This window comes from Pelecanus crispus, chromosome 3, assembly GCF_030463565.1.
Source record: "Pelecanus crispus isolate bPelCri1 chromosome 3, bPelCri1.pri, whole genome shotgun sequence".
Taxonomy (NCBI): Eukaryota; Metazoa; Chordata; class Aves; order Pelecaniformes; family Pelecanidae; genus Pelecanus; species Pelecanus crispus.
The window spans coordinates 45341718-45463613 of record NC_134645.1 but is presented as its reverse complement, the minus strand read 5'-3'; the positions used below and the strand labels follow the sequence as shown (position 1 = coordinate 45463613).

The 121896-nt window shown below is 42.2% G+C and overlaps 2 protein-coding genes across 2 annotated transcripts; one reads left to right on the top strand and one right to left on the bottom strand.

Moving 5' to 3' along the window:
• The first annotated feature begins 1318 nt into the window (after window positions 1–1318).
• GLP1R (glucagon like peptide 1 receptor) lies at window positions 1319–88461 on the top strand. Its single transcript, XM_075707686.1, has 13 exons — window positions 1319–1519; window positions 32017–32113; window positions 33435–33545; window positions 56922–57031; window positions 59650–59756; window positions 62859–63012; window positions 64532–64691; window positions 73256–73316; window positions 77419–77488; window positions 78208–78296; window positions 82580–82718; window positions 83612–83653; window positions 88294–88461. Exons 1-13 carry the CDS (start codon window positions 1319–1321, stop codon window positions 88459–88461), a joined length of 1509 nt encoding a protein of 502 aa, XP_075563801.1.
• A 4620-nt stretch (window positions 88462–93081) lies between these two features.
• On the bottom strand, window positions 93082–93617 carry SAYSD1 (SAYSVFN motif domain containing 1). Its single transcript, XM_075708451.1, has 2 exons — window positions 93462–93617; window positions 93082–93381 (listed from the first exon to the last, which is right to left on the bottom strand). The coding sequence occupies exons 1-2, from the start codon at window positions 93615–93617 to the stop codon at window positions 93082–93084; spliced, it is 456 nt and encodes a 151-aa protein (XP_075564566.1).
• Window positions 93618–121896: the final 28279 nt, after the last annotated feature.

The window sequence follows — 121896 nt, the reverse complement described above, 5'->3', positions numbered from 1 at the left end:
CTTTAAAAATCACAGAGTCTCCTCATTGTTCCAGGTGACATTGCTGTGGCTGGACATGCTTTTTCAATTAGATCTTTATTCTTCATTCCTTCTCACTGTTCCCTAAGTCTTCAGCAATGTCTGTAGCAGACATACTTATTCTACAGGAACAGAGTATTTATTTTACTGGGATGGTAAAAAAAATTAATCTCAATTAGCAACAGAGAAAACATCACCTGAGGCAGACATTACAGGTTTCAACTAACTTGGCATGTTTGGGGATCATCTCTTTTAACAACCCCAAATGTATGTTCTTTCTCTCCTCTTTGGAAGTAATTTTTTTTCCCTTCAACTTTTGTTTTCTCTCACTTTAGAAAAGTTGAAGGAAATATCTTTTCGGCCTTCAGGCAACCACAGCACCATGGCAAATTCTTTCTGCCTGGAGCTAGCTTTTGAGATGTAACTGCTGTCCCGGCAATTCACATGTTGAGGAATTTCATGATCTCACAGCATCGATGCTCTGACCAGTTATGTTCCCAAAGCATCAGCCTGATGCTGTGTTGTATTTGAAATTAATATACACCATTAATATTTAAGCTATTAACTTCTTTATATTCCAGTAGCATCTAACAGACCAATGTGAAATCTTTTCCCCAGCTCCCTGTTCAATTTTGAGCTTTCCTTCTAAATCTGTTCGGTTCTGTATGCTTTCTTCTTCCAGACGCTGGTGTATAAGCTCACTGAATAGATGCGATTTATTGAAGGTTTAGTTTTGCTAGTCTGTGCAAAGTGAACACGTAAGGACGATAATACGAATCTGTGTTACCAAATAATATGCAAAACAAACTCAGAGCACCCTTTTGCCAGGCAAGTAAGTTTTCTAAATCCTCCGAATTTACACATCATACTACTGCTAGGACTGACCTGCGTGCCCCGACTTTAACTCAGAAACCGAGCTCTCATCAGACGTGCAGCTCTGCGAATTCCTGTTAGAAATGGGTAATTGCATTTACTGTTCGTAAAAACTAATCAAACCTGGACGTCACGAGCAGCACGAAGGCCACCAAGCTGCCCAAGCCAGGACAGAGTCAGATGAAAACAAAAGAAGTTGCGGCGAGCAGCCTGCGCGACCCCGCAGCCGGAGCCCCAGCCCCGCCGGGCCGGGCCGGGCCGCACCTGGGCTGGCCCCGTCCCCGCCTCCGCCGCCGCTACAAAAGCGGCCGCCGGAGCCCCCGCGGCGCCCGCCGCCGCGCCGCCGTCCCCCGCCGCGGAGCCTCCGCGGGGAGCCGGAGCCTCGCCGGGCCCCCCCCCCCCGCGCATGGGGGGGCCGCCCCCGGCCATGCCCTTCGCCCCGGGGCCGCTGCTCGGCTTCGCTCTCCTGCTGCTGGCGGCCGCGGGAAGGTCGCTCCCCGTCCGGCGGGTGAGTGCCGCGGCGCTGCCGCCGCCGCCCGGCCCCGGCCCCTGCCCGGCGGGTTCCGCCGGGCAGGGGCCGGGGCCGGGCGGCGGCGGCTCCCGGTGCCCGGGTGCGCCTCGGGGACGAGTTAGAAGTTGAAGCCGTTACTTTTTGGGTGCCCGCGGGGGAGCGGGCCGGGCGGCGGCGCGGTAGAAGCGGAGGGGGAGCGGACGGGAAACCCCCGCCCGGGGGTGGAGCGGGGGGCGAAGGGCAGGCGCTGGCTCCCCGGCCCGCCGGGAGGTTGCCCCGGGGCTTCGCGGGAGGCGGCTGCTCGGCGGGGGCCGGGCTGGGGAGATGATGAGGTGTCGTTCGTTGCGAAGAGCAACGAGAGGCGAGGGGGAAGAGGGAAGGGGTGATGGCAAGGAAGGCTGACTGCGGCTTGGCGATGGGGAGAGGCAAGAGGGACGGGTGGGGGCGACCGGAGGGGCTGCGGCTGTAGCCAGAGCCAGGGCAGACTCGAAGCTGACGTTGTGGGGCTGCAGAGGTGCAGGAGGGGCTGGTCAAGCTGATGATGGACCAAGTTCACTGCCTGCGCGGCTTCTTGTCAGTTGCTAAAAGTTTTTGAGGTTACTGATGTATACAGAACAGCACTAGGACGATCTCTTTAGTTCCCGGCTTCTGGGGGTAGGTTTTTTTTTTTTTGGTGGTTTTGTTTTTCCTTGTTACGGACATCAGCCCCTTAAAGGAGCAACAGGCACAAGTTGCATCAGGGAAAATTCCAGTCGGGAAAATCTCTTCATTGCGAAGATGATCAAATACTGAAATGGGGGCCCAGAGAGACTGGGGAGCCTCCATCTGTGGAAGTGTTTGTTATTTGACAGGATAACGCACTGAGCGGCTTGAGCTCATACCCCTGAGCAAACTGGTGACGGGGCTGCCAGAGGCAGGGAAAGAGAGTGAACTACCATGCCTAGCAAAGGGATCTTCTTTAGCTGGACACAGAACTGGGAGGAGGTGAGAAGAAAGAGGCTTCTCTGGTCTCAATGCTGTGATCGCTCCTTGCCTTCGGTCTTGCAATAAAACAAGTACTTTTACAGCCTCTTCTGACACTAGAGGGTCTTATCTGACAACTTGTCTAGAGCAGTGGCTGTGCTTGTAGTATGCTGAGAAAATGTACAAAATGCTCTGCTCAATCCTAAGTATACAAAAGCGCGGGACTTCTGCTGTCAGGAGTCTTTTCTCAGGTTTAGTTCAGAATAGCGTTAAAGGTAATATTTAAAGTCAACTGAAAATAGCACTGCTTAGGCAGTAGTGGACAGTAAAATCTAGGTGGTAACAATCAGCTGCAAGGTCTTCTGGTTTAAATGGGCAAGACAGGTGTGAGAGGAAGGTAGAATGACTTGATAGGGAGTTGGGGGAGGAAGTATTTTATTGGTGCTGTGGCTACTGTTTTACTTTGCCCTTACCCCTCTCTCCTCCTAAGCCCTCAAACAAGTAAGAAAAGGGAGAGGGAGAAGAGAAAGCTGAAAATGTACATAGAAGGAAGAAAAATTTAAGTCCAGAGTCTTTATTCGAGGTGGTGCTGCTTACTTGCCATCATCTTCAAGGCAGGGTGACTCGAAATTGCTTAGTAAGTGTCTAGATCTTCCTTACTGCATTGGGAGTAGTAAAATGACCAGGAGCTGGTAGTGCATGGCTGCATTGCAGAATCTTACTACTAATGACAGGCCTGTGTCCTTTCCCTGCTTGGCCTTGAGCAGCAATGTCCTGCTGCTGACAGAGCTGACACACAGCTGGCTGCGGGTTGTCTCTTGGATTTGGATTTCAGATCCCAGTTTTCTATGTAGTGCTTATGCTCAAAGGTTTGATAAGATAATCTTGAAGAAACTAGTTTAAATGTTAGTGAAGAGCAGACAGGAGGTGTGCCACAGTTAATTGGAGGGTCTATTCTTCAAACTACCCCAGTGCTTTTGTTCCACAGGCTAAAATGTGAATAATACAGGCTCCTGGGTGGAAGTACAAACAGTTGAATTCAGTAGAAAGGTTACAGATCTTTTGCTCTTCTCCGCTCTTACTTCTGAAGTGCTCTTGCATGGGAATAGAAAAGTACATCAATATCAACATTAATTGGAATGTATGGGTATTTAGGTATGTGTATGTTATTGGCACTCTTGATTACTATTGTGTTATTCAGGCTTATTTAGATACAGTTACTGGTCTGTTCTCCAAACCAACAGTCAGCGTGACTTCCTAGGTTTCAGGCGTTAGGGGTGCGTATAGTTACTGCTACTTGCTCAGCCTTCTGAAGCCTGCCATGGCTGCTTCTAGTTCTGCAGCACCTGTTTCTTTAACTGTGGGTATCTAGGATCAGGTATTTGTCCCCAGGAGTGCTAGCTTTGAATCCTGGTAAGCCATGAGGAACAGATGCAGTGTGAGGGGGTGGTTTCGAATGCCTCATTTGTCTGCTGTACTCTGCCCTTGACAGCACAGAGGGCCCTGTGTGTTTGAATGTCCCAGCACAGGCTTGCAGGACCATGCCTGTTTTGACTAATTGTCTTCTGTTGCGTGCCCTAATGCTCAGAGAACTGAACCTGTCCCGTAGATTGGTGTTCCTTAGAAGTCATTAGGGTAGGAAAATGGCTATAGGGCTTGGCTGAAAAACAAATAGAAAAGTGACCTGGAAGCTAGTGACTCCATGCAGAAGCAAGGGTGGGGGCTTGGTCTGCATCTTCACTAGTTGGGTCTTCACCTGGGCAAAACCCCCTCCATACTTAGGTTGGCTGGGAGTTCTGTGTTATTTGTGTTCTTTCTCCATGTTCTGCTCCCAAAAGCTCGCATGGAGCTGGTTTTCTTGTTGCCTGCACTCTGAAAACCAAAATGTGCTAGACGAGTCTCGCCAGCACGTACGGGCAGTGGTATAGAAAGTGATGGAGAAAAGGATGAAGAGACAAGGTCTGATACTGTGCCACCTTGCTGTAGTTATTATCGAAAGATACTTGGCTGGCTTCTAGGTAATGGGCTCCTTTCCCGGGAATATGGCCAGGTTCTTCAAAACTTAATGTTTGCAGGTCACTTAAATTCATGACTATATTAATATGGTGTAAAACTTTAAATTGCCTAATAGTACAATCTAAATTAATACAGATTAAATCAGCATGCCAAATGACTAACACATTTATGTATTCAGAAAAGAATGTGGTTTTTGTTGTTTGCTTTTTTTTAGAAAGAACTCTAATTTTCTAGAAATGCTATAAAGCTAGTGACAGTATGTGTGCTATAAAACCAGATGCCCTAATGCAGCAAATCTCATTATATGTGCTAAAAAGGAGATACTTAATTACTTGTTATAATATCCCAAACCTAAATGTATTGGGGGCGGGTGGGGGGGAACCCAAACATTTCAGGCTTAAGGAGCCTAGGATGTCAGCTCTCCAAGGGCCAGAGGAGAGGATTGTGTTTCACACAGCAGAACGACGACTTGGCCCTTCGCATTGTTTTAAAACTCTGATGTCTGGCCCAAGCAAGTTTAAATTAGTGAAACGGTTACCAAATCTTTCTACCTATCCCCATATTTTTAGTGCCATTACTGCCTTCTTCCCCCCTCCTCCCTCCCCCCCTGCCCCCAGCAGCAATCTGAAAGTATTTGAGGTAAAGTGTAGGCAGATACAGCTGGGCATGGAAGGGTCTGTTTCACAGCTGTATCAGTAGTGAAGTACGTGTAGCTCTCTTCTGTGAGAAGAAAAACCTCATATTCTCAAAGCGACAGAGGTGGAGCTTTGCATAACTGAAACTCCTGCCCTCCAAAAGTTGTGGCTCTGTAGCTGCAATAAAGTTCAGTGAAATTGGGCCTGATACACAAAGCATAAACAGTTGTCTGCTGGCTGTCAAAGAGATTTTTAAAGGTATTGTATCATACCCTGTTTCTGTTAGCCTGTTAAACTAAATTGAGCTTTAATTTGCTGCGTTGATTGATCGCCAGTTACTTGAGAGGACAAACCAGGAGGAGCTGTTATCTGAAATCGCAGGGCCTTCGCTAGTTTATAACTTGGAGCAGTCCTTTGGAAAACTGATTGTTTCCTTCCGCAATGCTGTAGTGAAATGAAAGCTATTATCTTTGCGTTCGGCTTCTTTCATTAAAAGCTTTTGTATTTCTTTTTCTGTGGTAAACCAGTGTATGTGCTGCCGCCAAGGCTGTCTGCTCAATTTTCCTTGGTGCAGTGCATCAGTTGTATTAGTTTGTGTCTTAACAAAAGTAAGTTTACACAATAACAGATATGTCTTTGCTATGGAAAAAAAGTTGTCTGCTCAGTGCCTTCTATTTAAGCCCTACAATGTTGTTTTCTTGGGAGGCTGAATTAAAACATCGTGCAGGAACTCCTTTAATTAAATCAAATCTTCCTAACCTAGCTACCCAAGAGAAGGCAGAGTTTAATACTTGCATCCAATGCCTTCCCATCAGAAGAGGGATAAGGGTGAACAGTATCTCAGGATCTCTAGCTTGCCAAATGGAAAGTAGCCCCTTCAAATGTCACAATTTTATACAAAATGAAGCAAATTTGAACTTACGACAGGTAAATATAGGTTTGCTGCTGGTGGCTGAATGCTGTTCTTTGATGCCTCTTTTTGTTCAGTATGGGAAACTGGTATTTATAAGTTGCAACCATGCTGGCCTATGATCTGCTGCATTCCAGTGCTCCTTTGGTGTGAATGTAGATGAGCTTATGAAATGCATGTCGATCTTCACAGGTAGGAGGAGAATCTCCAGGCAAAGTTGCAGCAGCATCTGTGGTATGTAAGTGTAAGCACGGAAGGGAAAGTAGATGCTGAAGGAAATTAGATGACTCTACTGCCATGAATGTGGACCCATGCAAAGGGAAATGCGGGACTTCAGTAAGCCTTACAGACAGTGTTCCTGGGATACAGTGCAGCAGATCTTTGTGGAGGAGAACATAAGTGGATTTCTACCAGTTATCTTCCCCTTAATCTTCATGGTCTTATCTTCTTAAAGAAATAAGCAACAATCCCTGCCCTCCAATGTATGGGAATGAATTATTACAGCTTGCAAAGTGCAGACGTGATGGCATAAGAATGTCTTTCCCAAATGCTTACATGAAAACCTTGTGAGCAATCCCCTGCCCCAGCTTCAAGTATGGCTTCTTAGTAGTCTCATAAATACTGCAACTATGTATAGAATAGACACAGGCTTAATTTAATTGAACGAACAATTTAAAAAATGGTAACTGGGTAGAGGAAATTATAGTTTACACATGTGGAAAAGAATAGTTCCTTCAGCTGGTCATTTTACTGACTATATCTTATTGCTGTTTCACTATAATTGATTGTTAATGGATTGCTGTCTTAGTGCAGTCTGGTATTGACTGCTGTTTTTCTTGCAATTGATTGCATTTCATTGTTAGTTCACCCTCTCGCCGCCTTTTTCCTAAATGGTTTTATGCTGGCTTTCCCAACTACCGTATTTTTCTGTCTTGTGCTCTTCTGTCCATTGAGCTCATTTGCATTCTGCTGTTCTGTTCTTGCCTTGTCTCACTTACGCACATGCCCTGCCACTCTCCCAGTGCCTTCTCTGCCTTCAGCACAGTTTTTGAAACTTATGTTCTTGTCTTGATGTGTAGTTTTAGCTGTTGTTTGCTCCTGCCCTTTTCCTTGCTCTGTTGCTACTCGTATGTGCTCTTTCTGCTGCACCTCGGGAGAAGTTCAGGAAAGTGAACCTGCTTTCTGATTGTGCCTTGGAAGTAGCTAAAAAGTCAAGATCTGTGTGGAAGAATGTTCTGCAAATGTTAGAGGATGAACTCCTTGAGCTCAGTTGAGAAGCTTGTGGCAATTTTGGTGTCCTGCTGCCTTCACTACCTCCCGTTTCCTTAAAGGACAAGTGAGCGTGAGTTAGCCTGCCATCTAAATTTTGTTATATTTGGGGCATATTTTCTGCTCACTCAGGTCTCTTACATTGTTCAGACTGATTTTTCCCATGCCCCCTCTGTAAAACTGCACTGCCTTCCCCCACCTCTTTTCCTGAAGCAGTTTCTTGCCAGTTTGTTAGGCTTAATGTCTTGAGGGCAAACAGGAGGGGTGTGTGTATGAGCATATCTGCTTGAGACAATCCCTGACATCTTGCGCTCTCTAAGACTTGCATTGCTGACTAGGACATTTTGGTAACCCCTCTGACATCTGCGGTTCTGGTGCTGCTCAGCACATCAGTCTGAAAACTGAGCCACACTGAAAGGCCTAGCATCAGGTAAACCAAAACACTTCTGTGACCAGCCTAAGGGAAAAGGTGGAGGGAAAACAGTGCTCTCCTATATATCCTTCTTTAAATGGGAAGAATGGTGGCCACCGAGACTTTTGCATTGAGTACATCTCTGGTGCTTGGCAGAAGCTTATGGAACAGTCCTCCTACACCAGAGCATATTTTTGTGGCAGCATGAGTAGTTTAGACTGTGACTTGCTCTTATGCGTGGACAAGCCAAACGCAGACAAGAAGCACAGCTACTGGAAGAGCTGCCTCCTGAAAGCTCTGGCTTTGTTCATAATGGGTGTTTCCCTGGTGCTTTGAAAGGTGGTCCAACTACTTGTGAGCATGTCTTACGAGTTGAAGCAAGTTGAGGAATGGCAGCTGATGCCGTAACCAAGCTTTACCATGCTGTGTACTGAGCTCTGATAATTAAGGGAGATGTACAAAACTCCTTCCAAAGGCGTGTATGGATTGCACCTCTTAAAATTAGACTTGGGATATTTCAGGATATGTAGCATCAATCTTCCTTTTCCTCTGAATGCTGCTAGTACAAACTTCTATATGTTTCTTTCCCATAGGAAACAACTGTCTTATTCTTCCACTTGCTAATTAATATTTCTACTCCCTTTCTGCTCTATAGATAGACTGCTCATGGCATTGACCAGCATCTCCTTGATGCTATATTCATCCTTAGGTATTGTTTCATTCTGAAAAATGTTTTTTTTGCTCAAAGCATGTTCCAGTTGTTTCATTGCAGCTCAACTTTTTGCAACTAAGTTTCAAAGAGTTTGGTTTTAATGTGACCAGATTATGAGTCAAATTTTGCATTTGCTCCTCTCTTTCATCAGTTCAGTCTTTCTCAGCATCTGAAAAAAGCCCTCATAAAAACTGCATGACAATGTAGGGTGTGACTGGGGGGATAAAGGAGGGATGGCAAGTAATGACTTCTCAACCGCAGCAAGTGTGACCCAGTCCTCCTAAGAATCTCTTAGAGCAAATAAATTGGAGGATTACCTTGTTACCTTGATGGATGTCAAGAGCTGCCCCCACCTTCAAAAAAACAAACCCCAAGCCCCAACCTAAAACAGAACTGAACTTCCATAGCATTGTAGAACACAGTTGGTTGGTTTTTTTTTTTTTTTTCTTCTTTGATGTTTGCTGTCACTGTATAGAGCATTAGGAGGATAGCAGGTGAGAGGGTATGGTATGTCCCTGCAATTGCAGAGCGCTCATCACCAAATCTTTTGTTTTTTCAAGATGACATAGTCAGCTTTTAATGGAGAGAAGAAAGGACAAAGTGTCTGCGCTCAGTTAGATGGGGAGACTCTGTTTTTAAGTTAGTTGTTAGATTTGAGGCCACATACGCACAAAGTGTACAAGAAAGTATTTGATGTGCGTGTCAGCAGGAGCCTTGGTGGATGGGCTAAAGATTGTATTCTATGCTGCAGTTCATCTCTAAAGCCCCATCTTTGTGGAGGGGTTGGAGGCATTAGACTAGCTTTCTTTTAGCTTTTGTCTTGCATCCTTCTGTGGTATTCATCTCTTTCTTAGCTTTTTGTTGAGTAGAAGATAAATCCTAGGCACAGCGTGCCATATGTGCTGTCAGCAACCCAGCAGATTTTTTTGCTCCCTCCTGTAAAGGAGACTAACTCAGAACTATTGCAGATAAAGTAATGGCAGAAGCCTTGTTCCCTTTGGAGGGTGTTTCTGGTCTAGTTTTCTGCTTCTGCAGGTGCCTGCTAGAAATTCTAAAGTATGGGGTTAATGTAACTGCTAAGCTGTGGTGTGAAAAAGTAATTTTTGCCTTTCAAATTGTCTGGTAGAGACTGACATGCCCGATATCTGTGGGCTTCTGTCATAAGACTGATTTCCTGACATGCACAGACTCCTGGCAATGCAGCAGCCTCTTCATAGATTTTTCTTCAAGATGGAAATTGATAACTTTGCTCCTCTGACGTGTCTAGGTGCTGTAGAGTTGCTGCAAGACATTTTGACATACAGAAAGGGTTGGGTGTACAGAAGCATTGACAAGCATCAGGTGTCTTACTTTATGCTGAATTGTAGGGGGGAAAACCAGGAAACCTTCAAAAGACTTGGTTTGTAAGTTACAGAATGCTCTATTCAAGTTACTACTTTGAAACAAATTAATTTACTCATCCTGATTTGATCTTTGTGTTGTTCAGACTCAGACTGAGCCCCTTGGGAGGTGGAATAGGGTGGCAGGGCAAGGTACCTGTCTGGTTTGGGACTTTTATGGCTGGCTTGACTCCTCTACAGACCGATCATTGTGCTGAGGAGTTATGTACACCAAAATCCAAATTCTGTGCCTTTCGGACAGGGTGAGAATCCAGGCATCAGTGCTTGAATTTTTCACTCTGTTTCAGTAGGTGAAATTGAGTAGGAATCGAGGTTTGAAGGGAATGCCAACACCTAGGAAGGTAACAGCCTGCATCATATGCCCTAATATCACTAGAGGTGCTACTGCTGTTGTGGAAAGAGCCAGACCCTGGGAAAAAACCCTACACTTCCACGTAAGTCACCTTTAAAAGTGTTGTGGATATTGCTACAGCTGTGCATGGGTTACAAATAAAAGATCCAGCCCTGTATCACTGAATCAATGGTATTCAGGTAGGTCAATCCCCATCTTCTTCCTTCAGTCCCATTCCTCCCAAATTATAATATTCTGCTGCACAAAGCTAGTTATACAGAAGGAATGAAGCTTTTTTTTATCCTTTGAGATGGGAAAATTAAAGGTATAGTATTTGACCTGAATTATTTGAAATAGCTATTCATCTTTGCTTTTGTCAGATGTTGTGGTGTCCTCTAATCTATTGCCCCTTTCATTACTGTTTCTTGGTAAAGAAATTCATCAAGTACCATTTGAAATGCATCATTCTAAGACTAACAAAAAGATGCCATACATTTTAAACTTGGTGACACTGCAAGCAGAGTACACTCTGGGGGGGGGAACAGAAAAAAAGACAGGAAGCTATTATATGTTGTTTACAGTGACACCGCATAGTTATAAGTTGCACATCAAATAAACTAAGCTGTATTTGTAGCGTACTTCTTTCAAAAAGCCCTACATCCTTAATATGTATGACTTCTCTAAATGAAATACGAAGTGTCACAGAGATGATATGGGAGACATTCAGCTATAAAGGCGGTCAGAAACATCCTGTTCAAACAGTATTTCAGAAAACTAAGTTCCAGCACATTTAGTATTGTGATAGGCTTAAAGCACATCTAGATCTCAGCACTCCTGTTATTAGCTGAATTCAACTAAAGTTGACAAAAGAAACTTTTCAAAAAACTGCATTCAGTTTCATTCAGCTTAGCTCCCTATGGATTTCCAGGGGGCAGCTATTGTTAGTTAAAGGATAAACTTGCATTAGAAGATATCTGTGGAATAATTCAGTATGCTCTGAATTTGTTCATTGCTCTTTGGGGATTAAGACAACTGGTGGTAATGAATGAGGCTATTAAAGCTTTCTAGAATAAAATCCGATCCTGCTACTAATGAGATGTAAGGATAAAAGAATGTTAGCTTTATAGTTTGAACTTTTAATGGCCTTGCAGTAGTAGAGATGGTTGTAAATTGCAGGAAACAAAGATAGTGTTTGAAACTGCATTTCTTGATCTCATACTTGTTTTGATGTCTTAAGCAACATTCGTGTCTTGGGGCTGGCATCACAGAATGGCTGAGGCTGGAAGGAAACTCTGGAGGTCATCTGGTCCAACCTCCCTTCTCAAGCAGGGCCACCTAGAGCTGGCCCTGTGAGGGGAAAAAATATTTATTTATTTACTTGTGTGGTAAGATAGCATCTGTGCTGATGGGTCATTGAGCAGCCAAAGAGCTCTGTATTTCCTACTCTGTATTCTTACTTCCTTGCTGCTTATGGTAAATGAGTGTTGGGACATCTCTAACAATTCAAGGAAGCTTTCATCTTGCTCCTCACTCCTACGTTCTTTTGCACTCTGCCACCCTTCATCCTTCTTAATTAACTAGGAATTGAGTTTATATGTGGCATTTCACCATTCAAAACTTTTTTCCAAGATGCAAAGGTCCAGTAAATAGTCATACAATAGACTTACAATCACTTGATTGGACTCAAATAGATCTTTGTGATTGCACCAGCAATGAAACATATGAGTAGGGAAATGGGCAAATGATTACATGGGTTAATCTCTTCCCCTCATTAATTCTAGAGGAAGCTTTACAGTTGTAGGCTGTTAGTTTTCTGTAAAAGAAGCCTTGAGTTAGTGCAGCTTTCACTACTTCTGCTTGGCTTTGGCAAAAGGGTGTCACAGGCTTTCCAAATCTGAACAGCAGTTTCTTGTTTGGACCTTTATGGTGATCTTCCAGGATGTTCTTTCTTTTCCCAGAAGGAAGATAATAGAGAGGTTTTTTGGGGGGGTTTGTTGTTGGTTTTTTTTTTGGGGGGGGGGGAGGGTGTATTGTGGGGAAACGCTTTCAAAATCTGTTTAGGATAAAATGTTTCTTGTTTTCAATAGAAAACTGAAATTTCTCTGTGGGGATAGATGGGAAGTATGTGCTTTCAGCTATAAAAAGTAGTTGGGGTCCTCTTGGGGCACAAGGCTCTGACTCCTGTACACGGGAAAGGAAAGAGAAGGTGCGTAACAGACTGTCCACGTTGTTGCTGTAGTAGTCATGGTTAGTCTGAGCAATCAAGGGAGATGTGCCATCCAAGACAGTGGTTGTTGGTGGCAAGGAGTCTGGCCAAACTAAAACTTTGTGGCCCATTCACAACCTGTTCTCTGTTAGAGTTTTCTTTTTATATTATACAGTGCCTGTGCTTGCAGATAAAGGCTTTCTTCTAGGAATAAGGAATGGGACATACAGGTGAGAAAAGGAACAGAGGTAGCTCAAAATTTATGTTGAATGTGTCTCTGTGGCCCCTATGCAAGGCTGGTGGAACATCTTGTGGCTCATAGATGACAAGAAATGTCCAGGTTTGGGCTTGGGGGTGTGTTTGCTTTTTTTCCTTGACTATCTTGCACAGAAAGATTTAAAGATACAAACTTCTAGTGTCTTACTCTCTTCATTTTGGGGAGGCCGAGTTAGGTGATTAACATTGCTGTGGGCATATGTTTTAATGATTGAACAGGGAAATAGGTTACAGTGTTGTCTTGCATTTTGCATAGAAAGTAGGAGCAGTTGTCACTCACTATTAATAACAAGGTAGGATGACCACACGTGCATGTTGCTACAGTCTGTGCAGTAAGATGACCCTTTCCAAATATCTGTTTTGGCGGAGGAGTGGTAGTGATGATCTTTCTTCTGTGGGAACTTCATATACTGAGTGTGTGTGCTTGGGTACTAGTATGATAGTATCACTTCGGGATATGGTTTAGTCTAGTCTGCCCTTGATTGGTTTAGGTGGGCTTGGTAGTGTAGGTTAATGGTTGGACTGGATGATCTTAAAGGTCTTTTCCAACCTAGACAATTCTATGATTCTATGGTAGGTGCCTTGGAAATACCTGCAATAGCTACAGAAAGCAGTAGAGTCCGAATCCCTTTTCATATTGAGTCAGGGTTGAAGGGCTATGTTTTTCTGAAAATGTTCTTAGTTCGTGTGTAATTGATTGTGGGGGGAGGAGGGGTTACAGCTGCATGGTAGACATCTTAATCAGTGAGACTATTTGTACTGTTAAACAGTATACTCTTTAGAGCCAGGCACTTAATAACAAACTAAGCTGTCGGTGCTACACATACTACTTAGGGAGCTTAAAGGCTGTAATACTGAGAGAACAAAGCTAATGTAAACATCCTTTACAGTTCATGAGGTTAACTTTCTAATTGCTCAGGCTTTCAATAATTAGTTTCTTTCATGTGTGTCCCTTGTATTGCCGGGTGCTTGTAGAGTTCTCTTCGGGTTCAGTGACTTGGTTTGAAGCGTGGCTTTCATCTTTCCTGTGTGCTGTCCCCTGTTGTCTTTCAAAAATACATTGTAGTTTTTCTTCAACGGGAAGACTTAACAGTCCTCTTTAATCTTGGCTTTGCCATTCTGTCAGAGCGGCTTGGCATAATGCTTAAATAAAGCTTTAAAGACAATTCATACATTCAAGTAATTCATGAATAAGCCTGTACTTCAGAGAAGGGGAGGGAAGAGAGCCTGCGTACTGCCTAATCAAGAGAAACTAAATTTCCCTTTATTGTGCTAGAAAGAACTTGCATAAAAATCCGGAATTCCAAATACCTTCTCTTGTCCCCAGATTACATCTGAGATGATGATCTTTATGTTGATGATACTTTATGGCCTCTGGAGTTCTTTTTGGTTTGTTTTTAATTTATAGCTGTCCTTATTCTTCCCTCTTTCCCTTATTTTTGTCATGCTGGAAATATTTGGAGCAAAATCAGGCTCTGGAAATAAACAGATTTATTACACTGTTCAGAGTGTCTGTATCCTGCTCAATGGACAGCTGGGATCAGCACAGAAGGAAAGTGTTTCTTGAAAGGCAGCATGGGCAGTAGACTATGTCACTGGGAAATGAAAAGATAATTTCATAGGAAATTTGTAGCAAGCCTGGAGCACTGTCAAGTGTGGGATGACAGGCAGCTGACATGGAAATGCTCAATTTCCAATACCATTGTGAGCTAACTGCTTTGTGCTTATTTTGCAATGCTTGTCTCTTATTTAGTTTTACGATCCAAACTGGAAAAGAAACTATTTGAATGGTTGGGAATGGAAAAGTGTCAGCCTACTTTGGTCTTGACTAAATCGCTTTCTCTTTAGCCTTCTTTTCCCTCTCATCTGTCTTTTCCTCCACCCTGGCGCCGCCTTAAGTTTTTGACCATTTCTGGTCCAAGTAATCTGACAAGAGAAATGTTCTGTGGGTTAGTGTCCTTTCCATTAAAAGATTTGGTAGAAACAAAGCAGACAAGCTGGCCAGTGTGCTGTGTGTCTGTCCAGTTGCCCAAGCTGCTCGTCTAAGGGGCTCCTCCAGGGAGCATGTCCCAGCTCTGGCCAGAGCTGTCATCCTGTCCTCCATATAGTGAGTTACTGTCTTTTTCAGTTGAGTTGTTTCTTTCCTTGAATTCCACAAAATGGTCACTTCTGAACAACTCCAGTTAAGACTGAGGTTTTTAGGATTTCCTTTTTTTTTTTTTTTTCCTTTGGACTGAAACACTTGTTTATGTAGTGATCAGCCTAGTGAGATCCTGTACTCAACTGGAGCCTTGCTAAGTTGTAGTGATGAGCACTGGTGTTTCTTTTGTTTTTGAAAAGCTAGTAAAAATTTCCTTTTTTCTCTCCCCACCCCCCCACCCCCCCCCCCTTTAAACACTCTATATAGTTTCATTATTCATTCAATATGTCTTCATTTTGGAGCTAGGAAGTGCAAAGGATGAAGCTTTAATGAATTTGTGACTCATTTTAATAACTGGAAACTACTGTGTAAAGGATGTTGAGAGGTTTGCATGCACAAAGACTTATTCACAATATCTGAATAAATCTTGGTTGCTATAAAGGAGGAGGATGCACCTTACAGTGACCTGAACAGAAGCTGTTCCTGCAGGTTGTTGGAGCACAAGGTTTTTCATGTACCTGCCATTTCTAGCCTGATTTTGGTTATGGGCTTTAAGAATATAATCAAAGCTGACCTTTCTTTCCTTTCCATTCCACTTAGTACTTTTAATTCTATGTGGGTAATAAGAATGTTTGTCTCACTAGATAAAATCTTAATTGCAGCATATTCTACGGTGTCTATGTACCACATGTCAATCTTAAAGATCTATCTGTTCTACTGACTAGTCCTTCATAGGGTTTAAAATTTGTGATTTTATTATTTAGTGATGAAGAATAACTTGGTTTATTTTGTGTGTTTTGCTTCGTTTTGGTTTTTTTTAAAGGAGTATTGGTGATTGCTTTCAGCCTGTTGAGAGCTAGGTGTGACAGAGTAGTGAGACATGGAGAGAGAAGCTGTGGTAGTGAGTTTCTTTTAAAAGGTGCTCTTCTAATAAAAGTGCAAGAGCATCTCAGACAGCTTTGGAGATATTAGTCTTAGGCTCAGTGTTGTTCCATTTCCATAACATATAAAGTAAAAATTACTTTAAATATTATATGTGGGTGTATGTGTAGGAAAGGAGGGTAAGACAGCTGAGAAATTTAGGCAGAATCCAGTAATTAAAGTTAGAAAGTGAATGGAGACTATTAATGCTTCCATACTGTGCATCCACTTAAGGCCCTGTGCTTTGAGTCACGTCTTCCTAGACTCCACGTACCCTCAGTAAGAGGGAGAGGAAGAAGACAGCAAGAAAGGAAAAAGGCAAGGGACATGTAATGCTGTATTCTCTGGGTACTTTGGAAGGGTGTAAGAGGGGTGTGTGTATGCACACAGGTGTGTGTGTGGCTGGTGTGATGTTTGAGCAGAACTTTCACATAGAGTGGCTAATTTGCCTAGTTTAAACTTGAACATTTTGGTGAACTTTCTGTCCTCAAAATCTGTGCTGCTATGCAAAAAGATAGCTGGGGTGGAAGAGGGACTGTCGACTGGGTGTATCACCTTTGCTAGCTGCGAGAAACAGACTTATTTTTTGGGCAAGGTAGTCAGGCATGAAAACTTTTACCAATCTCTAGAAGCAGATGTGATCTACAGCCCTGATACTGCAGCACCTTCCATCTACAGATTTTGACTTGTTTACCCAATCCATTCCTCCTTCTAATTGGAAAAGTAGAAAGAAATGTAAACTTGTAGCTGCAAAGCTGGAAGAGTAAAAATGATGTGAAAGGAAAAAAATATCATATAAAAGAACAAATAACTTTTAACTTTGAGGTGTTCAAGATGCTGAAGTGTCCCCAGTACTTTCAGCTGTGTAGTCATCTTCTGTAACAACTTAAACCATTCTTGTAAGAAATGGAAGTGGCGGCTAAAATGATTCCAGCAATGGTGTATAACAAAAAGGTAAGGAAGCTGATGGCAACAAGTACAAACTAACAGTTTAAAAAATGCTAATGAAGGTTAAAGTATCCAAAAAGTCTGTGGCAGCTGGGGCTAAAGGACAACTGGATCCTTTGTCAGAAACCAACTCAGTCTTAATAGCAGTGGGGTGGAGGAGACTGGCCTCTCCTCTGCAGGGCTCCAGAGCAGAGTGTTAGCACGGTACCGTATGGTAGCAATACTATGAAAAAAAATCAATCTGTGTTTGCTTTCATTAGTAATTATTAGCTGTTTAATCAGATACTCGTCCAGCAGTGTTGTGAAAAGGCTGAAAAATCATCTAACATCACAAATACTAACCAGCCTGTTATCTAGGGAAAATTGAATTGGGTGTATTTTAATTAAATCAGTCCCATCTTATTAATTAACATTATTGTGACATACTTGATGTTATGCAATGTAATTCCTTTTAAGGAAATTTATTTGCATGGTTAATTCAACTCAGACCAGACATAAGTGTGGAATTCAATACTGAGGGTAATCGACCACAGTAGCAGCTTGCTGAAGGGTGCCATGGATTCTCTGTCACTTGGAGTCTTCAAGTCAAGATTAGATGTGTGTTGGAGCGGTATTTTTCTGGTTAAGCTAGCATGTGTGAGATGGATGCAGAAGTTAGTGTGGGGCTCTAGAAGGTGCTATGCAGGAAATTAATGAGGTGATCATCATGGGTCCTTCTGGCCTCAAGGTCACCATGGTTGCCATGTACCATTCCTAGTGGCAAAAGGTGAAAAATCATGAGTTGTCTAGTAACGAGAGTAGATGAAGAGACCTTAAGGGCTATTTTTTCAATAGCCAAAGTCCGCAAGTCTTTGCTTCTTTGTCAGTAATAAACATTTGACTCCTAGCTTAACATTTTTATACAGGTAGTGGGCTTCATTTTAGGCTCCTCTTAGTTCTAAGATGGTGGATAATTAAGATTATGCCTCACTGTGAGCTGTGCCGCTTTTGTCTCTGCTTCACAGCAACTCTTATCCTCTTAAATGTTTTGCCCGTTTAATGTTACCTTGGAGAGTTCGCATGTCTGGCTCATGGTGTGATGGCAGGAGTGCTTATGGTGGCATAAGGAGAAGTGGGGAGCGAGGCATGGGGGAGGAAATCACAACCTTTCTCTGGGGACAGAGAAACCACTTCTTTCAACAGCAGTGCTGGTTTATGCTGTTTTAAATGCTGATAGTTATGCTGTAGATGACTGTGCTCCAGAACTATGTCTTAAGGATGAACTGAGATGTAAAACATAAAAATCCTTTGCAGAGCAAGTTAGTTCAGAGAGCAAACTTTTCTCAGAAAAGACATGTCAAATAAAGCCACTGCTAGTTAAGCTTCCAGTTTTTTTTCCTCTAGCCTCTTCTCTGTGAATCTGTTCTGTCCCTACAAGTACTGCTTGATTTAAGGTTAATGTCAGATGGGAAATATGCGGCTGTGAAACTACTAACATGGAGCTAATGGAATGATTTTGATTCCTTTAAGTGACCTATCCATTTTCGGCTTTACTGCGGCATGGTCACTGCTTCCCTCACTGCTTTGAAAATTGGAGCTGGGGGAGGGGAAGCTTTGTGCACAACTTAAAATATTCATTTTGATAAAGGTCAGAGACTTGACTGGAGTGGCAGCTCGCTCTTCTGTGTTTCCATTTGTCCAGGCTGGACAGCTTTCTTGAGAAGCTCTCTGCATGTTTTTCTTTGCTTGGCTTATGAAGTTGTTTTGCCCTACTCATGGGCTTTGTCCTAGCTCTTGCTTTCTGAAAACCAGTGTGCTTGCTGCCTGAACAGCAGGTCTTCCTCTGTTGCTCACCTTTTCCCTTTCTTTTGAAGGTCTCCCTGAAGAACGATGGGAAGAAATGTAAGTCCACTCAGCTTTAGCATCAGCAGAGTTGCAGTTCATTTCTGTAGCTTAAGCCACAAGCCTCTTTAGCCCCACATACCTCTGTGAGAGTATGGAAAGGAAAGAAGGGCTGAGGGGGGGAGGCAGGCTGATTTCTGTGGAGAGTTATGATGGTCTTTGAAACTGGCTGTTGCCACAGCAGACCGGCAGGGCTGAAGGCTGTGATACCTGCCAGAAGTAAAGTAGTAAGATCCAGCCCTGGGGCTGGTAAGGATTCTGGGTGAAGAAAATACACCAATTTCCCACATATTGGGAAGATGATCTTGTGAGACTTCAGCTGACAAAGATCAAAGCCTGCTAGAAGTGGCCTGAGGGCGAGGTAGGGATAAACTTCTGAAAAGCTAGAGGTAACATCTTGCATCTGAGTTCCTCTCTTGTGCTGCTGTTGGGAGGCAGAAGCATGGTAGCATGTGGGATTGCCTTGCAGAACTAGTGCATAGACCCTTTGCTACTGGTTCCACTTGTGCAGTCAGTGCCAGGATCTCTGGGCAGAAGAGGGACTGAGTATTTGTATCTGAATATTATGTATGCAAGGTTAATGCAACAGAGGTAAGAATGCAGAGCAACAGGGAGAACAGTGAGCTGATGTATGCATGATACTGAAATGGGTTGCAGACTGCTTACTCATTTCTTACCCAGTCAAAATACTTGGAGAGGGAATTGGGCAAATTGCTCTTCTGTTTGTTTGAGAGACTCATGGTGTAGAATGTCTGATAAGCTGGCCCAATATTGACTACTGAAAGAAATGTTTAAGGATTGTTCTTTATTAAACTACAAAATCCTCTGAGCTCAAGGAAAGGGTGTGCTGAAGCAAGGTTAAGCATACAGAAGGATTTTTAACTTTAACTTCTGTGTCATCTATACATGCAGCTGTCACGGTACTAACTTTAGAGAACCGGTATTATTGTCATCTCCTTGGGGAACCAGGAGAAGACAGAACTCCCAGAGTCCATTTGTGTCTTGGTCACCTGTTCACTTGCTGTAGCACTTAGCGCATCTCGTAATATTTTCATGCTGCTGTGCTTCCAAAATGAAGACACTATGGTCTTCTTTTTGAAAGCGGTATTGTGGTAGACTAATTCAGATTTGAGGCAAAGCCTGATCTGATTCCTATGGTAATAGTGTAGTTCGTAAGTTGCTTTGCAGTCCTAGAGTAAGGAAAGTCTGTGATTCAACTTGACTTGCCTGTATTTCTGTAGTCTTCTTCCCTGGCTGAGAAGGACTGTAGGAAAACTGGGAAGTAAACCTATTCTGGATAAATTGGACAGGTATTTTTACTTGTGTAAAGGGGGAGGAGGGGAGGGTGTTATTGATCCTGCCAAATCATTTGAGTCAATGGTGGTAACATAACATTACAATGAAATACTGAACAGCTAAGAATTGTTTGAAATTCCTTGATTTCAAAGTTTTCAGTCTGCTTAGTCTTATGGAAAGCTCTAAAAGCATCAGTCCTGTATTAAAGATACCAACAAAAAAAAAGAGAAAAAGCTACTGTCTAAGTATTAATGAAAGCTGCTGATTTTAATGGCTTTCATTCCTGCGTCCTGCACCTAGATGAATTCTGTCAGATTGTAATTTTAAATCTTGTAGAAGATGGTGATGACTGTCCTCAGAGAATGAAAAAGCAGAAAATTTAAGTTTCAGGTTGGAGCTGTTTTATTTTTGCCTTCAAGGAAGCTGAACTGGCCTCTGCAAATAAAAGCAAACATAAAACTGGGCAGAAGTGAAAGCAAACATTGTAGCACGCTCATATCTGCTGTTGACTCTTGTAACATCACTTCTGGAGAAAGATGACTGTACAGCCTTAGCTACCCAGACCTCACAAATATAGCAGGCTGTTGTCAAGTTAAGATGATGCTTTAAATTGCCTCTTTGCTTAGAGGCTTTCAGGAGCATAGCCAAAAAAAAAAAAAAAAAAAAAAAAGCAGCTCTGTGTAGGGAAGCCAAACTCTTCTAAGTTCTGTTTTAAAAGAAGGTGGAAGGAAAAGGACATAGGAGGTGGGATGAGGGCAGGAATAAAAAGTTGCATGGTTGGGTAGTCTCTGGAAGTGGTAATGTCATCTGGCTCCCTCTGCCTGGGAACACAGCTCTGAGGATGCTGCTGCAGTAGAGTGTGGTGCCAGATTTTTTTTTCTTCTAGCTTGTGCCCCCTATTGATTTTGATGTCCAGGGACTGCCAAATCTTCCCTTCAAGCTTTGGATAAAATAACATGATCATCCAATGTGAGCTTAACTTCAGGCATGTTGATTTGGTCCTTGTTTGTCAACCTGTGTTACTTCTGCGTTTCACATGATCAGCACCTCAATACACCTTTTTCATTTGTCTTATTACTCTTTTTTTGTTGTTGTTGTTCATTTTAATGCTTCTCCATATTGGGCTGAGTTAAGACTCTAGCCTTTATGCAACATTGCTCCTGTCTTGTTTTTGACAAATCAAGCCCTTGGAATATAACACTTGGCAGCTGTGTGGGTTGAATACTGAAAAGTATAATATTGTATGCAGGCTGTGAAACACCACACTGTATCGAACCAAATAAATGTGAACTCTACTGTAAATGCTGCAATACTGCAAATATACTGTCGTCAGGGTTCTGTCCTGTCTAGATGTGATAAACCCATGTCATTATGTTAGGCAAAGGTGTGCCTCTGCACTGTCTTTTATTTAATATTTGGAAGGAAAAGAGATGATGCCTGGAAAATGAGCTTCGCTGGCAGAGCTTCTCTCGTATGCTCTGTTCTCAAATGTGTCATAACTGTTGATGAAAACACTAGCAATTCGCCAAGGCGCTACATGTAACTGCCTTGGCAGGGGGATGGGTAGCTGAGAAAGAGCAATATGGCAGATAATGGGACAGTGGACCTCGAGCCACTGTGACAATGAGGGAGTTAATTTGCATTAGTTAAACCCAAAATACACTGCTGCTCTGGACTAGAACTGCAAAAGCCATACAGATTTGATTGCTTTCTTCTCTAGCAATCTCTATACGATGGTAGATGCAGAACCCATGAAATTATATACTGGAGTTTTTGGTTTTGTGTGTGGTGGTGTTATTTAAATAGCTCTGTGGTGATTCTTCTATGAAATCTTTTTTTTTTTTTTTAAATGGAGAACTAAGTTTGTTTTTTAAAAAAAAAGTGTAAATGTAAATGCCTTCAGTGAGAGAAAGGTCTGTGAAGGTTAATATGTCTGATTTGGGTGTGTGGTTTGTTTTTTTTTTTTTTTTCTTGAGCTTATTGGAGGGATTGCAGTGATGGGATGACAAACTGGGGACCAGGTTTACCTTGTTTGTGATCCTGGGGAAAAATGGCTAACTCTCTACACCTCATCTTCTGATCCAGCACCATGTCTCTTTAAGAAGAGTGACTGTTAAATAGTCATATGAAAATCTGAGGGGAGCTTAACTTCCTTGGGACACTTGGGTGTGAAAGGTGAAAAGATTTAGAGTTTTTCTTGCCTAATGAAAATACAGGTTATTGTCCTGGTTTCGGCTGGGATAGAGTTAGTTTTCTTCCTAGTAGCAGGCATAGTGCTGTGGTTTGGATTTAGGATGAGAAGAATGTTGATAACACACTGATGTTTTAGTTGTTGCTGAGTACTGCTTATGCTAGTCAAGGACTTTTCAGCTTCCCATGCTCTGCCAGGTGCACAAGAAACTGGGAGGGGGCACAGCCAGGACAGTTGATCCAAACTGACCAAAGGGCTATTCCATACCATGTGATGTCATGCTCAGTATATAAACTGGGGGGGGTTGGCCGGGGAGCAGCGATCGCTGCTCGGGAACTGTCTGGGTATCTGTCGGCGGGTGGTGAGCAATTGCATTGTGCATCACTTGCTTTGTATATTGTTATTATCATTACTATTTTACTTTATTTCAACTATTAAACTGTTCTTATCTCAACCCAGGAGTGTTTCTCACTCCTCCGATTCTCTCCCCATCCCATCGGGGTAGGGGGAGTGAGCGAGCGGCTGCGTGGTGCTGAGTTGCTGGCTGGGGCTAAACCACGACAGTTATTTACAATGAAGTGATGTTCTCTCAGTCCCTGGGGTTGTGATGAAGATTATTTTGGGTATGGGGTTTTTTTGTGAAACTTTTTTTTTTCCTTGGAAGCTCAAATGTTGCAATTCCCTGGCTCTCTGTTGGACTGCGGGCTCTCTCTGTCTCTTTGTTCAGCCAGCTCTGGGACTGGACCATTGCTGGCTGTTACAGAGAAACCAGTCATTTATAAGCTTAAGAAACAGCTCCTTTTAAATGCACGTGGTTTGGTATGTCATAAAGAACCAACTTAACTAATTGCATTTAAAACCACAGCAAGAAGAGCCAGCAGTCCAGCTCTGACAGATGTCCTTTGTTTTGTTTCAGCAGCTCAGAGACCTTCAGGGTGAGTCAGTTGCCCAAATGTAGCATCTAGTGCTGCTACAGTATTCCAGACCCTGTACGGGGCTAACAGATATGATGTAAAGTGCAGGGGAAACCTGCACCTCTCTGCAGCTGTGACAGGAGACAAAGCAAGGCACTTGCCCATGTTGAGGGGAACGGTAGGTGCCTGTGATCAGGCGTCTGAATTCCTAAATCTCTACTTTTTCAGCGCTATATATTCCTCACTGTTGCTGTACTCCATTATGACAGCGACGTCCCTCAAGGGTCTGTATTGGGACTGGTATTGCTAAATATCTTAATGACATAGTGGGACTGAGTGCACCCTTGGCAAGTTTGCAGGTGACACCAAGCCAAGTGGTGCAGTTGATTCTCTTGAGGGAAGGGATGCCATCCAGAGGGACCTTGACAGGCTTGAGAAGTGGGCCCATGTGAACCTCATGAAGTTCAACAAGGCCAAGTGCAAGGTCCCACACCTGGATCGGGGCAGTCATCAGTATCAGTACAGACTGGGTGATGACTGGATTGAGAGCAGCCCTGCAGAGAAGGACTTGAGGATACTGGTGGATGAAAAATTGGATGTGAGCTGGCAATGTGCGCTCGCAGCCCAGAAAGCCAACCGTATCCTGGGCTGTATCAAAAGAAGCGCGGCCAGCAGGTCGAGGGAGGTGATTCTGCCCTTCTACTCTGCTCTCATGAGACTCCACCTGGAGCACTGTGCCCAGCTCTGGGGTCCCCAATACAAGAAAGATGTGGACCTGTTAGAGTGCGTCCAGGGGAGGGCCATGAAAATGGTCTGAGAGCTAGAACACCCCTCCTGTGAAGAAAGGCTGAGAGCACTTGGGTAGCTCAGCCTGGAGGAAAGAAGGCTTTGGGGAGACCTTGTTGTGGCATTGTAATACTTAAAGGGTGCTTATAAGAAAGGTGGAGAGAGACTTTTTACCAGGGCTTGTAGTGTGATAGGACAAGAGGTAATGGTTTTAAACGAAGAGGGCAGAATCATATTAGATATAAGGAAGACATTATTTTGTATGAGGGTGGTGAGCCACTGGAACAGGTTCCCTAGAGAAGTTGTGGGTGCTCCATCCCTTGAAGTGTTCAAGGTCAGGTTGGATGGGGCTTTGAGCAACCTGATCTAGTGGAACGTGTCCCTGCCCATGGTGGGGGGATTAGAACTAGATGATCTTTAAAGGTCCCTTCCAACCCCAACCATTCTATGATTCTGTGTTACCACAACATTTTTAATGAAGTGCTGAGTTCCTCTTCCAGTAGTGTAGGCTACGCTATGTTTCTAAATCTGTGAGGGTAGATCTGAAGCACTCTTTTCAGCTTTGTAGCTTGCCCTGCTTCCACAACACTGCTCATCTTTGCGTTTTGTTTCTTCCATAGTGTTTCTGGAGCTACACCTTTTGTATCCATCTAAAAATGCAATTTAAACTCTTTATTCTGCTGTCCTCTTCTAAAGAACACTTCACAAAGCATGTGTCTGGACTTGCAATGAAAAGTAAAATCTCTTTATACAGGAGTCCTGTGATCATTTAATTCTCATGAGTGCTGGAACACTGTCTCCTACTAAAATGGTGGGATTGCTTTCTGCTCTCCAAGAATTTGGGAGTTAGTCGCTTTTGAATTTTCCTTTGTTTTTTTTTTTTTCCTTCTGTCTGTCTGCATAGTTGCTCAGTAGTTTCTTGTCATGTTTATGACTGGCTCATGTAATACATCCTTGACAGCAACACTTACCAGAACAGATGACAGACATTACCAGAAAATGTTGTTTTCATTACAACAATGGCTGTCAATCTAAACATGCGTCTGCTTCAACTGTAAGCATATGGATTCACGGGTCCTACAGTGACCAAAGAGGAAACCTCTTTCCAGGCTGGGAAAGCTCTTCATGGGGCAGAAAAACTCTGCAGGTAACTGTTCTCATCCCAGGTCTGTCCATCACTGAAGTGAGAAACAATAGAATAACTCCTGGAGCACAGGTTTGTAACTCGTTTTCAGTCCTATCTGACCTACAGGACTTTGAGTTTGTTTATTTATGTCTCTAGAAGATGATGCTTAATTTTGTAGCATGCTGAAATATTAGGCTGTACTTTATTCCCTTGATTTTGAGACTGTATACTATGCAAGTTGATTTAGGTGTTAAAAAAGTTTGCTTTGACATCTGTGCCTCTGAATGCCAAATACTTTGCCTTGATTCTGAAAATGCTAGGGGCCAAGAGATATTGTTCTCATTGATATGCATCTTGTCAAAACAAAAATTTCAGGGATGGGAAAACTGGACAGTTTCAAAGCATGAGTGAAGCATCCCAGGACAGACCTGGGATGTCTGGTCCCAGAGTGGAAACCCTTGTGGTCAGGGCTGAATTCTTCCACCTGTTCCGACAGCTTATGTATTTGGAACAATTTGTGAAGTGATAAGTCAGCTGAACTGGGAGCTGTCTGTGCCTAGTCAACAGAAGTACTGAAGCAGGAATATGCCTCAAGTCAGTTTTGGTTTTGTTCTTTAAAGTGCCTTGTTTGAGGCTCTGGGCAGAAGCATTCTGCATTTGGAAATCTGCATTTCCAAACCTTCTTTAGGAGATTCATACGCTTATCCTTTTTTCCCCCCGTAATCTAGCAAGAACAGGTCTTAAGAATGAGGGGAGGTGGGGTGGTGATTAGTGCCCTGTGTTGTTACAGGCTGCTATGGGATTGAGCACAGCCAACCCTTCCTTCTGAAGCTGTGCAGGTGTGCAAAAGAGGAAGAAAAAGGCATGAGGGCAGGCAGGCCAGGATGAGGGACCATGTGGTGCAGTGGTTATTTTCAGCTGAGAGAGAGGAATCCTGAGATTCAGCCTCTGATTTAAAACAAGCAAACAAAAGAACAAAAGCAAACACCACCAAAACCAAAAACCCAAACAAAACAAAACACCCCACACAGGTATTTTTATACATATTATTGTCTTTGACAGGAGTGTTTGTTCTTTCAGGATGCTTTTTGGATGGGCTGAAATACTGTTTTGAAGCTGCTCAATCAGAGGATGCAATGGAATTGGGGGGGAATCTTGTGTGTTTTGGGAAGTTGTTGAAAGCCTGGTGTTACTGTTCAGGACTGGAGGTGTGCTGTCAGTCTGGGCTGAGCAGCTCTGAAGAGACAGGCAGAGGAGGAGTGTCTCTTCTGTGCATTGATCTCATACAAGTGCCTGATGAGAGCTTGCTCTTGCCACTTTGAGTTCAAAAGCTTTATGTTATGAAACTTGAAGTCTTAAAACAGTGACAGAATAGAGGGGTCTCCATGCTTAGCCAGCTGGTGAAGCACTGTTTTCAAGATTTGCCTGTAAGTCCTGGGACTTTTTTTCTTGAAGGTCTCATCGTAAGTGCTAAGCTGCTGCAGCCTAAGAGAAAACTCAGCAGGCAGATGTTGCCAGGGAGTTTCTTGCTGAATCCAGTAGCTCCTTTTGTGGGAGCTCATTTGCTGCTTTTCACTAGCAGGGAGGATGCTGAAAGGTTTCTTTTTCTGGTGCTCTTGAGCTACTGAAGTCATTGGTTCATTAGTAACTAAGGAACAGAAGCGTTTACAGGAAAAGCTCCTAGAAGCTGGCAATAGACTTTTTCTGAAAGAAAAGTTGTTTTGATCCCCTCTTTGGTTTTTTTCTGAAGGGCAAGGGATTTGTCCAGAGTGATCCAACTGCTGATGAAGTATCTTGTAAAATATGACTTGGGAAGCATGATTAATGTTATATCATCTGATCAGTCAGCCCTACAGAAGGGACCAAGAGTAATGACTTTACCTCAGAGGGTCTCTTAGTCTTGCATAATGTCAGATGACTACATTAAACTCAATACTGGGCAACGTAATATGGAAAAAGAATGTGATAAATACGGAAATCTGGGGGATGTCAGATGTCCTAAAGTATGATCTCATTTTACGATCTCTGGAAAAAGTATTGCTCGGGTATCTTTAATGATACTTTTGTACTATCTATAGTAGAGACAGCACTGTAATTTTTGATGTACCTCCTCCTTTGACATAGCTTCAGTACTTAAAGGAGAGTAACTGGACTGTTGGAGGTGTTGCCTGTAATGGCTTCGGATTAGCTTATTATACAGAAGTTGAACTAAGAAGTTATAAAATTGGGTTAAATCTCATCTCTTTGGGGGAGTGAGAGGGGGGAGTTCAGACAATAAAGCCTGCTCCCAATACTCACGCATTTCCAGAATCTCTTTTGGCTTTCAAGAAGCATTGTACTTGAAGGGCTGATCCGCAACAGGATTGCTTTGTCATGGGGTGAATGGGCTCTATTAATATGAAGTTCAGTGTTGGGTGTTTTGGTTTAGTGTTGTGTGTTTGTGGGGTTTTTTTGTTTGTTTGTTTTGTGGGGTTTTTTTCCCCCATAACAGTTAAAAGAAACATAACTGTTCTTATGAACTGGTGGTTGAGGCATCAACATTTGCAGGACTTTTGACAAATTTATGGTAACTTGTTGAGAAATTGGATCTTGCCTGATGGGCTTCAGGAGGTAGTAATAGCATCCTGCCATTCATATGACTTGATATTTACTTCAAATTAGAAGTGGAGAAAAGGGATGACAAATTTCAGGGGGAGATAAGTTTGTTCTGTGAATAGCTAGCCCTGTTGCAGAGTTGTGCTGTGCTACAGCCTCTGCTTTTAAACTTCTGCTCCCAGAGGTGCTGTTGCGGCAAGCCAAAGGGTCTTGTTAGGTGGGAAAGTGCTTTCAGGAAGGTGACTGTATTTAAGCCCCACACAAATTAATTCACTTAAGTTTGAAACCTGGAAATCATTCTTTCTTGGGCAGGAGGAATCTCATGCCAATAAATGCAAGGTGATATTGGGTCACAGCGAAGCTTTCTGGGGTAGCAGTGTTGTGCTCTGCTCCATTTGGGCTGTGAACTGAGGACAAAACTGTCTTGTAAATTCAAGCTTATGTCCATGCTACGAATTGACTAAACCTGTTAGGTGGCCAGCTTAGCTTCCACTCTGTGTTGGCTTTTATTGATGCAGACCTATAGCTTATGCTGACATAACAGATGATTTAATAAGATCCATATTATACAGGGTAGAATGAGCATAAAGCTAGTGATGTCCTATCTTGGGCTTAGTTGCTGTGCTGATCCTGAGCAGAATAGCCTTGAAATAATGTGTCACATTGGACTCTTCAAAAAGGGCAGTAAAGTTTAAAAGTAACTCACTAGTGCTTCTGACATAAAAGGCAGTAAATGTAGTCTGAACCCTCCTCTCACGAGGTAGATATGTCATTGTTGCTATCCGAGGGAAGAATACCAAGGCCATACCAAAGTGTGGTTCAATGCCAGGTTGCCAGGCTTTTGCTTTTGAAGACTAAGATTAGCATTTTGGAGGTCCCAGTGGTTGTAGCATTACATACGAGCCTTTAGCGGCAAGTTGAAGTCTTGCTTATTATCCTGAAACGTTAAAAACATGAGAAAGCAGTAACGTAAGTGTTCCCATTTAAAATCAGACAACCAAAGACGTAAGAAATGCAAATGTAAGGAAGAATTTCTCATTCTGTTACATGTAAGACCTTTTATATGGTGATGGGAGAAGGGGGAAGAAGATAACCCCAGGAGTCACCAGCCACTTCTGAAGCTCTGAGAATTCTCCCTTCCACGCTGATGCTGTTTCACGGCACATTTTGTCTGGTCTAAGCCCCTTCCAGGTTTATACTCTGTGTACTCAGATTTCACTGTACTAGAGTAGTGCTTTTGTAGCATTAATCACCTTGGATCTGCGTGGATGCTGTTTTTGTCCTAGCAGGAATAGTTACAAAGATGTTGAAAAGTGATTAAAATGCTTCCTTTTACAGTAGGGTTTATGAAGGCAAATGATGGCTACAGAAAGAGGCTTTGCTATAAAGGTGTTAAAGATTTGTAAGTTCTGCCTTCAGACTGTTGAATGAGCTAATTTATCACTAGAGATTAATTAGACTTAATTATATACATACACTGAAAGGTTCCCAGTCTCTGTGCTCTTGCCTGTCTTAATTTTTCTGCAGCCGTTTTATGCTTAGGCTGTGCCATTACTCACCTCTTTAATGTCCTTCATCCATTCTTGCCTTCTGACTCCTCCACCTTAAGCAGTCAGCTGTGTTTCCATGCTCCTCTCCTCCACTATCCTTCTGTGATATATTTTCACCACAGCAAAACTACTACTAGTTTTCCTCCCATGGTTGAGTATAACTGGGGGAAAAAAAAAAACCAAACCAACAAACCCACAACTAAAATGCAAGGACCAGTGCTCTTAGCAGCAAAAATACAGTCCTGAGTTTAATAAAGCTATTCGAACTTTTGCAATTTGCTCCAAATTTTGGGTACAGACCCAGGAACCTTGTCCTCGTATATATGTGTGTGTAGTGCTTCGATGTTGCAGAATTAATTAAATCACTTTTCAAGAAAATATAGTATCTCTTCTTTGAATAACTATTCACATTGTAAATCTGTGCCACTGAATAACTTGTGATTCTTTTCACATAGGCCAAAATCTCTGGGAAATGCGGATTAGCATATATTAAAATCAAATTTAAGTCAGTTTGATAACAAAATGTGGTATTTAGCTGAACCAAAGTGTTGTGTACAGAGAACAAATTATGTAGTCTTGGGATTTATATTTGATTGTCTTAATTGCACAGACTATAGACAACAGAAAACTGTCTACCAAATCAGTCATCTCCACAAAAAGCCATGTCTAATTATTTTACTCTTATAGTTTGCTAATCTCCTTGTTAAAGTTGCCTTCTCACATTATGAGAAACCAATATAAGTAGAACGTTCCTACTTTTTCATTAAATGGAGGGATAGAGGCTTGCTTTTTCCTAAGCTGTAATTAAAGCTGGTTATTCCTGCATTCATGAAGGCAATAGATGAAAACTTGATTTAGAAGAAAATACTTTAAGGCTTGCTGACTCCAAAAGAGCTAATTTTCTTCATGCAAACAGTTTTAGGATAGTTTCAGGATGTTTAAAAGGTAGATTCTTGTTTCTAAATGAAACTCTGTATGCATCTTTATCTTGTAATGATTTAAAAGCTGAATTTGGATTAACTTCTGCATGCATGATCAACAGTTACTTTTTGGGAAGATGTGTGACACTTGAATAGTTCTGAAATTATTCTGAATCATAATTTAAGAGTTCATCCTGAAAATCTTCCTTCTTATTAATTTATTAAAGTGTTAACCTGGTGATGAGAGGGTGGTGAAACAGTCCTCTATAACTCCAATAACCACCCTTGTAAATTGAAGACCTTTTAAACAATGCATAAGCTGAAAGTTACTTTTTAAAGACTGCCTGAGAGAAACTTAGAGTTGAAAGTTGTTTCCTCTCCCTGTACTCTGGCCATCCATCCTTATTCAGCCTACATGGATCTGTAGATGGCATTTTGGTTTTAAAGTTACTGGTTATGTGTTTCTCTACACACACCTGTAGACCTAATTTAGGTGATATTTTTTTTCTCCTTCAGGTATGTTGGCATAGATCACTATGCTACAGGTTTGTGTGTTTCCATAGGCACATGGGGTTAAAATTCAGTAGGATGCATTCATTTTACACTGGGGAGTTTAGCACAGACAGACTTTGGCAGCATTTATTGGCATAAATGAGATGATTTAAATCAGGCATACAAGTGTCAGAGTTTCAAAGATCCACAGGCTTGTGCTTGTTTTGACTTCAGGGGAGCTGGCTAAGTTCTAAAATTTATGGCCATGAGGCCCTAGCTACAGTTAAGTTCCATGTAAATATAGGTAGTTATTCTTGAAGCATAACACAGGTATCTACTAAATGTTGTACTTCTCATTACATGTAAAAGAGCATCTTTGTAATTGAATGTAGTGGCTTAATCCAGGCAAAAGCATGATGCATATGGTGTTTTGTTTTTTCAAACACTTTTTTTTTAATTGAAAGTATACGAGCAAAGAGGACCTGCAAGGTCTGTAGTCCAAAAATGCCACTTCTTTTATACCAAGGCGATTGCACTGGTGTCTAAATTTTAGTCCCATTGGTTGTATTAGGCAGTATTCAGTTTGGCTTTCCTGAAATGTAGTATGGGTTTAAAATTACTTCATTGTTCTAAAACAAACTTTTCCATGCCCTGGTTTCCTTCTAACTATCTGAAAAAGGTTTAGAAGCACAAATGGGAAATAAAAATTAGCAGTTGAAGCTGTGAGGGTAAAATTACAAGGATTAATTACCCTCATGCTTCACTTAAACTCAAACAGCTGGGATTAAATGAATTTTCCTCCATTCAGTGTGTTGTACCATTAGGTTCATGCTGTTGATTGTATGTCTGAGACATCCATGCTGGGCCTTTCTCTAGAAAAAGAATGCTGAGTTAGCTGCATTATTGATCACTTACAGCATGCTAGTCCTGACATTTGTAATTCAGTTTATACAAATGCGGAGGAGGGAGAGAAGGACTGATGTCTCTTTCCTTAAAAGCAATGAGTAAGCTGGGTCTCTGTGAGCCAGGTGGGGCATCTGCTAGGGTTGACCAAGCAGCCAGTGCTAAATTTTGCAGTTTAAAAGCAGCAAATTCCCTTTTTGCTCACACAGTTTGTACATACTTTTCCCCTGTTCCTTCAGTACTTGGGGTAGCTGACGATGGAACCTGCAGTCTGTCAAACTGCAAAAAGGAGGTCCCTGCTCTTTCTGTGGTTTCAGGGAAAATATGCTGGACGTGGGGAAAAGCTGTTCTTCATGGAAGAACAGCTGAGCTGGAAAAGCTTTCATCCACCTTCTGGAAGAATGCTTGGGGAATATCCGCTGAATACAGTGAATTAACTTGGTTTCATTTATGGGATAGCAGAAATACTGCTGTTGGAAAGAAAACCTCTCCTGAAAGGACTGGCTGCTGTCCCTGTCTTTTCATGAGATAATAAATCACACAATTGGGGTGTGTTCAAGAGAGGAAGGCTAGCTCAGTTTAGGTTTCAGTGAGGACACAGTATAGTTGCTTGTGAGTTTTTTTCAATTCCTTGTGGTACAAATAGAAGGGGTTTTCTTTGGTTGTGATCAGGCAAATGCATAGCAGCATTTTACACCCTTTATGATAAGCAGTGCTGTTTTGGCTTCTGGTAGTCATTTGCACACCCACCTACTCAGGTTGTATGAAAAATACACAGTTTAAATCCCTGCAGTATCTGAGACTCATGATTTCTCTTTCAGAGTTCAGATGGGTCCCTCTCTGGGGTTATGCAGAAGTGGAAGGAGTATGAGCTCCAATGCCTGAAATACTTGTATGAGGCACCCCCCATTGCAGCAGGTAAGCCTGCTTGGTTGGCATAGGTTGTATTAATTTTTAAAATGCATGATTAACAGTAGCAAGGGAGTGATGATGAACTTGAAAATACTTCTCCATGAGCTTGAAAATACTTCTCCAGCTTACTTTCCGGTCCATTTCTTCTTTATCCCATTTGCTTCTGCCTGCTCTCTGTGGGACTCTTCCCTCTGCTGAGGAAACATTTTATAGAACAATTTCATTGTAAAGATTTAGGTCTAGAGTGTTTTGCAGTGGCAAGTGGTAGCTGTAGCACATCAAAGCAGCATGGTAATGTAATACCCCTGAAAACTTTTTAGGGGTCAGGGTTGAGAGAGCACACAGGTGTTAAGAAATCTGGGACCATGCTGTTCACATTGACCTAGTAGTTTGTGGGCCTTAAAGTTGGTATAAATTATTTTGAGCATGGTAAAATGCTGAAATGGCTTTAGAAAAAAAAAAGTGCCTTAGTGAAAATGAGAATGCAGCTTGTTGTAGCAGTTGGGCTGCTGTAACGTGCTGAGAGCAGCTGCGATGTGCCAGCATCATGGTGTTTAGAGGACGCTGGTGACTTGTCAGTGATGCTCACAACTGGACACAGTGCAGGCTCTCCTATGCTTCAGTGCTTTTGTGACACACTGGGAAAGATAAGATGCGTCTAAAGTTGTATCTGTGAAGTATTATTTCAAAACTGTTAATTTTCCGTCTCTTAACTACATCATTATGGCAGAGTGAGAGCAGTAGCTGATGACAACAACGGCAGGGAAACATTCATCTCCCTCTGCTCTGTTACCCTGTTGAGTTGCTGAGTGCTGCCCTCTAAGAATGACAGTTTAATAAATCTGAAGTTGAAGTATTCTCACATTGATTAAGCTGTAATGCAAAGTTATGGTTGTGTGTGGGTATTTGGTTGATGGATCTATATATTAGGCTAGACTTTTCAACTGCAAAACTGTAAACCATTCTCATGAATGATTATCTACAGTATTCATAGCAAAAATGATTTTAATTTAAACCAAGACACATAAGGGTGTAAAAGAGAAAAGATGGGAATGGATCAGTATTGATTCACCTTTCTTGTTCCTTGATTTAGTCAAAGACCCTAATCTATTCTTCAGTTCCCCCCTGAAACAACAGCCTGTTGTATGGGGATAAACGAGATTTGTCCAGCAGAGTTTAACTCCACATCAAAGCTTAATTGCATAATGCTGTTAACGGCTTAAATGCATGTGTCCATGTTTGCTTTTATCTTCTGCTCTTCAGTCTTTTCCTCCTTGCAGTATTAATACAAGGCAGTGGCATGACCCTCCCTTCCATCTCTCTGCAGAAGGCAAGTTCTGCAACAGAACGTTTGACAACTATGCCTGCTGGCCAGACGGACTGCCCGGCACCTACGTGAATGTGAGCTGCCCCTGGTATCTCCCCTGGGCTAACGCAGGTAAGAGCCTTTCCTTACAGGCACAGCTTTAAACCAACCCTGTTTTCCTTGCACAGTCTTAGCAAGGATAAAATTGGCTTAAATGACTATGAGTGCCGTCAGTTCTCTGCAACATAAAAGCAGGAATGCGGCTTGGTCTGATACACTCTTTATCTCCATTTAGCAAGAGAAAATGAAAATGAGAGAAGAGACTGTTCTTCAGGGTCGTATTTAGTTTGGATTTTTGTGGTCTCCTCTGTTTTTGCTGCTTGAATAGTGGTGACTATTAATAAAATAGTGCTGTGGTGCGTGTTGAAGACTATCTAACAATAATAATGGTGGAGTTTGAAAATTGAGATAAAAGTAGCAAAGCTAGACAGTAGGTCGTCCTGTAGCAGATAAAGACAAAAAGCTCTGAAGTGAAAGTGTTTTGTGCTGCTTCCTGAGATAAACTTATTTCTCAGAATGCTGCAAGATGAAGGCATTGTCTGTGGTTGCAAAGACTTTTTTCCTCTGAAGGACTGAATGTCACCTTTAGGTTTTACACCCTTATGTACATGTGCACTTGATGCCATTTGAAGGCAATGTGTATTAGATCACTTTGTCTATATTCTGTCTTTGAAACCAGTGACCTGTACAGCTTGTTCTTTGAACACCTTTCAATGTTTTGAAGTCTAAATGAAACAGTTTATTAACTAGCTACCTTAGTGTAGCAAATTGGCTTTGGCCCCTCTTAAGGGACAGAGGATACTGGTTAATGAGGATGTATAAATCTGACTGCTGGTTGTAAATATGGTTTGTGCGGAGTACATGTTGTAAGCCTTGGTACAAAGGGATTTGAGGAATGAGAAAGAAAAGGAATGGGATGGGATGGTCAGACAATACTTAAGATGTATTGGATACATCTGGACCTGGACCTGGACATGATGCAAATGGTATGGAATAGAGTGGAGATTGTACTGGGTCTGGCTGGGATAGAGGTAATTTTCTTCATAGCAGCCCATACGGTGCTGTTCTTTGTATTTATGGCTAGAAGTGTTGATAATGCACCAGTGGTTTGGCTGTTGCTGAACAGTGCTTGCACAGCATCAAAGCGCTCTCTCTTGGCTCTGCCCAAGGCCAGTAGGCTGGGGGTCTGCAGGAGGCTGGGAGTAATGGTTACATGTGCTGAGGTCCTGTTTTCCAAGAAGTGGCTGGACATCTGCCTGCTGATGGCTGGACATCTGCCTGCTGATGGGAAGCAGTGAATAAATTCCTTATTTTACTTTGCTTTGCACATGCAGATTTTGTTTTCCTTATTAAACTGTCGTTATCTTGAAGGGGTGGTGGCGTGTGTGGGGGAAATCCTCACAGCAAAATCAAAATGTTATCACAACACTGACAAAGGTGGACAGTTTACATGCAGAGTAAAAAAAAAAAACTCCAGCCCTTGACCTTTCACTGCTTTACAACTGCCAAAGATTCCCCACAATTATCCCCCTCTCTGGCAACATCCAGTCCCAGTTTTGCCTGTTACCTCTCCCAGTTGCTGTCTTTATCTGGACCAACAAGCTTTTCCATCTTATTTTCTCACCCATCCTGTTGAGGAGGGGGAGCGGGGGCACGGCTGGGTGGGCGTTTGCAGCCAGCCAAGGTCAGCTCATCACATCCACCATGGTATCTCCAGGGGCTGCAAGGAAGTCCCTGCTCTGGTGCCTGCAGCACCTCTTCCCCTTCATCTTCTCTGACCTCAGTGCTTGCAGGGCTGTTTCTCATGCTTTTTTTTTTTTCCCCCCTCACTGGCAGGCAGTGTTTGACCCTTTCTTACTTATGTTTCCACTGAGATGGCACCATCTTGGCTGAGGGGCTCAGCTGTGCCCTGTGGTGGGTCTGTTGGAACTTGCTGTGTCCAGCACAGGGCAGATCCAGCCTCTCCTCCCAGAGGCTGCCCTGCAGTCCCCCACTGCCAGCACCTAGGCACAGGCACCCAGTACACTTGGTAACCTGCCGTGGCACTTAATGGCTCTTACACTTGAGTGGGAGATGCGTGGAAACGTACAAATTTGGTGATGGGGGCTGTGGGGGGAAATGTCAGGTCAACTATCGCAACCCTTTTAACTTTCTGGCGAGCTTTAAGCTTGTACCGGAGGCAAGTCCCTAAAACAAAATTGCTGAGTCTGGATTTCCTATTTTCACTTTAACTTGGTGCATCTTTTATACTAGGGCTTCAAGGGAAGAGATGGTGTACGTAGTAGTTAGGGACACCTGTGGCGTGTGGGGGAGAGATCATCTGTTCCACTGTTTCTGCCCTGTGCTCTGGGGTCCTGCTGCCACTTGGTTACCTCTTCTGTCTTCCCTGCTTTCCTAAGTGACCTGCACGCTTTGGCAGTTTTATTCCTGTCTTGTTTGTGCTGAATGTCTATGTTGGGGTGACTTTCCCCACCCCCCAAGATGTATTGCTCTGTATTCTACCAGGTGAATATTATGCTACTGTGTCCATATTTCTCACTTCTGCATGTATTATCTCAACTCTCTTGGTAGTAACTGCCAATTTGATAACCTCTGAAGTTAAAATGCTGTTTGCTAATCCTCTTCAGATTATTAATAAAGATGTTATGTTTTTAGAATGGGTAAACAAGCTTTTATAAATGTATGAAATTAATATTTCCCTCATAATTAATTAACATAATCTTATCGGATGCTGCAGGTTTTTTTTTTCCAATAATGTTAATCTTTCTGGATATCTAAAACCCTCCACATGATTAAACTTCTTTCCTCTAAACCTGTTTACTTGCAATCTTTAAGACCCTGGACACAGTTATTTGACTTCCAACTGCTCTTGAAACATCACTGCTGGAGAGAGCCAAGGTGTAGCACAATACTGCAGATTAATAAATTATTGGAATGCGCAATATCTTTCATACTTCTGGAAATAAGTTTTTTTTAAAAAATTATCCTGAAAACGGTGTTTGTTTCGGTGAAAAGACTAGAAGCATTTTGTATAACCCCTTTTTAGGGAGGATTGCAAGAGTACTTCAGAAAATCATTAAACCTCTGGACGTGCTGCCTTGTTGTGCATACTGTGTGCATATACCTCAATCTCTGTTTTATCAGTGAGAAATAAGAATGGAACAAGGAGGACTTTCATTGTCTAATATAAAACAAAGTTTGTATTGATGCCAGGTACGCAATTTAGGAGCCTGAATTACCATGACCTGATACTATTTCGTGACGTCTTGTGGAGTCATGTTCAAAGTGAATACTAATGGACTGCTATGATGAAGAGGTAACATCTTTATGATGGAAGATCTAGAGCAATAGGAAATTGGACACCCTGTGATTTACTGGAATCACTAAAGCATGATTATTACTTGTTTTTGCTTAGCCCCCGGCTTAGAACTTGAAATAGATTCTAGAGCACTGCAGGACTTCCATCTCTTCACCTAGTGAAAATGCAGAAAATGAAAATATGAGACCTTGTTTGGGAAGTACCTTCAAAACATGTTCAGTAAGGTCATCATTAAGTATGAAGTGCTTCAGCCAAGCTTACTCATTTAAGACTGCGGTTCCTTTGATTAGGAGTCAGGTTTTCAAGTGTGTAAAAAGTTTGCTGGGGGACTTCACACCACACCCCCAGAAGTTCCCTGGGCATTAAACTGAAACACTTAAAACTGAATACTGCTTATGATGGGGTACTGAAATGGAGCAAGGATTGAATGCAAGTCTCTTTACGACCTGGACATTTCCCGAAGAAGTGTGGAAGAGTTGAAAGCAGGGAAAGGTGAGCCAGGAGGCATATAGAAACACTAATCATTCAAGGATAGGATTAGGAAAGCCAAAGCCCACCCAGAAACTGCCAAATCTGACAAGTGATGTGAAGGGCAACAAAAAGGGCTTCCAAACAGATACGAGAGAAAATTTGGATCCACTGCTGAATGGGGCAGGAGGATCTTGTGACAAAGGATGGGAAAATGACTGAGGTACTCACTGCTGCCTTTGTCATGATGGCCTTTACTGGTAAAACTTGCCTTCAGCAATCCCAGGCCCCTGAGATCAGTGGTAAAGTCTGGAGCAAGGAAGACTTACCCTTGGTGGAGGAGGATCAGATTATGGAAAAATGAAGTGGAACATACACAAGTGCATGGGACTTGGTGATATGTGCTAACAAGTGCTGAATGAGCTGGTGGATGCCACTCTTGATTATCTTTGAAAGGTCCTGGCAATTGAGGGAGATTCCTGAGGACTGGAAGAAAGCAATTGTCACCACTAGCTTCAAGAAGTGCAAGGAAGAGAATCTGGGGAACTATACGTGATCAGCCACGCATAAGTCCTCAGGAAGGTGACAGAGCAAATAATCCTAGAAGTTGTTTCTGAACACATAAGGAACAAGAAGGTGATTGGGAGTAGTCAGCATGGATTTATGAAGGTGAAATCATGCTTGATGAACCTGATAGCCTTCTATGATGAGATGACTAGCTCTGTAGATAAGGGGAGAGCAGTGGATGTTGTTTATCTTTACTTTAGTAAGGCTTTTGACACTGTCTCCCATTAACATCCTCATTGACAAACTGATGAAGTGTGGGTTAGACAAATGAACAATGAGATTAACTGAAAACTGGCTGAGCTACCGGGCATATAGGGTTGTAGCACAACCTGGGGTCCTGCTGCCACTTGGTAACCTCTTCTGCCTTGCCTGCTTTCCTAAGTGACCTGCACGCTTTGGCAGTTTTATTCCTGTCTTGTGCTGAACATCTATGTTCAGTGCAAAGTCCAGTTAGAAATCGGTCCCTAGTGGTATACCCCAGGGATACTGGGTAGGTAGTAGGGCCAATACTATTTAACGGCTTTATTAATGATCTGGATGATGGGACTGAGTGTACCTTCAGCAAGTTTGCAGACCATACAAAACTGGGAGGAATGGCTGATACACAGTATGATTATTTTACTGTGACGTTGGTCAAACACCTGAACAGGTGACCCAGAGAGGTTTTGGAGTCCCTATCTTTGAAGATGATGGTCAAAGCTTGACTGTACCTGGACCTGAGCAACTTGCACTACTTCACCCTGCTGTGAGCAGGGTGTTGCATAAGCAAATCTCCAGAGTGTCCTTCCAGTCTTGGCTGTTTTGTGATTCTCTGTTTCTGTTAATTTTTTTTAAGATAATAATTCTCAGTAACTAGTTACTGTCAGGAGTTACAAATTTCCATTGATGTCAGCCACAACAGGGGATGGCAAAAAGAATTTGCATGGGAAGAGTTTGTAATGCTGGAGCATTCTTTGATCAATTACAGGTTTTGCAAACCTTCTATTTGAACAGCTTTTATTCTTGTTTGTGTCCTACTCTTCTTGTTCTAGTGCCTGTCAGTCTTGAGCCTGCCCTTCTGCAAATCTCAACAGCAGATGTAGCTCAGCAGGTTGCCTAGCAGAGTGGCAAGCTGAAAATGATATGGAGAAATTTTCACCTGCTCAGCAGGTATGTGCTGTGTCACTAGTCCAACCCCACATGCTGTTAGCAGGTTCTAGTCGCTACTTGCTGCCACAGAGGTGCTCACTGAGGTGTAACTTTCTTCTTGCTTCCTTAATGTGGCAGCTTTGGAATTACTGCCTGCATTGTGGGTGTGGGTTCAGCAGTAATGCTTTCTCCAGGTTTTCGGATTGCTCATTTATCTCAAGGTACAAGAGCAACTGTAGGGAGATGGGAATCTGGTCACTGAAAAACTTGAGAATAAAACCAGTGTTCTCAGCGCTGTATGTCTATTCAGACTTGTGTGCATATGGCAACTCAAGACTAGTTTTTCACAAGACAAATCCATGGAGGATGGGCCTGCAGGTCTTTTGTGCTAAGCAATGTGTGCAGTTGCAAGGTTTTCTCGCAGCGTCACTCATGTTGTGATGGCAACATTCGTCTTCCGCCCTTTGTGAAAGTGCTGCTTGCTAAGGTGGCCTATAAAGTACAGCAGAGACAATCAGTCCTGTACCGCTTGTGTCAGATTGCTTTAGAAACACTGAACCTGAGACTTTTTCCTGTTGTGTTACCTAGTGCGTGTGTAAGCATCCGTGCCAAGCTCAGCATTAGCATGCTGTCTGCAAGGATGGACTCTCTGAAGGCTGGGAATATGTCTGTGATAATTGGTTAGAAGAAAGATCACAACATTAGACCAAGACTTTTTGCTCAAAACTGTGTATCTCTTTACTGCTACAGACTTGATTTGTGACAGACAAGTAAATTAAAACTGAATTTTTGGAGGAATTCTGTTTTTATAGCTCACATTGAAGTACTGGGCATTGAGTTGTCAGTGCCCTTTTGGGATGTGGCCCAAAGGTTGGTTTATTACATGTTTCCTCAGTGGCACTTCACTGCTGCCTTTTTTCCATCCAATTGCTAAATAAACTCAGCATTTGTGTAGCTGTGCAGCTAAATAGATTGGGAATTTCATCTAGCTGAAATGGTGGGGGCGAGAGTGGTTCCTTGTTCCTTTGAGTCCTCCCCCCGCCCCCGCATGCAGATCAGTTTCCTGACTGGTGTAATTGCAGCTGTATTACCATTTATGTACTTCAAGTATATTGATCACCACAGTAGTGCCCTAACTCAACAACAAATTCTGAAATAAGGATGTTATAGGTACCTGGGTACTCAGTATCATGCTGAAGCCAAAGGATCTGAGGTTTAAAGTAGCCTCCGCTTCAATGCGGGTTACACCATTGCCGCTGGAATAAGTAATAGGTGGCTAACGTGTCTTACAGCACAGTGCAGGGGTTTGGTATCATAGCAGATGAGGAACCGAATCACTGCTGGGCTGTAACTACGTGGTAGGAGTTCATAAAGTTATCTGTGTCCTTCTAGTGCCATATAAAATAGCTTTGTGCATGTGGTGGGGAAACCCTTTGGGATGATGAGAAGCAGTGGCAATGAGGCAAACAGAGGGTGGAGGGGAATCAAATTTTGGTCAAACAAAGCATTCTGTTCAGGATTATGTAGGTGAAATTCATAAACTTTCTCTTTGGGAGGACTTCTTGTGTTTCAAAGTGGTGTTCTGAAATGCTTTGAAAATATGAAGTGAAAATGTCTCAATTACCAAAACAAATGTATGATTAATTTCTGTCATGCCTTGCTTCATACTCCTGCCCCCCCCCAAAAAAAAAAAAAAAAAACAAAACCAAGCCCAAGAAACCAACCAAAGCTTTTGATAAGACAAGATTGTATTTGTACTTCTAATAGCCCGCTTATACAACTTTGAAACGGAAAACTGCAGCAATTTCAAACCTGTATGGGCTGTTTCACGTCAGCTCTTTGTTTTGCTTCTATTTGTTCTTATGCATCTCCCACCATTGGGCAGGTCTTCACAGGGAGATGCTGAAGTAGCAGGAGGGAGGATATTGCTAGAAGGATTTGTTCTGTGAAGATTCCAGCCCAGATTTTGGACCATGGCTAAAGCTTGTTGAAAGTAAATTTCACATACTTCTGGCTGCCTGAGTTGAAGCTTTTGTTCCCCTATGTGTCTTGTGTCTTGGGCCAAACCTTGCCTTTAGTGAAAACCCAAAAAGCCTACTCAGTTTCTGGTAGCACTGAAGTTAACACCAGGTAAACTTTGCACATTTTGCTGTCCACATTGTAGTCAGTCAGATTACCATGAGTTGTACTTGGGCAGCGGCTGTCTCAAAGTCTAATCAGTGCAGAAACCTCCAAGGGGAGCAGTATTCCTTTAAGGGACAGCAGGCACCTCACCTCACTGTCACTGGCTGTGTGCTTTTTCTTGTTACCCTCTTATAATTGAAGGCCAGTTGCCAATAACACCATGTGGATTTGGAAACCGTGGAGCTGCACAATTCATCTTGCAATTATGCCTCCTCTGGGGTTCTGATATTTTATTGTTTAATAGCACTAAATCCTTTCTAATTAAAAAACCTTCCAGGGGTACTAGTTTCAGACAAGAGTTACATGAACAGTAGCCACATCAGTTGCTCCTATATGCACTGGGCTGCACGAAGGCTGGCTGCAAACTTGCATTAACACAGATGTGGTGTTACTCAGATCTCCACTGAAAATCTTCTGAACTCTTTTGAATGCTTTTGTTTCAGCTTAGGACCTGTCTCTGGTTTTGAGGTGTCTGACACCTGAATTGGTTTAGTTGCTGGTCTGTATCTGTATTCGTATCTTGCTCTGGCACTGTAGTGAATTTTGAAGCAACCATCTGATTGTCCTACTTGCTGTGACTGAGTTTGAGCAGTTTTGGTGTCTGTTTCTTGGGAGGAAACTAAACCAGAAGCTGTGCCCCAGGTGTGTGTTGGATTCTCTTCAGTCCCAGATGGAGACATAAGTCCTAATGATTTGTCTGTACTACTGTGAAGTCTTCCAGTATGACCATGCACAGGCCATTGGAGGACTCCTGAACTGCCAAGCTCTTGTTAAATCCTGAATGTTTCTTGTGCCTGGGTGAAGGGCCAGTTGGCTTGTATGCCTTTAACTGCTGTTGACCATGAGGCCTCAATGCTTTGTAATTCCCCATGCTCTCTAGATCCACCTTTCTCCCGATTTGAAATCCTTTCCTTTGTTTAACTAATAACATCCGTTGTCATTCACCTTTGCTTGAATCACTTGTCTCCTATAATTCACTTTATTTTCTATGTTATCCTCTCTTTACTACATTATGTTGTTGCAATGGTGACACCTGCTCCTTTGTTCTTCCAGAAGACCAGGCAAAGCACAGCCTGGGGACCCCTGGAAACAGCATAGCTTTTCAGCCTGTGACGTGAAAGACCTGAAAGTCTCTCTGGTGGCAGAATAACCCAGTAGTACTATCAGGTGATCTCTGATAGTAACCTTGTGACTGCCTCTGGCTACTAGAGATGCAGTCAGAGTCTGATTAAATCTAATAAGTTGAAGGGCATTGTGGAGATCTGGGACCACAGCTGTACTTCGCGCAATAGTTTTGCCCAGTCACAGATTGCGTGAACCGAGTGTCATGTGGGGATGTGGAAATGCAGAGGCCAGAGACTGGGTTGCTGCTCCAGAGTGCCTTTAGGTGCAAAGACGCAGCCAGGTCAGCTCTTTCCCATTTCCCCCTGCTGTAACCTACATTTGAGACCCTTTTTCCAGCACTCCCAATCCCCTCTCTGGTGACAGAACTGCTTTTCCTGATGTGTCTTTAGGTAGGTGTAGGTTTTGGGTGGAAATGGGGCATCACCTCAAAACTGCCAAGTGCTGGAGGTTACTGGTCTGATCATGAGGATTTTATGCTTTTTAAAAGCAATTTCCCGGGGGCTGTGAGATAAGGAAACCTTCTTGTGGTGCAGCAGAGAGGATGGAAATTGTCTCCACGGACCCCACCCTGCATTAGTGACTAGCTTAGTCCCGGCTGCTGCTTAAATCATGAACTCGGCAAGCCCTAGTGCTTCCTTTCTGTGTGGCATCTTCCCCTCCCCAAAAGCTGTGATTATAGATTTACACAGTTGTAATGGCATCATGTACAGCAATACTGCAGATCCTATTCCCTGCTACACAAGCAGCAGAAACATAAGTGTTGAAATGGATTTTGTTTGGGATCTCAGAGATTCATCTGTGGTTGTTGTGCCCACCAAGGAGAAGGGCTGAAAAATGAAAGAAGACCGTGTCATGTTTGTCAAGGTGTTGCCACAAGTGCTTTGGGTGTGTGGCATGCCGTATCATGACCCATGTGAGAGAGGATTACAAATAGACTTCTGCCTCTGCCGGGATTTTGGGTTGTTGACTGGTGGTGGGGTGGCCTGTAGTATAATGCCCTCCCCACAGCAGAGTGCTCCCAGGCTGGGCAGGCGGCAACATGGTGGGGAGCAGGCTGGTGGTAAGCATTGTTTTTGGGGTCAGGGGAGTGATAACAACTTCATCTATCTGTAAGTCTTGCTTGATTGTTGTCCCATGAGCAATGTGGTCCCATCATCTGTGGGCCATCAGAAAAGCTTCTGCAGCCAACTTTTTCCTAAAAGTGACTTAGTGCCTTCCCCCTCCCCTGCCCCCAACATCTCCCCTGCCATCAAATGTGGTCATGGAGGACTGATGTTCAAGCAGCTGCACTCTTGGGGCATTTGCTGTGCTCCAGGACTAAATCCACTGTCCTAGTCCACTTTCCTTTCCCCAGGGTTGCCTGTGTTTGGGCACTGTTCAAACTCAGAGGGGGAGGGAGTTTGGGGACAGAGTGCCATAGTGCCGCAAGCAAAAAGCAGAAACGGAAAGAAGATGCTTGCTTTTGTTTCCAAGACCTCCTATGGGTAATGATGCTGGGGTGGTGAAATGCTACTGTCACCTGTGTGAGGCAGACTGAAGGAAACAATATGTTGCTTTCTAGAGGGGTCTGCAGAAAGCCCTACAGCTGAGGAAGCAGACATTTGTGTTAAAGTTTTCCTTCAGACAGTTCTGAAGTGTATGCATGGCTGGAACATTTGGTTCGGGGGACCAGGTTGAACCTTGTCTGTTTAAATCTCTCTCACTTCTTGTTTAATCATCCAGTTTCATAGTTTGAGATCTTCTTAAAACCAAGATAGTTAGCAGATGGCTACGTGAGTGTATAGCTAAAATACCTGTTTGTCTTTTAACATGCAAGAAAATAAATTTCACTTCAAATATTGGCTACAGTGAAGATGATTAGACATTTATTAAATTTCTTCCCTTCTTTGCTCTAATAAAACCAAGTTTCCAGAAAGCTCTCCATAATGCTGGAAAGCGGTGTGACCTTTTTTCAGTGAAAAAGATGTTGCTTTGCATTTGCTAACCCATAAGCAATTCAAAATTTATACTTCCTTGCACTAAAAGCTGTCTCAAGCTAATTGGCAATCTCAGCTTGCTTAAAAAAAATAATAATAAAAAAACGCTAGTCTTTCAAGTTCACCTCTGCCTCTGTTTGTTAGTCTCCATCTGGTAGTACACCAGAGAACTCTAGAACATATGCTGCTCTTCTCAAGGGTAGACATAGGGACTGTTAGAAGAAATAATTTAAAAAATCATTAACAGATAGGTATTATTAGCATGTGTCTATTGCGGGCCATGTGGCAATGCCATTCTCCATTTTATTAATTTTATTTGTTTTAACAAATGAAATATATTTTTAAATAAATTGCTGGTTAACTTCAGATTGAGGTACAAGCAGCAGAGCAGTAGTTTATGAACTTTCAGCTAGGGTGAGATATGTGACTTCCTTTAGGGAGAGTGAAAAGCTCTATGCTCTGATTCCTCTTCTGCTGCAACCAAAACATGGGCATTCCTCATCAAATATGTGATAGGAACAGAAGGAGACTTTGCATGTGGCCAGACACTGAAGCGCATATATGGGTGATGGGAGCAGCTGCATGTTCGTATGTCAGGTACAGATCTGGTCACCTGAGGCCCTCTAGGAAGAACTTAGTTTTCTGCATGGGCAGACATAGCATAAATGCTGGACAGCGTTGCTGTAGGCTATCAGCTTACTCTGTCTGTGGGAGTTAGGGTAGTTGGCAGGACTGCATCTTTTCCAGCAATTTTTCAGTTATAACTGTAAAATGCTTTTGTTAAAGTAATTCCTTGAGGTGTACTGTCAAGGATATCAAGGCACACCTCTGCAGAGACATAGCTGAGCCTCGTTCTGTGACTGCTTGAGAAGTTGCCCCCAGCTGATCTGACTGTGAATAGGATGTTTAAGTGAGAAATAAACACCATTACACCCAACTGCAAGCAAGCTACTGGACTACCTCTGTGCTTTGCCCATGCTAGTCTAACAGGTAGCTTAGCTTCAACAGATGTGTTTGAGCTCATCAATTACCTTAAGCTTCATCTATGCTCTCATTACAGCTCTTGCATAACTGAAGTATATATTATCTACCCACTTTTATTTGTTCACAGTACCAGTATACTCTGTTAAACGGAGGGACCTCAAACCTTTCTTCATGTTACTTGCACTTAAGAGTGTGCAGTTTTTAACTACAGTGGACAAAGAGTAAACTGAACTAATTAAGGGCCCGAATAAACATAGTGCTTATGTGTGCTGCATAATTAAATGCTTTGCTGAAAACAGCTTGTTATCTTTTTGGCTTACTTAAATGTTGCTAATTAGTATCGATTCCCGCCCCCCCCCCCCCCCCCCCCCCCCCAGTCCCAAAGATGGGATAAAACATGAATACCTGGTCTTAAAACAGCATAGGTGGAGAGCAACTTGCTGAAGAGCCATATGATCTGCAGTCCACTTCTTCCTCCTTTTTTCAGGAGTCCCTGGCACTTCACCTTTGGGTGATGGGAAATGCTCCTCTTGCATCCAACCTATACGTGTTCTCCCATGTAACAAATATGCTTCTGGTGTGATGAGCTTAAAGGTTGCTTCTTTCTCCCAAGATCCCTGGTTGAATTTGGGTGAAGATACAACTCAGTCTACTTACATATCTATAAAAGTAAATGCTTTATGTAAAGGCAACTCACACTCTTTGCCTCTTGAAGGTGTTTGCTCTGTGTTTTAATTTTTTTATAATATTTTCATTTGACAGAGTAGTCATGCAAAAAATGTGGACTGGCTTAAAAGGCGTCTGCATGTAAGTCGTCTAATTATAGAATATCCTCCATTTCACACCATTTCACAAATGCAGCTTTAACTTGAAAAATGTGCTAACCTCTACATGATTGCACTTGTTAATCGTGTACATAGTTTTATTTATTTTACAGTATTATCCTTTTTCCACTCCTGTGTTTTGCTGGTAACTTTCCTCTTGAGAGTTTTCTGTAATAGACTAGGTTTTCCCTGAGACACCCAGGTCCCTCCTATGAATTTTGAAAGTATGTCTAATTCTCCTCAAACATGCTTCAAATGTTAACTATTACGATTCCCATACATCACTTCAAATTTTCTTTGAATAAGAGCAAAGTTTTTCTGGGCAACATGTTTATGAGAGAACCTGGGTGCATGACTAGTTCAATGACAATAATAATGATAGTGGTGGTTGGCACCCGGCCAGACTCATCTGACCTTTCTGGAAGTAATTTACTTTTGACAATTGGAATGAGCAGAAATGAATTAGGCAAGAAAAGGATCAAGTGCTCATCAGCATATTTCCTCTGAAAGCAAGAAACTGGCTTCCACACGTAAAACCTACCTGATAATTGTCCTGGAGCTTAATGAAGCAGGGCATCAACGATTTCCTTTAAACAGAATGAAAGCATGGGTAAAAATGTGGAAAACGCTGCATTTGTGTTGCTGATTAATGACAGTGGGCCTCTCAAGTTTTTAAAAACGTGAGGTAGGGTTGGCAGTGGATATTCAAGGAAAGGATTGCACCTTGGCAGGAAAAGAAAAGTTTAAGTCAAAGGCTTGTATGTCCATCCAAATGCCTTTCAAGCAATGAAAATTGAGCAGAAACAAAAACGGACCAGAAAACTTGGGGAAGATTACCAGTAGAATGGCGTAAGTGTTCCTGATTTTTAGATCGGGGGTAGGTCCCAACTTTGGGATGAAAGGTAAGAATCGGAGATTGGTGTAAAGATTGGCTTTGTAATGTGAAGGTAAATCCACACATAACTGCAGCTTTAGTGGCCTCCTGTCAATAATGGCAGGGAAGATGTTGGTTTCCATAATAAAAGCACTTGGTGCTTTTTTTATTATTTGTAAGAGCTTGTATTTAGTAGCTTATAGGTTTGCAGAACTTTGACTGAGATTCAACACAATAGAAGTCTGTTTTAAGGCTGATGTTTTTCAAGAACATTTTGTCAAAACCTTGTTCTGCATTTCAGCATGTGGATGAGGAAGATGGTCCCTATGATATTGGTGATATGCCTCTTGCTGCTCACAAGGGTGAATTCCTTATGTGTGCTCCCTAGACTTCCTAGAGCTTGTACCTGCAGTCTCCAGAGGCCATATGAGAGTGGCGTGGCAGTCCTTTCTCCTCAAATCCTGTGTGACTGTAGGGCCAAACATGCTTTCTGGCACATGGGCTGAGCAGGACTTCTCATGCCCTTGCCAGCCATAGTAGGCTCCAAATGGGAGAGCAGGAGCACTTCATTGATTTCATCCCTCCTCACTGCCTGGCACCCCAGGAGCTCCTGGGGTGCGATGAGGAGGGCGAAGGAATGGATTGGTGAGAAAGGAGGTGTGAGAGGCTGGAGTCGGTTTGCAATTTTATTTAATTACAGCGTTTTTGGAGAATGGCAAGTCAGAGTAGGAGTTGAGAGAGGAATGGGAAAGTGCAGGGAAAGGGTCAGCAGCGGGTAGGTAGATCAGCAGCACAGAAGTAAGCATTGCAGCAACAGGGAGTGCTGGAGGAATAAAGCTGAAGAGGAGAACCAAGGAGGGGAATGCAAGTAGGGGAGAAAGAGGAGTGGTGTGGCAGTGGCTAAAAGGAGAGGGGCAAAGGAGGCAGGGAGAAGAAGAAGGGGTTGGGAGAGGAAAGCAGAGAAGTGTTTGTGCATATCTGCTACGGAGCTTGAAACTCAGAATTGGTATCCCTTTGTTGTGTAGCAGAGAAATCCATTGGCAAAGCATGGGGATATACTGATGTGGCATAGGGCAGTGTCCTGAGCAGTAGAATCGAGGGCTCTATTTCTTCTTACACTTGAGCTAGCTGTGTTTGGGGTTTTATTGCATAGTACTACTTCTTATCGTGTACATGCAGCTTATGTCTGTAATGCTAGGTCTGCAGAGAGCGTAAGAGCGATGTCTGTAGGAAAGCCTTTACCAGCTGATAAATTTTTCTTTACAGCTTCACATGCTTTAGCTCATGTATACAGCGGTAATAAGCCCTTTAACCAATGCCAGAGTGCACAGCTTGCTCAACTAAAATGTATGTCTTCACTCTTTGAAACGCATGAGATGCTTAGTGGTATTTGTTTTGCTTTGAAGTATCCACTTCCTTTACTTTCTGTAGATAGTGGGTAATACTTGTGGAATTAGTCATCTCTAAATGAAGTTTGATGGTTTGGGTTCCTTTTTATGATACCTTTTGCTCTTGTCTGTGCTGAAAGCTTCTAGTTGTTTAGGATTTTTTGGTTTATCTTTATAACTGTCCTGTGAGAGATGGTAAACTTGGATTATTGAATCCTTGGTCCTTTATACCATTGTTTTTGAGGATAACTAAATATCACTAATTTCCCGGTTGCCAAAGATGAGCATTTTGTTTGCAGCACCTGGCATTGGTTTTAGACTGCATCTTCTGGAGCTTCTTGTTTTGCTCAGAAGCTGCATCAAACAACTGGTGTTTATTCGCATGTGTACTTCCCTCTCCCTCCTAGCAATGCATATTTAACATACTAGTTATTTGTTGGTTTTTTTCAAAGTTGTTTTTCCTTGCTTTAGCTCAGCAAACATTATGCTAATGATTTGCCTAGTTGTTTCCTTTTCTTTTTGCTTGTTTTTCTTTTACTGTCTGCATGTTTTGTTTGTTTATTTGGGTTTTTTTTTTTTCTTATTTTTATAAGTCATTGGAGCATGGACATAGTAAAATAGATCCCTTCCTCTGCCATGGGAAGACTTTAGTTGTCTCTCTGGCAGCCTTTTAAGAATACTTTTTATTGCATAATTTTTTGCTTCATTTTAGTATCCTCTAATGAGATGTCTTATATTAATTAATTTAACTAACTGATCCAATAACTTTAAAACACAAAACCTCTTAGCACTGTTCTTACAAGTTTGTTATGCCTTAAACTTCCAATCACATTTGTTGTTGCAATAAATTTATTCCAGCCCACTTTTATTTATTCTGAACAAAATTTTTAATGGTGCTTTTTGGCACCTTACCAGACCTTCACAAAGCTGTACCATTATCATAAATGCTTGTTTTTCATAAACAACCTTCTTTTAGTACATTAAATCACATATATTTTATAGTTCATAAACATTCTCTATTAAACCTAATGCACACATATATGCGTGCATTTTTGAGTTGTTTTTTAAAGTGTATTTCAAAAAGTTATGTTAGGTTTCAGTGTGGTCTAGCATAGTTAATGCAGTTCTTTCTCAATACAAGTTACTCAACTGAAATGCTTGGAGGCTATAGCTCCTTTTAGGGTAATACTCTGTGTTAAAAAAACAGTATTGTTTTTCAGAAAGATATTTTAATTTTTGAGATATTAACTCCTACCCAGCGTTGTATAAGGTTAAAAGTTAACGAATGCTTTATGATTTGGCATGGTCTACTTTGCTCCCACAGCCTTTATTGGCCACCACTATTCAAGTCGCTTTTAATTATGAAGCTACATTCTATCATTTTTCTACAGATCTCTTATTCCTTCACTATGCAGAATGGATCTGCTTATGAGATATGTAGTAAAGGGGACTCTTCTCTGTAGGATCATTGCCTCATTAACTGTGGGAGTTTGAGTGAGGCAAGATATTGCAGACCTGGCAAGGATGATCTCTGCATTAGGAGAACTGAATGCCTATGCAGAGCAAATCTTGTGGCTACATAATTTTCTTTGTTGTAAAAATCTGGCTTTACTATGTGACTAGAATATGCTCTTTATTTTTTTGGATCATCTGTGTACACATATGAGATAATAGGACTTAGTGTTCATTGGGGAGCTGAACTGGTGGTCTTTGAATGGACCATACAAGTAAGAAAATGCTGTATTTGGTATAGACTTTATTCTGTATGCTTAAATATAACTTCACAGCTCACAGCGGTATGGGTGAATAATTTCCCATTAAATGATCTCCCTCTATTCTGTATCCTGAATAAAACAGTGGATTCTGTTGGAAAAAATGTATGACTCTGTACATAGAAACAGTGTTATTTGGTGGAACTAAAACCCACATAAGCAACTTTAGCTTGACACTTCCTAATTCTTGAATGTTTTGTTGTGTTAATTTCATTCCAAAATGAATAGTTTTAAATAGGAATTTATATGCAGGCAGTATCCCTTGGGTGATGCCAAACAGCATCATCTCTATATGCAGAGTCTCTGACTTTGTGCTTTTGATAGCACAGCACAGGATTCAGGCACTGAGGATTTCCAGGGCATGCAGGGTAGGCTTGTGTGGCCTGCAGCATGGCCTGCGCTTGCTTAATTGCATCTCCCTTGCACCATGTAAAGGTATCTGTTAGGTCTGCATAAGCTCACATCCATCTCTTGGTAGGAGTGTGGATGCATGACTCTCTTGTTACTCTTCTTTGCAGTAATTATTTTTTTTATTGGAAGAGGCTGGAGGGATTCTTGGTTCTTTAAAGCTAGGAGGTAGTGATGAGGAAAATTCACAGTAGGTGTGTTCAGATCTGTTTCCCCACTTCTCACCCAAACCATAGAATATAACTGAAAATTATTCTCTTCCCACTGCAAGAACTTGAAGTGACCACCAACCTTTCTACCTTTAAGGCAAAATGCAAGGCGTAGCTGTTTTTCAATTTTTTTTTTTTATTATCGCTAAAGCAAAGGAGTTGGGATGACTAATATGCTATGAGGGAGGAAGAATAGTGGCAAGGGATACTAAATAAAGTCCTTGTAGTTAAACTGCCTGTTGAGGTAATATAATTTTGGACAATGTGGCAGTGAGCCCAGCATAAATGCACATTTTGATAAATGTGATTCTTGGACAGTAGTGCAGGCTGGAGCTCCTCCTGCTCCCCAGAGGCTTTGTGATCAGGCTGCTCCCTGGTGTTGTATTTCCAGCTGCATGCTCACAGGCGAGTGCACAAGTCCTGGGTTTAGGATGGCTTCACTTTAAGCTGCACTGGGATTGGGACTGAGTGACACTTACACAGCAGCTTTTACAGCCAAGCCTGGCTTATTTCAGGAGAGCAGCGCCCAGGTCACATCAAATCATAGCTGAACAGAGCTGCTGCTGGAGACGCAACCTCCTAAATTCTGATAACTTCTTGTCCCCATCAAAGGGCAAGTTGCTCATTTCAGGAACAAATCAGCCTGCTTTGAAGACTGTTGTGATGCTCTCATACTACAGAGTCCCTGTTTTATGGAGAAAATTGTTAGCTTTTCCAAAATGTTTCCCCTGCTGGAAATAGAGAATAGGTATTAACAGAGGAGAGGTCTACAGTACTTGACACACAGCAGCCAGACAAAACTGTGGTCTGTTGTTCTTTTTCTCATTCTCTCATCTCAGCCTGAATAGAATTGATTGGATAGGACATGCTGTAATTTGTTTTTACAATGAATAATGTTCTAGTTTATCCTCAGGGACAGTTGGGTGAGTAATCTCACACTGACCTTGACACACTGATGTTGTAAAATGTAGGTCGGGTTGGTTGTTTTAAGCAGAGAAATTAATTTGGTTTTATTCCTCTTAAAAGGGGGCTAATAAGGCAATGTTTGTGAGCCTCCTGCCCATGTGGTAACATTTTCTCCATATATTAAAGTATTTAGCTAGTTGTAGTATTTGATTTGATTTACAGGCTCATCAAAAAAAGAGGTAGGTGTTATTAACTTCAGTGCTAACTCTTGGGCTCTTCTCTCTGTCTTTTATCAGTTTACAGAGACTGAGTTTTGGGCATCAATCCATATTTTAACATGTAATGTTATTACATGATTTGACACTGTTCAAATAAACAGGCATCATTAAGCTGCTGTTTGAAATGCTATGCGACTTTGTGAGTTAATACATTTAGCTTATAAGTTAAAATCAGATTCCTATGCACTGGCTGTAGATTTTTTTGTTGTTGTTGTTTGCAGAGGAGGATAGCCAGTTCTAGAATGTAATAATCAGTGTGATTTGAAACATGGACTATATGGTAACAAAAAGCATTACAAGACAGGAAAAAGGTATTGTAAGATAGCAAGGAGGCAGCAACCACTCAAACTATCAAAAAAGATTGTTCATCATGCTGGTCTATTGGAACTGAAGCTGATCGTTGTATGTTTGGTATTTGCACTGCATTAAAGGTAAGAGGGCCTGAGTCACTCTGCAGAATTCAGGCATGGACAAATGTGAATCACCTCTGACTAAAGCACCTGCAAGCAAGAAGCTGAAATTGCTCAGCAGTTGAGGGGGAAGCTCTGCGTGTGCCTTCCTTCAGTCATGGCACACAGGCAACCTCCAAGCACGTAATTTTTAGTTTGCCTCTGTATGTATTAATAATGGATTTTTTCCAGCAACAGCTTCATATGAAAGCTGAAGGAAATGAGATTCCTGGTGAGCTTTGTATCAGGCCCATGGCAAAGAGAGAATGTGTATGAATATTATCCTTTTATCCATTTTAGGAGGTTGAAGATCTCTGCTATCCTAAGCCATGACCAGCTGTGCAGAGAGGGAGTCATAAAAACTCCATGTGAAAAAATTGTTTTAAGAACATTTGAAGGTAGCTTTAATGCAAACCACATGCTCTCCTCTGATCGGCAAGAATGGTAAGATATTTGCAGTGCTTGAATCAAAACATCCCTGATTAAAAGCCAGTGGATCCCTTTGAAATTACTTGGAACTGCTTTCACTAAGCAAAGATGACAATTTAGATTGTATATGTGTTGTGGTTTAACCCCAGTCAGCTACTAAGCACCACATAGCTGCCTGCTCACCATGCCTCCCACACTGGGATGGGGGAGAGAATTGGGGGGGGGAGTAAAACCCATGGGTTGAGATAAAGGCAGTTTAATAGGACAGCAGAGGAAGAGAAAGTGATAATAGTAATAACGATAAAAGAATATACAAAACAAGTGATGCACAACACAGTTGCTCACCACCTGCTGACTGATGCCCAGACAGTCCCCAAGCAGTGATTGCTGCCCCCCCAGCCAACTCCCCCAGTTTATATACTGAGCACGACGTCATATGGTATGGAATAGCCCTTTGGTCAGTTTGGATCAACTATTCTGGCTGTGCCCCCTCCCAGTTTCTTGTGCACCTGGCAGAGCATGGGAAGCTGAAAAGTCCTTGACTAGCATAAGCAGTACTCAGCAACAACTGAAACATCAGTGTATTATCAGCATTCTTCTCCTACTAAATCCAAACCACAGCACTATACCAGCTACTAGGAAGAAAATTAACTCTATCCCACCTGAAACCAGGACAATATGAAACAAAAAAGGTATAAAAGTCTCTACTTGCGGTTTTTATCAGTTATTTTGGAGGCACACCAGGGCAGAGTTTCTGGCACTGAGACTGTTCTCAGAAGAGCGTTCAGTGAAGGTAACACCTCTTCTGAGCTGTCAGTCATTAACAGCCTTTTTCTTGTGTTTGGGCGGTAGCAGGTGGCTGCCTGTGATGGACCCTGTTGGCCAGAGGATGAGTAGACAGAGGCTGTTTGCCTTGTACTTCTAAGAAACGGAGAAGCCAGGAATGGCTGCAGGGTGATGCGGTTCAGGAGGGGTCTGCTCCAAAGGCACATCCTGCAGCAGTCATGCTGCGTGAAGGCCAGGGTTCATGGGACTATGGCTCTGGGCCTCCTTTTCTGGGGGGCTTCTGCGGCTGATCATGCAGCATGCAGAGATGTCAGCACCCCTGGGCTGGGTTTGCCTCACAGGTCCTGCATGGTGCTGGTGTTGGATGTGCCCAGCTGCAGGGGATGAGGGGTCTTGTGCGTGGTGTATATCCATCACCGAGCCCTTCTCGGCCCCTACAGTAAACCTCTGCTGATGTTGCATGGGTTCTGTGGTGGTTGACACATAATTGAAAATAATCTATTTCCATAATGGTGAGACTTGTTTTCATGTTCCTGAGAGTAACTGCCTGCCTACAAGTACATCAGCCCTGTGCCCTCTTCGTGTTGTGGTTTGTGTGGTCTCTCAACTCTTTCATGAGCACCTCTCCATGTATCAACCAGAATCTCAATGCTGCCTTAAAGTCTAAGTTTTCTTTTTTTAATTTCTTTTATCTTATAAGCATTTTGGCTAATAAATGATTCCATACACCAGACGTATATGCTCTCATAAACAGTCTCATCTGTCTGGATTTTTGGTTTGATTAATTCTTTTGCTTCTTAAGGCTTTTTCTGGATACAGGCAGCCCAGTTGATCTTCAGTTGGCCCTGGGTCCTGCACTGACCACCACTGTTGTGATGAGCAGTGAGGCTATGACAACCTGACACAGCTGGCTTGTGGCTACCCAGAGGTGCATGAGAGCCATCAGTCCAGTTGAGAGTGTTTGTGACTCCTAGATGTGGCAGGAACTCTCCAGTGTAATAGGGTTACATTCCTTTTTCTTCATATCTAAATGAATTGCCTTGTCTTTCTGCCTGGAAAATTTCATGTTTCCTTCACTGTAAACTCTTCCATTCTCCAATATATGCCAGGCTTCAGCATACAACAGGTTTTCCTCATTATTTCAAAAGAAGTGCTATCAATAAAAAGAAAATTAAAATGTGTCATGATGATTTGGAGAGAAAATAAATACACTGAGGCTAGGATTTCATCCCAATTAGACCTTGCCAGTAAGAAATACGGGGGGTGGGGTAGTGGTGAAATTCACAAAGAAATTCAGAAAATGTGAAATAATTTTTGTTTTTTTAAATCCATTCTTCAGCAAGTTTTTCTTTTTTTTTTCAGGAATGTAGTGGAATTTCTTGTGTGATATTTGTTTCTCATAATAATACTGTCTTGTAATACTTTTTGGTTACAGCTCATGCAATGGCAGTCAGACTGTATTTCTGAGTCCTGTGACCCTCTGGACTTTAACCCCCTGGATTTCACCTTTATTGGCTTCTAATATGTAATATTTACTGATTCCTGATTCCTAGAGCTGCCTTTGCATAGATGTTTTGAATGGCTTACTTCAATTTGCTGTCTATTATTCTTGAAGGGAAAAAAAGGTGCTTTCTGACTTGCTGCCTTCCATCAGGTGTGAGATCCTTAACATTGTAGCAACACCCCAACCGAAGGAAGTGGTTGGCACTGGCAGTACACAATGAGAGCAGGTGACAAAATGTTCATAGCGGTTAATGGATATGAATGTATATGTTGCATGTGCTGACCCAATCTTTCCTTCTGATTTTGTGTAAACATATGCAAACAGATATCCTTAATAGTAAGGAAAAACTTCCACCAGGCATAACTTAATTTTTATATCACTATGTTATCTCATGCTGGTATATTCAGTACACCAATTACAAAAGCAAATAGACTATGCCTACCAAAACCATTATCAGTTACAATTTAGCATAGTCATTAGAAATAGCTTATTAGAATGTGAATGTCTATATTATTTTTAAAAACATCATTCTTCACTTAGAGTACCCACTATAGTCTACTGCTGACAATTACCAAACAAATTACGAGTTGTCAACTAATACGTAAATAGCCTACTGGGTTGTTATAGCGTCAAATAAGTTTTAATATTTTCCCATTGAACAGAAATGCTGAGTTCTAATGAGTTCTAGTTCGCAGTAATGAGGGAGCTGACAACAGGATGAGGTTGCAGCAGGCAAGGCTGGGTTTGAGCAAAAGCTGTAATTGATAGCAAAATTGTATTTTGATACCGATGTAGAACAGAATCCTCCTAACTCGGCTTCTCATGCCTCAAAAAGTTGTGTCTACTTCCAAACATTGCCTCAGTTAGAGGCTAACCCTGGCTGAGGGATTGACCCAGCACTGCTTTTTTGAGGGGTAACTTCATGACATAGGTCAGTAAACTGAGTCAGAAATGTGATTCGTAAGAAACTTCATTTACAAAGCAGCCGACATCGTTACTCTAGCTATGCTCTGGTACAGGGGCACCTCCAGGTTGCTTATATACAGCTGTAAAAGTTGTTAGACTTCCCCAATACTCCAGACACCTGAGAGGGTTTCTTTTGATACACTGTGGTTGAGCACTCCTTCCCCTTTGTACTTTTATTTCGGTGCTTCAGTCTGATGTAATTTTATTATGAGCTGTTTTCATCGTACCTGCTTTTACAAGATCAAGCTGCTAACTGCTTCGGAAAGGTGTTTTATTTACTGTTGGTTTTGTTGTTGAAACATGTAGACAGAAGGAATAAAAAGAGTGTATGGTAGTTTAGGCAAAGATGTACGGCTTCATTTTGCAGCACACGTGTTTGTATAAGCATTTATATTTTGGGGAGTTTGTGTTAGCATACCTATTCTGAGGTTTCTCTGGGTCTGCATGATCTCGGAAAAGCAAAAGCACATTTACTCTTTGTACACCTTCTTTTTCCTGTGAATTTTGTAGCTGAGGCTTAACATTTCCAAAATTTGTGTGTCTTAAAATCTAGTATTTCAGTGAGCTGGAATTTATGCATGTTGTAAAATCCACGTAAAGACGGCAGCATCTGTTTCAGAATGTTACTGCTGCTGAATAGTTAGCAGTTGTCCTGGAGTATGTGCTGTCTGATCCCTTTGCAGCCGTGTCCTCCCAAGCTGCTCCCTGGCCCTGAGGACAGGCAGCAGCAGCGGCTGCAGGCAGGGCGCGGGTGAAGCCCTCCCTCTGCAACGCTTTCTCCTCCAGCCAGGAGAGCGATCGGCGAGGAAGAAGGCTTGCACTGAGCCTCAGAGCGCTCTGCGCACCTTGCCCTGTGAGCAGGCTTTCTTCCCTTTAACCCTGTGGCTTGTTTTGCTTCTGGCAGTGCTGCATGGGCAGGTGTACCGGTTTTGCACCCTGGAGGGGACGTGGCTGCTGAAGGAGAATTCGACCCTGCCCTGGAGGAACCTGTCTGAGTGTGAGGCCTCTGACCAGGTAAGAGTTTCCATCTCTTGCTGCTGCTGCTGTTTAGGACAAAACAGAAGAGAGGAAGAATATAGTCATTGATGCCCACGCGTTTTTGTCCTGTCAAAGTAATCTTTACTGATTCGCCCTGGGTGCCTCACTTGAGTGAGCCTAATGGTAAGGGACGTCAGGCCTCTCCCCTTCAGCAAAGGGGAACGTGGAGGGTCGACGAGAGCAGGTTTAAATGTACCTAAGAGAGCCAAGAGAAGTGAACCAGGGAGTCCCAGCCGTGGTGCAGTGCAGGGGACTCAACTGCAGCCCACCTGCACTGCAGGAGTGACCTAACGTTATTCTTCTGCCTTTTCTTCCATTGGCACGTCATTCCAATAAAGTGACCGTTTGTTCTCTCTGTCTTGTTAGCAGCTATTAAGGTGATTAAGATGAACTGAACTGAAGGATATTTGCTTTTCACCTTTGGGCAGGGGGCAGCCCCTGCTTTTTGTTTGTTTGGGGTTTTTTTGTCTTTTTACCTTAATTTGCTGTGGGTAGTAGAATTAGGCTTGTCAGTGTTATTTTCTTGCCCTAGTGCTTTATACTCTGCAGGGAGCTGAGACACCTGGCACCAAATGACGGAGAGCGTAGGGATTTCCAGGGGATTTTTGTCAGCCATTGGCGTCAGCTAGTGCACTGTGTGCGTTCCTATGACACGTGATACCATCACTGCTGTGAGCCTCCAAGGGCGATGCTTTTCCTCATATAAATTGAGTGCACTCTCTCTGTCCTAGGGTACTGGGAAATAGTACATAACTAGCCAAAACAGTTTGAGTATATGAAATTCTCGAGTGCTGTGGGATCTATGTCCGCTGGAGTTCCCGTTGCTCAGTGTCTCATTCTTCAGAAGGAATAAGTGGCTGCATACTACAAGGAGATGGGAAAAGAGTTAGTTTCTCATTCTCCAAATGTGTTAAATTTAACTTTTTCCTTTAATTTGCAGCCTTATTCCTTGTCTCTTCCATGTTCTGAGGTATCCCAACAGAGCATGTTATCTTAACCAAAGTGCAAGCCTGGTCATTTGACTTTTCCTTGTTTGCCGTTATGGTTTCTTCCAGAGCTGTGCGGGGACATGCCAAGGAAAGAGATACCTAATGGTAACACTTGGTCATTTGGCATCTGCCTCCAAGTTTCCATGAACTGATCTGGATTCTGAAACTCTGCATACATGGTGTCACTCCCTGGAATGCGAAAGCCGTGTCTGATTTTCCAGCTAATCTGTATAGAGCCCCCTAATAACCTACTTGGTTTTATGCATCTTGTACATGAGAACAAGAGGTTGTTTTGATAAGTTTGCTGTGTATTATGTTACAACTGTTGCTAAAACAAAATCCAGAGGGTTTGTGAGTGAATCCGTATAAAATAGCGTTGTTTACTTTAAGTGTGTGATGTGGTTTTGATCTGCATAGATGTTTTAAATTTTCAGGTCTCAGTAGTTTGCCTGAGCTTTGATACTGAAGAGATTTTTCTTTTCTCTTCAAGGCAGCTCTCATATCGTTCCCTTTAGAACATTAACCTAGCAAATCCCCAAGGAACAGCCTGTATGTTCATCTTAAATCCTCCTGGCTCTGCAAAGTACATCTGAATAGCTGCGCTTATTTCTGAAGTACAACAAATGTATTCCTTTGTACAGCACAGGTCTCAGGAGTCAACAGCAGAATTTGCTGCTTGAAGAAGGGAAGTAAAATGCCTGAGTCTGTTTAGACAAAGACACATGCTTAGAAATGAACCAGAACAGAGAATATGAACGTGCCTCAGAGGCTGAGCAATAAGCCTGTGTTATGAGTCAGACTGCCTGAAGCATTTCAAATACTTCTCTTCTCCCTAAAGATTTTGGCCAGCCCTTCCAAGCAAGGGTCTCAGTGGCCATGTTCTCAACAGTGAATCTGAAGAGAACCACAGCCTAGGACTGTCGCGGGGTATGAGCGTCCCCACTGCTCTGGCCCGCATCGGGTTGCTCTCTCCCAGGCCGTGCTGTAACACCTAGGTCATGAGATGGTGTCGGGCTGCGTTTCATTGCCAGGAGGTTGCATAGTTGAGGCAGAAGAGACTGTTTGGGGGCAGAAAAGAGTTTAGTTGTACGAGTGCAAGTCATGCTTTGCCTCCGAGTCAATGGCTGGGACCTGGCTAAGTACAGGCGTAGCCAAAGGACCCCCCTCATTACAGCAGTAAGGAGGCTTGCTTTAAGTGTTCAAGGCTGAAAACATCAGCTTTGCCATTTCTACTGCAGGGTTGAGTTGTGTCTGTGCTTCCTGCCATCTGTTTAAGACTTGCTTGTGTGGTAATTCATGCCTCTCCAACTTTATTATGAAATAATGTCACATTATCTATTTTCTAGCCTGGCTGCAAAACCCAACTGTTTGAGCGAACACCTGTGAGCAGCTGGGGAATTAAGATTAAATTTTTATTTCTTTAGAGCATATGGATAGTGGAAGACTGATTTGATATGTGCATTTAAACTTGAAAGTAGGAGAATGACTTCTGTTTATCATTAAGAAAAGTTAGAAAGCAGCTGGGAGAAAAGAACTGAAGCCAATGAGCTCTGTCTTTTCCCCCCTCCCTTTTTTTTTTTTCTTTTTTCCTTTATATGCTCTCAGGATGCACCGGAAGAACAGCTCCTGAATTTGTCCATCATATACACCATTGGATATGCTCTTTCCTTCTCTGCCCTTGTAATAGCAACTGCCATTCTTCTTGGATTCAGGTAACTGGTGAAGCTCTGAAGAGAGTGGAGAAAAGCTGTTATGTTTTTCTATATGAAAGTATCAGACTTTGACAGAAACATGTGATTTTAGTTTTTTTTTCCTTCTTCCATCACCTCATTATTTCTCTATCATATGTCACTTCTGCGTTCCTTCCTACAACCATTTCGTCTCAAAATGCAAGTAAAATTCTTAAATTTTTGTAGTGTTACCTGTATGAATGTGTGGAAAAAATGCTTTTTATCAGTTGAAATATTTTGTTGTGATTTTTTTTTTTTTTTTATTTCAATGAAATTTCCACTGGAAGAGATGGAAAAAGAGAGAGATTCCAGCATTCCCTCATGGTGTCACCTTGCAGATGAAGCACTAGTCCGGGGTGTGAGAGAACATTTAGGACAGAATTTTTCATCTTGCCTTGCTTGGAATTACATAGAGCATAAAGCTCAGTCTGGCCTATTTCCTAGCCCTCACATGCAGGGTATATTTCAATGCAGAAATAGATTTTTGACACAATTTCTCTTTTTAGAGAAATTTCAGAAATTATTTCTTTTGCAATTTGGAAGAGAACCTAATTTTGAAACCTGAAAAGTTTCTGTGAAATAAATTGCTGTCACCTGGTCAGATTGGCATATTGGGTTCATCCAGGTATGCACCAACAAACTGCATGGAGTGCATCAAAATTAAGAGGCTATTGATTGCCCATGGCAATGATACACTCTCCCTGTGCCCTGCCCCACCCCCACCCCACCCCCCCCAAAAAAAAAAAAAAAAAAAAAAAGGCAAGATGTGTCTTGATTCCAGCCAGACTTACCTGCAGTTTGGGGATGCTGAGCACAGGAGACTGATACTTAGAAAACACGGAGATGTGATCCTGCTCTGTTGTGGGAAGGAAGTCCCTCTGCCATGAAGTCCTGCTCCCTGCTGCTGTATATAGCCAGGTGTCATCATCCCTCTTACATGCTGATGAGGCTCCCTCCTAAAAAAAGTATAGTTTTCCATCTCCTGGTGCTCTTACTAGAAATCAGGTCAGGAACCTTCAGTGCTCCGATCCTTAAGAAACTTTCTTCCCTGACTAAAGAATTATCATTGCCAGTTAATGATCATTTGCTCTGGTGCCAGCACTCTCTATCACCAAGGCAGTCCCTCTCCTTTCCTCCCTCCTAAGTGTTTATATCCCTTGCATATTTAAAAAGATCAGTCATGCCTTTTAGCTTCTAATTTCCAAAACTAAAATGATGCAAGCCTTCTAATATTGTACCACACCTTTTAGCATTGTATTATCCCTCCTCCTTCCAGTGGAGAAGCACAGGCTAGCAACCTCAAAGGAGATTTAAAATGACTACAGAAATGCAGAGAGGTGCTCACCCTCTGTGAATGCCACGTGATAATTATGATTTATACGTGTTGTACCTGTGCAACTTTGGGACTCATCTGACAAAACACCAGATGGTCTTGAAGTCTCCAAATGTCTCCCAGGATAAGTGCTTTCTCCTTGTTTCACCCATCAATGACACTTTTGAGTAGTTTCAGCAGCCCAAAAGTAAAGGTCACAAAGCGCAACCATTTACTTTTTGAAGGAAGGAAGGATGCGCATGTGTTTTGGCAGGGAACAAAGAGCAAGTTTGTCACTGAGGACTGGTAGGAGAGAGGGAATTTTGATGCCATGACTTTTATGGAGAGATGCTTTAGCATTTTTTTATTTATTATTTTTTAACCTTTATATTTTTTTAATAATCATACAACAGAGGAAATGATATCTCTCTAGTGTCCAATTTTGCATCCTCTGAAAGAAATGGAAGAAAAGTCTGTAATTTCAGTGATGGAAGCTGAGTTAGGCCCTTAACTTCATGACTGAAACAATTTGAACAGTTTACATTGCCTGTAGCAGAAATATTCAGTAACTACTTGCAACCTATTTTCTTCAGTTGGCTAATTTACATAATTTTTTAATCTGATTTAAATGTGTAGCAGTTCTGAAGGGTAGCGACAAATAAGTTTTGAGTTAAAGGGAAATAAATATTAATCATAGGTAAGTTTTGAAATAAGCTGTGACTTCAAAGTGATGGAAAAAATTCTATTTGACCTATGAAAAAAGTTCTCCTTCCTCTTCAGTGCAAAACTGATAACTTTCAGACCAAGCGTATTTTTCTACCCAAATTTATAAAGCAGTAAAAAGAGATGTTTAAAGCATAAGTTCACTGAAAGTCTTGCTGGAACAATTGCTGCTTATCATATGTTACCTGTATCTTTTAGTATCAAAAAAGAATGATGCCCAGTGTAATTGCCTTTGAAGCAAAGTGTGTACGCTTGCAGTGCTGGAAGAAAAACGTTTGTGGATAAGGCTGGTAAAACATTGGCAGCACTCTGTAGTTGGATGCCATTTACATGACTGCAGTTTCTTTTGCTATTCCTTAACATGCTCTTTTTTGACAAGTAGCAATTTTATTGTCTTTGCAGCTGGCTGCTGAAATTCAAGAGGATTTTTTTTCTTTGTGGTGTTTTTTTTTTTTTGTTTTCAATTCTGAATGCAGAGGTGAAAATTCTGTTCCTTCTGGTTCTACAGAAAGTATTTACAATTCCCCCAGGAGGCAATCTGAATACAGATTTTTCTCTTGTTGTCAAAGCGGTAATTTACAGGTGGATGTTTTTTCATTGTGGGTTTGAGCACAGCCAGCAGCTGTACTGCACACCAGTTCCTGAGCCTTGCCAAGGTAAACCTGTGCAGTGACTTTGGGGTCAATTCAAAGAGATTAGATTAAGCATTATGTGAAACTTGACTTTTTTAGTCCTTTCAGTTATGTCTTCTGAAAATTAATTTATTTTTACAGTTTTTAAACTTTTTTTTTTTTTTTTTTGCTTACACACTGATCTCCTTCCTTCCCCCAAACATTCACACTTAGGGCTGAAGTTTTGAATGCCTCTTCCTTGATAGTGATTTCTTCCCAAAGACAGTTTGAAATCCCTACAGCCATTCTCAAGTTAGGGGATTTTCTCTGGTAGCTCCTGATTTCCTACAGGGCTCATTGTTCCCTCCCTCAGTCCTGTGTGTGATGTTGCAGCTTTTACGTAGGTAGTGGATCGTGACTGGTTCTTCCTTTTTACAGACATCTGCATTGCACGAGGAATTATATTCACCTGAACCTCTTCACCTCTTTTATCCTCCGGGCTATATCCGTCTTCATTAAAGACTCAGTGGTGAAATGGATGTACAGCACAGCCACACAAGAGCACCAGTGGGAAGGACTTATCTCCTTCCAGGTAGGGGCAGACACTGTGGTGGTTCTCAGGCTATCGGAGTCATTGCTGTGGTGTGTCTGCATGACAGCAGGTACCTTCATGTTGTACAGTGAGGGTTGTACAAAATGCTGTTCTTCAGTCCATGGAGTTTCTCTGAAACTTGTAGCGCAATGTATGCCACTGTAGTTGTGCCACCCCGGGTTTGATACAGGCAAGTAGTTGATGCTGTTTCTCTGCTAGTGGGAAGTTTGCCCCTACTAGACAGAGGAAACATGAAGAGGTGGATTTTTGACAAATGCCCATATCTTCCCATGCTGCAGGTTCATTTCTTCCAGCAGTGACAAGAGGGCATTCGTTTCCCTAAGCCAGCACCTTTTGTCCGTCTTGTATAATGACCAAATTAGTTGGCCATTCTTGGAGATCTTTATAATCTATTAATGACGGAAAAAAGGGAAGCGTCTGATTAAAATGCAAATTTGAAAGCATTTAGAAAAGCTTTGGAGGAACAGGCTAATTAAATACTTCTAATCGAAGGGAGAGGATACACAACTCTTTTGTGAATATGATGAAAGCTTGCCTTTCCCCCTTCAGATCTGGAATACAAAATGTACTTGACTTCAATGAAAGGGATTTTCATTATTTGTATAGCTCTTGTGATTCTAGAACATGGGTACCTCATTTGCTGCTGCAATACAGGGTTGGGGTCGTAAAGGGTATGTCTTCTGATGCATACTTACCTGTCTTTCTCTGACACTCTGCCTTAGGCTTAAGCGCTAATAGCACGTAGTGAATCTCATATGATGGTTGATTTCTTCTCATCTGCAGTAGATAATTGGCAGAAAATAACATTGTAATACATACCTTAAATGGTTTGGAAAGGTTTGCATTGGATTGTCAGTCATTCCGTCCTTCCAGAAAAACCCAGGCTTTATGCTTTCACACATGGTTTAACCAATAGCGGTTTCATCAGAGCTGATGGATGTATTAATTAGGTAATAAGGTTTCATGCTTATCTAAAGCCTTGCTGACCACTTCTAATGTACCGGCTAAGAGAGATTCTGCGCTTAAATGTGATGCACTGGGTAATATTGCTGTTCTAGCAAAAATTTTTTGCCTTGGGAAATAGTCGACATTATGGCATCCACTATTTGCTAGAAATTCTCAGCTGCAGAACAGAATATCTGGGGAAGTAAAAAAAAAAAATCACTGACTGCAGTTGATACAGTACCCTTTCACTTGCTTTTCTTTTCATCTTTGTATTGTGCTTTTCAAACTATAATCCATTGCTTACTGGTGGAAAGTGCAGAACATGATTTTTTTTGTTTGTTTTTAAAGGAGGGATATTGTTGGAAGCACCTGTTCATTGTGTATAATAGCTGTTACTGGCTTCTGTCCTTTCAGTACTTAAATGTGATTAAATTAGCAAGCATTGTTTTGAGGAGCAAGTAAGAGTAGGACAGAGAACCAGTCTTTTGGGTTAGTATCTTTTTTTTCTGAGCCCCCGTTGCATTCATTTGGGCTGTGCTTTCTTCTGTCACAGGAATCACTCAGCTGCCGCTTGGTCTTTGTGATGATGCAGTATTGCGTGGCTGCAAACTACTACTGGTTGCTGGTGGAAGGCATGTACCTGTACACGCTGCTGGTACTTTCAGTCTTTTCTGAGCAGAGAATTTTTCGGCTTTATCTCTGCATTGGCTGGGGTAAGTTGATCTTTCCATATGTCCGCCTGTGGCTGTGTGCGCTGGCAGATGGTATAATAGGAAAAAACATTGTGTGTCTATCATAGTGCTGCCCAGTTCAAGTCCTGCACTCTCCATTCCCTTTTTGTTCCTGACCCCTTACCTTGCTTGAGCTGAAGGGTGCTGGGCCAGCACAGCTCCTGGATGCTTGCAGCGCAGAGACTGTAGGCTCATGACAGAGGGGCTGTGCGGCACTGCAGAAGCTCCCTAAACCAGTGGCAGGCACGTGCACTTGTCCTGCAAGACATCAGCTTCCCAATACAGAAGATGTGTGGGTGATTCCAGGCAAGTGTGGACTTCCCTGACCCTGCTGCTTCTCCTGGAAGTTTCCCATTATGTGCAAAGATGTGTTAACTACTTGTGGTGCAAAGTATCAGTGATGCCTTGTGTCTGGTCAAGGAGATAACAGTAGAGAAATGGTGGCAGCATGAGCTGGGGGGATGCAAAGGGGCTGATGAGCAAGGGGCTGCTAGCAGGGAGTTGTCAGGTTGGCTATGTGGGCAGAGCAGGTCAAGTAATGATTGTCGGGCAAAAGAGTGGTCAGGGTGCGCATGCCATGGGCGTGTGCGTGCTTGAGATTAAAGACTCTGATGCCTTGAAATCAGCTGGTTGAGCCAGAGTTGCCTTCTGTAGAAATGCTTAAGCTTTGCTTCTTTCACTGTCCAATTAGCCTGAAAATCTATTACTGTTCAGGATTAACCCTATCTTTGGAATGATCTCTTGTGTGCTTTTATTATGTTCTCTCTTGTCCTCTTCTCCCCCCTCCTTTTGGTGGAAACCAGGCGACTTTTGGAAAGCTGAAAGTAAATCCAAGTAAATACTGCAAGTAGTTTCACAGATACTGGTTTGAACGTTTAAATTGCTTTGAGTGTTGTTCTCTCTGTATGGATTTGCCAACTGTGAATATTCTAGCAAATTAGTTCACTGGTAAAATGCATATAAATGGCTTACTGTGAATTACCCAATTCTACTGAACAGTGATATATGAGGAGCGAAGGCTTTCCGGCACATTGATGGGAATAAATAAATGCAAGGAATAGCAGTTTCTTGCTGGAGAGTTTTAGTTAAAATTTCTATATCTTCCATTATTGCTTTATATAGGACATGCAGCAAAAGCAACAGCATCTTGTATAACACTTGGACTATGTATGTTTTAATTATATTTTATGAATAGCCATATCCTCGATTAAAAGATGGGAAGGATGGGGGAGCTATTCTGAAGCACTGACTGAGGTCATGAGATGAAATGGAAAAGAAATTAGAGCAAAACTATATCTAGCCAAATTCTGAGGGTATTGTGGTGTTTTGTAAGTAAGGGATAGGATGGTTTTGATCTGAATCAATTCTACTTAGTCTGCCTCTTGCAAAGCAGAAGGCAGAAACAGAAGACGTTATTTTGGTTTTGTTCTTCCTTTACAGTGGAAGTTTTGCTACTGTATATTGAATTTCTGGATTAGTTTGTGGAAATGAGTAGCAATGCCAGAACTTGGCACTGGATATATGGGTTTCATCCAAGCTTCCTAGAAAAGCTCTGCCTGTGCCATTCAGTCCTCATCTGTACAGTTTCTTGCTATTCCAGCCGTAGCTGCATGTGCAAACCTTGCCAATGATTCTCCATCTTCAAATGCAGAAGCATCTGCTCTTTCAGTGCCCCCAGATTAGTTATACCAGGTAACAGTTTCATCTCCAACAAGTGGAAGGAGATGAAGGTTTTTTCTACTCTTTCTTGCTTCTTCACTGGTGATTCCATTTTTTTGGGTGCTCAGGTCCCTCACTAGATGCCTTTCTGCTGTATGCAATACTCAGAAGATTTTTTTTTTTTTGTTGTTGTTGGGTCTTTTTTTTTGAGCAGCATGATAGCCTCAGCATAATGCCGAGGCTTCAGAGAGCCAGTAGGTTCCTGTTTGAGCTGAGAGAGTCCTGCTCTTTGATGTAGTTTATCAACTGTAAAAATAAAGAAATAAAGCTGGATCAAAAAATAAATATCTATTTGATTGTCAGAGCTGACTTGATACCCTGACCCTTTGTTCTGTTAATGAATTGTCCTCTTACAGGATAATTTTTTAACTTCTCATCATTTGATGAATATTTATGTTTTAAAATTTTGTATATGTATTGTTCACAAACTTAGTGGGTGTTAGTCATTTCATGTTGTTATTTCTTCTAATTATAACTGAACTTTGTGATCACTCACAGACCATATGGTATTGTTTTTGCTGTCTGAATAGCTTCTGCAGTCCCCCACGTGATCACAGATGTTTGTGCTTGTACTTCTCTCAGATGTACATATGAATAAAACTGTGTATTCTCCTCAAGGCTTTTGTCCACCTGAGTGTTTGCACATACTCTTGGTCATGGTATTTACCCTGTTGTACTTCTGAGGTCTCGGAACAAACAAGAAACTAGAGCAAATTATTTCCTTGGGTAATTCCAAGTGAAACTGTGATGTAAGGGCCAGCTTTCAAATAGGTAGAAATGTCCCAATACCTATTTCTCTCCAAGCTTTTAAACTGCTATATTAAATAGTACTATATTTTGTTATAACAAGGGGAAAAGTCCATGTAATTGTGTAAATAAAAAAGTCCTTCTCCCATTTACGCCTAACATGAGCATGTCATCTCAATTCAAAACATGGAAAGGATAAACCTGCTTTTCAAATGGAAACATGGAAAAGATACCATACTTAGTCTGTATTTTCCTAGGAACAGTTAGCAGACGGTGAGGAGTGTAAAGAAAAATTGATAAATTTTTCCCAAATATATTTTTGCTATATGATAATTTCAGGTCAGTTCTTGATGTTATTAGATGGTAGTCCATTTAGTATCAGTTCAAATGAGTAATTCTTCTTTGCTGTTGAAGTGTTTTATAAGGGGGAAAAATCTGTTTATCTCATGTTATTGTACTTTGCAAAAGCTAGAACAGTTATAAAATCTTGATAGACCTAAGGAAACTAATGTAGTTTTTGAAATTGGGAGTCATTTATATTGACATCATGTATATTAATAGGATTCTGTAAACCTTCCTGATTACTTGTGAGGCAACTGTATTCCTGTAATGGCCACTTCCTTGCCAAGATTTCACACCATACTAGACTTGAGATGGCAGTATTAAAGTTTTCCTATTTCATTTAATGTGGAAAGTGTCTCACTTATGTCTTCTTTTTCTTTGTAAAAGCAGACTTTCATACATTTTTGTCAACCCCGAGTTCCACATATCTTACTGCAAAACCAGCCATTTATGCCATTTTCAAAGCTGATGGGGGCGGGGGTGGGTGGTGGTGGGGGGGAGTGAGAGCAGAAACACTAACAGCATCAACAAACAAAATTCTTAATAGGCTAACGGCAGAGCAGGTAGATGAGTTGCTCCCTCCAGTCTGGAGGTCAGCACAACAGCAGCTAAACAGGATGTTGATTCAGATAGTCATTATCACTTGCAGAAAAAAAAAATGTCTTGCTATACATTTCTGGTACCTGGTGCTTCCTTCTTCTGGCATAAGAGAAATCCTTGCCCATGGATCTCACTCTCACCTTCTAGAGAGAGCAAAACATTTGCAGAAGAAGGGGGGAAAGAAAACAACGTAACTACGGAGATCAAGATGATTTACTTTTTTGGTTTGTTTGTTTCTCAGGATGTGCAGACTGCTCTTAATCAGGGTGTCCAGGGCATCAACTCGGTGTTCATCGTGCCTGCGCCCAAGTGAAGAGTCGCGGAGCTTGACACTGACTTCAGGAAGCTGTGTCAGTGCTGTACGAAGTAGTCTCCGGAGAAGAGCAGTTTATACTGTAACGCTGCTGTATGCATCTTTCTAGCAGCTTTTAGTGGAAAAAGGACCTGTTCAGAAGTGGTGAAGAGGGAGGAATAGGGAAACAGCGGCAACATCCCACAGTGACTGTGTGCGACATCCAGGCGGGAAGAATGACAGGAGACAATTTTCAGCACTAAAGGCTAAGAAGAAAATGTTAATAAAAAGCTAAATATTCTCTGAGCTTCTATGGCAATTTTACACCCAGCTGCACTTGCAGCAGGGAAACTGCCATAAAAAATAAATAATCCCCTTCCTTCCAAGCCTTGGCAATCCAAACTTGCTCTAAGGAAGAATACTTTGAGGGAATGAAGCTATTAAAGGCAGGAAGCCTGGCTAGGGTGTCAAAATCTACATCCTGATTGCAAGGAAGATCTGACTGGAACAGAGCCCGTAAGAAACCTTCCTTCTGAAGCTGAGTGTGAACTCAGTGTAGCAACAGGATGCATTCATTGCACTAATCACTTCTTGTCTGTTTTCAAATGAAAACTGTCTTTCAGACAAGGATGTGAAAATGGGTTTTGTGTCCAGACTGATCTTGGTAGGAAATGTATCTGTCAGGAGTTTCTCTTAATTCTCTTCACTCTTTGTCTTCTGGATTAAACTCTTTCATGTTTTTCCTTTTTTAGAAAGAAAAACATTTCATCTTTTCTTCTGACATCTTCAATGCTCTTACTCTTTCTACATCTGGTCATATTCATTTATCACTTCTTTCAGTTCCTCATCACATACTTCTTGCATTCATAAGTCAAGGAGTTGACTGACTCAGACCATCCTGGATGGTTTCTGAGAGAAAGAGGAGGATTGGAGTTCTGACAGCAGTAGTGTCCTTCTGGTTTGTGTGCCTGATTGTCTCGGAGGCTGAACTTCCCACCACGTGGAAACCACTGATGTCAGGTTACATCTCAAATATGAGCTTATACGCAAACTCATTGGTCCTAAAATGCTATATTCAGTGTATGCCCTTATTTAAGGGTCTTGGCAGGATGGCAGTGCTCTGGTCCTACAGAGACAAATTTACTTCAGGAAGAATCTCTGATCAGCATGTGAGGAATGAGGGGAGCCTCTCTTGCTCCTCATACACCTTTGTCCCCTGAAATTGCCTTTACATACAACACAAAGCTAGGAATATCGTGTGTCTGTAATAATGAAAACTTGCTTGCACATGGAGATAAAGGAAAAAAGGAAAGGCGGTATGGAATAGCACCACCTGGTGACACCTTTCATGGTAACTGCTACTTAGTGGACTCTAGAACAAGCCTGAGCTTTTCTGTTTTGTTACCAAAATCTCTCAGACCCATTAAATGGAGAGACTGATTTCTACATGCTGTTACCAGGACATGGTAGCTTCCATTAGCAGCTCCGCAAATTGCTCTCCTCTCTGCTCGTTAGGGACAGGAGAGCATTGTGAAAATATCAACTAAATGGTGGTTCCTGTGCAGAATTTCTCACAGCTTTCTTCTCTTACCTACCCCATCCTATTATCATTCTGGATAATGCCTCATTTTCCAACCTTCCCCCCCCACCCCTTACCATGCAGACACCTGGCCACTGTAGAATATGTAAACTAGAGTGAAAATAAGTAGGTCATGCTGCTTATTTATGGACTGGGGTGTTAAGATGTTGATTTGGCAGTTCCATTACTTTCTCATCATCTATAATATATATTATTATCGCAGCCTATAATTCAGATGCCCTGCCCTCTGTCATTTGAAGTTGAACTTTATTAGCTGAGCTGTCAGCATGCTTATTTGCTAGTACACTTGACAGATTTCATAATCACCATGTAGCGTTCAAAGATTTTTGGTCAGTTATCAGCCTGCAAGAACTAACATGGCAGAGACTATTATGAGCAGGCTGTTGCAGTTTCTGGCATCTTCAGCAGTGATACAGTACAGACAAAAGTAGATGCTACCATTTCCAGAATTCAGAGACATTTTTGTGGTCAGTTAATCTGGGGAAAGATCAATCTCAGAGCTTTCTGTATGACAAAAAGCAAAACCAGAAAGAGTTCAGCCTATATCTTAAATAAGTGCATCCTATAAACGGGGGCAGGTTTTTCTCAGATATCTGGTATTCTTTGAATAGCAGCAGTAAGAGAAAGAGCTATACAATTGAAACTCAAACGCACCAAAAGAGCCGTATGTTGGGAGCCCAGGACTGGAATACAACACTGATTCTGTTAATGATAGTCATCTGTAGAGTTTATTCAAGGAGCTGTATACTGTTTGCTTCTGCTGCCTGCTCAGGCCAGCCAAATTTCTCTTGACTGACTGAAGTAACCAGAATAATACTTGTATTTGTGCCAGTTAATGCAGGTTAATTAGGTATCAAGATTGTAAATTGATCTATGGAGAGCCTCAGTGACTGTTGCAAACTACAATTGTTGCAGAGGTGCTGCAGACATGCTCTTTTGCTGTTGTGAATGACTTCTACGGACTTGAGGTGGATTAGGGAATGTTCTTGGGGCAGTCTCCTCTTTAGATCTTGACTAGGGCTTTGAAAAACTGTATACATTCCCATCTGCTGAGAGTGTATCCCAGACAATTTTCAGAGCTACCCATTTCTTAGGACAAGACTTTGTGAATTTGGTAGATGTCAGATGGTATCCGTGTAGAATTTGCAGTGATGTTCAAAGCTTACATGTTTGTATTGCACTGTTAAGTCTCGGTGTCTCAGATTAAAATGTGTATTGCTAGTATGGAAAGTAATGTGACTGATGGTGTTGCAACACCAAGGCACCAGGGGCGTGCATCACAAATGGGAATGGGCAGAGGATGTTGAACAAGTCACCTTGTACATGCTGCCTATTAATTTGTATAATATTTTCATAGCAGGATGCTGATGCAGTTCAATAACACCAGCATCTCTCTAGCTGGGCTCTTTTGAAATATAATATTAATAACATATTCTCAATTCAACTGTGAAGTAAGTAACACAATTAAATATGGAGAGATTTCTGATGTATCCAGAAGATGGAGATAGCCACAAATCATTATTGTTATCACTCGATACATCAATTCCCTGCACTGACATACAGCCTTTGTGCTCTCAGTGTTCGTGCCTTATCCTGTAACTTTCATATTAAGATGTCTTAATTCTCAGCAAAGTCAAGAAAGGAATAATTCAAACTATAATTAGTTTCTATGAATCAAAGGCTCATTTGTGTTTCAAAGTGATTTGCCATGAGCCTGTTCTTAATCTCTTATGGCACTATCAAAGCAGCACGGAGTTCTCAGTAACTTTGCTCGCAAAATATTGTGTACTCTCAGTATCAGGTGCATCCAAGGAACATGTTCGACCACTTGCCCCAATAATCTCGACTCAATTCGTTATCTTTGCTATTATTCTAAGTATTGGTATTTTTTTTCCTGCTGCTCTTTATTCTCTCTTTTTTTTTTTTTAACTGATTAAGGAGAATAACTGGTGTTCGTGTCTGTAGTATTTAGCTGTTCTGACAGTTGAAAAAGAATACAGTACAACAAGAGAGAAGGTTTTTACTGATAATACCCACTACAGATACTGCTTGTAGATTTTCAGACTGCAAGAGATCACCAATTTCCCTGTGGCTTCTGCTGTCAGGAGCTGTGTATTTACCCTGTGCAGTGCTTACTGCTGCACACTGATGTTCTTATGGTCTCTCACCATATTGGTTCTTAAGAATGCAATAACAAAGTGCATTAAATGTTGCCCTTCCTACACAATGTGCATACAGCATCGGATGCTGTCCAAGGAGGTACACAGAGGAATTAGACCATCTTGATTCATCCTTAGCCAGAAATTCCTCATCCTGCTTGTTGAGTCTCAACCTGCTCTCCTTCCTTGTGGGCTTTTTTGGCATTCCCTGTGTGAGTATTGGTTCTTTCTTGAAGACCTAGACATTTCATAAATGAGAGAAATTAATTTGGGAGCCTTTGACATTGTAAAGCAAGTAACGACTGCCAGCGTATTTGGCTTTTCTGTCTTCCCTTTATACCCCAGATAAACTGACCACCCGTAGCACGTGCGCTGTCAGGTGAGCGTAGGACCACGCCTCTTCTCAAGGGCAGATGCATCTGCTGTCTTTGCTGCAGCCACTCAAGTCCATGCCAGTAATGCAGCCCAGACTTGGGACTTCTCTGCGGGGGAGGCCTGAGCACACTTGCTGCGTGTCTTGTGCCCACAATCCCCTTTGCCGCTGGGGGTACGTGGGGCTGAGTGTGCTCCAGCCCCGGTGCCAACAGAGAGCCTGAGCTTGGTGCTGCCTGAAGACAGCGTAGCTGACCCGCAGGCAGAGCCTGAGCTTGGTGCTGCCTAAAGACAGCGTAGCTGACCCGCAGGCAGAAATGTGGATGCAAAGGTTCGGGTCAGGGCGCACTGCGCTCCTCTCTAGCATGAATATAGAGGCTAGCAGAGCTTCCAGAAATTTCGTTCGCTTGGCTCTTCTGTGAAACGTTCCACAGAAGAGCTGGTATATGCAGAGTATGGGGGTGATGGTCTGTTGTTGTTCATTTTTCATGCCTGTTAGGAGTTAGATGAGGGCCCCGGCAAAATGAGTTACGTGCATTAGTTACTTGCAGGTTAGATTCCCCCTCCCACCACTGACAGCATTCTGCGCTGGGGAGGAGCTGCAACCCTGCCACCAGTTAATTATGTTGCTCATCAGTATGTGGGGGGTTTGTCCTTCTCTCTGCTTCTCCCTGTCTCTTCATGTCAGTGTCAACCTTGTCTCCTCTCTTCCCAGGTGTGCCAATGGTGTTTGTTACCCTCTGGGGAACTGTCAAGTACCTTTATGAAGATGAGGGGTTGGTTTAGTTCTGATTTTTCTAGCTCTCTCATTTGTGCTGTATGTGTGCACCGGCAGACCATTGTTTGCTTTCTGTGTGGTGTGGTTTGCTTTGGCAACGTGCTGAAACCTCACATAATCGCTTCTGTTTTGTCTGAAGGGCTTGCATAACGTTTCAGAAAGGAGCATATGTTTCTTTCTGATCAGAATTTTCTGCATGTCTGAATGAATCTATCCTTTTGCAGGTCAAGGAAAGGTATGTTTTGTTTTTCTGTAGTTACAGTATCAACAGTAGAAGTCATCATGCCCAACCAAGACCACTCCTGATGCCGTGCCTTTAGCAGTAGCCTTTTACAGTTATGCTTCAGAGGAAGGCAAAAACCTCCCACAGGATTTTGCCTGTGATTTGTAGTGGTTAGCTTAAGCCTAGCAGCAGAGATGCGATTGCCTGTTCTTGTTTAAGCTTCCGTTATTTAGATTTTCTTAAAATAAAGGCACATTCTCTGTCTGCTTATGTTAGTCTTGCTGAAGTCAACTATACCACACACAAGACTGCTGCAAAACACAAAACACTTTTCATCCACTTTTACCATAGCAGCTGTTCTGAAAAATTGCCTTTATCAATGCTGTTTGGTACATAAAGCATATTAGTTTGTTGAGGGGATTTTGTTGTTGTTTGGTTATGGTTTGTTTTTTGGGGTTTTTTTGTTTTTTTGTTTTTTTTTTTTAAAAGGAGGGATGTGGCTTCCTCTTCTTAGTGACAGTGACTGCCTGGAAATATTTGGGTAGCTTTCTTTGTGATGAAATAAATAACTTTATGCTATTTTCTTTTTATTCTAAATGTACTATTAATTGGTTCTTCCTCTTAGTTTCCAAACAACCCAGCCAGCACTTTTTTTTTGTAGAGGGTCCTTTTCCCCTGTATTTTTCCCCTGTATTTTTTCCCCTTTTTTTTATTTTTCCCCTTTTTAAAATTTTTTTCCTTTTTATTTTATTTTCCCACAGACACAATCCTTGCTGGGGAGATGCTGCAATGTGGAAAATTCAGTGTAGTCAGAGCCACCCCCAGACTTTTTTCTGGTGTTCATAAGTATTAAGAACCGGGGTTTTTTTCAGTGTCTTTCATAGTACTGAACCACTTTGGTCAAAGCTGCATTTTCTGGCTTAAGCAATGCTAGGATTTTCTGACTTTCCTTTTCAAGGTTGACTTGATAATATTCTGTAGCAAGATTGTGGCTGTACTGATGTATTACAAGTTTTGTTGAAATTATCAGAATAGATAGAGAGAACGTGGGGCCTCTGAACAGGTGACGTTCCATGGGCATATCTTCCCATTGATGTGGAAAATGTATTCAAAGTGCTCATGCTGAGCCTCCTACATTATGTGGTGCTCAGAGCTGATTTATGTTTTCTATTAAGGAAAACTGTCACTCACTGCCTTCAGCAGACCTTAAAAGGGGCAATTTTGCACTTTATTGAATTTTCTAAATCTTGTATAAATATTTGTAAAATACAACAATAAATAACCACGTGCAGCAGCTTCTCTGAAAGGCAAGATTTCTGCGCCTTGGGCAGGCATTTGCTGGATCAGCCAGGGATATATTTCATGGTGTTTGCCATAGCGCTGTCACTATGGATGTGCAGTGGGCTGTAAATTTCATTTGTGACTTAACTACTTCCCTGGCTGTGAGGATAACGGGAAGTAAATGTGGTCAGGGCTGGGAATTTGAGGCAGTCCTGTGAATGTAGCCATTTGAATGAAGGACTGAAGCCTGCAAGACTTACTTGGAGACTGGCTCCTTCTTTCTTTACATATGCAAATGTAAACTCCTTTAGAAAGCAGTTGCTGTTTTAAAAAGAGAGAGATTGAAAAAGACTTTGTCTAGATTACAAATAAAATTAAAGGCAAGCTGTGCTTCTTAGTTATTAGACTGTGCCTAAAGATCTGATACTTCCACATCTTTGTTTCTGCCTGCAATTAATTATGGGAGCAAGACAGCAAGCCTATGATGTTTTTCAAAAACAGAGCTATTTGGCTGTACCTCTTCAAGGTAAAAATTCAGTGTTTTCATTTTTAGAAAAAGAATACTAGATTAGTAAGCAAAGGCAGAAACTTCCCCGTAGCATGTTTCACTGGACCAATTCTCCATTCACAGCTGTGAGGCTATTAGTTGCCAAGCATCTTCTGAGTGGTGCTGAGCAAACTGCAGGGATAGATCCCAAACACAATAGATGTTAGTGTATTTATCAGTGTGGCAATCCCAGAAAGCACAAATGGACAAGAAATCATGTACAGATCTATCAATTTTATTTTCTGGACACTTTAGTAGCCATGACACTTTAATTGGGCTGTAATGGCATTTTTATTGCACATACTTGTATAAATTTAAAAGTAGCTAAAACTGCTCTGTGCCACAGGAAGCAAATGTACACACAGAAATGTAGCAGAGTTAATGTAAAGAATCATTTCTCAGCCTCTGTCATTATCAGGAAATTTTAAAATTGCCTCTGCTTCCACTGCACTTAGTCAGAAAATTAGAACTCTACTTCCAGCCATGCCTATTATCCTGCCGGTCTTGAGGGGTTTAAATAAAATCAGTTTTAAAGGCTCCATGAAGCTGGCTCCTAGTCACATGTACCAATTAAGAAGTTCTTCTGTTACTCAGGGAATATGGCATTGCCACAGCCAAGCTTCTCCACTTTCCTCTAGTATGTGAGCACATGTAGGTGTGGTGGTGTAGCATGCATCCCTACCATGTGCTGCACGGTTTGCTAGTTTCTCTCAAGTTGACTGTCCCGTTACAAGGTTGGGGAGGGTTTACTCTCCACCAACATCACCCAAGCTGAAGTTTCATAGGCCTGTTAAGAAACCCTAAGGAAAATTGAGCACATATATGTTTTGGCAGATGAGATGTGGAGATAGAGAAACTTGTTTTGTGAAGAAACCTGTGTTTTCTGTAGTGCTGTTTCATAGCTTATGTTTCACAGCCTGTGTAGCTCAGAAACCTGCTGGCTTTACTGATGACTGTTGCTTTTGAGTAATGCTGAGCAATATGGCAGGAGGCTAACAAAGTTATTTCATAGAAATATTAAGAATGCTGTCGCTGCAGCAACAAGTGAAGTGGCATGTGTACGCTGGCCCGACACCTGGGCCATTGTGCACACACATGGCCCATCATATAGTCGGGGGTGGCTGGCTGTGGCCAGGGTGGGACCTAAAAGAACTGGATGTACAAACCCCCCAGTATAAAGTTCACCTTGAACCAGTGATCCCAAACTGTGGCTTTCAGGCATCACTTTTCTTGTGATTGTTCTCCAATATTGCTCAAGGACATAGGAATTTAAAAAGCTAAAATGAGACTTGTGGGGAGAATGAAGTATTATATTGCCTGCAGCATGTTACTTACGTGGCAGAGGGCTCAGCTAGCCAACAAAAGTTGGGAACTACTGCTCCTGTCTTTGATTTTACTTGCTTATAACTTTTAAAACTCCCTTTGGGCCTGAAACCTGTACGGATACACTGAAGGAACTGGAGTTTGCTGCCTTAATTGCTTTCTCCTGGTTGAAATTAGTAAGTCCTTATTGAAAATAAGGACAAATAAAATAGATGATCGATCTAAATATCAATATGAGAAAAGTGATGGTAGGTAATGGGATAAAGATCTAACAAACAGTTAAATAATAAGACATTGGAGACTGAAGAGTAATAAAAAATAATGCAGAAAGAGGAGGATAGGAACCATGCGGCAAAGGTCTGACTCAGATTCGCCCCCCTTGTCCTTTCAGCCACATGACAAATTTGACCTTGGTTTTAATGGAGTAAATCTTCACAATTAACTGATGATAATTCATAGCAAATTGTGGAGGAGAGCTAGCCATTAGTGGGCAAGAAAGGCCGTTGAGTAGTATCCAGTTGGATTATGATAGCTGCAATAGTACAAAGCATTCAGTGTTTCTAAGAAGCAACTGCATCTGTTTCCATGTCAGCATGATGTGCTTTCCTGGTATCTAGTCCTCAATATTGTTTTCCATCTGCATTGCTGTGCCAATGAAAAGCAGGAGATTTCAGTAATGTTCTGAAGCCTTTTCTTCTTGTCTCCTTCTTTTTGCCATCTTCCTAGTTGCTGGACCAGAAACTATAACATGAATTACTGGTTGATCATCAGACTGCCCATTCTCGTTGCCATTGGGGTGAGTATGGGGCACGTGCAGCAAGCTGGCAGATTTCCCTGAGAACAGGACATGATATAGTACAAACAGCAGATGTGCACATGGCTGTTGTGCACATCCAAAGGCTAATAACCTTTGAGGGTATTGACATTTTCATTCAGAAATGTGATTTTATGAAACCAAATTGATTTCTGTCAGTGGAATTCCCCACTAGCATTTTGTTTGTTTAATTTGGCCACAGGCTGTCATGTTGTAGTGGCAGCACATGATAACAAAACAGCATGCCAGTTAACTCCCCTGTGTGCAGAAAGCTATGGCAGGTAGTACAGGGAGGTAGAAGATAATATTGCAGGTACTGGGCTACAGAAGAGCAACAAATTGTGTGGCACTGTGGAAAACGCCACGTTCTGTAGCCACAATACCGTGTTAGTCTGAGACCTCCAGATGAGGCAAATGGGGCAGCCCACGCCTTTACTGTGTCTCACACCTCAGAGATGCAAGTAAGCTCCTCTGCTTTGTTTAGCGAACTGCCTGTGTTTTCAAAGGTGACTTGTGCATTCACAGAGGATGTATTTAAAGCACAGTTCCTTAGCAATGAATTGAGTTCCATGGCAAATTCTGCAGCTGCAGAGTAGCAGGATGCACAGAGACCTACACATGTATGTACCAACCAGCTTTTTTGAACACTTATGCACGTGAGTTTCTTGATGATTATATAAATCCTTCTTTCATTTCTCCAGGTAAATTTCCTGATCTTTATCAGAGTTATATGCATCATCATATCCAAACTACAGGCTAATTTGATGTGCAAAACTGACATAAAATGCAGGTATGTGATATGGTGGTCTGACATTTTTTGTGCCCATCAAAACAGAAGTAGACAAGGAGGTACATGAAAGGAGTGGGTTGATAAAGGTTGTTAAAGATCACAGACCTCGAGTAGTGCACAGGTGTGGTGTCACATATTGATATGACTGCTTGGACAGTCAGTCCCCAGAAAAGCCTCCTGGTGAAGCCCGGGCAGGTGTTACACATGCGTTATAGATAAACAGAAGGCTTGATCTTTGAGTTCGTCACTTTACAGTCTTCTGTAATACTGGATTAATATTAATTAAGCAGGTATTTTTAAACCCTTGCAGCATATGCAAGTACTGGATGTTAAGGTCCTTGAATGTGTCCAGAGGAGGGCAACAAAGCTGATGAAAGGGGTGGAAGGAACGTCCTATGAGGAGTGGTTAAGGACTTTGGGCTTGTCTAGTTTGGAGAAAAGGAGGCTGAGGGGCAACCTCATTGGTCTTTACAGCTTCCTGAGGGGGAGAAGTGGAGAGGGAGGTGCTGATCTCTTCTCCCTGGTATCCAGTGATAGGACGTGTGGAATGGTTCAAAGCTGTGCCAGGGAAGTTTTAGACTGGACATTAGGAAGCATTTCTTTACCGAGAGGGTCATCAGACACTGGAACAGGCTTCCTAGAGAGGTGGTCAATGCCCCAAGCCTGTCAGTGTTTAAGAGGCATTTGGACAATGGCCTTAATAATGTGCTTTAAGTTTTGGTCAGCCCAGAAGTGGTCAGGCAGTTGGACTAGATGATCATTGTAGGACCCTTCCAACTGAAATGTTCTATCCCATTCTATCCTATCCTAATTTGAAAAAGATAATATGAGTGATAGAAACAAAAGCTTTAACTTCAATGAAGATCAAGACAGGGATCATTTTGAGCATTGCTCCTTGTTATTCTTGCCAGTCCCCAGTTATTGGAACAAACTTTCAATCTTGAATGCATAGGCTGTTTCAAGACGGATGTCAGGGTTATCACAGAAATGTTCAATTTTTATTTTGCAGGCTTCACCCTGTCTGTGTCTGTATTCTTCCTGTTATTTAAGCACCTTGCTAAGATTCATAGTCACATCCTTCATTTCTGCATCTTGGAGAATACTTTTGTATTGCGGTATGAAAAATAACATGGAAATAGCAAGTTAGCTATTGAATTAACCAGTGTGGAGCTACATGCTGTGGTAGCTGGACTGCTACTGGTGGTTGACTTAGCTAGTTTGAAGTTGGGTATTTTAATGCTGCAGCCCTCTAAGCTAGACACAGCGTGTATTTGGTGCATTCTTATCAGAGTATAGAGTTGCCTTGTATGTTATCTACCTTCTTTACCTCATGTGAAATTTTGGAAATCCGAATGTGTGTTTAGAGCTCAAAGCAGACAGAAGGACCTATTTTAATGAGCTGTAGGCTTTGCTTTCATGCCTACTCTTTCTTTGAATATATGTGACCTTTATTTGCTAGGGTAAAATTTGCAGTGGTGGAAGGTGGGGATTTTCTAGTTCTGATGGCTTGAAGCCATTTAAAATTCTGGCTGTAAATTTACCCTGTAAAGGGAGAAAGCCCTTGTCCTCATGACTTCTGCAAGCAGCAGGAAGTTTTGATGCAGGTGGGCTGTTTCTCAGAAGTGCATGTTCATTCATTTCTTCATGTTGCGTGTTCAGGAATCTGCTATGTAAACAGAAAGGCTTTATCAGAAAAGGATTTACCCAGCAACAGAGCCTTCTTTACTGATGAAGACTGTAGTCTTGGTGGTCCGTCTGGAGGTTGGTGGTTATAGCCGGAAGCTTTGGGGAAGTCTTTTACCCAAAAGAGTTCAGTTCATTGGTATGCTTCTGATGATAACAAGACCAGTAGTCAGAGATTCCTGTATCAGAATTTTTCCCCCGCTTCTTTTCTGCTCAAAGGCACTGGAAAAGATTTTGGGTGGAAGGAAGACAGAACTGCTATGTTGGAATATGTTATTTTAAACAAGGACCAGTCTAGGTGCCCTAGAAAGTCATTAGCTTAGATACATTTGTGTATAGAAAAGTGTTTCGCTCTCAGACCAATCTTTCCTTCACCTCTCTCCTGTTGCCCGTTCATTTGATGAAGAGTGAGAGCTCTCTGTTCAGCATTGCAGCAAATCCCTTTTCTCTCCAGAAGGACTGGAGTTGTGCAGAAACTTCTCCCCTTGCTCAGGGAAAGTATTTTCTTTAGGGAGGTCTTTATTACCCAGGAAGCCTTTTCATAGGACTTTGCATGGCTTCCTGTTTAACGAAGAGCTCTCCAAGTACCCCATCTAGAACAACTGACGTTCATTAAATAAGCTAGGGGATTGCTGTACACCTACACAGCTCCCTTTTTTTCACTCAGGCGGTGTCTCCAGAGCCAATTCAGTGTCAGCCTCCTGCTTTTACCTCTATCTCAGGCAGGTGGTGGTGGAGCAGAGACTCCATCACAAGACTTGCTGGTAAGCTGCTCATTTAAACAAGCCCCCTAATGCAGTGGTCTGCCTGGGTGCACTAGAGATCTGCTTTTCTGCTTACCTCTATGTATAAACTGTTTAATTTCAATAGTTGCTTTGACTCACCATCCCTCGGTCCTTGTGTATCAAGGACATTAGCAGGCCAGTGCATGGGCTGACAGGAGCCTTGCACTTGGTATGTAATAACCCCATACAGCAGTACAGGGTGAGCACTGACTGGGGAGAAAGCAACTTTACAGAAGATCCAGGGATGCTGGAGGACAATAGGTTGAACATGATTCAGCAGTGTGCCCTTATGACAGCGTAGGCTGACTGCGTACTGGGCTGCACTAGTAAGGGTATAGCAGGAAGGTCAAGAGAAGTGACGGATCCCCTCCATTCAGCACTTGTGAGATTGCTTCTGGTGTCTAGGTTGAGGCCCACCAGTACAAGAAAGACATTGTGTCCTGTCCCTCCAACCCCGTGGGACTTGCATGAGTTTGCATCAAGCTAGTTCAGGGGCCGGACTAGGTGACATAGAAGGAGGTGCTGAAAACTGGGTTTATTCAGTCTGGAGAACAGAAGACTAAGCAAGGATTTAACTGCAGTCTTCAGCTACCTAATGGTGGTTATACAGAAGATGGAGCTGGAGTATTGTCAGAGGTGCACAGTGAAAGGACAAGGGGCAGAGGTCACGAGTTATAGCAAGAGAAATTCCAATTGCATGTCAGAGGTGAAAAAAAATTCACAGTGAGATTGGTCTGGTGCTTGGAGATATTCAGAATTTGGCTAGACACAGCCCTGAGTAACCTGCTGTGAACTGGAGCTGGACCAGAGATTTCCAGAGGTTCCTCCCAACCTGAATGATTACATGACTCAGAATAGCAGCCAACAGCCCTAGGGCACACAAGATCTACTAAGTACTGACAGCCCTGCTAGTTGAGTGATTTTTGTATCTACTGAATTGTCTCAAGACAGGTTGTTGTGAGATGTTGATAGGTTCTGTTGCCCAGGATAGCCCTATAAACTCCTATGTGAGGCTCAGGCATCTTCATTTATCCTGTTGGGTGGCTAGCATGTATGTCTATCAAAAGAGAGTTAAGGGCCATTCTTGTGAATTGTTTTCCTGTGGTTGTATCCCTGAGCACTGCTCTCTCTCAGGTGAAAAATGTTTTATTTCAGGTTGGTTTGTCTTTTTTCCTTTGCTAGCTGTGTCTTTGAATTTGCAGTTTAAATTGTGGAGCCATCCCTCACTTTAAGACAGTTTAACTGCTTTTACAAAGTGTTCTGCAGTTACAGTTAGTTACAATGTTTTGAAGATTTAACACACCACAGAGGTGGGAAGGAATAGCAAGTACTCCTCCCTTTGCCAAGATATTTTTTTAAAAGATTCCAATTATTGATAGATTATTTCTTTCAGGCCATCAACAACATAGGTTTTGGTCATCTTTCTCACAGATGGGGAAAAGGATACACAAGAAGACATCTCAGGTACAAGAAAGCACATGGCCTCCTAAGTTTGGAAGAAGATCTTCCAGGTGAAATACAGCCAGTAGCTGAATACAGAGCTTTGCTCTCAGCAGGAAGTGGTCTGCAGTGGAGTGGCAGGGGCAGTTAAAACATGTTGAAACCTACAAAGGTTATTTTGAGGAATTTTTTTTTTTTTTTTTTTCCTGCAGCCCCTGGGGGAGGATGGTGCAAGACAAAGTAGTACAGTGACTTACCAAAGTTGACAGTGTGTCAGAAGCAGAACGCAGAAACAGTGACTCCCAGTGATCATTGGGATCAACAATGACCTACTCAGTGGCGTTGGTTTTTTTTTTTCTTTCTTTGTGACCTTAGGCTGGCCAAGTCTACGTTGACTCTGATCCCGCTGCTGGGCACCCATGAGGTCATCTTTGCCTTTATTACTGATGAGCATGCCAGAGGGATGCTGCGCTTTGTGAAGCTTTTTACTGAACTCTCCTTTGCTTCTTTCCAGGTAGCACTCACGCTGTGCCCATGCAGATAAGATATTTTTTAACTGCTGTTTGGGCACCTGCTTTCTCTCTCATTCATTGCATGTTACCTGTTCTTTATATTTCTCAGTTTAGCCCTGGATATTACAGGATTATGACAGTGGAAGGGAAAGTATAAGGACTAATTTTTAATAGCAAACTTAAATGTTAGTGTCATGTACACTTATTTTCAATGTCTTAAATTTACCACAATAAACTGGTATTCCTATCCACATATTAATATCTACTTCCTATGGGACACCTCAAGGCAATAATGAAATTGTCTGTTATTTCCTGTAATTGTATAATGGCAATGCTGAAAGCAAATTTTGTGCTTTCTCCGGTGTTTTTGATACTCCTTGGAAAATCTGTGCTGTGAAAGGTAGCTGTCTACAGCTGTAACTGCATGTGAGGAGGATGTAGGTTTTCTGCGATTTTTATTTAGCTGATGCCTTAGGTAATGCCATTTCAAAAAAGTCTCCTTGTCTAAGGGAATCATTCTTCTTCTAGTTTCCCTGCTCGCCCACTCATTCCCTGTTTATCAAGCACAGGGCTGTATTTAAGATCATTGGTAATTGTTTACTTCTGAAGTGTTTATAATGTGAAACAAGGTAAGGAAGAAGAAGGGGAAAGGAATCTTTAGAAAAAAATAGCAGGTTGAAGAAAATAGTAACTTTTTCCTTAGATTGTGTGCTTTGAGACATAATTTGGTCAAACCTCTCCTCTGCCATCAGAGCTGACAGGGACCACAGATTGTCTCCGTCTTTCAGTCTTATACGAGACATGCCAGTGTGGAGCCTTTAGTCCTCTGCGAGTTTGTTTGGCAAAGCAAGGGAACTGCTCTGCTCACTGCTGTTCTGTTTTTTGTTGATTTCAGGGGCTGATGGTTGCAATTCTCTACTGTTTCATCAATAATGAGGTAAGAGAAATACTAGTTGTTCCAATTTGCCTTATCAGCATCCACTATAGGAAAAGAAAATTGAAAATGGTCTTGAACTGCTAAATTGTCCTTGTTCAGGACTTTTACTTCTTTTGCAGACCCTCCTCTGTACAGCTACACAGGATAACTCCTCAGACAAATGTTGGAAGGAATTCAGGCAGTATAATTTAGGGCCACTATTTGTAGACATGAAATCTTGCAAGTTGTCTTGCTCAGAATTGTATAGTTTGCACTGCTAGAGCTTTTATTTTATTACAAATTATAGCTGCTGCTCTTAATCTGTCTCATAGTGCTTCTTATTTGCTTGTTTTGGTGAATGTGGGAGTAGAGCCTGTTTTATTCTGAGAACTGAGCTCAGCTGGCCGGTGAGGTTGGAGAGTCCTCTTGGCCAGTGCCTGTATGGTTTGATTTCGTTTGGTTTTGCTGTGGCCCAGCTACTTGAAGACATCATTGCTCTCATTCAAACTGAACTTCAGGGAGTGGTGAGCTCTTCCACAGGCCCAGAAGAAATGTAGCCAGGGCTTTGAGTTAATTAATTGCAAGTAACATCTTCTGTGGCTTCTGCTGAATCCCAGACCTGTTGGGGGGAAGAGTATTGTTCTGTTTCAGTATTGCAGGAATCTCTAATGTTACCTTCTAAGTGATTATTATTATTCCTTCATTCAGCAGCCAGGTTTTCAAGGGAAGCAAAGACTACTAATTTGGCAGCACATTGTTAAGTTTAATGCACATCAATGTGTTTTGCACTCATGCTAAATCTACTTTTAAACATGACATGGTAATTCAAGATCACCTATTGAGAGATAGGCCTCATCAAGGAATTAGAATCAATGGAAAAATGTTCTTGTGTCATTATGGCTAGGCTGGAGTCAACAGAAAAGCAGCAGGCATCCTGAATTAAGCCCTGCAGGAGACTGTTCATTTTTGTAGCTTGTGGGTAAGATTTTGTTTAAGTGAATGTGTTAATTGTACTGCTTACGAAAGTTAGCGGTGGGTAACAGCAGGCTTTGCTCAAGCATGAATTAGAGAATATTTGTTTCAAATCCCTTGTACAGCTTTACAGGTGTACTTTAATCCTGAAATGCAGCATCGTCTGTTGGTGCATCATGTATTTCTTTTGATTCCCTTTGGCCTTTGCTCATACATCCCCTACGTAGCTGCAGCCAGGCCTCTCATGAGTAATGCCCAATAATTTCCTCTATGTGATACAAGGGCAAAGTTACATCATAGCCCAAACTTTATTAGAAACCCTGAAACAGGTAGGCTTGTTTCATTTGAGGGAACTTACTGTGAAGTAGCCTACCTACATTTCTAAGAGGTCCTCCAAATCTCTTGTTGCTATGGTTCTCTTGCCTTTCTAATGTAATTTGTAAAATCTAACCACAATGTGCTCAGCTTCACAGAATGCTGACAGACAATCTAGGATGAATTATTTTGCTTGTTCCAACTCTTGTTAAAAGGAGGGAGAAGGATTTTGTCAAGCCCGGTCATCAGCATCCATAAATTAAATCCATGTAAAGAGTTTGATTAGGTCAAGTGTCTTCTATTTCTTTCCTAAACTATATGAAAAAATTTTCCTAAACTAAATGAGGAGCTGTTTTTCTTGTGACAGACTATATGTGCCCAAAGACTATCCTTGGCTGCAATATGGTCTATATTTTTATTTTTGTCTGTGACTCATTGACTCCTTTTCTTTTTCCTTAACCATACAGAATGAAAGTTTTTTGCAAGTCCTGGTGCGAGATCAAGAGTAGAAATGAAGCTAGAAGTGATATTAATATCCTTTTCTAGTACCTACTTATGGAAAAAAACATTAAAATATGTTCATATTTCAGTCATATTTTACCAGAAAGATTCTGGATTTTCTCTGATACTGCTCTGAAGCCAACAGCAGGGTCTCATCAGATTGCCTTTTATCACCAATGTTCTTTGCAAAATGAGCTGGGCTTAATATGACCAGTTTTTCTGCAGTTAGTGTTGCTTTCTATAAGAAATGTTCTAAACCACGGAGACGCTGCCTCTTTCCACCAGAATTAGCTTAAGCCCGTTCAGGTTTCATTCTCTGTAGTCTTGCTTCTCCTTTTTGCCTCCTTCCTATCACAATGGAAGTATGCTTCACTCTCTTCTACCTTAAAGAATCCGTCCTGACTCCAGGACTCCTGAATTTTTTTAATTACTGCCCAATCTTCCCTTTTTCTTTTCATTTCTTTTCATTCTCTATACAGGCTATCCATTGAACTCCACCACCAGCTCCATTCCATCCCATTTCTGACCTACTTTCCTTTCACTATGATTTGTTGAGATTTTTTTTGCCAAAGTAATCAGATTTGTAATCAGATTGCAGATTGCCACACTCTCAATGTCCTTGCCCACTAGCTGCATTAAACTCAGTCAGCTGCTCTCTGGAGAAGTCTTCTCCCCCTTTAACCTCCATGACCATCTTTTCCAGGTTCTCATACCTCTTCCCTTTCTCTTTCAAAACACTCTACATAAAAATTTTCCTTCTTCCCCTTTCTCATGGGAGCTTAGTTCTCGGTTCCCTTTTCCCTGTATAGCTTATTTCTGGGGAATCTTATCCACACATGGAAGTTACTAGGCTAAGTATTTTGCTGAAAGATCTGTAGATCTACTTCTGTGCTCAAGAACTGCCCCTTTACAAAGATTTAAGATTTATATCTTAACCTGTTCCCTCAGTCATACATCCACAGCCATCTAGGCAAAAACTCAATTCTCTCTTTACCCTTTTCCTAACCTCTGGAGAGAAAACTAATATTCTGTCATTCAGGTCCATTCCTAAGACATCATCTCTTATGCAGTCTTTTGTTCAGGTCTTCCCATTCACTTCGTCTCAGTCTTGCAGGCTATTTGTATCACAGCTCTAGGATACAGCCTGCCATGTCCAGCCAGATTGAAGACTCATTTCCTCCCTTTGAATCTAAGATACCCATTTCTATTGCTCATTGACTTACTCTGTCAGTAAGTACGTTCATGCTTTCTTTCGGGATCTGCCTGTAAATGTCTACAACTGCTTTTTCGCAGTGCTGCTTGTTAAACTAGTGGTTTTCCATGCCCAAAAAAGGTACCAAATACGGGGGTGGTAATACGGTCAATTCTTCTCCTGCAGACAGTATGGTCCCTGCATTTTACTGTTTCCTTTTCCATCTTTATCAGGCTGTTCTCCCTCATTCTTCTATGCCAAGCTATCTCAGACACACTGTCTTTTTCTGGTGTCTTTGTGCAGCTTTTGACACAATGACCCACAGTTACCATGGTAAAATACAAGCTTCTACCTCAGCATCTTTCTGCCCCATTTGGTTGTGATACTGGAGGGTCAGATTCTGTTATAAGAGACGCAGAGGTGCAGCTGGTTCCCACCAGGACAGTATTGAAGTATAAGGGCTGTAGCCCAGAGCTGACAAGCACTGCTAGAGGTCACCACCGAGGGAAGACAGTTGGTTATGTAGGGCTTTACTCCTTTTTTAGGGCTGCCTCCTAGATTCAGTATTTCACAATGAACAAGCAGAGAAGACAGACATACAGCAGCTGGTTCCCTAGGAAGTTTCCCTCAGAGTATGAAGGTTTCAGCAGCCTGGCTATGATGACAAGCCTGCGATGGAACTGTCATCAACCTATTTAGTTTCATGGTGGTCAGTAGTGGACCCTAAAAAGGAACTCTCCAGAGAAGGCTCACTTGAGTGACCCACCTATAGTGAACTTACTACCAGACTGAAGTACAAACCATAAGGAATTGATTACTGTTGTTGCACTCCTACCTTTTTCTAGAGTAAAAAATGTTCAATTTTATGTCCTCTGCCTTATGTGTTAAAAGCTAATGGAGGTTCTTACTTCAGTCAAGTGGCAAGAACTTTGCCCATGGAACAGGAAGCTCTAAATTCTGTTCTTCTTAAGCAGTTACAAGACCCTGCATAAACTTCCAAACAGAGGTTACATGGTTTAACCCAGAACCTGTGACTGGATGAGCATATTTTGTAGCTTTAAAAAAAGCTAGTATCTAGAACGAGATATTGTAATTGCTATTTAAAAAGTGGGGAAAAAGTACAGTCTTTGATGTGCTTAATTGTTGGGTTTTTGATTCTGAATAAATGTTCATTTTTGTATCAAACAAAAAAAAATATTCAAAGAACAAAAATAATCCAAGACATAATACTGTTTAAATCAAACCAGAAGTTAAAACAGAACTCTTAAGAATACCCATGGTGACAGTATTGAGCAGGAAGCCAGTCTTTTCAATCATTTCATGGCTGATAAGCAAAATCAACTTAATTGTTAGTACTGGTAGGTCATAGAGTACATTCAGTATTGCAGCTGAATACAATTTAGAATAAAATAGTGAAGATAAGATTTCTTGGTGCATGAAAGAGCTTTATTTCTACAAGTAAAAGTGAATGCTGTCATTATTTTAAATATGGAATACCCTACAATGGACTAATGAGATAACTGGATAATTTGAGGCAATAATATTGCAGGTTTAAAGCATTGCCAGCTTTTCTCAGTAGTATGGTACCTTTATTTTTTCCTTGCTCTTTTCTAATGGAGTCATTTAGAGATCTGATTAGTTCTACGTTCATTCCTTTTGTGTCATTCTTTGCTTCTGCTAGGTTCAGATGGAGTTTCGGAAAAGCTGGGAGCGCTGGAGATTGGAACATTTCTATGTCCAGAGAGACAGCAGTATGAAACCTCTGAAGTGTCCGGCCAACAGCATCAGCAGTGGAGGCACGGTAGGCAGTAGTGTCTACGCTGCCACTTGTCAAGCCACATTCAGCTAAGATTTCTGCAGGTGAATCAGACTGGGAACAATGAACTGTATAATATACCTGCAAACCCTTAAATACCCAAGCAAGTGGCTTAAGTATGCCATCTCCAGCAAGAAACTTAAGCATATGCTGCTCATTGCCTGCAGACTGTTGGACAAAGGTTTCTAGGGAAGGCAATCTGCTAATGTAATGAACACATCAGAGGAAAAATTGATCACGTCTAAAGTAAGTTAAAAGAGTTTCTTCCTATTTGCACACAAGGCCTCCAGGTATCCAAAACTTAAGCATAGCATTGATCCAGTCTGAAACCACAGGGTCAATAGCTTATTACTGTTGAGTGGGCGAGCTGAGTGATTGACTGATTAAATTACAAGGATACAGAATATGATTATTGCCAAAAAATACATTTAGACTTTTATGGGGATAGGGTAAGGCGCTATCACCAGTTTTAGAAAAAAAGAACTTAGTGGGATACAGCTTGTGTTTGAGGGAAGAATCAGTTTTGTAGGAAGAGTTTCCCAAAGCTAAAGCTGGAAAATACGCTTACCTGTTTTCTGGGTAGGTGAAAACCAGCATCCTGAAGAACCATCACGACAGCAGGTAGTGTGGTTGTACATTTCTGAATGCTTTTTTTAAGCTTCACTTGGGGGGGGGGGGGGACACCAAAACCCACACCCAGAAAACCCAAAACAAACCCAGTATCTGGTAGGGGCGGCTTCTGCTATTAACAGGTGTGTGTTATCTCTATTAACACAGATGGAAATATCCCCTGAATGCACAGCCCTCCCATTTTTATATGGCACTCTGCCCCTCCAGTTGGCACACAGGCGTTAACAGGGAGAGGACAATGACTTGTGCTTCAAGATGACATTTTCTTTCTAAGCTATACTCTGCTTCTTGTGGGTGCGTACACACAGAAGTCAGCTTGTGGCCACAGCTGGTCTGACCAGACTCCACCTCGTTGGAGAGGATTCAGTAGTTCACATTCTGGGTTCACTTTTGTTTCTCCTCCAGCCTTGTTCATTTTCTCCAGACTGGAGATACGCGTGAGGTGCTGCGGTCGCGGTGGCGGGAAGCGGCTGTCGAGCAGGCCTGATGGAGGTGCGGGTTCAGCACGGAGGACCAGCTCCCGCCCCTGCCCCGGGTGGGCTGCCCTCCTCTTCCTCCTCCTCCTCCTCCTCCTCCACAGCCTGCCTGCCATCAGTGGAATCGAAAAAATTTCCCCCTCCTAAACTCAACAGGCTTTTGTCTGTCTGTTTAAAAATGCGAGGGCTCTTGTAGTGAATGCATCTATGCTGCTGTTACCCTCCCTGATGTTTACAAGAGTTGCTGGGGGGGGGCGGGAAACAGTGGTACCTTTACAAGTACCTTACAAGGACGTGATCCATTGCATCACTTAATAACAAGCTTTACATATCTTTACCCAGCTTAGATAGTCAGGCTCCCTTTACAACAAAGAGGCAATGTACCAAAGACTAGCTCTGAGAATATCCCTGTCCATAGCCTTCTTGTAGTAAGTAACTTCCGTGGCGTAGCAGTTAGACTACTCAGCAGAGATAAACCCCCCCAATTTTCAAGTCTCTCTTTGCACTTGCATTCACATCCCCCTTTGCCGAGAAAGTGGACTGGATATTCTGGGATGTAATTCGGCATCTTTCCTGCCTGAAGCTAGATTGCTTTGCATGGGATTATTTAATCATTGTATTAGAATCCAAATTGCCAACAGGGTGGATTAGTTTTGCAATCATCAGGTTAGAATTGAATTAAGAGAGGATGGGTTACCTTCTTCTGCTATAATGCTTGTAATTGAGCTCCAGGGGGGAAGTCAGACATGTCTGTAGAAATCCACCACAGTTCTCAGGCTGGCTTATGTATGTTTAGCATGCTGGCTTCTACGCAGGCCGTTTCCAGGCCACCCCTTTCTAACATCAGTTGCAGAGCTGACCTTGGAATGAAGCACCTCAGGTTCTTCTGTAAATTTAATAACTAGCTTCTGTGTTGTGTGACCATCAATACAATACCTGACTACTACATGCATATGTTCACTGCTGTCCTGCAATTTAACTAATTAGCTTCCTGTACATGGAGAGTATGCTTGATGTTTCTATTTAACATCTACCCTTAAGTGCTTTGAATAGGAAAAGACACATAAAGTTAAGTCGCAGGTAGGTGAAAAGGCAGCATGTGATGACAGATGAAATTTACAGCTGTATGATAATGCACACTGGAGGGAATAATTTCACCCATGAATATTCCAGAGTGGGTGCTAGTTTTCCAGGGCCCTACTTAGTTGTGTGTAAACCTGGGAAAAAATGTTTCTGCTACTTGCGCAGCTTTTAGCAAGATGATAGTTTTGCTATGACAATAGAAGTTACGGGAAGTGTTTTAACTATTATGCTGGAAAAAGAATACGTAACAAATGAAAGAGGACAGGCATAGGAATAGAGAGTATTTACATGTGTGGTAATAAACCTGTACTTAGTTCCTGTCACAAGATTCCTTCAACGGTTTGACATGCTTTTGAGTTACTAGGCTCTTTTTGGCCCTCCTAGTCACTTAAGAACTGAGAGCTTTGGGCCCACGAGAACAGCTCCAGCACCAGATGTCAAACTTACCTTTGTAACTTCTGCCTTGGTAGAATCCAAGAGAAAAATGACAAAGTGAGATCTTAGCCCAGCAGAGGGTTGTGGTGGATTTTTTTTTCCTCTCTGATTAAGCTCTCACTTCTTCGAATCTTTTTAAATCCCCTCTAAGTACTGAGGGAACAACTCAGTGAAAGTAATTGCTACCAAAGCGAAATTACAATAATCATGTATTTTGAGAAATAATTTCAGCAAGGCCTAAACACTAATTTCTCCATCATACTTTATCTACTTCAGTAAAACTTTTTACAAGCCTTTGTTGTTATTCATGCCATCTCTATTTCAGAATTTATAATGTACATTTATTTGAGTAGCATGAAATAAGCAAAGCAACACAAAGCACTGGAACAGGTGAACTGTGTGAATTTTTATTTCTTGTGCCTTTCAGCTTCACGCTCATTTATTGTGGTAATTCGTTTCATGAAGCATTAAATAGAAGAGTCTATAAATTCACCTAGACGTAACATAACTAGAGTTTATAGCAGATGAAAACTTTATTTCCAGCATTGCTGCTATAAAGTTTTATAATTTCAAGGATGTTACCTTATATTTAATATTTATTTGCATGTATTTCCTTGTTTTAAAAAACACCTACAGAATCTAACTGTACAAGACATCAGATTATCAACTCCCTGTAAACATTACACTTATGTTTATTTTTATCCTTGTGAATAAAGTTTCAACTCACAAATTCTGTCACTTACTGGTGTATTTACTTTAAATATCACCTGACTACTTCTTACTCTGTAATTAGAAGAATACTTTCTAAGAATGGAAAGACTCACAGTTCATGGTTCTCCCAAAGAAACAAAGCTTTATATTTGCACCTCTATGCCCACTACAAAAAGACCTTTGAACCTGCAGAGGCTATGTTAAGCAAAACCAAAATGTGTGTTACTTGTATAGAGTCAGAAGGAATCCATAAGAATGGTGAGAACTCAGAGGGGTTTTTACCAGAGGATGGTGGAGCATGTGCAAATCCAAAAATTCCATGCTTGGCTTTAAATAGTAGCATTTGGACTTTACATAACAGCCCAATACTAGAAGCTAGGAGAGCGCTGTAGAGAGCTACTGAGAGATGCTTAGCAGTGTTAAACATCTTACTTGTGCTTTAATCTACTATTCTCTTTCCAGTCCAATTGAATTCAATAAAGGACACTTCCTTTTGTTTTCCCAACCAATGACAGAAGACGGGTAAGTCAAGCCTGAACACTGTGTTTAACTTAAATTAGAAAAGACATAATGAAACAGGATTTGAAAGACAAGTTTGTGACTGTGGGATGATGGTAGAAGGGCTGAATCCAATGACAGGGCAAGTCCCCTTCTGCCTGAGGGCCTCTTGCATTTTCATGTCTGCTGCACACTCACCCTAATTTTTTTCAAAATGATGGTTAAAGAAAAACTGTGTACTACCTGCCAGGAGTAGTAATAAATCTCTTTTACTACACTGCAAACTATGAAAGCTGTGCTGTGAAGTGAACAGGGAACCTGCATCAAAATCAGATGTGTTAGATGAAATGCACGAGTGCAAACAGCAGCAGCAGCCCATTTTCGGTATACGGATAGTGCACCAAGAGTATTCTAGCCAGTGCTGGGAAGAAGAGCAGTGGGCCTTTCTACTAAAGGTGTCGTCCAACACCGGCCTTCCTGTTCCCAGCAGCAAAGGCCAGCAGGAGCTGCAATACGCCAGCTGACGGCTACAGCTGTGAAAAGGCCCTGCCTCTTGCTATCGCCGGGACAGCAGCAGAACCAGCTGCCCGCGGGTTTGCTGCCAGCTGCCCGGGCCGGGCGCCCCACAAAACGAGACCACAGCCCACGCTTTGCTACGGCTTTATTGGGGACGGGCCCGCGCCCGGGGACACCGGGCCAGGAGTAAGGCGCAAGCGGCATTTTGCATAGAAATAACCCCCTTCTCCTCGGGTCCGTGTCTGGACGGGCGGAGGTAGCGGGGGGAGGCCCCCAAAAGCGGCTGTCCCCGGCGGGCCGCTCGCTACCTGCCGGGGGCGGGCCGGTAATGCAGCTCCTGCTCCAGCTGCTCGGCCGTCAGAGTCCCGGCGATGGCGGCGCAGCCGGGGTTGAAGACGGAGTAGGCGCTCAGCTCGCCCCGCCGCCGCTCGGCGGGGCCGCGGGTGCCGGCGTACATCCAGTAGAGCAGGGAGATGACGAAGTAGGGCGGCCCCAGCTCCAGCTCGGCGAACAGCGCCAGCAGCACCGCCCACAGCAGCACCTTCAGCAGCAGCGGACGCGCCCACACCGGAACCGGAGCCGCCGCCGCCCCGCCGGGACGGGCCTAGGGAAGCAGCAGCGAGACGTGGCGTCAGGCACCGACCCGCCGCCACACGCCCCCGCCCCGCCCACCTCGGCGCTCACCTGGCCGCCGCCCGGGCCCGCCGCGGCGGCCCGCTGTCCCTCGGCGGCCTCGGGAGCCGCGGCCCTTCCCGGCGGCTCCGCGGGGCGCGGGGAGGGGCCGGCGCTCCCACGGGCGGCGCGGAAGCGGGCCAGCCGCCGCTCCACGGCGGCCGACATGGCCGCCCCGCGCCTGCGCAAAGGCGGAGCCATGGCCGCGCCGCGCCCGCGGCGGCTCGGGGAGGGGCGGGGCCGGGGAGCGCCGCGCCCGCGGCGGCTCGGGGAGGGGCGGGGCCGGGGAGCGCCCCGCCCCCGGGGCAGCGGGGGCCGGCCCGAGGGGGAGCGAGGGGCTCCCGGGCCGCCGGACCCAAACCGGGGGGGCTCGGCCGCTCGTAGGGAGCCACAGACAACCAGCTGCCCCCGGCCTGTCCTTCTGCGAAGTGGTAGCTGTGGCCGCCATTTAGCTCTGGAGAAAAGCTGAAAATCACCGAAGGCCTCCCTCTTTGTTTTGTCTTTTCAGATTTCAATCTGTCCTGGTTTCGGCTGGGGTAGACTTCATTTCTTCCTAGCAGCAGGCACAGTGCTGTGGTTTGGATTTAGTATGAGAAGAATGTTGATAACACACTGATGTTTCAGTTGTTGCTGAGTACTGCTTATGCCAGTCAAGGACTTTTCAGCTTCCCATGCTCTGCCAGGTGCACAAGAAACTGGGAGGGGGCACAGCCAGAATAGTTGATCCAAACTGACCGAAGGGCTATTCCATACCATATGACGTCATGCTCAGTATAGAAACTGTGGGGGGTTGGCCGGGGAGCAGCGATGGCTGCTTGGGAACTGTCTGGGTATCGGTTGGCGGGGTGGTGAGCAATCGCATTGTGCATCACTTGCTTTGTATGTTGTTATTATTATTATTATTATCATTGTTATATTGTTATTATTACTACTAGTACCATTTTAATTCAACTATTAAACTGTTCTTATCTCAACCCAGGAGTGTTTCTCACTCCTCCGATTCTCTCCCCCATCCCATCGGGGCAGGGGGAGCGAGCGAGCGGCTGCGTGGTGCTGAGTTGCTGGCTGGGGCTAAACCACGACAAAACGTTGATGGCTAATGTTGACACCAAAAAGAAAAGGAGAGGGAGAGAATAAAGCATAGGGTGACCAAAGCCTGGAGAGGGTGAATGAGATATTAGCAGCCGGGGTGGCGAGCAACGTTTGCGCGAGGCACTCGGGCAGCCATTTTAGACAAGCGGCCTGGGGAGGGGCGGCATGGAGGAGGAGGGCACCCGTGCTGGGCATGGCCAGCAGCCGCCCGGCTCGCTCGCCCTGCCCCAGGGGGCTGCCGCCCGCGGTGGGGTGAGAGGAGCCGGGGCTCTCCCTGTGCCCCCCGCTCCTGGCCACGGAGGAGCCCACGGTGGGCTTCCTGCCGCACAGGCCCACGGGCCGCGCTGGTGGCCCTCGACATGGATGTTGGCTAAAACCGGGTCGGGCCGTCCCACCCTCTCTTTAAACAAAAAAATAAACTTGGGAAAACCAGCTCTGTCACATCATCTTTCAGCTATTGGTACAGCCGAGGAATAGAATTTTATTTACAGGAGCCGGGTCTTTGCCTCGGGAGTAAAATATTTATCACTCTCCAGCAGTAATAGTGAGCAATGAGCCATCATTTCATCCTGCAGTGCTGTTTCCAGTTACTTACAGCTTTCTCAGAAGTGACCTTTAGGGCTGAATATCTCATGCATGTGTCAGCTCAGAAGTGAATATGAGAAGTCTAATAAAAATCAATTTGGGTGTTCTTAAGTTATCTTAATGTGGAAAAAATTGTGTTTTTTCCAGCTAAATAATTTTTCAAATGCCTATTTTATGCTTGGTTACAAAATAACTTTCTTTTAACCTTCCGACTTTGCAAAAAGTGCCACAATGAATGACATTTTTTTCTCTTTATTTGTGGAAATTTGATTTTGAAATAACAGTCCAAAATGTTTTAAGATAGCCTGCACAGGACATTATTTTATTTTGATTTTTTTTTTTCTTTTCTTCCTCTTGTACTACTGTTCATGAAAACAGCTCCTCCAAGAAGTGCTGGGTAATTATGCATCATTAGTCAAACTAATAGTTAGTTATACCTGAGCTTAATACCACCTTTGCAAGCCGCACCCAGTGATTCACATGCGATCAGATTTTTTATTGAAAATTTACTGGGTTTAGTATGTATTTGCTATTGTGCATCCAAATAGCTGGTTTATGGCTGTGTTGGGCTACCTGTGTTGCCATGTATTGTTAGAAAACTCATGAAAGAGTGCCATGAATCATGCCTTTGAAGCCTAAGTGCACTACAGTAACCTCATCTGTAGAGGAGTGTTACACTGCAGACAAATACCTAAACAAATTTGTATCCATAAAGTCTTAAATGACTTCAATATATCCTGTTTTTAAACAAACAGCTTCATTGAATAGACACTTAGTTTTGTTTGTTTGTTTTACAAACCGTCTGGACAATTTGTTCCCTACTCCTATGCTTACAAAGGTCCTGGGCAGTTCACCAAGCCCAATCTTTGGATCCTCAGGCAGTGGTTGGGAGGCCGGGGAGGGGGGCATGGAGAGGTTGAAGAACACTTCTCTGGGACTTTTGAGTCACTTCATGTCTTTCTCACTATGTTTGAGAAAACCAGATTGAATATAGTCTTTTTGTAGGTGTGAGACTATGAGCCAAGTCTTTCTCCCTTTTGCTGCAGCTAAGTAAGTGATTAAACAAAAATGTTGGGTGCTATCAAGCACCCTAATGCTTCATTCTTGATAACTGAAATTCTGGAGCTGCCCATCAACTTTTAGGAGGCAGCATTAAGATCACTTTAAGAACCTGTGATTTTTTTGACTTGGTATCATGCTAAATCATAATTGTCATGTCTATAATACAAAGAAGCCCACATGCATATTTCTCTCTGCCAAGAAGAAAACCTGTTGTTCTTTATATGTTTCCACTTTAGCAATTCTGAAACCTTTCCCTTTATCCCAGCTATCAACTTTTCATTATATTTTAACATTTATGATACAGAAGAATCTTTGCATTCTGCTCTCAGCCAGTTATCACCAGCTTAAGGGACTACTTTTTCGGTACTTGGGAACTTCCAAACCATTAGCAACCTTGGATATGGCACTCCATCAGCAAGAGAACTGGACGAGATGAAGTGGCTGCTGAAAGAATTAACAAAACAGTGAAACTGTCAAAGCCATGTGCAAAGTGCAGTTGATTTTTTTATTTTGAGGGGTGACTGCAGAGTTTTTCTTAATTAATTTTCAAGTGTCTCTGCTCTTTCGTGCTCCTTAAGGAAGCAGGATAACTGAAAACTCATTTGGGGAAATATTTTTACATGACAGAAGGCATTAGAACTATTTGTGGCAAAATACCAACCTAACTGAGTTAAGCTGAGCGTTTGTGGCAACATTCAGATCCTGTGGCACCCTTTGCATTTATCACATCAGCAGCCCATCACCATGTCTTGGCGTCAGCAACCTCTTTATTCAATATTCAGGGCCTTGCTCAGTGGTTTGGAGTGTTGTTACTTCCTACAGCTGCAGATATCTGTTCGTGCATGCCAGCTTTTTCAGATATATCAACAGTAATCAAGCCATATTAATTCTCTTGATGGATTAATTTAATTCATTGACAGGAGCTTTCTCCTTCATGAGATAAGCATCCACACACACACTGACTTGCTAAGTGCCATAAATGCAGACAGAAGGGCAACCCATTATTAATATAATGACCTAGCTTAATTAGTTCAATGGAGCTGAGGGAGCATTAGCTTTAGTTGTTGAGGTCTTGGAGAACATGTATAAAATAGATTGGAGTGCACAGATTCATACTTGTCTAATTCCATACAGAGCTTTCTACATATCCATTTACTAATCAGTTCTAAACTGCAGAGAAGAGCTGCTTCCTTTGTAAAAAATTATCATTAATTTTCATTTCTAAAATAGCAGCATCAAGGTACTTTGCCTTTAGCCATAAAGGAAATCTTTTTTCTGTCTTTTTATTGAACTAGTTGAGGTTCTGAATTGCAAATTTTCACGTCTGCGTGGCTTCAGAATGCATGCATTTGTAAATTCAGCAGTGCATGCTAAAAGGTGCTGAGATATTAGCACTTACGTTGCTGCTTTATATGCTGAAATGTTGTATATTTAAACACATTAAAACATGGGCAAAGCAGAATTATTAACGTTTCCATCACCACTCTGAAATGTTCCTTATCATTTTGTGGGAAACTTCCATTTGAGGAAAAGAACACAGTAAATATCCCTTACTAGTACAATGTCAGCTGTAAATGTCAGATATTTAGTGAAATCATTGTAACAGAAAAGGGAGATGATAAACTCTTCTATTACATTTAGAAGATAACACCCAATGAGCATTCTATCTGTGATTGTTTTGCCATATTCATAACTTTGATCTGATTAGAAAGTCAAAGTTTTGAAAACTGTTCTAAAACTTCAAAAGATCAGAATACCGCTTTTTGATATTTATCATATAGATAGGGTGGGAAAAAATGCAGCTGCCACCTGAAATTCACTATAACTTAAATGAAAGGAAGCCTGATTTGTCTCTCCTATCTGTCAACATTGTTATGTTGGGTTTAAACAGTCCACTCTTCTCAAAACTTTTTTTTTTTTAAAAAAAAAACTTTGTAAATTAACTATCAAAGCACTTTTGTGAGGTTGGAAATACATAAAGCTCTGTGGGCTTGGAGTGAATATTTTTTTATTCTGCGTTTGCATAGCATTTAACCACAACAGTCCATAAATAGGACTCCTAGATGCTGTAGCAGTCGAGCTAACTAGCACTATTTCCCCCATCTTACGGACAGGGAAAATGAAGTAAGGAGAATGTCAGAGAACATCTTGAAACCAATTCTAGATCTGAGTTCTGGTTCCACACTTACTTCCTTCAAATCCATTGGAGTTTAAAATATAGAAAATGCTATATGCCAGGAGGTGAATAAAGAGTGAGGAAGACAAAAGAGGAATACATTACCCCCTTACACACATACACACTCAGTCTCAGGAGCCTTTTGTTAAGAGTACACCATAAACTTTAGTGTTCACGTTGACTGCCAGTTTTATACAGCCACTTCCCCAAAAACGCAAAGGGTAGCAGAGCACTGGCAGGTTTAAGTTCTAGAGGAGCAGAATGCACAGAAAGGCTTTGCAACAACATTTCTCATGCCATCACATCTCTGCCCTGTATGAAAGGGCAAATCATAATCCAAAATCATTGAGCTGTCATCACACCTGGCAATGTGCCTTCCAGCCAGCTGGTTGAAGCCTCAGGCTCTTGGTGATAAATATAATTTCCCTAAAACCAATCCAAATGGGGGTGAGACTGCACCTGCACCTCTGAGATTAGTATACCAGGCACTAGGGCTTAGTGCTATTTCTTAGTTCCCACAAATTATTCAGCAGAACACAAGATGAAGGAGGGAGACATCATGGCAGTCCTACTCCTCCTTGGCTCTCAATGCATTTAGCTAAACCAAAATAGTTGCATATGTATATCTCCACATAATCCACAGGACAAATGTCCAAACTACTACTTCTGACAAATGGTCAGATTGTATGGAAATACTATCAGTTTAGTCTTTTAGCCAATTTCTCCTCCTTATCATCTCCTCTTAGCCCCAACACCTACACTGGATTTTGGAATGTTTATGATGATTGCCACCAGAACTGAAACTGCTCTAGTCAGATCACAGCTAACAGATGATGAAAGGTTAGGGCTAAGGCCTTGCCTAGTCTTTTCAAAGACCGGAATCAACTAGCCAATCCACCAATAGAATTTTAGCCTTTCAGCATGACCTAGTCAAAATGCTATTTAAACACATGACATACCAACTACTTCTTTCCAAACTGTGCTACAGAATAGTCCAAATAACTGATTGTCATTGCAACAGAAGCTTTGACCTCTAAGCTGTGTTGGGGTCCAGCAGTGAAAGTTAGTGGATGGCATACACAAATAAAAGACCAGTACACTGGTAATGAACTTCAATCCCTAAATTCATCTGCCAGTTAAGGAAGGGATTTTTATGGGCTTTTGACCCTGGGAAGAAGGCGGGATGTGCTGGCTTTGGCTGGGATAGCATTAATTTTCTTCATAGTAGCTAGTTCAGGGCTATGTCCTGGATTTGTGCTGAAAACAATGTTGATAGTACAGGGTTATTTTTGTTACTGCTGAGCAGTGCTTACACAGAGTCAAGGCCTTTACTGCTTCTCACACTGCCCCACCAGTGAGTAGGCGGGGGGTGCACAAGAAGTTGGGAGAAGACACAGCCGGCACAGCTGACCCCAGGTGACCAAAGGGATATTCCATACCATATGATGTCATGCTCAGCAGAAAAAACTGGGGGAAGAGGAAGGAAGGGAAGTAATGTTCAGAGTTATGGTGTTTTTCTTCCCATGTAACCATTACGCATGATAGAGCCCTGCTGTCCTGGAGATGGCAGAACACCTGCCTGCTGGTGGGAAGTAGTGAATGAATTCCTTGCTTTGCTTTGCTTGCATGTGTGGCTTTTGCTTTACTTATTAAACTGTCTTCATCTGAACCCATGAGTTTTTTCACTTTTGCTCTTCTGATTCTCCCCCTGTCCTACCTGGGGGCAGTGAGCGAGCGGCTGTGTGGTGCTTAGCTGCCAGCTGGGGTTAAACCATGGCACAGGAGCTGGGAGCAGAAATATCCTACCAATGCAATCAGTCAAGGCTGGTGTGTCATCAGAATCAGCTGTGAAAAACCTAGTGTACAGTGGGGAAATACTCCGGCTGTTGTACCATTCTACAAAATGTGGGCATCACCGTCAGTACAAAATTCCCCAGGTACTCATTCATTTTCTAATGGAAGTGGTGATTACTTTTTAATGCTCTGTGCTGAATCCAGAGCTGTCAGATATCTCAACCGTGTGCCAGAGCAACATACTACCCCTAGGGATAAGCAGTTTGAGAATCCCAAATTAAATTTATAGAAAATAGGACATGAGGACGCTCTGCCCAGTTAACATGACAGCATTTCTGTAGACACACAGGAGCACCCAAGAAAGCTTTCTGGACAAAGCCTGGCTTATCACCAGGGCAAAGATTTTGTACATAGCTGTCTTGGTTTGCAGCCATGCAATCTAAATTCTGTCCAAGCCCCTCACCCATGTTTAGGTGACTACACCTGCTCTATTAATCTAGCATCTCAAAACTGTCATTTTGGATCAAGTCAGAATCCAGAGTGTGATTGATCTGTGTGTAAGGGCCTAATTGAAGTTTCAGCCCCACTCTAGGTAATTACATGCTATTTTGGATCTTACCACCCAAAAGCTGATTTTTAATTCATTAAGAAAATACCAACAAATTTATCTTCATGATTGTAAAGAAAACACAGGAACACAAATGGATACAACCAGAGTAAAAGGTGCAATCATGGTACAGAGCTCTTAGGAATCTGAGTTCCTTGCTTTGTATGTTACATTTAATAGGGTATAATTCACAGACAGAGTATTTTTCATGCCAATATTTGTTCTAATAAATTGAATAAATATCTGGAAGCAAAGCCTATGTGAGGCAAAATGGGAAAAGAGAAGCAAGCTCTAAGTCTTAAATCCATAAAAGACTCACAGAAAGACAGTCTTTAGTAACTGTGGAAAGCTAGTAAAAGGCAACTTTGGCTATGAAGCAGATTAGTGACTCTTTGAATTAAAGATATTGTCAACCCTGAATTGCAAAAAAAATCTATTCATTACTCCAAAATCCAATATATAATGCAGAGGTCTATCTTCAACATCCTCAAAAATGGAAAAATCCTCAGTGTTCCACCAGTTACCACTTTCTCCTCAAGTTATTTCCATGGCTTGGGGCTGACTGTGAGCCCAGGAACAGCCCAGTTCTTTGCAGACCCATAGCAAGCACCACATCAAGCAGAGACTCAGCAGCAGTTCTCCTCTGGTTAGTGATCAAGACACAAAATCTTAGGTGTAAAGCCCAGCAAGGTGGGACTAGATGAATACATAGGCAGGAGGGAAGAACAAGGGAATGCGTATGAGAACAGTGGAGGCAAGAACAGAGACACTCCAGTGGGTCTGAGAGAAATGGAGGCATCAAGCATGAGAGAAATGGAGGCATCAAGCAGATGCTCAGCTTTCCAGCACTGATGAGACCCTGCGATGTGAAATCCTGATTCCACTGAAGTCAGTGGCAACTTTGCCAGGACTACACTGGGGCTGGGATTGCATGTCCTGATGGACCGAACTGAGCTCATACCTCGCTGTGTGCTTGATGAGACCTGTGGGCCTCACACAAAATTGCTTCACATTATTTCCCTTTAAAACAACACCACAACAAAAACTTGGGAACTTATTTTTTCACCATGACAGATCCAGACAATTTGTTCTATTTATTATACTGTAAGTATTCCTCACAAACTTTGTACTTTATGCATTCTTATGTGCTACTTATTTAGGACAAGTAAAGTTCAAAACTGGGTCTGTCTGGTGCTAGGGCAGTAAGAGAATGAGGAGTGCTCAGCCTGCCTCTAGTGGGTTTAGAAACCATAGGCTATATTTTGGCATTTGGGGGCTTATTTTGAAGGGCACTCAGCATTGCACCCCCAGCAGCAAGTTCAGCATATAACCTCACGCCTGGGCTATCTGTTCACTTCAGTCAAACTGGACCAGAGTTTTTAAGTACTTTGCTTGACTGGGGCCTCATAGGCCACACTTTGAGCAATCAAGCATCAAAAGGAAGGGGGAAAAAGCCCAAATCCAAAGAAACTGTGCTTCATATGTGCTGGTTAAGTAGAGATTTCAGATGGCAGAAAAGACTGAGGACTGTTTCTAGGTCATTTGTTTATCTCACAGGGCAGCAAAGGATGCAAAATGTTCTTCTGTCAGTTCTTCCAAAGGATGACTAAGTGGCTTTCGTACGCAGCACATTGCGAACATTCAGCAATATTATCCTATCATTTCTATTTCACCAGTTCAGTAAGGACAACAATCTGTAGCAGATAAGGTATGAATTCATAATGGAAAAATATTTACAGATTAAAGGTCTGTCATTTATGTTTCTAGAGAAAAGAGAAATTTAACCAAATAGCAGCAAAATTCTCTACATTTTAGTTTTGTAAAATCAAAGTGCTTGTTGCAGAGCCTTCACATTTAGAAGTTGAGTTCTGGCCTTAAATACATACCAGTGTATATGTTCTTCTTCCATCAGTGGTCTCTAACTCCCTTCTGGATAACTTCCACTGAGTTTCAGAATTTGTTTTTTCAAGATTCTTGAGAGTAACAACACAAGGGGTAAGACAGCCACAGATTCAGTTATGACTCCATGAACCGAAGGAGAAATGATAGCACCCTCTGCTGTCATTTTAGATTATTACCTTAAAGATTGCTGTATTAATCTCTGTAGTTTTATCTGCCTGGAAAAAAGCTGCCAGAATATTTGGTTCATAACTTTTAATTCATGTTAGAAAGACTGTGACTTCCTTGTGATTTATTTCTATTTTATTGTTTTGTAAATGACTGTAATATTCCACAATCCAAATTAGTTTATCTTCTGGGATCTAAATAGAACTGAAATTTTAAATCTATGCCATCTGCTTATGTGAGATAAGATTCACCTTTCAAAATATACCTTCTCTTTCAATAAGTGTGGTTTTTATCACGTACACACTGAATTTCAACATACATTTTCTAAAACCCACTCTCTGATTGATGAGCCCAACAGCTAGACAGCTTTAATCTTCACTTCTGTAATTCATACAGCTAATATTGGAAAGACGCACAATATGAGTTTAGACTATATCTCCCTTTTCCCTGCTGCAGAGACAGCCAGTTCTGACACTGATCTCCCAAAGACATATTTGTGGAGTGACTACAGAGGCCTGAAGGGATTTATTTACAGGATTAGGGACTAAAGTACAATTTACATTATGTTATTTGAATACACACTCCCTCTTTCTCTAATTCCTGTTTCCCTTCTGGGATGCACATATGTTTGTGGTTCTGGGGTAAATAAGTTATAAAATACAAGTAAAATTGCATATACAGAGACTCTTTAATTATGCATTTATGGACGTGAACTTTTTTGCTGATTGGATAGATCTCAGTTTGTTTTTAATTCATTCACATGCATGAACAGAGTGAAATATATTAGATTTATATTACTGTGGTCTCCAGACCGTGGGATACAGAAATGGGAGCTCTGGACTAATACCAAGAAAATCCTTTTCTTTAGAAACTTTACGTGATGTATTGAGCCAAAAATGGATCAAGTCTTCCTGTATATTTAATGCCTGTTTCATTAAATGGCTTTCAGAGTTCAATTTCAGGTTTTCCAACTATTGCTTTTTCTTTCCAGAGGAAATCTGGTATTCTGTCCACTTTTTTTTTTTTTTTTAATAATGTTCCATATCAACATTTTAAATTGAAGTGCTAGGAAAAAATTCTTCTGTGTTCATTAAAAGAAGCTGTTCTGCTGGTAGAAGTTTTAAAACATTGGGTATCACTACTCATTCACATTCTTCAACAAAAGTGATTTTAAGTTAGAGAAGTGCATGAAATAACAGAATTGTTGCTAAGCAAGAACAAACACATAATTATCCCAGCAGTGCTTTTGCTGCGTGTTGTTGTTGCCCAGATTTGTTAGCATTCAGTAAAACAACAAAACCAATGGGAATCAACAGGACAGACGGACCTGACCGGGTTCTCAGTGGGCATCAGCTGGTGCATAGAAATCACTATAGCTGCATATACATACATTGGCAAGTATCTGGCCTGATATTCCTTATGGAAGATACAGGCCTAATGCTAAGACTCATATGGTTGGCTCAGTTCAGTGTCTATGTTTATCTCTGGGGGGAAAAAAAATCCTCAGAGACTGAACAAAAGGGCATCAGCTCTACAGTTTTATTTTCTATGCATCATTACCTGCAGGCTATGCAGCCAAAAGAACTTGTACCCTATCTCCAGACCGATCACAATTTGGGCCTGTCTTTAGTTGCCATATTACCACCTCAGCCTCACTTCACAAGTGAGCTGATGCTCTCTCCTGTTGTTCTATGTTTTCGTGTTCCCCAGTCTTGGCTGACTGCAGAAAAATGCAATCCATGTTTGCAGGTCACAGCCTCAGTCCTCCCGTCCCCTCCTCAACACTTAGCAGGGCCATAAGGCTTCCAAGTCCACTTCCATCTAACAATGCTTAGGTGCTTCATTATAACTGCTTCTTTTAATGCTTTATTGCACTTAGAGTTTTGGTGTATATATCCAGTTTAAGACAAAAATATTCTCTCCATTTGATAGGTGGTAATCTCTTTAGGCCAAGGGCCACATTTCACAGCATATAAATCAAGGTTCTTGATGTGACATGCACTTCTTTGGCCTTCAGACAAGTTGCTACACTGTTTTGCTATTGCTGACTGACATCCCCTGAAATGTGGCCCTCATGTCGTGGTCTAGGACATTAAGCAAAGGTTCCTCTGATCTCTTGATGAAACCCAGTGCAGGGTCAGAAGACAACCGTGGTCTTTCCTTCAATATAAACAATATTGGGGACCTTCTGGGATCTCAGGCAGTTTTACAGCATGCATCACCCCAAAGCAGCCAAGTGCAAGCAAGCATCAGGCACCTAGGAGCACCAGATGAAGGAGCTGTGGCATCATGGCATGCAGATCTCAGGTAAGAGCACGACATAGCACAGCCTTGGCCGTCCTGCACTGCACCATGGACTGCTAGTAAGAGCAGCAGGGACAGGGCCCAGGAACAGCAAAGCCAAATTTTACAGCAAAGAAATTCAGCGGAAATTTCTGTACACAGTTCTCCACATTCTTTCTCTGTTACTGCCACTGACCTCTGTACAAAAGTCTGTTTTATCACACCTGCTTGTGTCCACTAGGTGGTAGCAAAAAAGCGTTATTGGGAGAGGAAGGGCTCCTCTCTCCACCCGGGTGAATGCACCCACCTCCACCAGCGCACCCAGCTGTCTGCAGGGCAGACCTGGAGTCAAGCTCCTGATGGTGGTGGGTAGGTGGAGGGGAAACCCTGAGGAGCTTCAGTTGTACAGATCCTGGACTAGGAACTTGCTAAGGAGTAAATGCTTCTCAAACTTCAGGAAGATGCAAAGAAGGCAAGTTGCAGCCAAATGCTTTGCTTTTTCAGAACTACAAAATAGGGAGAAGGGAATGCTTAGAATCTTTCTCATTGAAAGCATCCCCAAAACCTGCAGAGGAATGCTCTGGTGCCATGTTCCTCCAGCGATGCTGTCGCACACACAAGTTGTCAAATGCGTGGAGGTTTCCACGCTCAGCTCATTTCTTCAGGGTATTCTGCATATGGTAAGGCCATCCCTAGGGAAATCGCTAGAGGCCAAATAGGGGAGCAAGGTAAAGGCAGTTCGTGGTGTTCTGATGGCATTATTACTTCATTTAAAAATACCTACAGTTAATAAATTAACTGAACTATCTGTTGGGATGAAGATTCAGGCACAAGCTTAAAGGCACAGATGTTGATCATCTTCTGCACCACATCTGTAACACTGCTAGAGCACTAGAGCTTAGTAAAAAAATATGCAACTTCTGATCTTGTAGAAGTTTTCCTTTTCCATACAGCGACAAACTCAATATTTTTTAAGTGGAAGTTGAGATTATTTTTGGTGAAAAGAGAGCAAAAGAATTGCCTCAAAATAATTAGGGCATTTACATGGGAAAAGAAAGAAAATAAACTAAGAAAGGTCTCTCATTTAAATCCCAGCCCTGCTTGATTCAGTGCAAGCACTTGATTTCAATGGGCAGCTTTACCCATTGTGACCTCTACATTAGTGCTACTGGGTCACCTCATGGGACACAGTGTTGCAGTCTGTCTCTACCCAGCCTCTGCTTATTTGCAGGTCTCTCTCAGCATGTTAATCGGAATTACTACACTACACAAAACATCTTCTGCTGAAATATTCTTGCAATATATTTGGATTACAAAAAAAGGCTCTTTTATTTGGAAAATTGCTCCAGGAACTCCTGACCATCTCTGTTCAATGGAGCAGGAAGGCCGTGATTTCAGAGTGAAAAAAACAAAGCTCAGCAAACTGCCTGACCTCCTCTTGTGCACATGCAACTTCCCAGCTACTGCTGAAGCCTGGTAGAAAGGGTGACAGGACAACTGTTGTTTGGTACCAACCAAGTAGCACTGGGAAGGATGCAATTTTTTTCTCTTCTCCAGCTCCTCAGCGTTTAAGCTATGGCAGCTCAGCCTTCTTGAGAGAAGTCTGCACCAGACTGCAATTTGGTTGCATTCTTATTGTTCTACAAGAGCAAAGCAGAGCAAGGAAAAAAAACCAAACAGAACACAACCAGTAACTCTTTATTAAAAGTGAATTGTTTCAAGAGCAAAAATTCAGAAAATGTCCCAAGTCACACAGGATGAACTATATTAGATTTTCATTCCTGCATTCCTGCAGGTTTGATTCACAGGCAAGATAATCAATAATCCACATCTTTCCTGATCTTAGCAAAAGCCTAGAGGTAGTACTTTCACAGGGATAAACTGTTCAGCAGTTTCTTCAGTATATTAATCAAGCAAGCCTTTCTTGAATGTCAGGAAGTCCTGTACTTCTGCTATTTATCTTTTTTTTTTTTTTTAAGGCAACATTAAAAACACAACAAAAAAATCCCTGGTTTATTTGATCATTACTTAAATTCATATCCTTTTCATAAGACAAGTTTGCCTCAGAACTCAATCCCTGTGGCACCTCCATTTTCTCATATAAATTGTTATTTGTCACAGTTCCTGGATTTAAGTTATAACCCAGTCTTGCACCGTTTTTAGATTTTACCCTAAATAGAATGCTTTAAATCAAGGTGAATACATTTCTGTTACTACGGTGGACTTCGCAAAGGCTTTTCCTGATGTCAAATCTTCTCTAGCCTCTTGACAGATACCATTGCGTTTGTAGATGAAAGTTTTCCCACTAACAGGATATGTAGCCTTTCACCTCTAAGATGCTGTTTTGAATCCTGCCTTTCTCAGTTGCCAAACAAGTGTCAAAGAGCAGCAATTTAGATTACAAGAGTTGAAGGATCTTGATCTAATTTCCAGGGCAAAGATGTTCACAAAGCATAGAAGGAGTCCACTTGGCGCCTTTCTTTTGAGACTGGCCTTGCTAACCAAAGAGTTTATAATCAGAAACTGAAGTTAGACCAGCCTCAATTACGAAATAAAGTGGACATTTTTGGTAAGTCATGCAATGAAGTAGCTTACAGATTTAGCAGACTTTAGATATGGTCAGGGAGAGGGTGTCCAGTGACCAGAAGCACGTACTGCATGGGTCATGCTCATGGAAGATTTAATACCTTTGCTTTACCTCCTGCCAGCAAGAAGGGGCTGGTGACTGCAGCAGCCCCTTCTCACTCAATAATTGTTTGCCTCTGTGCTGATGCCTAGCAGTGCTTTCTCCAAATCAGGGTTGGCATACAAGCAGAAGAAAAGGTACCCTTTTTGCATGCCTGAACCATACCTATCCTGTGGTTAAATAGAGTATTCTGTTACCATGTTCTTCACGGATGATGGACCAGTAGTAATAAACTCTCTTGCCCTGTGCAGTTTCATTAACCTTGTTCAATTTGCGACTGTGAGCTTTGCAACCTCGTGTCACCTCATTTTCCCCCATCAGATGCACAAGTTAGTCATGCACAGCTTTATTTATAAATGTAACATAACCTTGCTTTTCTGAACCCCAGAGCTTTTGAGTAAGCACAGAGCCTAGACAAATGGGGGTGCTGACCCTGAGTGTAAAATGCAACATTTTCTGAGCACACTGTGCTGCCTGAGTAAGAGCAAGCAAACATCCTAAAGAAAGGGGAGACCATAAGGAAATCAAGCAGGAGGACTTCAGTTAAAGTTAAATCCAAAGGCTTTGCACATACACATGAAAAATAAATAAAACGAAACCCCAAACCCTTACACACTGTGCATGGAGGCAGGGAAGAGAGAGCTGCTCTTTGGGTCTGCCCCATACTGTGCTGTGGCAATACAGATACTACAGTTGGCTCTTGCCAGTCCTCCTGTCACCGCTTGCCATCTTTGCCTTTTGGGGGAACTAAAGGAGGATGCCAGCTGCCCTGGGACTGCTATGCTGAGCCATTATACTATTCTGTCAGCTGCAGTGGGCAGACTTAGTTTTCAGGAGTTTTCAATTTTTTGCTTTACAAGAAGGTCTTTTTGGTTCTGGCAGATTTTTCCCTTTTATTCTGGGTGAATGCTGAGGTGAAGAAACTGTTCTGTTTCCCAGAACTATCTAGCACATTCATGAACAACTTCCCTTGGCTTAAGCAGTCTCTCACAGACCTTTTGTTCCTGACATAATTATAAAAGTCTTACTTTGTCTTCACAGTCTTCAACCCTTTTTTGTCACATCTTTTGTTGCCTTCCTGACATTTCTGGTTTTGTTGACCTTTTTTATTATTTTCCTATTTCTTTGGCTTTGTGATGTTGTGTTGATCCTGCTGATTTATGTTTTTTACTGTGTCTTTATCTATTCCACACCCCAGTGTTGAGATAACTGGCCATTTTTTGCTCGCCGAGTACTTCTGACTTGGTAATAAATATCTTGAAGTCCCTATTAGTTACTTAACTTTCCCACTCCAAGCCTACGCTGTTCTGTACTGTGCTCAGTGAAGTCCATAGCCCTTCCTCAAAAGGTCAATGAAAGTCATGTTTGTGCATATCAGGACAGAATTTGGCAACAAAAGCTTAAGTTTTTCCATGTTTTACTTTGCGGAAGCTTAAAAATAGAAATATAAAAAGAAATTAAGATCTTTCCCAATCCACATTTCTCACTAGATCAAGGATGTTTATTACTTTAGTGATGTGTGTTTTCACTTGTATCCACTATCCCAAAAGCTCCACATAGGTGTTTCTCAGGGGAGTAGGACACGTGAAGTCAGTGAGTGTTTTCCTGGGACTATCAGGGCCCTGACTTTGAGCATTCACCTACCTGCAAACCTGAGCTTGTTTGCTTTTCAAATGTTTGGAAGGTAAATGGAACAATATGCATTTGGGTAGATACCTGCATGTAAACATTCAGTAATTTTACCATATAAAAGAATTGGATCAAGAACTTTGGTCCCTTGTTCTGGATTCTAGCAACACTTTACTGTGGGACACTGGAAACACTGCAAATACAGAAGATTGCTACACCAACATGAAGGACTTTAAGATCTTGAATTGGAAGATTCTATAAAAAGGCAACAGAAGATTAATTAGTACCATGCTATCCTACATGATTTATCTATTTAAAATTGCTAGTATTGAAATGTGAAACGTAATTGAAACAAATAAATATGAACGCTGGCCTAAGGAAATAGTCACAGCAATGTCTGTAGGTACAGCCTACATAGGAACTGTCTAGTCCTCCAACAAGAGGAATGCATTGTTTTTCAAGAAGAATTTATACTTGCTGGGGCTTACACATACACTGACATTTCTTCCTATCTAGTTTTTAGTAAATGTTTCTAACAGACCACCCAACTGAAGAAGAATACAGATTCATGTAAAACAATGCACAATGCTTGTTTCTGGTTGTAAGATGCATATAGTATTTTAAAAGAATCATCATATTTTAATAGGTTTTGCAAGGCCATGATAATACTCTCTCACATTATTGGATAGAAAATTAGTAGGCCATGTTTGCAATTACTGGATTTCAGATGGTGCTTAATAATTTCTGCAGAATTCATTTTATAGACTCATTAAAACACACTCAGACTTTGTTAATAAAAAACATTTAATCTGAAAACAGAAGTGTAGTGGGGTTTGATGTAGTGTTGCACCTGCAGTAGTGGCAAACAATATGGGAATGTACAGAAACCTAGATGAAGTTATTCTTATCTCCCAATACCACGGTTTATATTTAGCAACAAGAAATCGTGATCGAGGCCATTGTTATAATTCTGAACTGTGCTCTGCTTGTTTGAACATGTGTTCAAAGCCCAAGTTTACCTAAAAGAAGCAATCAGCCCAAGATCAAACATTTCCCTTGCCGGGAATGGGAAGCACTGAGAACTTTGGACTCCCTGAGTTTGAGTTGCTGCTGCGTTGCTTATTGTGCCACCTCTATGACGTGGGAGTAGGAGAGAAGGTGAGGATGGCAGGAAGGTTTCACAGATGGCTTCTGCTGGTCTGAGCAAGTGGAAGGGGCAGAGTGGAGAGGCAAGGAAGTGGGTCTGGGTGTCTCTTGTTCCTAAGTCCTGCTTCAAGGTGTCGAAGTGAGAAGGGTGGATGAGTAGGGACAAGAATTGCCCATCGGAAATCACAGTCCCTCCTGAGTCAGAGGTCCCTGCAGTCTTGACCATCCTCCTGACCTGTCCTGCTTCTGGCCCACACACTCCAAGTCCCCAGTACTTTCCCTGTTCTGACCCATAAGTCATATCACTCACCTCCCTGCACTGCAGTCACCCACTGAGAGCTCAAATGACCTAACTGTGTTCACTCTACAACTCATTCCTTTGTCCTCATCACCCCATTTCCTTCCAGCTTTCCTCCAATCCCAAATCCCTTCTCACCACTCTTGTTTCAAATATCCCACTTCCTCTTTTCTCAAATGTCCCATAAGTTAACCACAGTGCCCTCAGCCTCTCCCATTCAAGAGCATCTCCTCATTAAACCCTCTCCTGTGTCAAATTCTTAGTCCTGACTCTGCAACCCACCCTGGAGCCCCTTACCACCCTCTTCTCACTCCTCCCCTCACCCCCAATCCTCTGCCCTGCTCCCAAATTCTTTTCCAGCTCACCCCCACCCCATACACACACTCTCCCTTATCTGCAACTCTTTTCCCACCTTTGCCCTTGCCTTAGATCACCAAACCCACTGTGGCTTTTTAGTTCTTCGTGCTCAGCTTCGGTGATGTGCCCATCTGCCATACTATTCCCCTGTAGCTGGGTGGTCAGCTAAAGCCTCCCCCTTTCTTGGTTGTCCTTGCAGGATAAAAGGAAGGAATCAGAGCTTCTCCTTTATCCAGGATTTCAAAAGCTCAGTCTGTGCTTACCAGATGTTGACAAGAACAAAATAGTTTTCAAAAGGAAATAGTGAGGTGAGGAAGAGGGTTTAGGGTAGTCATATTTATCACGAAAAGTCTCTGCAGTCCAGGTATCTGTCCCTAATTCATTGTAGGAGTGGAGAGTGGAGAAGGGAATTTGCCTAGAAGAAGAAGTAGGGCAGATAACATTGTCTGGGTCAGTATTCCCCTAAGCAAATCCCTGGAAAGGTAGAAGGCATCAAAGCAGGACATCTCCCATCTCCCTCAAGTCTGCTTTACACTTGTGTTCTTCAAGGCATCTGGAGAAGCACAGCCCAAGCTGTCCTACATGCATCACATTTGAGCTCCATCTCTGGACAGAAGGAAACGGGGCCCTAGACCCCCAAGTCTTTGGGAACAGAATGAAACGAGCCATTGGGGACCTAACTGAACCAACAGGGGAAATTTCTGGTTTGGATTTTGAGAAGCTTGCAACACAGGCCATAAAAATTTCCCCAGAGCTATGTATGAACAACTGCACTGCAGCAGCCCAGTGTTAGTTGTAGGACATTATGATGGGAACAGAGTTCGTTCATGTATATTGTTGCAAAATGGTACTGAGCAATATCTGTGAGTATATCTTTGAACATTTTTCCACCACTGAAAGTGACTAATCCTGTGCCGGTTTAGCCAAACTTTCTCAGAATACCAGGCAATGCTGAGGAGCAAGGCAGTCTGACCATTGCATGAACTACATACAGTGTAGCTGTTAGCAAGGACAGTTGGTGTGGGGGAGAGAGGGAAGAAAAAAACAGTCTCACTTCTGCTTGAGCAGAATTTCTTGACAAAGTGAAATTGTCAAGAATTCCTTAGAGAATAAAAGGGCTCTTCACCATGACTGAAGAAGAGTCATTTCTACTGACAACAGGCATCCAGATTCTGGAGGAGACACAAAACAGCCAAATGATCAATATATTGTAAAAAGCACTACTTCAACAAACTTACGTAGTTACAGCAGATGGCTAGGACATACTGAAACACTCCAGATTCTTTCTCATAGATGTCACGTGCATAGACACTACCCTCCTCATTATTGTACATGTGATTTGTAAATTCTTCTGCTGGCATTACTGAAATATTGGTTTTAAAACAACAAACAAAATTTCCTTCACACACCAAAGAAAACAGGAATTTCAACATTTGAAGCCTTCCTTAGTGTGGTGCTACATCCCACCCCACCCCCACCCCACCCCATTTTTCTGTTCTGTTTTTCCCCTTCACTTCGGCTGCTTTACAATCTCAGGAATTCCAGGCTGCAGCTTTTGTGTACCGAGTTGGTCAGTTAAGCGCCCCTTAATTGTACCAGAAACTCCTACATGGCTGAAGCAGAGAGCGGCCCTGTTCTTATCAACATTCATATTATGGCTAACGAGGGGAACGAGAACAAACAGCTACCCCGGACAGCCTTGAAACAGAGTGGTATCATCACTGCTGGAATTCCAATAACAAGCCGACCCGAATTGTGGCTCGGATGGACTGCCGTGGGCTGCACCAGCATCTCCCTCTGATCGAAATGTCTCTCAGAGTCAGCGAAACTAGCAGATTCCAAAAGTCTGCTGCCACCAGAACTCCATTGCCGGAGATCGACAATGGAGCCTGGGCTGCTGATATTCTTCACTCCTCGAGGCTCTACTCTCGCCCATTGAGAAATGCCAAGGCATTAGATGTTGAGTATTTCACTAAACTCGAGGGGAATTTTTAACAGGTATACTATTTTCATATATGCATTCATATTTGTGAGTGTGCATGCGTGAATCAATTTAACTAGTCTGTAGATGTATGATTTAATTTTAAAGGGAGTTTTATACTGCTGTATTATTCTTATAGCATTACTCTCATAAACCGTTGACCAAGTCTGAGACTAAGAGTGGGCCCAGCCACACCTAGGCTCCTCTCTGAGGAGTTTAGAAAGCAAGGGGGTCCATTCTAAACCTCGTGACTCAATGGGAGGGTCCCCCTTATTCCATATATACACAATCCTTTTATGAATCATTCTAACTCAGCGTGATTTAATTTTCTTTTATGCCCTTCCATGTAGTAATAGAGTGAACCTTGCCATCTTCGAATCTGTAACTAAGTCACTGTTTTGATCAATTTTGTCTAATCACTTTATTAATCATTGATGATTGAGTGCTATTAAAAATATTATAATCAAATTCTGCAATTTGCTACAAGTAAATTCTAACTGTTACTAAATCAAACTGTGTAAAGTCACTCATTCATAGCGAATTGACATAATCAGCAGGATTCACAAACCTGCATTCGTGACACCTAGAGATGGCAGGGTTCCTTTGGTTTGTGTGTTACTCCACAGAGTTGCCTGTTATGCCCACGTGAGGGAGGGACTACTCCTCTGGTTTTTTCCACTTATTTCCCAATGAGGAGCTCTTTGTCCGCAGACTCCGGTGACAAGTCTCCTTGTTTTCTGGCTGTCCTCATCATTCATTTCTGAATCTGCTAGGTAGGACAGTTTTGTATGGGGTGGGGGAGGGGATGTTATTGCATTTGCCCAGACTCCTGTGGCAAACAGTGGGCTTGAAAGGAGGAAACATGACAGGTTAAGGCTAGTTGGGTCTCCCTCAGCTTTGGTTCTTCTTCAAGAATCCCTTTTCTTCCTACCAGCCAAATGTTTCTGCTCCTTATCTGCTCACCTATCCATGTAGCCTCTGGTTTCCCTCTGCCACGGAGATCTGTGTGTGGGCTGCTTCTTTTGAAGGACAAATGTTCAGCTCCAGCAGCAAACCGACCCTCTGCAATCGTGGCACTGCTCCTCTGCCTGACTCTGACTCAGAAATGGCTGGGGGCCCTTCTAACCTTGGTGCTTGGCTCCTCTTGCCCCAGGTTCATCTCCCATCACACAGTGCCATGCTGGTCTGCCAAGTATTCCACTTAGGTAACACTTGGCATTTCCAGCCCCAGGGCCTCAGCACTGATGCAATTTCCAAAATTATTTTATGAAAAGCCACAAATATTTTGAATTCCTAGCAACTGAGAAACCCCAAAAGCAAGAAAGCAGCATTCTTCTGCCAGCAAGGGAAGAGGAAAGGCTGCAAAGGGGAGACGAATGGTGGACCGAGAACTGCTTCACCTTTCTACTCCCTCCTCCTTCTCTTTAAACTTAGTGGGGTAGGGGGAAATAAATTCTGGAACCCTCTCTCCAGGACTAGAGGTGGAAAAGATCACAGAAAGCAATGGCTGCAGCTTTTTCTCTCTCCTCCCTAGCTTCTCACTTCCACAAAACCCATATATCAATACAGGTAAGAGACAGATGTTATTCATTCTTCCCCTTCTTCCTTCATTAAAAATAAACAAACAGAGGCACAGTTAATGGTTAATGCTGCTGAGTTCATGGAGCAAATAGTTCTCTTTTCCCATCTTGCCCATAGTTCAATTATGAACTTAGGCTGCCTTCAGGCTACAAAGGGCAAGAAGGCAGGGAATACATATACCCAGAAACACAGTCAGTGTTTGATGTCTCCGAGCTAAAATAAAAAAGAAAAAAAATTGAAGTGGAGAATAAAAGCAATATGCAAACCATGGAGCTTGGAGTCAAAGGGAGAAAAAAGCAAAGAACTAGGTCTGAAGATAGCTGAGCAACAGGCAACATGGAGGACTTCCAAATTCAGCAGTAATGCTAGAAAGCTGTTTCTGTGAAGGCTGTTAGTAAATGATCTTCAAAGTAGTCGCAGATTAAAAAATAAATGAATTAGCTGTGGCAGCTATAAGTGTGGCCTCTGTGTTTGCCAGCACTGCAAGCAAGGTAGGAGGAAAAAAATCAAGACCCAAGGGTCTGGAGTCAGAAGAATGACAGAGAAACCCAGAAACCCTGTGGGGGTGCAGAAGAGCCAGAGAATGTGGTGTATCCCCCCCTGCACTCCTCCAAAACACACAGGAAACTTCAGGATTGCCTTGGAGTATATGGTGCTGTGAAACACTGAATGCCAAATATCAGTATTTATCTGTCAGGGAAGTGAAAGCAGAGCTGAAGGACCATGTTGGATAAGGATGCTCATACAAATCTGATGCTCAGCAGTGCCATAAGCAATCACCATACAACTTCACAGCCACAGAAACCAGGCTCCAGTGCCTGATGCTGAAGGAAGGAGAAGGCAGCTTTCTCTCTGGGTTATTCCATGGTGGAGGAGGACAGCATTTACAGAAGCCTACCAGAAGGGGAAGAATGATTTGGAGCTTTAGTGCAAATCAAAACTAGCCCCCAAAATATTTCATTTAAGTGTCAGTCACATTTTTCTGTGGCCCAAAGCAAATCAGAGCTCCTAATCTCAGCATCACAGCTAAACACATGAGATCAAGGAGCTGATCCAAAGTTCACTAAGCATCAGAGAAGTGAATTGGGCTTGCCTTTGGATACAATAAAATACAAGTGACTTATGAATAATGAATAAGAGGCATACACAAACTAGCTGTCTTCACAGAACATACAAGGTCACTATTATTTGCAGAAGCCATAAAACATGATGAATAGCATAGATATGCTCAAAATTGTTAGGAATGCAAAATTAATAATTATAAGTACATGTGGAAAGCTTGCTTTTTGAAAGTCAGGCAGGTAGGTAGTCAGGCCAAGTTCTAGGAGAAACTCCAGGGAATGTCCCCCATAGTTTAGCACTAAAAGAATAGGGTGACCCAACACCAGACTGCTGCTAGAAATCCTGCACATCAAAAGAACTGTAGATACTGAAGATGCAACACCTACAGACTGCAGACTCTGAAAACACATAGCTGATGCAGAGTAAAAAGATACCCTAATTTTAACCAGTTTTGTAGAACTAAGAGAGCTGTCTTCCTGATTTGTGTCTTTCCCTGTATCATCTAGTGAAAGCGCATTGTTTATCAGCACATGAGTCTTCTAAAACAATTGAGTGGTAGGTTAACACTATAGGAAGGATACCATTTTGACAGGAGGAAAAAAACCCAAACACCGCCCAACCCCAAACCTTAAAAAAAAAAAAAATCCAAATAGCTGCTTTACAGTTTTACCTCTTTAATACATTAAGATGATATTTAAATTTAGATACTGGTATCCTGATTACAGGCAGTAATATTTACATATGCATCCCAGAATCTAACTATCTTGATACGAAAAGAGTCCTTAAGCAACATGAGAAAAAAAAGAGCAACTTGTGGCAGAGCACCTCATGAACATTGATATGGTGATCACATTTGAAATTAAGACTGGGCGGGGGGGGGGGGGGGGAGAAAAAAGCTTTCAGTGATGTTGGAAGAATATCCCTTGTTGTTGGAATAACCACGGACTTTCAAACAGCAGCCAGAGTGGGTTATTCAAGCCCCACTGCGCATCTGTAGTTTAGGAAAGGAGAACCCAGCCACTATTGTGAAAAAAGAGGGAGATAATATATACTCCTTTCTTTGGTTTTAGAAGCATTAGCACAGGTGATCAGACTATGAGTGAGATGAACTAATTCTGGAAAAAAAGAAAAGCATAATAGTGTATTAATGCATGGTCAAAGGAAAACACATCATTAATCTAGCAATATACTTGTTATTACTAATATTAAATGCCTTAAACAACATCAATATATACAATCTTTTCCCTATCAGAAAGCTGACTAGTGAGATTGTTGTAAAAGCTGTAATGGTTTACATATATTTTTATTAATTTTTTTTTTTTTTTTTTTTTTTTTTTTGCCAGAATACCAAGTCTCTTCTCCATGAACGATCTGACCACTAGTTGGCATTGTTACTTCATTCAAGTAAATAGCCTTTAAATGAGGTGTTCAGCTACAAAAACTGACCTCTAAATTTCTGAGCTCTAAGTTTCATTTTGCAGCATCTGGGAAAGGTGGTGAAGGAAGAATGGAGGAAAAAGTAATATGTGATTGGAAAATTATTTCCCCCTTCCCCAACCCATATATCTCTTTCAGCAACTTTTTAGTTCTACCTAGAATTCTGAAGGAGGGACTGAAGCAATCTCAAATGTATTTGTGAAAAAGAAATCCAAACCATAGCCATAGTCACATGTACTTAAGCCGTAAAGTCCAGACTGTGAATGTAGACCCAGTGGTATTCCCAGGTCAGGAGGCTTAAATAACACGAACACAACTGTTGGATGCAAACGTGAAATAAAAGCACCTTATAACCCAGTGAGCTGCTCCTTCTATTACAACTCTAATAACCCAGTGCTACAGTGGAGCCTGATGTTCTGTTCTACCAGCTCTGAGCTGCTGGTAATAAAGCAAGTGACAACTTTTCTGTGTGGAGTTTCTGTCATTTTTAGAATAAAAGAAAGGGGTTGTTCCTCATCTTCCCAGAAAAAACAGGGTGCTACATTTGTAGTCTGGGTGCAAAGAGGCCTTTTGGGCAAAGAGTCTGCCTGTGCTGGCTCCAAGAAGCTGCTCAGCCCTGAGTGTGTTCGATCTGAAGCTGCATTATCAAACACAGGATGAGACGTTGGATTCCTCCTGGCTGTGCTACCTGTAGCTCTGTCGTGCAAGACTGGGGAGCATTTCCAGGATTCAGCAACGCAAACTGGTTACGGAGGTCCCTACAGACAGGCAAGTGCAAAGGAGAACAGGTTGTCTCTCTATGCCTGGTCAGTGGGAGGAGGAGAGGGGAGTTTCACCCTTTGGAGTCTAACTTCTGATACTGAAACAGTTAATGTTTTGCTTTAGCTGTAAATCAGGCTTCCTTTCAAGTAAGGTTAACATTTCAGTTATGTAGAAGCAAGCTTTCAAAAATATCCACTTCTCAAAGGAAAATGAATGCAACCTGAAAGAGCTGCTTTAGAACAATAAGAAAGATGTAATCTCTATAATACTGCAAATCCTGGCTCATACACAAACCCCACAGACTGACACTACTAGCACGTTAATTACAGTGAGTCACAGAAAGGTTCTCAAATTAAATCCTCATCTACACTACTGACATACTTTATGGCCTTAGGTATGTCTCATCAACACTCCTGAGCTCTAAAATACACATAACACTTACCCAGCATTAGGGAGATTAATTCATTAGCGACTGCAAAATGCTAAGTAAATGTTTACAACAATTAGCAACCAAGTAGGATGTTTTCATCACCAAAACAAAAAGAAAGGTAAAATGCAAACAGCACCCATGTGAATGGTGGAAAATAAAGTTAAAGCAAAACTTCCTTCCATTCTAATGAATGTTTGAAAGGCAAAACAACAACAAGCAGCAGTCAATCAACCAGCCTGTGGTTTTGAGTAACTTGAGTAGCTTGACATCAACTCTTTAAGACAGCACTGTAGGCTGGTATATAAGAAAATTAAAACAGTTAAACTTTGCAACTGCTTTGCGTATACAACTGTATAAAGTCTCATGATAGAAAGCAGCTGATCCCATAGGATCCAAGATATCCTCTGTTGCTTTAGATTTAATTAAATTAAACCACTCACAAGATTATGCTATGTCACAATGCAATCCATGGATGATCACAGAAGCCATAGTAAACCATCCCCAAATTTTCCACTATCAAATATCTCAGCAATTGTCTTATTTTGAAGAAGCTGTACATTAGAAACACTAGTGAATTGGATTTAGCAGCTGTAGTGCTGCTTAAGACACCCATGTATGCAGTCTAATCTCACTCCTCTCAGCGAGAAGCAACTGAAGTCTGTGTGACAGCTCCTAGCTTCTAACACAGACTGGAGTCTGATATCCAATTGCACTCATTGTCAAAATCTGTGTAAACGCTGTCCAAATTATTTAGCATTAAAAGCTTCCATCCTTTGAAGATAAACAGGTTAACAAGCTTTAAAACCATTAATGAAGTAAGGCTTGAGGAATATCCTTTTGAGCAGCATAAACATTGGCTCAGCTAACATCTCATGCCATCAACGAAGAAAGATCACTAGCAGACCCAGGCCAAGATGCTGTGGGAAATAAGTGGAAGGCAATAACAGCTGGAAATATTTGGCACATACAATAAAGTTTTGAAACCCTTTGGATACTGGGTTGCCAAGCTTTTTTTTCTTTTTTTTAAAACCACAAAATATTTCATTAGCACTTGCGTGAGAAACAAAGTCAGCAGCACCCAGGTGTGCTATGACATTATTACCTGCCATGAGATGGTACAAACATCCCTCTCCTTCCTTCCTCTCCCCCTCCAATTATCTATTTGCAGAATGCATGTAACAGCACATCTTCAGAGCTAATGTTATACATCTGGGCAGCAATACATATCTGTCTGTATATATTACAATTGGAAGTCCAGTCGTCTTAGGGTGCTTTGCTGATGAAATGGGCTTTATACAATAGTGCTGTATATCTGTCCAGCTTTGCATTTCCTAATGGCTTCCGAACACGACAGGCAGTTTTAGCCACATTTGGCAGAGGCATTGAGGAGATCCCAGATTCCTACAGTGCTGTAGGAGATCTGCATGAGGATAGAAGATACCGGCAAATGGCCCTGTTGAAAGGCTGCAACAGGGGACCAGGAGCTCCCTGCTGAGGCAGGTCAGCGAGGACACATACAGCTCAGAACAAGGCGTTGCACACACTGCCTTTTGCCCATACAGTAGTTCAGAGGAAGATGAGAGTATGTACACAGGGAGCAGAAAGGCAGGGAACACTGAAAGGGGAAGAAACATATTGGTAGAGGGCTCAGAAGAAGTGCAACTGTTAAATCTGGAAGGTTTTTAAAAATTTATTTATTTCTTTTTACTGGCAGAAAGTTGGGATGTAGGATGCAAGACTTGGGGCAACTAGATTTCTGCTGCTCAGAAGAAAAGTAGTTTCTTTCTACTGCAGTGGTTCCTATTTAGACATCTCATTCAATCAGCTGAAACCTGCTTATCCGCTGAACAGTGTGATGGGGGATGAGAAAAGTAACAACACAAATATTTGTGTACTGTGGTACAGGAGTCCTAGTCACTGCATGGACCTGGCTGTGCTTGCTCCACAAATGTAAACAGAAAAGATTATTCCTGTCCTAAAAAAAATTACATAAATATTTTTCCCGTCTGCCCTAAAATAGTGAAACCCAAACTAAACATAAACCAACCACCCTCTTTAATGGTGATTATAGCCTTGCTGGGTTCTATGCACAATAACAATGGTTTGAATTTATTAAAGGTTGCAAGGAAAAGTACAGCAGTGAGACCTTGTAACTGGCAGTGTGCTCTCGTTCCTCAGCTTCAAGCATATGCAGTAGCTGGCTACACAGCAAGTGCTTTTAAACGCTAATCTCTACAGAAAAAAGGAATTAACTATGCACTGTTGAGCAAAGTAAACTGGTAGAGAAAGGTATGACTGGCACTCTCTGAAGTTTCATAGCTATTTCACCTGTGCAAACGTCAAAGAGAAAAAAAGTAAATAACTCTGCTCCTTCCCTGTGCATTCTAAGGAAGAGGATCACTCCTCCTGTCATTACAGTCACATACAGAGCTCTGCCATAACACTGGGGCACAATGAATATTTAAGGAATCCAGAGAGTGCTCCTCTCCCATGATATTATTTTTTTCATGCGCCGGAAAGGAGGAATAGCTGAGGCAAAATAAATTTTGATTCAGTCAGTGCAGCATGACAAGGACTCAGTTGTACTCCAGGCCTTTGCTTGAGTAAACAGCAATGTGTCTCATGAAATGTTCAAAACAAAAAAATAAATAGCCTTTAAAGACATAAACTGTTTGTATAAACAGAGGGTGGGGGAACACTACTAGATTACCAGCACCTTTTGAGGGAAAAAGAAATCAGCAGCTCTCCCTTTAGCAGGAGTGGAGAACTGGGATGCAGGTCCTGCAGTGAGGCTTCCTGCAATCTCAGGAAAGCATGGGACAGATGACCAGGTACCCACTTTCACAAAATACCTGCCCAATATTCATAACCAAACAAGGACCTAAGTAAGAGCTCAGACAAAACAGCTGTAGACAGCAGACAGCAAAAGAGAGACTGAAGGCACCGCTGATGTGCCAGATCCCTGCAATAAGCAAGAAATCTGTTAAACAAAGTTTGTTAAATAGTTTGAGGGGGACAAATCTCTGCTGATCCCTACAAGAAAGGGGTAGAAGTCTTAGCACAGGATTATGAAAAAATAAATACTGTGCAAGCAGTGATTCGGTTTCCTTTTGAACCTAGCAGATACACATGGATTCTTATCTTCAGGAATTCTCCAAATTAGTTACACAATCCCTTCCATTGGGCTTATCGCACTCAATCTCCCAACAATTTAAACTTCTCGCTCCCTCCAGTCCTGTTTGGATCTTCACTCTGTGAGTGTTTAGGAATCTTCCATGTTCCAGCCTAAATGTATTCATAATCAGATAATAAACACTTGATCTGGGGGTAATATTATCCTCTTATGTAGATTTTTTACCTCCTTGATACATAACATGCCAATCCATTTGCAAATAGTTGTCCTATCCCCTTA

Coding starts and splice junctions, on each gene's coding strand:
- GLP1R (XM_075707686.1), top strand. CDS start 1,319: ATGCCCTTCGCCCCGGGGCCGCTGCTCGGCTTCGCTCTCCTGCTGCTG. Junction 77,489..78,207: donor CCATTCTCGTTGCCATTGGG/GTGAGTATGGGG, acceptor TCATTTCTCCAG/GTAAATTTCCTGATCTTTAT. Junction 78,297..82,579: donor AAAACTGACATAAAATGCAG/GTATGTGATATG, acceptor TTGTGACCTTAG/GCTGGCCAAGTCTACGTTGA.
- SAYSD1 (XM_075708451.1), bottom strand. CDS start 93,617: ATGTCGGCCGCCGTGGAGCGGCGGCTGGCCCGCTTCCGCGCCGCCCGT. Junction 93,382..93,461: donor CGGGCCCGGGCGGCGGCCAG/GTGAGCGCCGAG, acceptor CTGCTTCCCTAG/GCCCGTCCCGGCGGGGCGGC.